Below are 116162 nucleotides of genomic sequence, written 5' to 3'. Positions count from 1 at the left end.
AATGTAGGTGAGAACTATGAATGAACAGAAGACCAACATGGAGCATGGAGATACTGAGCTGGACCAGGGAACAGTGTTGCCCCCCCCACCACCTGACAGCTCACTGACAAAGCTCCATCAATAGAGATACTTAGGTGTTAGGCATTAACACAGCTCTACTCACTATCACCACCACCACCATCCTGGAAATCATTGAACCCATATATGCCTCTACAGCAATAATCCTGGAAATGCCCCCCAGGAGGACGAGCCAAGATCAAGAAAACCCAGAGGGACATTAGTCGGCTAACAGAGGTGCAGAACGGTGTCCTGAGAGACAGGTCGGAAAAGAAGTACAACAAGATGTCCAGAGGAGAGGCTCTGAGTGAGTAACTGCCAGACAAAGACTCACAGCTCTGGCTCCTAGGCTGAAGAGATACAACAGAGAAGAGGACAAGAAAACAAATGACTTGTTCTCCAAAGACCCATCCAGGGCAGGGTGCACTCTCAGCTGCAAGGGAATAACAGCACATGGACAGATCCATCCAGAGCTTAGACTGAGCAATACTGGAAGGACATGTGGGAGAAAGAGGCATCTCATAACCCAAGTGGCTGGTAGACCTAAGATCACACCACAGCAACCTCCCAGAACAAGAATCAGTCAAGATCACAAAGGCAGACATCCAAATGGCGAATCTCAGGTCTGAAGTGCTGGATAGCACCTGGACCTGCCATGATCCACTCCTACCGGCTGAAGAAGTTAACAGCGCTCCATGATCACCTGACAGCACAAATGAGTGAGCTGCTAACAACAGGCACTCACCCAGACTAGCTAACGCAGGGCAGGGCTAAGCTAAGCTAAGTTGAGTAGGCACATGAGCAAAGTTCAGAAGGGCATCAGAAACTACACATATCCTCTCTTAGCAAGTTCTAATGACTTACTGATCAGTGAAGTCGTTTACAAAGAGCTTTACTAATTAAGTCTGCAGTTATAAATATGTACACTTTGTATTTCTCAAAACTTGGCAACCCAAAACAATAATCTCCTTAACTGCTAATAAATGCTGAGTAAATTATTCAATTGAAGCCATTAGTTATGGCCCCTTATAAAAAGTAGCCTTATAAAAAGTGCAACAAGAAAACAACCATAAGGTGGAAAGTGTAGAAAAAGGGAAGAAAAGGGGGGAAAGGGGCCATGCTAGCAGCATTGTAAGGTGCTTTGAGCTAAACATGCTTAGACAAACAATGCTAACATGCAGCTAACATGTTCAGCAGGTGTGATGTTCACTGTATTCACCATTTTAGTTCACTTTTGCTAATGAACACTAAACAGAGTCTCTGGATTTTTTTTGCCAAGACTTTGACCATAAATATTGGATGATGTGAAATGTCAGCCTTATGATGGGCCCATAGAAGAGGTCAGGGGATTTTCGAAGACATAAGGATTCCATCCTCCGGGGACCTGGATAGACTGACCAGCCAAACCATGGTACCAGCTGCTGAACCAGGCTGGGACTTGTGTGCGATGTATTGTTTTCAGAGTAGCAGCGAGCAGGGCTGTTCAGACCACTGCTGTCGTCTGTTGGACCATTACCTTCCTTTAAAGAAACACAGACAGAAAACCACCACTTTTGTTTGGACAATAACAGAAATCTGAGTGACTCACTCCTCAGTGTGTAGCCAAGCCATGCAAACCCAGCGCGTGGGGGCTCGGTGACATCACTCAAACTTGCCTCTGATTGGTGAAAATGGAGACATTACTTCTGCTCTCCCTCAGGGGCTGAACACGAAATTAAAGTATTATCTGTGAAGCTTAACTATACACGGTGTGTGTGTATTTGTATATGTGTGTGACAGAGCGAGCCTGTAAGTGAGCACGCGCGCACCTCGGAGGTCTGGAGTGATTGAGGGAGGCGGGGACGCGCGTGGCCAGGCTTTATGAGATGCGGTCAGATAGCGAGGTGACAGAGCGGACAGAGAGCGGGAGGAAAGGTCAGAGACGCAGAGAAACGGGGACTTTTGCCGGAGTGTTTGACTGACAGGCTGGCGGTCGTGAGATGCAGTCGGACCGCTGACTCGCCGTTCACCCCCTCGGTTTGTTTAACGGCGGCGGGTGTAGGACCGAAGGAGGGCAACGGAACCCGGAGCAGGAACCGCACAGCCACACACTGACGCCGGGAACAGGAGAGGGGACCATGGGCTCTGCTTCGTCCTCTTACCGTGTCATTTACCTGGACGTGGACGGCAGGATTCAGAAGGTACGGAATACTGATACTGCATGAAGATTGTATGTCAGCGCTGTCAGTCAGAAAGGAAACGAACTCACGATAGTCTGACAGGCCCTGACTTAAGCTACAGCTGTAAAGTCAGGTAGCTTCACAGAAAAAGACCAAAGAGAGTTTAAAAGTGCGGGAACAATGTGATTGATGAATGATTTAAAAACTCCAAAACAGTTATATTCATTCACATGAACATTGTTTATACATATCAGCATTGTTAATATTGAATGAATGAAATATTGGAATTATATGGGTTGATTGATATATATTTTTTGTTGTTAGCCATTATTCATGTTTGGCTCTTTATGTGATAATTTATTACTAATTCTTTCGTTTCATATTCTACATTGCTATCTGCAGAGATAACACAGAACTCTTACAATCATATCATTATTATATCATATTACACAAATGTGGCAGCATAGTAGGTAAAATTGTTTGATAGACACATTGTATAGAAGTAGCATTAAGTCAATGTAATATTGAGACCCACAGACTATGTATGGGTTGTCCAGTCCATGTATGGGTTTTATAGTAATGTGATGTAGGAGGTTTTACTTTGTCAGCTGTAGTTTATCATTCAGCCAAATAAACAAGTACTAATTCCTTACTTCATAAAACTCTTACAAAAACATTATTACAGTGTTGTAATCAGTCATTAGTAATACTGAGATGTGATCCCACAGCAGAGAGTGGCTGGTCTGAGCTCTCTGATTATCACAGGAGACATCAGGTCTGCTTTTATTGTTGTATCCTGTGTGTAATTTACAGTCAAATGAGTAAATTATACACAGACGCTGGTTTGGCCTTTAGTCTAAATGTCATGTCCATTTCTCACAGTGAATGTAATAATACTGAGAACTTTAGTGCTAAAAATAGTGCATATAAGTAGAGAAGTGTATGATGTGTATGTATGATGATGTCTATGAATCATCACCATTCGCTGCAACCTTGCCATCAAGGAGTGTTTTCATCCTCTGTGTGTTTGTGTGTGTGTGTGTGTGTGGGTCAGATGCATACACATAGATTGCTGTGTGTGTGAACTGATGACTGTTTATAGTCCTTACAGGCAGAATAATGTCACAGGTCTGTTTGGATGTTAAATAACTGTGAGTAGGTTCAGCCATCCATCTGAGGACTGCAGAGCTGTGAGGTCGGAGAGGAAACCCAGGCTCTGACGACTTAACACACTCCACACTCTCTGCACACACATCTCAGTATGTTAAACACACTTTCAGTTTTCATGTAGATTAAAGAATCTAGGCCATGCAAATTATTATTCCAAGAAAATGCGTGAGAATCAAAAGGTGGAGCTTTCAGGTCATAAACTTACCAACCTGGGAGCTGTTGTTTTTTTTTTAGTTTGTTTGTTTTGCTTTTTACCTCAGAGCATTTGTATTCAAGGAAACAGGCAGAAATGGTGCTGCATGTCAGCTGCAATGAAACCAAATGTATGCAAACTACATTTGGATCAGCTACTGATCACCTTACTGTCATTGCCTGTAGTTCAGAGTCCTGCATACTCAGCAAGCCTGGTAAACCCCGATGAAGTGTATGTGACGCTGTTTCTAAACTAAATGAAATCAAGAGGTTTGTACTGTGTAAGATGTGCAGCTAACAGTGTTAAAGCTTCATGTTTAACTGTAGTTAGGAAGACATGTCATAAATATAGTCAGTGGCAGTTACAATTTCTTTCCTTTCTTCATTGAAGGCTTTTCAACTGGCCTCATTCATCCTTTCATTGAACTATCCATCCATTTTCTGAACCGTTTCATCCTGCTCAGGATCACAGAGTTACAGGAAACCACTGTCAACCACAGAGCCTACTAGAGTGTCCAGATTCCTTATGATCTGACCTGTGCCTGCTGCAGTGCAGTCAGAAACACCAATCACTGACCTGACAGGTGGCATCTTACTTCTTCAGTTTTAATAAGCCAAAACAAAAAAATCCCCATCCAGCACACTACACGCTAAAGAAGAGACTGTAATATCTGCACACACATCTAAAACACACCTCATCTACTGCTGAGGAGGGTTAGGGTCATAGGGCAATGAGAACTTCAGTGTATTTGTCCCATAACTGTTGAAATGCTGCGAGTGGAGTGTTGAGGCAGAGAATTCAGCCAGAGCTCTGTTTACATTGACAAACCAATGGAGGAGGAACAGCAGCTCATAAAAGGCCATATAATGAGGTTTATGCCTCACCGGCACTTTGCATTTATTGCGTTGTGTCTTCTTTATGGAGTTCACTCAGAGTCCGCGGTGTGAGTGTGAGGATTAACTCTTGTTTCAAGGCTGACGCAGCCTGATGAGGTTCAGGCAGGGAGAAGTTAGGTTTGTCATCTTAACAGTTTCTTGTGGAACAGAAATGCACGGGAGTGTTCAGCACAGAGACAATACCTCAGTGTTCATTTAGGACGTCTTTCTTTTTCTGATCACGGTTACACATCTCAATGTTCTAGCCGTGTGCGTGTGTCTCTCGATGGCTCACCAGCAGCCGAAGTTTCCGTACTGGCTGTGGATAATATTGAGCCGTTTGTCTCGTAGGTTCGCTGGTCACCTGTTGCTAGGCTGGAAATGCTTCGATGAGCTCCTGTACAAGCTGAACAGGATCACTTAGATTTGGATCTCTGTTTTAACAATAGATTAGTGTAAGGTCAGGGATACAGATCGATGGTTAAATGCAGTAATATGTCTATGAAATGATGAAAACAGTAATCGTAATAAAAACCTGTATTCATGTGCCTGTGCACCAGTTGCAGTTGAACTCATATTCTTTATTTGCTTCAAATTACAAGTCTGTTGCATATTCATCCAGGTGAAGCCAGGTTATTGCTACACCATGTGCTCCTCTCCTGTTCCTGCAATCATTGTTTTCTGTGGGGGTTTTTTTTGTTTTGTTTTGTTTTGTTTTGTTTTGTTTTTTTCTTTTGTTGTCTCAAGTCCTTATTCAGGCTAATTAAATTCTGGTTAGCGTGCCTTGTTTGCGTGATCAGGTTTGAATATTGCGTCTTTTTTATTTGCATAATAGTGGCTGGTTTAAGGCGTGGGATCATCATCCTGGACGATGCACACAGCAGCAGCAGCAGGGGACTGTTTTTGAGTAAGTGGGGTTTGTTATTGAAATCAGACACAGCATCTTAAAACCAGAACATGAATGTGTTTAGTAATGGCTGATACTGTGGAGAGTCAAATTAGAATAAATGCTCTGCTTTTGATCAGCCTAAGGAGTATTTACCCAATCAGATTCACGCAGCGCTGTTGTGGATCTAAAAACAAAAGCATATTCACCTTCTCTCAGCAGTAAACCAGCACCAGAGTTGTTGTTGTTGTCTCTTCTGGGGAGTTGCTGTTCCACAGGACACTTTACTGCTGCACATTCATTTACATTCAGCTGAGCTCCATTTGAGACTATTTGTTTTTCTTTAAATCTTAAAGTACAAATGAGCGTTTCATCCCCTTTCTCTTCTTTATCAGTAACGTTCAGCAATGTTTTTGTAAATGAAATGGACAGTAAATGGCATACACATATAAATCAGACAGACTGATTTAATGAGCAAAGTTATAATTAAATAAATCACTTTCAGTCAAATTAAATATGCATGAACGCCATTAATTTAAAATGAGGAAAGTCCCTAAAAGACAAGGCTTTATGGGTATCAGATGAAGGATTCTGATATCTGGTAGCAGCTGCATCTCACACATGGAAAACCTAGCTCTGTAAAATGTCCTGAACAGAGCTGCAGTCATTTCTCAATTCAATGATAAGTCAGTCAACAGAAAATGAACCTGGACCTATTTGGACATCATGTTTCTGGATGTTGGACTGATGCTCAGACAAAACAAGTAGCATCTCTGGTTTTAGGAAAGTATGATGGACATTTTTTTTCTATTTTTGGACCTTTTCCTTTTTTTTTTTTTTTTTTTTTTGTTTTATAGACCAAACGATAAATTAATTGAGAAAATAAAAAGAATGAAAACAATTGTTAGTTGGGGCCCTGGTACTAATTCTATATTTCTTCATGTGTTTGTAACAGCAGCAGTGTTGTGAATTTCATGCTTAGATGATTCAGGTATGTGCTGTGTGTGTGGTGTGAAATTAAATGAATCAAACACAAAATCTAAACACCAGTAATCTTATCTGTTGTGCTTCAGACCTGAAATAAAAATCGACGTCATAGGTGTGATGTTTCTGACCTCTACCAGTCTCTGTCTCTTCCACCTGTGACAGGCTGCCAATGCCAGATCGCTGAAGTGCTCTTTGACCTCTCTTCTCCTCCACAATCAGCTCTCCTTTCACCCCTCCCCTGACAACACTCGTAAAAACCCTCAGCCCCTACCCCTCGCCTTACGCTGCCAGGCCTCCTCATGTCATCTCTCCCTGCGATTTGGCTGTTTGTGGTCCTCGATGCCATTACACTCAAACTCAAACGCCTCCTTTATTTATGTGGGTCATCCCTCTTTGTGTGCTGCAGCATGACACAAATCATTTGTCATGTTCAATGGTATCACCTGACCTTGTTTATGAAGCAGGGGGAGGAGGAGAAGGTATGAAAAACACGAAATATTTACCGCCGCTGTGCTGCAATGTGCACGTTTTTTTTCATCAGAAGAAGTGCCCTGAGCGTGGGAAGCCTGCACGTTCAGACTCAAGAGTGTCTCCCCAGTGGCTTTTTGCTCCACTTTCTCATTACTGTAGTCAGAGGAGGAAGGAGAACCAAAATATCCTGCTGCAGTTCAAATAGAACCAGCAAAACATGTTACAAACATCTGCGCAAACAGAAAAAAATTCAATTTGTGTTCACGAAAAATATTCCTCTGTGTTATTTTGCTCACACAGTGGAAGGAGACGACAAACATCCCACATTATTTTTTCCATTTTGTATATACTTTACACATAAAAATGACTAAAGAGTAGAGCCATGCTTGCACATCAGAAAACAAAATTGTTGAGTGGATGAAAAAGGCTGTTTATTAGCAGAGGGACAAAAAAATGTCAACATGCAAGGCTGTGTTGTCACCCAAGTAAAAGGGATTTTTCAGTGTATGGGACCAGTTTTAGAACATTTCAGACTCTTGTCAGGCTTCATTCACGTTCCACAACCTGACAGATTATTCCTCTGTGCCATAAAGCTCCAAATCCAAAAACCATTAAAACACATCAGTGTTGCTTCATTACCTTGAGCACACAGTCCTTCATACACCATCCCACTGCCAGAGATACTCACACCAAATGTCCATTCATCCACTGCTCAAACAAACAACCAATAAATACTCTATTTCTTGTTCCTGTTTGAGTAACGTTAAAAACTACTGTGACTGGCTTTTTTAGGAAGTTACTGATTTTAAAGCGCAGAACTATAAATTTTATTGTTGTGTTAATGGGCTTGAAAGTTTTGAGTGACAGACCAACACATTAAGGGCTTTTGGCTTTGGCTGAAATCATTCCCTATTTTCAATATAGTGTGCTATAATTACTGTCTGTCATTTTGTTTGAGTGTCTGAATGCTGTGTGAAATGTAGGCATTATATAGAGTGTCTCAAAAATTCACACGATGAAGTATGTAATCCACAGCATGTATATTACTGAGTGTACAGTATGAGTGTGTATGAGAGTATTTCACATTTAGAACTTAAATTATAAAGTAGGTACAGTGCTTGGAGCTGGATTTCTTTAAGCGTCAGGAGAAGAAAACCTGTCCATATGTAGGCTCTGGTTAAATATCACTGTCAGGGGCACGTCTGCTGTCCTCCACTAGAGAAATAACTGTGTTCAAATGGGGCTGGAGATGGACTGTATTCCTTCCTTCATCATTTTCATCTGTATTAAGGCTCAGCTGGGCTCTGAGCTGAGTACTAACATTAGTCAGGAACATGCTAGCTACCATGTTTAGCTTCTTTGTATGCAAATGATAGCTTGTTAGCAGTGTTAGTATTTAAATGCTAAAATCTGGTTTATACATAAATAGCTAATATATAGATAACACTATTGCTGTCTTTATAGTATTAGCTGTACAACTAGCTAGCATGCTAATGTGCTGACCAGACAGCAAACAGCCAAAACATCCAGGTAGTATTTTTGTTTTTGGTAACTACTGGATAAATACAAATGTTCCTCTGTGTCACCATCATAGACTGTAACAAGTAAAACATCAACAGGAAATACAGAAAGTTCATTATGTGCAGTGTTTGTAACAGTGAAAGTGGCAGATAGCTATAAAAATAATAGTATGATTGACATGTGTCAGTTATATTAAAGAGTAATGTTAAGAGATCTTAGGTATTTGAAGCTGGTTATTAAATGTACTTGAGAAATAAACCTGAGATGACTTGACCAAAACATCAGCTTCTTATCATATGACATGCAGTAATGATTAAAAGTGAGCTATTTCCACCGTACCTGAGAGTACCTCAGAGTGTACCACCATGTTCTTAAGATTTTCATTTTGTCAGCGGCAAGTCAGCTGCTGCATCATCAATTATAAATTCTGTTCTTGTCTCGAGTGATTGTGTGTGTGTGTGTTGTCCTCCCTCAGGTGGTCTTCAGTAGATTCTGCAGCCCTTGTGATATCAAGGAACTGTTCTGTACAGCCCTGGGCGTGCCAAGGTAAAACACACTCACACAGACACATACGTCCTTGTTTTGCTGTATTTGTGGGGATCTGTTATCCTTATCCATCATCCATGTTAATTCTCTGTCAGCTGTGGTTTTCAGTCAGTATGGTGACAGTTTGCTCCCATGCAAAGATTATAGCTCATCACCGATCAAATTGTGCTTTTTATAACTTTAAAACGACAAAAATTTCAAACAACAATGAACTCAGTTGCCTCTCACTCTTGGGCATTACTGCCCAACACTGCTTGTGACCACTGTGTGACACCACTACACAACTAAAGTTACTTTGATATCTGGGTGTTGGCTGGTTCGCTCTCTACCTGGAGTTTGCTGGAGGGTTGTTTCACTTTGATCTCTGTGTTCAGTGGGCAGACTAGTCCATGACAAGGCTGAGGTGCGTGGTAGGCAGTAGCCTCTACCACGAGGGGAAAATAGAAATAAAAATACAAGTTGTGTGTTCCTGGATTGATAGGAAGATAGATAGATAGAGATAGATAGAGCAAATGTTAGCCTCACATATGTGCTCATTCTCACCTCTCCTCCACCTCTTCTTTTAGAGGTGGAGGGTGTGTAGCTGAGCTTTTGAGGTCGGGACTACCTTATCATCCATCTGTCATCCCCCAAACTTGAATGAATGGATACAATGTCCAACTGAAGCCAAATTAAACTGTTGGTTAAACGTGTCCTCTGTAACCAGTCCCTGTCCCTGTAACCAGTGAAGACTTACTGCACTGCTCCTGCTACTACACCAGTAAAGCTGAAGGACATTTGTCATGTTTTTTAAGTTTCATTAGTGCTCCATAAGTAAGAGCTGGGGATTAGTGTTTGGTCTCTTCATGTTCACACTCAATGCAAAATCAAGTGGTTTCAATGACAAAAAAACTGTCTCTATCCCACCCTAGTACTTATTCGCAGAGGGAGCACCATCACCAACAATTACCTAATATCACCTAACATCACCATTAACATAATATATGCGGTCAAATGCAGTGAGGAATGCAAGGACCTATATATTGGGGAAACTAAACAATCTTTGAACAAACGCATGGCCCAACACAGAAGGGCTAACTCCTCGGGTCCAGTCTCAGCTGTCTACTCACATCTAAAGGAAAAAGCACACTCCTTTGAAGATAGCAATGTCAAAATCCTGGACAGGGAGGACAGATGGTTTGAGAGAGGAGTCAAAGAAGCCATCTATGTGAAAGTGGAAAAACCATCACTAAACAGAGGAGGGGGTCTGCGACACCACCTATCCCCCATTTACAATGTAGCCCTTTCATGTGTACCCAGAAGAGTAAACAACTTAACCTCAGACGACTCTCAACGAGCGTCATCCACCAGGGACTCACCTGACCCTAACGACTGTCGTTCACATGAGACACAAACTAGGTCACATGAGCCTGACGACTGTCGTTCACTGGGGACCACAACAATGGTCAGGTGAAACCAGTACTTTCACAGGTACTTTGGTGGTCCCACCCACAACAGGTTAAATACCTGGGTGTTACTCCACTTTCTTGGTCAGACTAGTGCGGACTAGATAGACCGATGCGTATGAACTGATGAAGCCCCTTGGATAAGAGGCGAAACGTCTTCCCAGACAAACATATGTCCAGTTGCCTTCGATTCAATTTTCAAAGAGAGAACTATGACCTGGATGAATGAGAACATTCACAGACATCACCAACAAAGTGTCTTTGTCTTTTGGATTGGGTGAGACATGCAGGACAGAGGTCTTGTGTCTGAAGAGACACATTCATGATGCCTGACAGGTGATTTCCAGCTAAACTTCTACGTGTATTTCTGTCTTCATGCAGGAATACTAATCTGTCCCTGCTGGATTCCTCTGGAGCCATGGTGTCCATCGACCCCACCATGCCGCACAACACAGAGAGGTACTGGAAAACCTATACACAAGACACATGTCTTTACTAGTCTTGACTGAGAGAGTCTGATTGACCAGTGTTTCCTGCTCCTTCCTCCTGTGCAATATACAGTGACACGAGCTGCCATGAAATGTGATCTGCAGGTTTGCATTTGAAACCACACCACAGCAACTAAGAACTCATAATGACAACCATGTCACAGTGGAAACATCTCATCAGTGAACATAGTGAACCACGAGTGACTGTCCTTGGTACAGAGAGAGTTACTCGTTTCCAGGATGTTCTCAGCTGTGTTTGGCTGCAGGAAAAGTTTAATCAGATTAAACTGTTAAAATCACAGAAAGCCTTTCAGAAAATGACTTGCACTGCCAGCACATGATGGAAGTCTGTCTCTCTCAGGAGTTTTCCAGAGGCGCAGGTCTGGATTTTGTGTATTTATTCTGAAGAATGGCAACAGGACAGTTTATCCCACCATTGCATTACTGCTCATTCAAATGCTTTTCTGGGAATCAGCGACTGACTTAACTTCATTATGAAAAGGGTTTGGCTCATGTAACTACAGTTGGTCTTTCACACACAGAGAGGATTCCTGGTAATGTGCTCGTTTCTGGTTTCCAGCTAGAGTAGTCATAATTTATGGATGATTGTATTTAAGTATTGTAGGATGTCACTTGTGTCTGAGAACTCTGTCAGCAGTGTCAAAAAACCCCTCCTGCATGTTTATATCAGTTCTATCAGTTAGTGAGAGAATATACAGAACGTGCGAATCCTGGTCAAATTCAGGTCTACACATACCATTTAAGGGGTCTTTTACTAAGAGGTGTGCTAAACATTTACCATGCACTAAACTTTAAGAAGTGCAGCTCGTTAGAGCTAAGCTACTGATTTACCTGCTGAGCAGGAGAGGCACACACAGCCTTTGGGTGAGATAAATGCAAATAAGTGGACAAGTAAGATAATTACAAATGTTTTTGAAGTCGTCAGTAGCATGTGGTGACTGCACACTGCAAATATGTGAATTTAATAAAAAATGAAATATCAAGGTGGTGGATCTAAAAAGAATTGTGGAGCGCAGCTGCTCCACAGTTCTCCCCAACTCCTCATCATCACACACGTTGACCACAGTGATTAGTAAGACAACTTATCCGTGTTTGTATTGATAAATCACAGTACTTTCTACTGCTGCCTCTTAATGCTTAGGAAGAAAGGACTGCTGAAGTCATTTTCTAATTCACAGATAGAGTTTCCACACACATCTACACGTGTATAATAATGCATGCAATATCACAACTGATCTGAACAGTTCAGCGCTTTAATTGATCCTGCAGAAAGTTTGAAATTAATAAAGCAAAGTAAACTTTTGTGGTTTTTCTGTTTCGGGTAATTGAAGTAATTTACAAGTCAGCTCCTGACCTGTATCTGCACTGCTGCCTCATGATTGGCCGATTGGATAACTGCATGAATAAGCAGGTGTACAGGCGTTCCTGAGGAAGTGCTTAGTGAGTGTAAATAACAGCACAGTGACATTCGAAAAAAAGACAAAAAACATGTCAATACAAATGAATTTTACATTTATAAAATATTGCAACCTTTGTCAAACCTGTAGCTCTTTGGTGTCACAATAAATGCTGTGCACGTGTTCAGGGAACACAATCGCTGTCCAACCCAGTAACTCATTCAGCTGGCTCTCAAGATCCACATTAATGAGCCATCTGCACACACTGACAGACTGAGCTGCAAAAGGATTGTATGCTCAGGTTAACAGATCATCATCTGTTGTTTTTATTGATACAGATGCGTGATTAAAACCGAAAACATGAAGTAAACGTACACATGATGTCATTGTTGATGCAGCAGGTGGCTCATAACATGCCATGCTGATAAATTCTACTTTCTCACATGTTCAAAAATAACTTGCATGTAGGATTGAGGATGCAGGTCTGGACATGTCCAAGGCAGACTTATGACTCCTTGAAACTTCTTGCTGTTCCCACTTATTAAAAGTTCTGTTGTGTGTGGTGATCAATGCTTATAAATGTCTTTGAGCAAATTCCAGTTTGTCAGTGAAGCTGGACAATATGATGTCTCCATCTAAAACAGACCATACCATGGTGTTAATTTTCAAAGTTTTAAGTATTGACGGTGAGGTGTACTCATGTAAAGGAATATTCACTGGCAAATCTAAATTGTCCACAGGTGTGAATGTGAGCGTGAATGGTTGTTTGTCTCTATATGTCAACCCTGTGATAGATAATGGATGAATGGATGTTAGCACCCAGAGATCATGAATCATCTGCTGACCTAACTCTGAATAAGTCCCACTTTCTTAATTCCATTCGTAACAAATGGCAACCTGTGGCTGTCATTATTGAGAATTAGGTGACACTGTCAATGTGGGCAGAAATTCATGAAGAAAGAAGCCACTTTTAGGCATCATTTATATTGATATTTAGAAGAAGGGCCATAAAGATTTTCTACTTCAACCAGAAAGAAATTGCAGACTGACAATCAGTCTCTGCCAGTGTTATTTAAAACAATCTGAAACCTGGTGTCACTCTGTGTGACCCTTCAGTCCAAATGATGAGGGCCTGAGTCACACTCCAGTCCCAAGGGTAAAATCTAAAATATTTTATTTGACCGACCTCATCGGAGTGTTGGTAATCTTCCCTGTAAACACTGTGTTTTTTTGTTTGTGTGTAAGGAGCTATCTGTCTTCCTACTTGAGAAGATAAGTGGAAGGAAGAATACAGCATGTCTGATCAGTGGAAGGATGGAGACTAGCTTCACATCACCTCTGCACTCAATACTAACCTGTAGCTGTGTGTGTGTGTGTGTGTGTGTGTGTGTGTGTGTGTGTGTGTGTGTGTCCTGTTGTGTTGAAGGTCACCCTACCGAGTGGTGCCCATGACTGGAGGACAGCTTGCTGGTGAGTTCCAGAACACACTCAGACAGGGCCATTAAATTCAAATTCAAAGGAGCTTTATTGGCATGAAAAGTTCAAAAACAATGTTATTAAAGCATCAAAATACAGTTTTATCTAAGTTCACAACAAAGAACAGGTAAACAATGCCAAGATCAACATACGTATATACATTCATTATAGTTCAGAGATATTCTGCCTCTTCATAATCTCTGTTTAGGGACAAATAACATTTTGATCTACCTTGGCCTTTAGTTTCTTCTTCTCAGTGTTGCAAACAGGTTTATTTACATTGTGTAATCATCTGCTTTATCATCTGGTGTTTGGAGAGTAGTGACTGGTCAGAGTGTGTTTGAGGGGGAGCTGTTAGTTTCAGCACCATCTGCCATAGGGGGGCTTTTCCTCTGGGCTCAGCTCTTGGGTTTGGAGCCGTTTGGGATGGAGGGTGTGGAGGGGGCTGGAGGATTTAAGGTGCTCTCTTCTGAATGTTAATCATCTGTGTGTATCGGCCTCATTCTGCTCCACAGGCATATGTGGATCCATAATAACAACAACAACAACAATAATAATAATAATAATGACCTCCTTGGTCTTGCTTGTGTTCAGGACCAGGTTGTTGTCTGAACACCACTCAGTCAGGTGCTGGACCTCCCCTGTGTAGTGAGACTCATCGTAGAAGGTTGATCTTATTCTCCAAGGGCCTTTCTCATTATTTTTAAAGCAGCTATGATTGATATTTTTATGCTAACATCAAATGACAATGGAAAACAATATGAAAGGTGTCTCCATTAGTGATGAACCTACAGAGAGTTATCAGTCCGGACACAGCTTTGCTGTTTTGGATCACTCTCTGTGCTCTCACTGCGGCTTTTCAAAAAAGCTGACCCTGCAGATGGAAATGAGCTAGTAGCTAGATCTGGTACAATGCATCTGTTCTCGTTATATAATATTAATGTTTCTTGTCTATGGACTTGGACAAATAAATGTTATAAATTAAGAGAGCAGCTGGTGAATATAGTGGAGCATGTAGCAGCTAAAGAACCTGATATTTCAGATATTATACATAAAATGTATTTTACAGTGACAGTGTGGTTTATGAGCAACGGTGTATCTATGCAGCAGTTTGTGGGTTTGAGCCTTTTTGCACTCAAAGGGAGTGAGACCATCAGTGAATACAGCGTATGATCATGTAGTAAATAACATCTTTTCTGGAGATCTTTATCTATACAGATATAGATATTGATGGTGTTTTGTTGTTCTTTCTTTCTGTTGTTGTGTGCCACTTTGGGAACATTGCTTTTGAAATTCTCATACCACTAACAAAACTCTCTATCTCTAAATCTAAATCTCTAAATCTAATTCAGCTGTTTTCTTTAAAGCAAACCATTTCAGTGCTGATGGACAGAGACCCATAGTGACAGTTTCTGTGACACTGTCACATTTTCCGGTTTTCTTTGTTTTGTTCTTCTATACTCTGCTACATAGAGCACCTACATATGTGTGGAATATGATTTTCTAAAACATAAGGTTTGATAACAAACTCTCTGAAATCACTGTAAAAACATGTTATTTGGTATAACACCATGATTGAAGTTATATATAAAATTACCAAGTTATATATACTGTCTGCAAGCTTTTGAGCAGCCTATGTAAAGAAGAAGTTGAAATGGTTTTCTATCTCATCTTTAAGATTTTGTGACACACAGAGTACTGTGGCTCCCAATCCCAGTTTTGTAGTGTTTTCCATAGCTTTTGAGAGTTACCCTTGTCTCTGTGCTGCTGTCATCTGCCACTCATCGGTTTCTCCCACCACACTTGCTGTACATTTCACCAACTTTCCATTACCATGGGTAAGTTGGGAAGCTTATGATGGGTAATCATAAACTTGCTTTAAGAGAACAATAAAAACATTTGGAGACATCACAGCCACAACTCAGGTCAACCATGAAAATATCTTTTACACACACACACGGCTCAGGACCTGCAGGGGAAAGTGTGGGACCCTTTAAACTTTAGTCTGATCATAGACTGCCTGTGTTTGGGTGTCCGCTAGTTTTCCTCATGGCTAGTCCCTCATAATGCCCCTCGTAATGATTAAGCTTTCTATTTTTAGCCCTAAGTCTCAGTAAAGCTGTTATTTTTGGCATCATTTCAACCAAACTTGTTAAGTGAAAATAATTCAGCATGTTCTATCTGTTGCCTGAGAGCTGCTGAATGCCGTCTTTGTCAATCAGTGATGATCCAGTCCGCTCGGTCACTCTGCTGAACCGGCTTAATTAATCACAGAGAGGAATTTCGCAACAATGCTGTTTTTAGTCTGCGCTGACCTGTGACCCCTACATGAAAGATGGAATGTGAGCAGCACAATGTACAAACAGCTACCGACCCACAATATCTCTTTTTTTTTTTTACAGTTTCTCGTAGCTGTTAGTTTATTGGCCCACTGCGTTGAACTTTGCCCACAACTCTGGAGCTTTTAGCCAATGGCAGGGCTTTGTTTGTGTGTCCAGCCTGTTCCCAGTGTGTGGGAAGAGGAATCACAAGTGGCCTGTTAACACATCAAGCTGTCAGCAGGTCCCGTTCACTTCACACTTTGTCTGAAGCTGGTCAGAGAATGGTGAGAGCAGAGGGAAGGGGGCACATTTTATTTATCTTTTCTCTTCAGCCCTCAGACGCTCTGTGATTGGCTTACATAACCTCTGTGTGTAACTTCTGTGTGTGTTCGTGAAAGTGAGTGTGAGTGATTGTTTTTATCAGCACTGCTGTTGTACAGTACTTCTGGCTTCTATTGGATTTACAGTGGAAGATTTTGCCTCAGTGGATTCAGGCTGTTTACCTTAGACACCTCTGTATGTGTGTGTGTATGTGTGTACAACCCGTGGACATTGTGTGTGTGTGTGGGTGGGTGTGTGTGTATGTTTATGAGTATGTAAAACAGTCTCACACTTGCTCTCTCCTCAGATAAAGAGGAACTCTTTCAGAATGTACTGACGCAAGTAGCAGAACAGTTTTCAAGGTAAGCAAACGGCTGGACACAGCAGAGCTTCACCTGCTGGACCATGACTTCTGCTGTGTGTGGATGTATTCCATGTGCGTCTTTTCTCTCTTTAGCATATGAATTACTGAAAATCACACTGTAGCTTCTACTGCTCTTTTAGATTTTCTCCATTCCAAATCAGGATGCTAATTCTTCTTAGTTTTTTTTTCTGGTGTACCTGTCTATTTTTGGTGTCAGGGGAAAACCTTGTATCTCCAAAACGTAGGACAGGCCTAAGAAAGACTGCCTTTTTTCTGTTGCTCAATGATAGCAGTCCTTTATGCAGCCGCTTTTAAGTATTTCATAATCCCAGGAGGCTGGAGAAGTGCCTCGATGTGTACAGGAGTATGTTTCAGTCCTTCGTCTTCAGACATACAGGGTTTTGGTGCAGCACCTACAACATGTGACTGTAATTCTGTCAGTGGTGTTGCTTCCTCTCCCTGTCACGTCTTTCATATCTGCCTCTTGACTTTGTCTTGGTAATGTCCACTCACTTTCCCACTGACGGGATTTCACTGCTTCTTCCCTGCTTCAGCTCTGTTGTCATGAGTGTTTTTGTCCGGTCACTCATCGTGTACAGGAAGTACTACAGGGTGATTCAAGTGCTGTGAACTGGAAGAGCAGATGTACACAGGACAGGACAGGAGACCTCTGATGCAAAGGGAGCAAAGCAGCAGGACATTAGACAGTAGATACTGTGTTGTTGCTAAGTTTCTGTCAGATACAGTGCAGCCACAGATAAAATGATTATGTAGGAGTTATTATTGATTAATCAACTGTTTAATATTGTGTTAAATTCACACAGATGCAAAGTCCAGTTTCATACACCAAGACATAATCTGCAACATCTGTAAACATCCAGCGTCTCACAAAGGCAAAGTCTCAGATGCAGATCTTCTCGTTCTTTACTCCTCTCCTCTGTCTCTTTCCCTCCTGCTTCCATCTGTCCACAGGGCGTTCAAGATCAATGAGCTGAAGACCGAGGTCACCAACCGTCTCGCCATGTTGGAGAAGAGAGTAGAGTGTAAGTTTGTTCCCACCACCCACTCTTCATATTTACACACCTCTGACATCAGCTGATGCTGATTACTTAGTAATAGGTAGAACCCTGTGAAATATTAAATTCTACAAATTCGTCTACTATTCTTCTAATAATCCTGTTTCTCAGTCAGTTAAAAAAAAGTGGCTACTTGAAATAATAAACAGGTACATTATTTTAAAGGGAAATTTGTTCGAATTTACAAGTATGTTCTGCATCTTTCCCAAAAACTAATGCAGTTAAACATTTTGCAATATAAAGTAAGCAGATACTTCCTCTTTAACTTGTTTAAACAGTGGTGTAACATCACAGCACAACAACTGAACAAAATGCAAAGCAAAGAATTTATCTGTAGTTGTTTTGAAAGGAGAGGTGGCATTGGATTTTTAATACTTTAATACAAAACAAAACAAGGTGCTTTTAAGTATTGTTGCTTTTATCTGTCAGTCGAAACACAGGAAACATGGGGAGATTTTTCAGAAGTGTAAAAACCGAAGCTAAAGCTTACAGTCCTGTTGTATTTGATCTGTCCATCCACAGGCTGATGACTGTGTGTGTCAGACTTCAGGGTCTTTAGCTTGAGATGTAAATGTTATTAGTGGTGCAGGTATTTGCTCACAAAGGCAAATTTTTTTCCATGTGAGGCACCATGTGCTGTATGGTGTTAGAAGAGAATATGATAAACAATGTTGTGTTAATGATCCTTAGATCCATGCTGGTAGAGAGGCTAAAACAGGCTCTGAGAAAAAGAAAAAACAGATCAAAATAAACTGTTCTTACGGGACGAGAGCCAACAGAAGGCCATATCTTATCAGCAGTTTGTCAGTGTTAAGTTCTGCATGTTTATTTCATGGAGTTGACTTTAGCTCTTTAAAAGTGCAGCGTAAATCTCATTATTAAAGTGCTGTACAGTAGTGTCCAGACTGATTGGTGTACATTAGCGTGGAGATAGCTGCATGCCTTCAGTGCATGTCTGAGCCTGTGTTCCTCCACAGTTTATGAGGCTGTGATTAGATAAGTTGCTCAGGTTACCACTCAGGTAATGTGGTCTGCTAACCCACATCCAGAGGCTGTTGACCTTGTGTTTTTGGAATCTCCACCTTCTTAGAGTTTAAAGGGAGACGGTGTAATCTTCATGCTTACACAACATCCACTCTGGGGTCATGCACTTGTGCCCTTTTCCTCCTCAGTTGACCATTACTAGTTTTCAGCTTTTTTGGCCTGTTATTAACTGTGAGGAGGAAGCTTGTGGTTCTGAGGCTGGACCAGGTCACCGCCCTGCTGCAGTTCACACAGTTTATACCTGCTTGTCTGGCGGGCATCTTGGCACTTGGTGTAGATGTGTTAGTTCTTCTGAGATAAAAGTCAGCTATAAACTATGATCAATAAAGGTTATGTGATAGGCAGGTTCACTGTCCAGTCCTGCATCATCAGTGTTTCTTTTTTTCCTTTTATAATACAGGTCTTAGTGTTCTTGACAGGCTAGTAATTACCCACAGGAACATTTAATCAGTGATGGTTTTGCAATCATTACATCCTTCCTAGTAAGGCTGTGATTGAAGATAAAGGTCAGTTTGAATAGGTGAGTTGTGTAGTCCGGGGCTGCTCCGTGCACAGACAGGAAAATCTTTAAGTTTGGGCTGCAGACATGACTCTTTACACTCCTGAACACAAACCTACACTCACACTTTTAATTTAATGCAAGCTCACAATGCTTGTCACTATGGGAATGCAAGGCATTGTGGAAAACAGAAAGTCTTCAAGTCTCAGCTTTAATTCTCTACAAGCTCTGCACACCTGGATTGGTGCAGTTTAGCTCATTCTTCCTGACAGATCCTCTCAGGCTTTGTCAGACTGGAATCAAAATGTCTGTGAACGTCATCGTCGTCTTCAGTTTTCTCCTCACTTGTTCTGTGGGGTTTAACTCTTGACTTTGGCTGGGCCACTCAAGGACAATCAGAGACTTGTCCTGAAGCCACTCCAGTGTTATCTTGGCTGTTTGCTTGCAGGTCATTGTTGTACTGATAGGGGAACCGTGGCCCCAGTCTCACATCACATGGACTCTGGAGCAGGTTTTCTTCAAGGACCTCTCTGTATTTAACTGCATTCATCTTCCCCTCAGTTCTGGTAAGTCTCCCTGTTCCTACTGCTGAGACGCCCCCCGCCCCCAACAGTATGATGCTGCCCCCACCATGTTTCACCATAGAGATGGTATTAGCCAGGTGGTGAGCAGCGCCTGTTCTCCAGACATAGTGTTTCAATCAGGATTCAGTCTTTGTCTCATCAGACCAGAGAATCTTAGTCCTCATGTTCTCAGAGGCCTTTAAATGCTGTTTGACAAACTCCTACCAGGTTGTCATATGACTTTCACTCTGTGTATCTGCTCTGCCATAAAGGCCTGATGGATGGAAGGGATGCTGAGATGGTTGTCCTTCCGGCAGGTTCTTCCATCTCAGCAGAGGACTTCTGAAGCTCTGGTAGAGTGATTGTTGGGTTCTTGGTCACCTCCCTGACCGAGGACCTTCTTGCTCAGTTAGCTTGGTCGGACGACCAACTCTAGGAAGAGTCCTGGTGGTTCCAGACTTCTTCCATTTCACAGTTAGTGAGTCCACTGGAACGTCCTGGGACTCACTCACAGTTTCGGAGATGGTTTTATATCCTCACTCTGATCTGTGCTTCACCACAGTTTTATTACGGAGGTCTACAGAGAGTTCCTTGGACTTCAGGACTTGGTTTATGTCCTGACATGCAGAGTGAATTGTGGGATCTTATATACACAGGTGTGAGACACATCTCAAAGATAATTACAGCAAACAGGAAGCAGCTGACCACAGTTTGGAGTGACACAGCAAAGGGTCCGAGAGAATTTATTTTTTGATTTTAAATAAATTTGCAAAAAAATGTTTTTACTGTGTCTTTATGAATTATGGAATCTATACTGATGGACACAAATGGCAATTTTATCCAATTTAAAATTAAATCTGCGGCACAACAAAGTGTGTAAAAAGTGAAGGGGTCTGAATACTTCCTGGAGGCCCTGTAAAATTCACACAAGGGATCCTTTGCTATTAGTGCGTACAGTCTGGGACCTACAAAACCGGAGACAAAATGTCGTAGTCCATGTCTCTAATGTTCAGCTGAAGCTAATTTGAGTCCTCAGCTTTGGTCATGTCTATAAATGAGACCAACATTATGTGTCCCTCCACCACAGCTCAGCAAGAAAAGTTAAATTCACCAATACCAGTCTAATTCATTTCTACATGTTCCAGGCCAAGAACTCAATGAGCGTTCATGTGAAACTCTCTGCAGTCATCTTGTCGGAGCTTGTGATGTGACATAACACCACCGGTGTTTCCTGTGAAACCTCAGTGTGTGTGTGTGTGTGTGTGTGTGTGTAGGCGGCAGCATGGTGTTCACGAAGCACCTACGCACATGTGCTTCTTGGTGTTTCTACATGTGTGTGCTATGTTTAATGCATCATGCGTCTGCCCCGACCCCTCTTTCCCATGCATTAACAAACACCAGATTGCATGGCGTCATACACACGGTGACATGTTACAGCTTACACTGTAGCTGGCAGCAGTTCTGGTCGACATCTTTCTCTGACTCTTCTGTCTCTGACTACATGTGTTTTTTTTTTTCCATGTGATGTGGCTGCAGTTTCATAAAAGCCCCCTATGCACCGACCCTTTAAGTCACCATGACAACTTGACCTGAGTTTGCTTTGGTCACCATGGCGATTTCACCAGCTCTGCTGTAGGCAGCTTTCCTTTGAAACAAAGTGATGGCAAACAGTCTATCTGTGTAATTCAGCTTGTTTGCTCACCTCCTGTGTATTCATTAGTATTCACTGACACATACTGGTAACCTGTCAACCAACCAAGGTAGATGTAGTGACTCAGTTCATTCATGAGTCATGATGTCATTTATAGCATCATCCCTGCCCCTTCTCTTAGCTTAGGAGTTCTTGTCTTTAGCACCATTTAGGTGGACTCCTAGTGGAAAGATAAGATCCTTTGTGAATATGGCCCCAGGTGGACAAGGACTATGGATCACTTTGAAGCTGGCAGCCCTTTAACTGATCCAACGTGTTTTACAGAGGAACAAGAATCACATTGAAGTGAGGAGCAGCCTGTTTCCTGAGCCTTAGCACTCCAACTTAAGAAAACACATGAAACTACACAAAACATAAGAAAAAGTAGAAAACTCTAACAGAAGTGCACTGAAAATACAGAAACACCACAAGTGTGATGCAGTAAAATTACAGTTGAGAGCTGACGAACATGGCTCTCAACCACTCACTGCCGGTGAGTGGTTGAGAATTGCCAGTGTTTAATATTTTAATTGTGTGATTCCAACATAACTGGGAATCTTGGCTCAGTCTTTAAATAACTGACTGAGAGTCTACAGCCATGCTAGCAGGTCTGTGAGGCTGCACTGCGTGCCAAATCTTAATATGCATGATGATCAACAGGTATGATGTTTACCATGTTCACCAGCTTACTTTAACATGTTACCATATTAACATTTGCTTTAACATTTAATCATAATCATAAGTCTGATTATAAATTGATTACAAAAGTAAAAATGCTGAAGACATATTTCCTGTCATTTAAATTTGGATGTACTTCTTGTGATTGTGAATTCAGCTGAAATTCAAGCTTTTGAATTAAGCTGGCGAGTTATTCTCCCCTGAGAGCAACAGTGCAGGACAGACAACAGAAACTGTCCAAGTTTTTTCACTCTGGTTTCAAGTACAGCAAATCAGGCTGCTCATATCACCACTGTAAAGACCTCTCAGTGCCACAAACCCACTTATCCAAAAAAAAAATCATCTCAAAATTTCTTTCCTCGAATCCTGAAAGATTGGAGAGGATATTTTTTCAGTACCCACTCTCCCTGACTGGCCGTACTGTTGTAGTAGTTTCACATCTAACACGCACAGCCACTTGACACAAGCACGCCAATTGCCTGGATACCTGGTCGCTACGGCAACAGTGTGGCACCCACACAGATCTCCATCCTCTCATCACTTTGGTCGCCATGGTCACCTATTCTAATGGGAGCTGAAGTGATGTCGGGGGCGACCTTTTCTGTTTCAGAGAGGGATGGATTGATGAAAGAGAGTGAAGGAGCCAGGAGGACAGGAGGCAGACAGAGGAGGACACGGAGTCAGATGAAGACGTGAAAGTCCACAGGGTTGGGTTGGGCTGCTGAGGTGATCGGCACAGATACACTCAGATGACAGACAGCTGTCAGTTATGCTGAACTGAACTTTGCTGAGTGTGATTTTAACTGTTATCCTCCTCCTAGTCTAAAGATACAGGCGAGGGAGGTGTGTGTGTGGAGCCAGCCCTCTGTAGCTCCATAGCTCCATATTTCTTCTTAGCTCCTTGTTGCATTGCTGTATTCATAACCCCAAGCCCATTTTTCACATCTAAAGAGTTTGATTTAAATCCCTACAGTAACTAAACCATATCCACATATTGAATGTGGATACTCTCTGGAATGCACTGGTTTTCTGCATTAATTGGTCATGAAATGTGATCTGACCTTAAGTCATATGTACACAATGTGCTTAAGTGAATAATGCACAAACTATTGGAATCTTTGGTGTCTTCACTGAACACACTTAATAACTGGTTAAACCTCCTTTGGCAGAAAAAACTGTAGCTGCACATCAGACCTGCAAATGCTTCAGCTCAGGCATGTTGTTAGGACGTCCGCTGTGAACATGTCTCTGAGCTCATTCCACAGCATGTCTGTTGGGTTAAGGTCTTGAGTTCTGAGTGGACCACTCCAGAAGGTGGACTTTCTTTATCTGAAGTCATTCTGTAGTAGATTTACCTGCTTCTCTTGAGCCTCAGCTGGTGACAGCCTCCCTGACATTATCTCCAAATGACTCCAAATGAGTGACTGTGTTGCTCTGTATTTGCTCAAACAATGTTGCTCCAACCCCTCAACCAAAAAACAGGTCAAAATCAAATCATTGAGGGCTGCATTGCTTGAACTCAGTGACGCCCTGAGCAACTTGATATTTTTACACGCACAAATCTTATCAAGAGGTTAATGGTTGAAAAATATTAACCTAATAGATCTAATGAGGTTTTAATAAATGACTCTGTGTTTGCCTGCAGTGGAGGGCATGAAGGTGGTGGAGATCGAGAAATGTCGCAACGACATCAAGAAGCTCCGCGAGGAGATGGCATCACGAAACAACAGGTGACAGCAACAATAGCCAACAGTTCTCTGCTCCGTAATCACTGAACCTCTGAGGAGCACAGAAGAGAGTCTCTGGCTGCTTTATTACACTTATTCACAGAGTGAATACACTGTCAGTCAGCAGCTGATTCTGATGAGTGGTTTCCAAGATACGGTTGTTGGAATCAGCTTCTGCTGACTTTACTGTAAATGCACAGTGCTGCAGTAATAGCTGGAATAACAGTAGCTATCGCATTATCAGTGTAAGTGTCAAAGTAATAAGTCAATTAATGACTTTATCACTTGTTAGAAAATTAATCAACCACTCTTTTGATATTTAATGAATCATTGAAGTTATTTATTAAACATAATTCCAAAGGTTCACAGGCTCCATCTTCTCCGAAAGAGTTTCTCTGTTTATATCATTGTAAACTGAATTTCCTTGTGTTTTAGACTGAAAGATCAACTCATTAAAAAATAACCGCAGGGTTATTCAGTAATGAAAGTAATTTAGACCTTAATAGCAGTACATGCAGCAGTACATGTAGCAGTTGTACCAAAGGTAATAGAAACAGTAAGTAAAATACTTGAAAGTTGTAGTACTAGTGGTAATAGAAGTAAGACTGGTGAAGGGTTATTTTACTAGTGCTAGTATTATTTATTCTTGTTTTTTCTTCTTAGTGTGAAGCTTTTTTTTTTTTTTATAGTAACTTCCTGGAAGACAATAAGAAGCTGACTCCTCGAAGAGATGTGCCCTCCTACCCCAAGGTAAGGCTTTCCTAGAAAGTCTCTTCCACACACACACAGTGTGTTTCTATTAGCCAGGTGAGTCTGCTGATGTCAGGTGTACCAAGAAATGCCGCACCTCCACGGCGGTTCCAGGAACCAGATCGTGCAAACGTTTGTTTGATCATGTTGCTGCATGTTCATTCAGTCAAAAAATCAAATCAAACATGATCGATCATGTCTGATTTCCTGCAAACGGAGTGGAGATGTGACACCTGTGAAAATTTTAATTGGTCACTTTTATGGGTGTTGATCAGGTTTAAAAAGCGGAACACAGGAGGGCACTGTGAGGTAATGATGATCTCAGATCTACTGTGAAACACTTCAGAGAATGATTCCATAAAACATTTGCACTCGGGCAAGTTGTGTTTTAGAAATTCATTCACCTGACAGCTTGTACATCCTTCAGTAAGACTGCTACTGTGATCTTTGTGACACATTTAATAACTGAACTCTTCAGTTATTAAATGCGTCACAATTTCTAACTTTTGATTTAATAATTATTAAGTTAAAAGTTACCCTTTATGGTGAGATAGAACAGTCCAAGAAAAATGTAGGAACATGAAGTCAAATAATGAACATGACATTAGTTTTTATGCATGAACGTTACAGTAGGTGTGTGTAGAGGTGTGTAGAGGTGTACCCCCGAGCCAGGCAGAGGCGGACAGGGTTAACTGCGAGCTCTGTTGCCTGCAGTACATGCTGTCACAGCAGACCATAGACGCCCTGAAAAAACCCGCCTTTGACGTGTGGCTGTGGGAGGCCAACGAGGTAAGACTGACTAACTGAACCCGTCTCACCCACAATTCCCTCCTCTCCTCTCTCCCTGTACCCCCGTCTCCCTGTCTGTCCTGCTGCCTGCTGTGTGTGTGTGTGTGTGTGTGCGTGTGTGTGTGTGTGTAGTACCATCTGTCTAAGGAAACAATAGAAGCTCTTAGATTACCTACATTCGATGCTTGGCAGTGGGAACCCAACGAGGTGAGACTGACACCCTGATTAATCAGCTGATTCATTTTTCATTCCACACAGGTTCAACTGCTAATTATTACTGATACAGTAACTAATGATGAAGAAGGTGTTTTTTTTTACTGTCGCCTGTCTGACAACAATTCTCTATGGATTTAACATCACGCTTGTAAAATACCTGTTGGACTCACAATGGGCAATTTAAAGGGATCAAAATCAAAATCCAGCAATATCAACTTTTTTATTTCACACATTCCTCTTCCTTGTCATAAACCTGGCACCTATATTACCCACAATGCAACCTAAAATAATGATAAAATGTGATAGTAATAATTCAGATCCAGAGACTCTACTATTCTTCAAATAAAATTGCATATCTACTGTCATAAAATCCTATATTTGCAGGAACCACAGCAAACAGGACAGGGCTGAGTGCCCTTATTTTAAGCATGTGCTGAATCAGAACAAATTACACTTAAAAACAGGGTGTAATCTTACAGCTCAAGAGCGACTGGTATGAAAAAGGTCAGCCTGACATGCAGCCATTATTAAATGGGAACTCCACAGATTTTTCTCATCAGTGTTTCCATCAAGTTTCCAGAGAGAGTGTGTCCTCAGCCCTCAGTGATAAATGTCCTGAGTGGGTGACTGAAGCCAGAGGCTCCATTAACTCCACATTAACTGCTACTGGCACAACACAGCCAAGCCTCTGACCCAGTAGTTGATGGTCATTGCATTTTTGGTAATGTAGGCGCCCGATTTTGACAAGTTAAAAACAATGTTTGGAGTAAACTGTCAGCTCTGTTATAGGTATGTTATACTCAATTGGTGGAACATTCTTTAAAGTAAGTTAGTGAGCTACCGCAGGGTGAGCTTGGTATCATCTCAGGAGAGCTTCTTCATCCTAACTCACATTTACCAGAATTCACATGTTGAAATGAAACTAGTATCAAACAGGATCTGGCTCATTTGTCTGGAGGCCAGAGCTGCTATTGTATATGAATAATACATCTCTGCAGGACAGATGAACCTGCAGAGAGCAACAGCGAAAGAGAGGAGAGAAAGAGCAAAACTACAGGAAAGAGAAGAAGCTGAGTTAGTAACATGTATTATGTGTATTATGGGATATGAACGAGAACAGAAAGGGAGGGAGAGGAGAAGAGAGGAGCTCGGTGCTGAGGACAGTGACAGCTCGTAAATGAGAGACTAAAAGAAAGAAACCTTCTCTTTTTATATCTGTCTCTCACTGTACACAGACGTGTCACCATGCAGTCCTTTACTTTTCTGTTCCTCCAGATGCTGAGCTGTCTGGAACACATGTACCATGACCTCGGTTTGGTCAAAGACTTCAACATTAACCCCATCACACTCAAGAGATGGCTGGTGAGACATGGACCCACGACAGCACCACCTGAAAATCCAAATCCAACAGCTAAAATAAGCTGCTGATACTTTTTTTTTGTTACATTTGCTTTTAGGATTTCTGTGATAAAACATAAAATGCAGCCTCCTGTCTCTGTTTCTTTCTCTCTCTCTCTGTAGTTGTGTATTCATGACAACTACAGGAACAACCCCTTCCACAACTTCCGCCACTGTTTCTGTGTCACCCAGATGATGTACAGCATGATCTGCCTCTGCAGCCTACAGGTAATCAGCTGGTGGTAAAATCAGGGAACAATTTCATGGCCTCACATCCTGCAGATTGATTATTTAAACTCATACACTGATCCCAGTTATGTAAAAAAAAAAAAAAAAAACTCAGTGTTAAAAGGTCAAAATGCTGAAATGTTTGATTGTACCTGTTATGAATGGTCAGCATCTTGACTTTTTACTTCAGCTGATGTACTGTGGAGTTACAGCTGCTGTGGGGAGAAAAATCTGGTTCAGGCTTTGGGAATAACTGAGCGAATTATGCTGCTGAAAGAGTCTGAACTGGTCGAGCATTAAAATTCTCAGTGCTCTGTTCATCTGAGGGGATGAGGGAAGTTTGGGGGAGGAAGGATGAGGGGCTGAGGAGGAGGAGTGATAAAGGGGAGACACGGATATGAGAAAAGAAAGAGGAGGGGAAAAAAAAGGGAAGGAGGAGTCTCTCCTCAGAGAATGGCCCTCTCAGCTTTGCTCTCTGGAGCTTTAATTATCACAGGCCTAATGACTGATTATGAAGCAGCTGCATCACTGATGTGCTAACGAGGTCACACACACACACACGCACGCACGCACGCACACACACACACACTCTCTGTGGCAACTTTAGGATGCACACTGGGATCACACACACATTAGTGCACATATGGACATGATCCTTTAGTAAAACACTTCATTGATGCATTAAGTAATTTAAATGTGTGTGTGGGTGTGTGTTCATTTCTTAGGAGAAGTTCACTCAGGTGGACATTTTGATTCTCATGACAGCTGCTGTGTGTCATGATCTTGATCACCCCGGATTCAACAACACGTAAGACGCACACTAAAACACACACTTACACACAAACACACACATTCTCTCTCTCACACAGACAAACCCAGCCATACATTTTTTTTCTTCGTTGTACTCACTCTCTTTTTTTCCCATTCTGTCCTTCCTTTCCTCCATCCATTCTGAGGTTCTTCATGTCCTCCCTCTGTCTCTTCCTTCCCTCTTCTGTCCTCCTCATCCTTCTCTTGTTTTCATCTTTCCTCCATCTTGCCATAGCCTCCCCCTCCCTCATAGAGCTCTCTCCTTACATCCTTCCCTGTGGCTTGTTTCTCTGTCCTCTCTCTTTCCTCCCCCTTCCTTTCTGTCCTTGTCTCCTGCTTCTTTTCTCGTCAGTCTTCTGTCTCCATTCTTGTGTCCTTCTGCGTGTCCTCCTCTCTCCCATCTCTTCTTCCTCTTTGTCCCTGATTCCTTTGCATGTTTCTCATTCTTCCCTCTCTCTCTCACTCTCTCTCTCTTCCAGGTACCAGATCAACGCCAGAACAGAGCTGGCCGTTCGCTACAATGACATCTCCCCTCTGGAGAATCACCACTGTGCTGTGGCCTTCCAGATCTTCTCTCAGCCCGACTGCAACATCTTCTCCAACTTTGACCCAGAGGCCTTCAAACAGATACGACAGGTGAGTAAATCATAAAAGGGAAACTCATTCTTTCATGTGTGTAAATGTGTATGTGTGACTGTTTCAAACCCAAGGTTTCTATATCAGGTTGAATTTTTCATCCAGAATATTTCAATCTGATGTAAATGTGCAGGCATAAAAACATGGAGTCTCAGGCTTAAATGTTAGAACAGATACTGTCAGACGGTGGAATAAGATGATTTTAACAACTGAAAAGAAAAGGAAGAGGAGTTTGAAAAGAGTTCTGCATACACACAAACTATATCAATAGAAAACTTGTCAAGTCCTGTGTGTGTGTGTGTGTGTGTGTGTGTGTTGATGAACTGTTTCTCAGGGAACCATCACACTGATCCTGGCCACAGACATGGCGCGACACGGAGAGATCCTGGACTCCTTCAAGCAGAAAGTGGATAACTTTGACTACACTGACGAGGAGCACGTCACCTGTGTAAGGACTCTTTGGTTTCACATGTGCTGCGACACCTGCAGGTCTAACTCAGCTGGTCTACAACACCCAGGCTAGAAAACATGACATCATATGGACCGGATGATGTTGTCCTGCATCAACAGCACCACACTCTGTGCTGCAGAGAACAATGAAATGAAAACGTTCTATACACAGCATGTGTTTTCATATAAGAGTAACTCTCTCGCCATGGTGACCTTTGCCCTCTCACCCTGTGCTCCGTGCAGTTGAAGATGGTGCTTATCAAGTGCTGCGACATCTCCAACGAGGTGCGGCCCATGGAGGTGGCTGAGCCCTGGGTGGACTGTCTGCTGGAGGAGTACTTCATGCAGGTGGGTTGCACTGCCACAGCATGTGGACCACAAACAGGAAGTGGTTTCAGGGTTTTGCCGTTTGCTGTCACTGGCTGATCTTTGTGTCTGTGCTGCTCAGAGCGACAGGGAGAAGGCTGAAGGGCTTCCTGTGGCCCCGTTCATGGACAGAGAAAAGGTCACCAAGCCCACGGCTCAGATCGGCTTCATCAAGTTTGTCCTCATCCCCATGTTTGAGACTGTGATGAAGGTAAATGCAGAATACACACGTCCTTATTTCAGTGTGAACTGTTTGCTGTTTTCAGCTGGCTGCCCTTTATAATTCATGCTCCTGTTCATGTTACTCCCATGTTAAACCTAAAATGAAGTTTTCATGAACACACACATCATCCTTCCTTTCTGCTGCTGCTAACAGCAAACTCCAGAGTCTCTTATCTTAGAACATTAGAGTTTATTGATCATAGGTTTAAAAATGAACTAAAGCAATAAAACCTGAGTTAAAGGTGGCTTTTGGCTCCTCCTGCAGGCTCTGCCACTCGGTAACATGCTCTTATCTTGTGACTTCTATTATGGTGCCTTTTGCCTCTAAAGCTTCAGAAGCTTTGGAAGATGGATTTTACAGTCATCTTCTCCTTTAGATGCTTTTTGGGAAACAAGGTCTTGGATCTTTACATCCAGAGCCTGAGAACTTTTCTCTGCTGCTGCACTTTATGTTGGAAGCGATGATTTGGCCTCATACAGATATGAAGTGATGGATTTTCATCCTTTTCCTGCAGATCACTTCAGGTTGTGTGATGATTTTAGTCCTGCTCACACAGTGTGATAAAGATCTGCCCTCAGATTTTCAGCGATGGGCAGGCTGGGGGTGGGGGGCAGTGGGGGTTGCTCCAGAAGCTTCTTCATGTGCTTCTTGAAGTGGTCCATGGTGGATTTTGAAGTCTGCTTTGGACCATGGTCCTGTTGTAGAAGCCAGCCTCTTTTCAGGTTCTTGACTGTTTGTTTTCTGCGGGGTTGCATTCACTTCTTGTCACTTCAAAATCAACCAAATATGGAATTTGCCCAGACTTTTGCATTTAGCTGTACATAAACACAAAGTAACCGCAGCGACGACACTGACGCCTCAGCCTTGTGTGGGTCTGTGTGTGTGTACCAGCTGTTCCCACAGATCGAGGAGGCGATGGTGCAGCCACTTAGAGAGTCGAGAGACCGATACGAGGAACTCAAACAGATTGATGACGCCATGAATGAGGTTGGAGGATTTCAACAAGTGTGTGGATCATTTGTCCTCGATGCAGATTGTGACTGACAACAAGTGATGTTCCCTTCAGGTGCAGAAAAAGAAAAGTGAGAACTTGACCATGGGCGGGAAGAAGAAGTAAATATGTTTAAAAGGTGGGAAAGAGCAAAATTTCCAAACCTGGACAAACACAGACGCTATGGACAGTTGTCTTTATGAATGGGATCTGTCTGTTTCAGAGCCAGTGAGTGTGGAGCACAGGATTGAAGCGGCGCCACGTAAAGCGAACCGGAGTCATCACACACGTCGGTTCGTAGCGGGCCGACACTCTCTGTCCTCTCCTCACCTCAGCCTGTTGAAGAGCAGTGGACCGCTGGGATGTGAGATGTGGGAAAATCAGGTAGATTTTCAGTCTGTCAGAAAAGAGAGTGAGTGGATCTGTGAGAGCAGCTCTCACACAGCGTTACAAGCTAGTGATGGTCTCAAGGACCAGACGGACAGTCCAAAGCCTTTTTCAGGGAATGTCACCATTTGTACAGCACAGACTACTTCAGTGAACAAGATTTAGATACATATCTTACATTGTTTTTTTTATTTGAAATGTGTTGTTTTTTACAGATTGTACATTTTTTTTAGCAATATTTGTTCATTCCTACAAAAAAAATAAAGGGATTACTTTAATTACAAAATCTTGTCTGAACTGTTGACGTCTGCTTTTTATTGCTGAGCACAGTTAGCACCTCACAGTCAGTGTCCAGTACCTCTTCTGTACAGCAGGATATCTATTAAACAAATAAGGAACACAAAGAGGGTCATGCAGTAAAATGTGCAATATGCTCTTTTATATCTGTTTGTGTACAGTGACAGCAAGGCAAGGGGGCAACTGCCCAGGGGCCACAGAAACTCAGGAGCCTCAAAGGTCCCACATTCACTGTGTGTCCTGAGTCGTCGTCATTTGATTTACGTGCAGATACTTTTAGCACAATGGAAGTGTTATTTCAATGTACAGGTAGTTAGCACACAATCATTAGCAGTGAGAGCTTCACAGGCTTTTATTGCTGTAGGTTTCATCTCTCAGGTTCTTGTCGAGCTCCTCTGGTTTTAGTCTGTCGGGCCTGGGTCCAACCTATGAGGAGGATCTGCTGACACTGGTCATGTCTAAAAAAAAAAAAAAAACCAAAACAACACTCGCACTTTTCTAATGTGTAGCAAAGAATTAAAGTTGAATGGTTGAACTTTTCAGCCCACACCTTTAAAAACCCAGAGAACTTTAGGACACACAGTGTTCACACACCTTCACTTTTTACACACTTTGTGTTGTAGATTCAGTTTTTACTGGATAAGACTGCCATTTTTGCTCATCGATCATCAATCGATAACCATAAATTTATTCAAAATCTGAAACTGACACCCCCTCATTTACCAAAGTGAATTGAACAGTTGAAATAATATTCAGTGTGAAGTGTGGGACCTTAAATATTCACCTTCCTGATGTTTTGTACATTATCATGTTAAAAAAAACAAAAAAAACACAATCATTGTATGTTTGAATTCAACACAAAACTGTTTCAGCACATCATACTCGATGCTGTAGAATTCAACGAAGTTTAATGTTAGCTGCAACATTTATTTAAAAAAAAAAACCCCATCTACACAGGTGACATGGCAAAGCACACAAACCTTCCTGTGCCTCTTCCACGCTCACGTTCAACTGTGATTCATCATTCAAAGAATCAGATGGAAAGGAAATAGCAGCATGTTTTCAAAGTGTCTTCAGGGCGAGGGCTCAGTTACAGTCCCTGGCGTCTCCTTCTTGGCCTTCTTGTTCCCGTTTGCTTTCTGTGTCATGGTCCTCTTCAGCTGCTGCTCCTCCAGCCTCTGCTGCTTCTTCTGCAGGTATGTCGTCACATTGTCATAACTGGTCTTGTGCAGATGCTCGAAGCTGGTGTTTGTCCTTGTGGAGGCTGTAACGTAAAGGAACAGAAGAGGAAGAAGGGTTAGTGACAGGAACCACAGCTGCATGCTTTTTAAATGGTCTGTCAATATGTGATCATGTGCACGTAAAAAAAAGGTTCAGAGAGTCAGAGTCAGGTATGCTGTGTGCAGACATTAAAAAGTCTTCACCTGTTTGAACAATGTCAACTAAACTTTCCCAGCAAACAGGAACTGCTGCTGCTGAAGAATGAAGCCAGCTAGGATAAACCAGCTAGCATCATGTTCACCTGGATGAGTTAAACCAGGTCTTCACCACTTTAAATTAATATATACACCACAAGTATTTCTAGAATAACTTAAAAAGCAGTTGTGAAGCAGCACGTAATCCAAAACGAATGACAAAATCTTAAATGAACATGCATTTAAATGAGACAGAGAATCTACAGCCTCACAATGACAATGCTAACATGCTAATGACACCTCACACACTCTCTTCAGCCTCCTGCCATCAGGGAGAAGGTAACGGACTCTCAGGGTCCCGTGCACAAGACTCTCAAACAGCTTCATCCACCAGGCTGTCAGGATGCTGAGCTGTCCACTACCTGTACATAGGTTTTATTATTCTACTGTTTTATTTGACTTAATGGCACCTCTCACTTGGTGAGAGAGAAACAGTACTTCTGATTTTTCTGTATGTCCTGTACATAAAGTGAATTGACAATAAAAATCTTTTGATCTTTTTGATTTTTTGAAGATAAAGATGTGTAGTTACCCACAGTGTCTGCTGTGATCCACAGAGTCACACCAGTTCGATCATTTCAGAGGTTGCACTGATAACCCAGATGATCATGAACCGAAGCCCTGTTGGATTTAGCCTGTGTCAGCAGCTCAACAGGAGCGGTGTGAGGTCATGTAACACAGCAGCTTATTTCTGTCTCGAGGGTATGAGTGGGACGAGAGTGAGAGAGAGGGAGGACACTGAAGATACACCGACAAGAGGCCAAAAGGCTGCGTGGAAGTGTGGAGGAGTGTGTGCGTCAGTGTGTGTGTGTGTGATCATGATGATGATGATGATGATGACTCACCCTCAAGTGTTTCCCAGTGTGGCTTGAAGGCTTCAGTCACTGTGCTGAGTTCAGGGCTCTCAGCATCACACTAGATGGAGCAGGAGGAGCACACAGGTCAGTGTCAAGAGTCAGAGCCAGAGCACACAGGGTGGAGTTCTAATGAGAACATCAGAAATACTGACACCACCCCTATGCTGAGGCATGGTCGTGTCATCTTATTTATGTCTTATTATTATTATTATACTGATTCTTAATCATTTGAACATGTTTTCCACAAACCCTCTCGTGTGTATCTGCTTATGTTTGAACACTAACATTGAAACTAAAGCTGAAATCAGTCTCTGAGCGTGTATGAGTGGATGGTACCTCCCAGGAGCCTTGTCTGTGTGTGTAGACTTGGAGCGGTGCATCGCTGGAGTCCATCAGCACCCAGAGCCGTCCCTCTCCGTCAAAGGCCACGTCCACGGGACGGTGCGGCAAGGACAGCCTGCTGTGTGGCACGAGCCGCTCTTCATTCGCCCGCTCCAGAGAGAAAAACTGAACTGTGGACACTCTGAGGACACACAAAGAATCCATCAGTGTCTTAGCTGCAGAATGAGCCAAAGTGGAAGACTCGAGGGAATTAATGACTTCGCTGATTGGCCAGTTCATGCTCCTCTTTGCCTCTATATATCTATATCACTGTGAATTTATCCTCTCTGGGCTTTGAACTGTCAGCCTGATAACACAAGCAACTTACACAAGTCACTTTGGTCTCTGACACGATGTGACTTTCTCTCTTTGACAATAATCATTAGTTATATTCCAACATACTTTGACCCCTTGAAGTACATTTAAGGAATCTTTATTAAATCATGGTTTCACACTGTGGGTTTACACATCATGTGGTAGCAGCAGATACAAAATTGTCTGGTCTCTCTGGTTGTCACACACACACTGAGCTCTACTCACCTCTCACACTGCACAGCTACGTGCTGTCCATCAGGGGAGCTGGCAATACGACACACAGTTGGCGTCTGGTAAATGAGACAAACAGAAAAAGTGGCAGAGTCATTCCATTTTTATTACTGTTCACTTTACAAAATGTTTTACGAAATGTTTCTAATATGAAAGGAGCTGGTCCTAGTGACAAATCCCCAGATAATGTTTTATATGTTCAGTATGAAAACAAAGATTTACGTGTTCGGTAAACTTCCTACAGCTGTCAGCTGGCTGCCCTTTATAATTCATGATCCCAGACAGAAGTTCAGTAATGTGAAGTTCATATGAAGCCTAAAATGAAGCTGTGACTGTACCTGTGTATTTCATGAACGTGCAGGTCACCTGCTGTGAATGCCATGGTTTCTGTATTCCACCATGAGGGGAAGTGGCATTTCAGCCAGAATACGTGAAGAAAGATGACGACCAACTGCTCAATTACTTTGTGTGTTAAGACCGTCACTGTTTTTATGATAAAAGTATAAACATATGAAATGTAACTTAGATTCCACATGTAGGTTTTGGTTCCTCCTGCATGTTACATGGTGTCCTAAGATGCCAAGAAGAGTCACTCATTAATCAGTGATCATTTTTATGAGTGTCTTACATGACGTTGTTTTTGGGAAACGCCTCTTGATATTTGGATATTTACGATTATCTTTAGCAAAATAAAGCCTTGGCTCTAACCTGTCTCCAAAAGGACAACTACAGCAAGTATAGAAGCTCAAAGTAGAACTGGTATGTGTCTAAACTGGAATGTGTCAGTCTTATCATTATCAGTAGGAACGATGGCAACAAATACAGAAATAACTGTTGCATGGGAACAAAATGGAAATATTATTTTGAGGAATGAAAGAAATAAGCCAGTTCAGCTGCATATGAACATGTTTGGTGAATTTATAGGAAAAATGAAGCAGTTTGATAATGTACATTCCACGCTGCAGTCGTAAGAAGCACCAGCTTTGCAAGGCCTGAACACTGATCCTCTGAATTCTTAAATAAAAAAGGAAAAATCCCCTGCTTCTAAAAGTATTTGAATAACCACCACATTTACCGATAATAAAATTTGGATATCGCTCCATGTTTTCATTTTGTGGACTTTTGATAGCATTTGAAAAATAATGGTGGACTTCTTTGGAAGCCAACACCCCAGCAGTTTGCTGCTGTGGAGATGGAGGAATTCAATTTAAATGGTGCACAGACTGCATTTATGTACAGCTCTTCTAGTCACATTGACCACTTAAAGTCACATTCACTCACTCATTTATTTATTTATTTATTTAAAAAAAAAATTTACTTTATTGATCCCTCCTGGGGAAATTACTCTCTGCATTTTACCCACACCAAGTGAACGAAACACATACACAAGCATGCACATGCACTAGAGACGCTGGGGCAGGGGGCTACCCAGTGAGGCGCCCGGGGAGCTGGGGTGGATCGGTGCCTGGCACCACAGCCATGGTAGCAGAGGCAGGGGAGGCGCGTCTCCTTCACCACCACCGTATCCGTTTTTTTTGCGCTTGGTCGAGGGATCGAACCCACGACCCTCCACGATCTCGCGCCACAGCTGCCCCCATTTACACACACATTTTTACTAACACACACATTCACACACTGATGGGCACACTGGGACCAATTTGGGGTTCAGGATCATGCCCAAGGACACTTTGACACATGGACTGAAGGAGCTGAGGATCAAACCACCGACCTTCTGATTGGTGGACGACCCGCTCTACGTCCTGAGCCTGAAAATATTTGTCCTTTTGGCAGCAACGAAGCAACTGGGACTGGTGTGAAGGGGCGAGGGTCATCAGCACCCATACAGCAGCTTGTAAGACCATGTCAAGTCCAGTCAAACACAAGCCTGTAGTCTACAAACATTCAAGATGCCACAGGGCTGTGGAAAATACACAGCAAGAGAAACAGCATACCTCTTACGGGCTGAGCTAACCGCTAACTTGTGTCCATGGAGCGACCATCTGTCTGAATTTACAAGCCAGTAAAAAGACTAAAACAGAGCACAGCTGATGTTTCCATGAATAAACTGCTGAGGAATGTCACAGAGAAGGAGACAGGGAGACTCTACAGTCACTCTGACAATAACTGATCACTTTTACACACACAGCAGCGAGCCATGGTGTGTTCAGCGCCTTGGTGGAGGGAAGCCCGATTCCTGCTCCTCGCTCTCTCAGGTTGGAGCTGGGTTAGCTTAGCACTGACACACTTTATGGTGGAGTAATGTGGCCACACTTTCCTGTGACTGTGGCAATGTACTGGTGCTTCTCTCACACAGCAGAGAGACTCACTTCACACAGCAGACCTGCTCAGTTAGACCGAGTCACATACAGGTGCAGTTCAGCTCATGTTACTGTACATTGCTGAGTGAGGCACTGGAGAGGGCGAGCCGTTGAGGACTTCTTTTAACAACTACTACAAAACACAGATCAGACTGTCACTGAAAAGAACTAACCTACACCCATTCATATGATTATTAAGTGTTTGTTTAGCTCCATAGACAGAGAGGGAATGTAGATTACAGATGGAAGACTGAGTTCAGGGAGGGACAGATCAGGAGAGTCTGCTTTGAGTTCATCTTGTCACTTTTCGAGTGAGAACATGCTACATACTTCAAACCTGCTCAGAGTTAGTGTGTAGGATGGAATCAGGATGTTTCTGTATTTCTGCTATGGTGTTGTGTTTGCAGTGTTGTAGGGCGAAACACGCTGTAGTTACCTTCTGTTTGTCAGCCTCAGACTCTGGTGTCTCTTCAAGCTCTTTGAGGTCCCAGCTTTGCAGCCTACGGCCAGACTCATAGTCCCACAGCTTGACAGTCCCATCCTGACAAACACCAACGCACTTCACATTACACACCGGTTTGTAATTCTTCATGCTGAAACCTCTGGATCAGCTCTGATATTATGCAGTCAAAGTTTCAAAATAGGAGAACATAAAGCTCAGAATATTGATAAGCAGAGTGTGTGTACATGTGCATATGCGTGTTAATGTAACTTACCCCTGATCCAGACAGCAGACAGTGGGAATGTGCTGATGGGATCAGCAAGGCACTGACAAACCTGAGAGAAAGCAGGACAAAAAAACACAGGAATAGTAATGATAATTAAACTTTATTCCTCCTGAGAAACCTCAATGAGAATACACACAAAATTGCCATTGTTGTCATTTTTAATTCTGCATCATCTTTGCCATAGTAAATCGTTAAACCTCTTTTCAACAAAGTGGATTTGGATCAAAGTTCATGTGCAGGGTGTCAGAAAAACAGCACTTTATCATTTGAAGAACATTTCTAAAGGGAGGTCGTCTCTGTCTCTGAGCGACACAGAGACACTGATGCATGCGTTTAGAATTGGCAGGCTACTCTACTGTAATGCTCTCCTTTCTGGTCCACGAAAGACTACAATCAATCAGCTACAGTTAATCCAGACTTCTACTGCACAAGTGCTGACTGAGACCAGAACACGTTACACCTGCCTGAATGTCTTTACACCGGTTGCCTGTTGCTTTCTGCACTGATTTTAAAATTCATTTATTAGTCTATAGCACACTACGTAGTCTTGCACCAGATTATCTAACAGAAATGTTGTTAATTCATGAAGCGGGGAGGCCCATCACTCATGGTTCAGAATGAAACCCTTTATGGCACTGGTGCAGGCTTTCAGAGGATCTGAGAGGAGCTGAAAAAACCGATGGTCTTAACCATGGACAAAAATACATCTGTTTAGTCTGGTGTTTATGTAGTTTTCTCAAATTTCTGTAATTTTCTGTCGTTATGGCTCTCAATGCTTTTACTGTTGTATCTGCAGAAGAAACACTTCACTGATTCGTAGTAGTGTTTGTCTCCCAGTTCATTTTCACCTATAAAGCACTCTGAATGGCATCCGACTGTTCTTCACATTACAACTGCTCATACACACAGTGTTCAAACACTTGAGGGTGATTTTCCTCCTTTTGGTTCAGGTACTCACTGTTGATGTCCCAGGCAGAAGGACTGGATATTGTATGGACACTTGCGGTGGCTCACTCTGATCTTCTCATCACGGTCGGCTGTGATGATGTACTTGTCATCCGGTGACATGGTCTGAAAAACAGCAGCAGGGGACGGGCATTCAGTCACTCAGCTCAGGCACACACACACTCTGACAAAATGTCCAAAGGCCATGAGAGGACAAGTCCTGCCATGGGGACAGCAGTGTTGTTGCCAGGTGCAGGACTGGGCAGGTATGCATAAATCTCTCTCTCACAGCTCTTTAGACAAATTTAGACAAACCACATCTCCCTCACTATTACTGCTATTTGGTGAAGTAGGTGATGGTGTGAATCTTCCCAAACATGAACTAAATGATACAGCATTTCCTACTTTAGCAGTAGATGGTTGATTCTTTTAAAGAGGAAAGATGACAAGCTGCCTGCCCAAACTCACTGTCCGTCCACTGGCCTGATCCAATTAAAGCGGAACAAAAAAAAATATTTTAAACAGAATTATACGAGGAATAGATGTCGAAAGACATTAGAGACACACATTTCTGTCTCACTTCATGAACACTAATAATAATCTGTATCAAAATGTGATTTGAAACATCAGAATATCAATACCTGAAAATTTAAATGTGATTTCAAGCTGATGAACATCACTGTGATTGAGCTTTATGGTTCATTTCTTTGTTTGGAAACAACAGTGTGACAAAAAATCCTCATCACAGGATCCACAAACATGTGGTATGTGTACACAAACGGCCTCCATCTAACGGAACACACACGCTTTTATTTCAGTCCATACACTCATCTACACAGGCTGTGTAACTGCTTGTATTTGCATCCCAAAAATTATTTTCCAGCTTCAGGTCTGGATTCTTCTGTTTTACACACATGACTAAAGCGATCGTGTGCTGGGTTCTGTCTGCTGCCTAAACGTGGGTGACCTACACTCCAATACTGTGCCACAACCCAGAGGACAGAGAGGTCTCTACATTTCAGGCAGGATGGTCCAATTTCCATGTTAAAAGATTCTAAGACAATTTATGCTCCGCAGTGAAAGATAACACTGAAAACATAAACTGCTTACACTACTAGTGGAGCTTTTTGATTTGATGAATTTTGTGTGCCTAAAATCATAAGGCACATACATTATATATACAAAATGGATCAAACATCATCACCAAATACAACAATCTAATCTTTAAGAGCATATGAGCTGACTAACATTTAATATTAGCATTAAGTTGGATCCTACTCTATTTTCCATGTGATACTTGGACCTTTAACTCCTTGTGTGGCTTCCTTGGATTTATATTTCACCAATTTTTAACACAGAAAATGCTATTATCCTTTAATTCTGAGAAAAAATAGTTAAATTTGACATAAAAGCACTAGCCTATTTGCTTTTATATTTTGTGGCAGCACAGCAAGTGATGGATGTCACTTCTGGAAACTCTGGAGATGAACCTCCCGCCTGAGGACCCTATCCTCTTTCCCATTAAGTCTAGACCTGGGGCCCTTGCACTACAGATGACACAGTCAGACCCTCCTGGGGACTGAAGCTGCAGCTGCTTTATTAATGTGCTGCTCTCACCATGCAGCCTGTGCAGTCATTTGTTGTTTACACAGTTTCCAGCCACAGTTTGTGGCTTTCTTCAGCAGATTACAGCTCCTCAATAAAGGCGTCAGCACACCTTTTTTTTTTTTCCCAGCACACTCCGACTGAAATGCTGGTCAGAGAGCCAACCAGCTTGGCCACCTTCTCCTGTACCTTTCCAACAACTGTGGCTGAGGTGGTATCTAGGAATTTCTGTAAATTGTGTAAGGCTGCATCCCATTAGACTATGCCTGTGTGCTGCTTGTAATGTAGGAGCAAACGTCGATCTTTAAACATTTGTAAAAGTTGACATATATTGTTATCAGTTCTCTAGACTACACTTGTGATAGTGTTGTTTGCCCAGTGTTTATGTGGCTTGCTGTTCCTTACCACAGCTAGCAACATGGACAGGTGGCCCATCTTCAGTTCACCCTCCCTCTGCGGCTCCGCCACTGAGAAGGAGTACACGTCTCCTGATTTGTCAGCCACCAGCAACTCATCCTCAGCCTGGCTGAACACCAGGGACGTGCACCTCCTCACCACCCACCTGTGCATTACACACACAGCGATTATTAACATATGTGCCAGTGTACACCTTGCATCATTTTCTGTACAGTGCATGACGGTGTTGTGACTGGATTACAGAGTTTTAAGTACCTGATGCTGATACACTGCCATGAAGGATCACAGTGGAACAGAACCAGTCTCTTGGTGTCATCAGTCAGAGACACCAGCTTTCCAGAGGGAGACACGGCAAAGGCAAGAACTTTGTCACTTCCTGTATCCTCTGAGGCACCACCATCACTGATGACAGAGGAGACAATACACAGTCCTTATGCATATTCACATTCCAGTTATACTTTAATCTTTCCATGTTTGTAGATCTGTTTCCCTCATCTTATTCTGGATACCAGGAATTATCTGCTAGTCTTTACCTGTTGCTGTTATCCTCTGCATTCTTCGGCTTCTTCTCAGCAGTGCTGCAGTCAAACACAAACGGTGCTCTGCAATAGAGAAGAGCGGATGTAGTTTGATGGGCGCTCAATTCAGTTTTACCCTTCAAAAATAAAGTCAATAAGTCAACCAGTTAACTAGTCTGTGGAACTCCTAGCATGGAATGTCAAAAAACATAGGGAAAATGGACGATCATAATTTATTAATAATAATAATAATAATAATCCGCTTTAATAATCAGCTTTTCCAGGTGCTCAAAGACAGTGGGGACAACAGTAAACAACAGCTGTAACAATAGTATTTATTTAACAGAGCCCAAAGTGACATTTTCAAATCTCTTGTTAAGTCCAACAAACAGTTCAAAACCCAAAGGTATGTAATTTACAGTATTATAAACTAGAGAAAGCAACAAATCCTCACACTGGGGGAAATGAAACCACTTACAGAATTCTTGATGTTACTGACTGACAAAGAATTTAAATGCTTGATCAGTTATTGAAAAAGTTGCTCTCAGTTTCTCCGTTGATTGAGAAATCGAGAATAAATTCATGATTTAAATCATCATTTTTGCCAATTTTAGACTTTTCTATTATACTGAGACAAAGTTCTTGTACAGCTTCTTGTGTTTAGACACCATTTATTAAGCAACTAACTATGCCCACATCACTTTACAGATGGAGAAACATTAAATGTGAGATCATCATGATGGTACGGGTGATGATACTACGATGAAGACTGTGTCACGGAAATACCACATCTTCTCACGCTGTTCCAGACTTCAGTACAATATCCTAACTTATAAAAACCTGGAAATCAGCGTACACATTTCTCATTGGTTTACAAACTCGCGTAGGAACCTTTTTATGTACAGTTTACGGTAGGGACGCTAACGTTAGTCAAAGACTGACAGCTCGCTAACACTGCTAGCCAGCAGAAATAACATGTCCCACCTGCTAATAACTCCTTAATTATGAAGGGGACGTTTGAAATGAGTCAAACCTGCTCTGTTTAGTGTGAATTGCTAGAAGTTTCTTGTCGCTGGTGAAAATAAACCACTCTCCACAGAAACCGACAGCAGTCATGATTGTTGTGAGCGACACGCGACGGAAAACCCACGCGGTGTATTTTGTCGCGCGAAAATTACGTCACCAACCACACGCCCCCCCCCCCCTCCGAGAAGGTACAGAATGTACACAAGAGCTCGTAAAGTTCCCCTACGATGGTGCTGGAAGGGTTTTTCATATGTAATACACATATGGTTAGATTTCTGAACGGTAATATGAAGTGAAAACATTTAGGCAGAGTAAATAAGATCACCATAGCAGCGATGCATGACAATAAAACCAAATTGTTATCATATTCAGTGTGGTCACTTAGCCATGTGATTCCTTTACAGACATCCACAGTACATATCCAAACACATATTCCCTTTCAACATGGATAAAATGCCAGAATATTCTCCACATGTATGATGATCCCAGACCGTAAATAAACAGACAGTGATCACGGACAAACACACTCATGGCTTTAGTCAGGGAGGGGGCGTTCACTGTCACATTCATGTGTTACATAAAAGGTGATCAGCTTGGACTTGAGCCGTGTCTGTGCTGCTCTGAGCGGCTTTTGGAGCACTGAGCATCAGAAAAGGAGCATACAACAGACTTATTCATCCGAAGGTAACAGCCACCATCTGCTTCTATTTCATACTTACACTACACTTTGCTTTTTATCTCACTGAGATAAGGCTGGAGACTTTTTCGCAGCAGTTTTTTTTTTATTATTATTATTTTTTCCTGCACGATGCTAATATTGCTAAATTGGGGTTAAGGATGTTTCGACCTCGTTATTTATTGTCTTGATTTATCGTTGTGTGTTTACTGAATGCCAGGACTGGCAGGCTGCACAGAAAGATGGCTGCTTCCCTGCTGAGGATAGGACGGCTGGGCTGTGTCAAGGTAAAACAAATTCATTTCATTGTTGTGTCAGTGTTGAAAACCTTTCGTCAGTAAATGCTGATGGTTTTTTTTCTGGGCATCCGTTGTTTGTCTGAGCTGGGCTGCGTTATTCCCCAGCATCTTAACCCTGGACTAGGCTTCATGCTGAGTTGGGTTGAATGGGTGATTTTTTTCTGTTTTTATGAAAACGTGAATGATCTGAATGATGAACGTAGAAGCGTAAACGTGAGGCGGTTGTTACAGACTGTTAGTTAGCTAAGTGCACACTTCGGCGGAGCAGGCTTTAACCAAACACCCAGGCCGGATAACTCCAGCTCCAACACAGAGGTGCCAGGGAATTTAACTTTCTGAGTGCAGTGCCTGAGTGAGAGCTGTTGCTGATATTCATATGAACCTATAGCTCATGTGAGGATGGACATTTATCAGCCTTTACTCATGTAGAGACAGTCATCACAGCTGAAACTGTCCAGGCGTAAAAAATGGCAGTGGACATGTTTACTTTAGTCTTTATTTTGTGTGAAGACTGGATTAAAGTCATTTTGTTTTAACCCCTTACACTCCACTGACATACCGGTGGGACAGTCAATACAAACTCAGACAATGTTTGTTCAAACTCACAGAACTTTATTTAAAATTCTAATGGAGATCCCAGTGTTTCACAAGATAAGAAATGGAGCTGCACTTTAGTTACAGTGATGCACAAGACATTTAGAAATTAGCCATAAAAACACAAGTAGTGTATCTTCAATGAGGAGCTGGAACAAGCAGATACACACTACATATACATACACTCTTATGTATATACCTATACTGATGATTTTTCGTACCTAAGTGTTCTATGAACCAGGCTGTTTTTCTGCATGTACTCCTGCATGTGTGTCATTCCTGATGTGTTGGACTGCCAGAGTTTCATATTGTGATAGGACAGTGTGGACATAAAGGCATAACCAGGACTAGCTGCACAATTGCCCCATTGTGTCAAAACAGTGGCATAATCAAAATACAGAGGCTGTTTTAAACAATGGAAAAATCTCAATTTAATGTCAAGTTCACAGTCCATCTCAAACTGTAAAGAAGTGTGTCTGTGCTTACTGTCTGAAGAGGGTTATTCTTTAAGACCACATGGTAAGAGCTCACTTCATGAGCTGATATACATAGGAGGTGCAAATGCTGAATCCCATTTTCCCATTTGAATGGAGTAAAGAATATTAGAGCAAAGAAACACCTGGAAGCTGTTGCTGCAGGCTAAAGGGTGGTTCTAAACCTGCACTGTCTTGAACAAGTCACATGTTGCCTGTGGTTTAATCTAAACCCAGCTGCCATGTCCTGTACAAGTCACTTAAGGTAGAGGAAGAGGAAATGATGTTTATGATGTTAAATATTTGCATTACAAGTAATAGTTAGAATTTTTGGGGTGAATTTCCACCATTTTCTGAAAATAATAAATATACAACATTCTGTAACATTCCTCTGAATTACTTGTGTGGCGCAGACCTTATATAAGTTCCTCACACTTCCAGTTTAGCATCAGATTAGTTGAACCTCTGCTCGTTTTGGCACATCAGTCCAGCTCAACTTCTGTTAACTTACTCACCTACGCACCCGCGTTTTAAACCCCTGCAAGTTCTGGGTTAGGGGAACCTTCTTAAACCATGGCTTAGATAGTCTGAGCATTTCGGTCCTGCACACTTCACCTGGGCATTTTGACACTGCTCTTTTTTAAGGTAAAAAAAAAAAGAACTGAATGCATTGTTATTTGTGTGTGTGTGTTGACAGTGTTTGCAGGCTGAGAGCTGGAGATCTCTGAGCAGAGCGCCTGCAGCTGTAGCCTTCAGTGCAAAGTCAGGAGGATCCAAGAAATCACTGAAAAAAAACAACTCAGGTAGGTTTCAGACCGTTTCTGTTGCAGTCACAAGGTGCAGCTGATTCTTTATCAAGCCTTGAATGACGCTTGAACTGTGTTGTTGATATGGTTGAGGACGAAACATGTCAGACTTCAGTGTGGGTGAAAATTATTATCTGAGGTTATTTACTTATTAGCTACAACAGTAAAACCTTCCAGGTTTGGAGCATCGGCACGTCACTGCGACTGTAACATGGTTTTACCCCATTTTGTGTTTGGAAGAACTGATAACATGGTGTATGCAAAGCATAAACTTGCATTTGTAACTTCCATTGGGTTGTCATGTCTGAACTGTTTCACTAAAACAAAGACACAGTATTGCAGACATAAAGCAGACCTTTAGTCCTGACTGATCTGCAGGTCATGTTTTCCAGTTCACTTCAGGTGTAATGTAGTCTTCTACTTGCCTTGTATTAATGCATCTAAAACTCTTTGTCTTTTTGGTCTTTTGAACTTAATTGGAGCAATTTGCATCAGTGCAGGAAGAGGGTTCAGTGTGAAACACAGTAGGAAAAGTTGTTTCCAGCAGCTGAACAGTTTCTGTTCAGCTGCTTGTGGATGCATTGAACTTGTTGCAGGTTTTTTTTTCTGTTATATGAATAATGATGTTTTCATGTGTGATATTATTTCAATGTAAGTTTCAGATTTAACTGTAGAAAATGTGATATATCTGTCAGTGTGTGTCTGTCTGTGATGGACACACACTGGAATCAGTGTGACTTCATTTGTCCAGTGATAGAAGTCCTTCATGTCCTTCCATGTCCTTCAAGGAAGAGATATTTTCTTCAGTATCAACACTGCACATTCATTAAATGTAAACAGATAAAGGTGAAAGAAAAACTGGTCAGGCGTTGACCACAAACAGATGCTTCATGGCAATAATAAATGTCCTGTTTACATCCCCCAAAACCAAGATGGACTGTGATACTCAAATCCTGATCATCCCAAATGGAAACCTGGTGGATAGAGATCAAATCCATAGAAATCTGACAACAAATCATAAAAATATTATAAAAAATCAGACTTTTCTCACTATTAGGAAGACATTTTTTGATAGTACCAAGGCTCAAAGTCATTTTCCTGGGACACTGAGACACTCATCAAGATATCTATTGTGTAAAACATGTAGACATACAGGTATAAAAAAAAATCCAGAAAATGTCTTGTTAAACTGCCACATGCCAAATTACGGCATTTCTGGGTAGCCTGACTTATTTTAAAAATAACAATACATGGCATACCCAGCTGAGAAATGTAGTGACTATGCTAAACACCTGAAAATACAGGGAAGGTTTGAATAGTATGTGAGCTATGAAAGAATTAACTTTTTTGGTTGAAAATGGTTCATCTTATCATACTGTTACAGTGGTGACGAGACTTTCTTCTCTGCTGTCATGACTGTGCGAGTTAAGACTTAGCAAACCTCATCCTTTGGTTTACCACAAAACCAAAGGTTGAGGTGTGGCTTTGTGCTACTTTGACTTATAAAATGCTGTAACATGATGAGTTTGCTGTTCACAAGAAGCATCTGCTGATGTGAACCAGGCCTTGCACAGATCATGGAGCATGCAGCATGGTGTCCATGGCAGGACACCACAGAGGAGGCCAAAAAAAAAAAAAAACACACTCCTGGGTCTGAAGAGCAGCCTGACTCTCCACAATGCTCCTGGGGAAAAATGTTTTGTTGGACTGGTGAGATGAAGGTAGAACTGTTTGGGAAAGACATGCAGCACTAAGTAAAAGGCTCTGCAGACCAACATGAAAACATCAGCCCAAAGGTGAAGTACAGTGGAGGGAGCTTTGGCATCTGGGGCTTTGCTGTCTGTGGGCCTGGATGGCTTAACGTCATGGAGGGAAAATTAATTCCCAAGTTCTGTCCAGGTATCTGACAGGGTAATTTCAGAGGGGCCATCACCAGTTGGGTGTTGGGTGATGCAGCAGGACAGTGACCCTAAACATCAAAGTAAATCTACTACAGAATGACTCAAGACAAAGAAACTGAAAACAGAAAATTATTTCTATTATTATGTGTTGTTTGAAGTACAGTCCATCATTTTCACTTTTTGTTTTCCTTTCATAGGTTTGCAAAATAATTTCCCTGACTAAGTGAACCATTATCTGACCAGAGTTAATGTGGTTTAGGCCCTTTAGATTATAGCATATTCCATTTATCTCAATATAATTGTTACGATCAAAGTTATAAGTGCTGTACATATCTAGAATATCTTGGCTGGTTCCCTGTGGCCTGTGATGTTTTTCTTTTTTTTAAATTACACGTACCAGATACGATACCATCTTCTTGGACGTCTTCAGTTTGAAATGGTGGGATTTTGTTAAATGTGGGTTTATAGTGGACATTTTGTTATTCAGCCTACGTTTAAAAAAATAATTCATCTTGTCTGCTTGCCCTCCTCCTTCGTCCTAGACAAAAACCAGGCTAAAACGTACTTCGATATAGAGAAACTTGTCCAGCACAAGCCATTTGAGGTTCCCAAGAAAGAAGTTAGTCCAGCAACAGCTGCAGCAGCAGCTGCAGCTGCAGCTAAACCAGCCTCAGAGCCTGTGCCCTCTGCTGCTGCACCTGAAGCTGCTGCCCCAGCGGTAGAAGCTGCTGCTCCAGTGGTTGAGGCCGCTCCGCCTGCTGAAGCTGTCTCTGACCCAGGCTCAGCAGCAGAAACTGCACCAATCACTGAAGCTGCCGCTGAAGTTGAAGCTGCCAGTGAAGCTGCACCTATTGTTGAAGCTGTGGCTGAAGCCGTCACTGAAGCCATACCAGTGGTTCAGGCTGTTGCTGAAGCAGTTGTTGAAGCTGTACCAGTGGCTGAAGCTGTTGTAGAAGCTGCTGCATCGATAGCTGAAGCTGCTACTGTTCCACCAGCTGGAGATCCTGCTGCCCCTGCCACGGAAACTGTAGCTCCCATTGCAGAAGCTCCTGTTGAAGCTGCTGCAGCCGAAGCCGTTGCTGTTGCAGCAGAATCAGCCCCTGAACCTGCTCCAGTAGACCCTCCTGTCGAAGTGGCTTCTGAAGGCACACCTGCAGAGACCACATCTGCTGCTGAAGTTCCTCTGGAAGCTGCTCCTGAAGCCCCTCCTGTGCCAGTTGCTGAAGTGGCCCCAGAGCCTGTGGCTGAAGCTGCTCCTGTAGAAGTGGTCCCAGAGCCTGTGGCTGAAGCTGCCCCTGTAGAAGTGACCCCAGAGCCTGTGGCTGAAGCTGCCCCTGTAGAAGTGGCCCCAGAGCCTGTGGCTGAAGCTGCCCCTGTAGAAGTGGCCCCAGAGCCTGTGGCTGAAGCTGCCCCTGTAGAAGTGGCCCCAGAGCCTGTGGCTGAAACTGCCCCTGTAGACGTGGCCCCAGAGCCTGTGGCTGAAGCTGCTCCTGCTGAAGTGGTCCCAGAGCCTGTGGCTGAAGCTGCTCCTGCTGAAGTGGTCCCAGAGCCTGTGGTTGAAACTGCCCCTGCTGAAGTGGTCCCAGAGCCTGTAGCTGAAGCCGCCCCTGTAGAAGTGGCCCCAGAGCCTGTGGCTGAAGCTGCTCCTGCTGAAGTGGTCCCAGAGCCTGTGGCTGAAACTGCCCCTGCTGAAGTAGCTGCTGAGACTGCAGCTGAAGTTTCAGCCCCTACGGTGAGCGCTGAGGAGCTGGTGGACCCTGCTCCAGTCGTAGCTGAAGCTGCAGGAGAGGAGCTGCAGGCGGAGGCCCCACCTGAACCATCTGAGGGTACACACCACAACCTCCCCTTCCCCCACAATCCTTCTCTTTTCCTCTGTGGATCCTGCAGTCTACCAGCAGTCGTTTTCACCACCATTTATACAAACATGCAGTTAGTGGTTTGTGATGAGTGTAAGGATAAGTTGTAAAGATACCCGACATCACAAACACACTTTTTTTTCGCTCTAGCCTTGCACAGCTTGTTTCTAATAGTCCCTTAGTGTTACATGATGCATTTTTATCCCATAACCCTCAAACAATACCTTCCCTTTTTCATGCCATATTCACAAAGCACATACACTTCTGTCCCACCTGGGTCAGCTTTCATGTAGCTATAGTTCAGCTCACTGTCTAATGTGTTTGTGCTGTTTCAGCTGTCTTCCATATGATGCATGTGTTAACTGCATAGCATTCTGTCTGAAGACTTTTGGCTTGCTTTATTTTACATGTTTTCATGTTTTGTTTTGTTTTTATTTCACTTCTTACTAACATCCGCCTGCTAACTGCACTCACTTCTTCTGTTTTTAGAATTTCTTTCCAGCTCCCTCCATACATCACTGTCATCTGTTTTTCCCACCTTTTACTCATTGCTTTTTTTTTTTTTAATTCTTGTCAAAGTTACAAACGGTTTGGAGTTTCATTCCTAGTCTTCCTGCCTAATATGTTCAGACGTGTTAGAAAATAATTCTCAGCTCTGCCAGTTTCCCAGTTTTGTGTTGTGACTTAATGGAACTGTCCTGCTCGATTTTTGTATTGGTGATTGTGAAGCACTAAGGATACTGTTAAAGGTCCTGTTTCCACTTCTGATGGTGTATGTGGAGGTTGCAGCCGTCACCTATCATCTTTTTTTATTATTTATTTATTTTTAAAACCTCAGACCTCTCTCCTCCTCCTTCTTCCTCCCTCACAGTTCTCACACTTATCTGGGAGTCGCATGGTGAAAGTGATATGTGATCAGTCCCTATGTGTCTGATTGTCGGGTGTATTTTGGTAATGGATAAAGTGTAAATGTAAACCTTCCTCCTCTTTTCTTTCATGGTAAAAGCACTCTGTGAGACTGCAGCCTGGTTGCTGTGTGTGGAGTCAACCTTCCTGTTGAATGTTTTGAATGACTGGACTATTGGCAAACTATATCTTACAGCAGTGCTGTAGATGTGTAGCCTAGCATGACCTATCGCAGCAACTTTTTAACCTGTCAACTGACCTGACCTTTCACTCCCTCCTCTCTTCTGACCCCTGTAGCTGCCTTCTGTCTACCACTCCCAGGTGCTGTTTTGTGCATGAAGGTTACAGTTAAAAGCGGATGTGTTCTAGCCAGATGGACAGATGATATCCAAACGCATGATCCTACTGTTGGAATATTTTTCTGTGAAGAGAAATTCATTAGGTTTTTTTTTTTGTCTCCTTGTGACTCTCAGCTCATATAGACCCTGTTCAGAAGCTCTTCCTGGACTCTATACGCGAGTACTCCACAAAAAGCCAGTAAGTCTCACTGCCTGCACCTGGCCTGTCGCTCTGTTGTTAGCTTTGCTGCAGCTGTGTGCTCAGTCAAAACAAGCACAGGTTCAGCTGAACTGCAGGCCCGCACAGGTGATTCAGGAGCAGGTTCTTCATGCTGAGCATTCAGTATTTGGAAAACCGTATTTGAGAAATTGGTTTCACATGTAAGATTTTCAATCAATGGGATCAAATCAATGAGAAAAAATAGATGTTGGACAAATTGAATATTTGAACTGGTGATTCAACTTATGTCATACATTATGCATTTAATCAGGGAGACAATGAACAAGATGCTTTGCTGATATCTGGTCTTTGTTGTTCTCCTGTAGGGCTACTGGGGGGCTAGTCGATGCGGGGTCAGAGTATGAGAAGGCTTTGGCAGAGGAGATAGCAAAGCTCCAGAGACTCTATGGTGGCGGAGACCTCACATCTTTCCCAGAGTTCAAATTCACAGGTGAGTTAATCGATGATGGGTCAGATTCGGAAAATCTGTAGATCCTCAGTGAACAGCTGTACCTGCTATGAACAACACCTGAACTTCGTTTTTTTCATGCTGACAAGTTACAGATGCAATTCTAACTAAATGAAATAAATGAATATATTTGATATTAACTTACAGCAGCCATGCAGCATGGCCTAAAGGCCCCTGTACACTGTGTGATATTAGTCTGTCTGAGACCAAAGCTGCCAGCTGTGAGAGAAACATGGTAAAATCTTTGGTTGTTAATATAAAAGTCCTCCATTGAGCTGACTAAGAGCTTTGGTGAGCAAAGACAGACCAAATTCTCACAATGTGTCTGCTGCAGCAACCTACGTCTACAAACAATCCAAACAGAATACAACATGAAATGATGCAGAACATGCTGGCCAGTGTTTCCCCTAGTTGGGTCAGCTCCATCCTGTTCTCCACCTCCTCTTGTTTTGTGGTTTTTGGGAGGGGTTGAAGAGGCAGCACTTTGGCCAAAGATTCTTTATTTATTGCTGCATTTTCCAAACATACTGTATGAGCTGCACAGACAGATGGCGCTGATGATGTGCCTCTGCTCTCATATGGTTTTTTTTCATTTAGGTTCATCACCTATTCACTGTACAGTTTGACATTCCTCAAATTGATATCATATAATCTGACCCAGGCTGCAACCAACATTTGATGAGGCCTATCTCACACAGTGTGACATGCATTAAGCTAGCATAGCTTGCTTGGATTGTCTCAGTTTGTCCAGTAATTCTTAATATTTCAGTGACAACCTGAGCTCTCTCTTACCTTCCTCTATCTTTAGGCCAAACTTCCCTCTGGTACTCATGAAATATTAAAATCTAATGGATTGAATGCCATGAAGTTTACTTCATGTTTTCAGGAGAAGAACCCTTTTAATCTTGTGGTGGTGTTTTACTGATCGTGAGTATTTTTCAGTGACACTGAGGTCTTCTTCCATGGATGTCTCTTTAGATCAGGTTTCATAAAATACAAAAAAGTTGTATGTTGTTTATTGTGTGACATGAGGGATTCAAAATGTGAATGGTATTACATAATCAAACATGCACTAAGTTAACAGCTCTGCTTTGTGTGTGTGTGTGTGTGTTTTTGTTTTTTTTTCAGAGCCCCAGTTGGATGAAGTTTCTCAGAAGTGAACATCAGGACTTGACAACGAATCTTTTCTACTGTCGCCTTTTTCGTACATCTGTGCTCCGTAGTGGAACGTTAATAGTCTGCTTACTGTCTGTTACAGCAAACCCTTGTGTCTAGCTTTGTATTTGACAATAGAGCTGTTTCGGTAGCTAGATATTTGATGGGAATGGAAGCTGAAGAATCAGATGTACACTGATGGCACTTGGAAGACTAGGTGAACTTAGAGCTGTGAATATAAGCTTTGTGCAGACTGGTCCATGGCTGAACTGAGTGTGGAAAAACCCCCCAATAAATTCATAGTCCATATTTGTGGTATGAATGCGTCTTTCTGTCAGTGAAAATGTTGTTTTATGTTGAATATCAACCCATATTTCACCTAATTTAAAAACACAGAAAAGAAACTGGAAAAAATAATTGTGCAGCTATTTTTGTTTGAAGATATGACCCAGTAAATGTACTTCTCCAAACTAATTTAATTAGATTAAATCCACTTTATTAGTATGGAGTAGAAAGTAAAGCAGAAGAAATTGTGCATTATTAAACCCAATAAATCAGCATTCAGAGGGTACACTACATCAGATCTCAGCGCACATTCAGTACAGTTCAGTAAAGCTGTGGTGTGCTCTGACCCACATCTTTTCTGTAGCACTGTCAGACATGGTAATCAGCATACTCAGTATGTAACTCTTTGAAGAGAGTTTTCCAGAGAGGACTTCAAACAGAACTTGAAAAGTTTGGAAGCTCTAAACACCAATGAGCATAAATTCAATGTATGAGTGTAAATATACAAATGTGTGGTTTCCTGATATTCTGGTATTTGTATTTATGCATAAGGAATATAATCAAGGACGCTATGAACAGAATATAAATATGAATTATTATGACTGCAATCCTGTTGGTTTGTGGCGGGACATCTGGACCTGAACTTGAAATCGACCAATACACCCAGAGAAAAGCCCAGGACAGAGGGTTAATCCATGTGGAAAGTAGAGGTTTGAACCTGACGATAGTTAGAAGTAACCACTGAACCAAACCTCTGCCTGTCCAACAGCAAACACGAGCACCTGAGAGCTGTGAACAGGTAGTCCACAAAGTGTCCCACAGTCCCCATCACCCTCTTGTTTTCCTGGGTTAATATATTTTATAGGGTATTATTATAGTGTATTAGGTTATTTAACTAAATACTATAGTTAAATAAACTAATTTTATTATCTACTATAATTAAATAATAATGTTGCTATTCAGTGACATATGTCAATATAACACTGCCGTTTGATACAGAATTGTTTCTTTAAGCGTAAAGCTGCTCTTTTATCCCTCTTACGAGTTAAATGTGTTTGAAGACAGCTGAAAGAGTGTAGACACTGACAATAATAGTATAATACAGTAATGCTGCTATTATAGTAAGATAAAATTGAGAATATGTTAAGTAAATACATTTCTTGCAAGAAAGAGTATAGAACCATCGCTGTCACTGTGGAACCGCCGTGTATACACACTCGTTTCCGACCGGAGCATAATATTGCGGACACAAAATGGCGGCATCCTTGCTGCGATTCGGGCGACTGGGTTCTCTCAAGGTAATAACAACTGAACTGTCTCCCAAACGTTTTAATGTGGTCTGTTTGGAGACCACACACTAATAGAGGTCAGCATACTGTTTATCCGGGGCGGTACGGGCGAAATATTTCGGCCCTGGGCGGAGTCCTGTGCGTACTGACCGCGATACGTGTTCTTGAGTAGACGTCCACCGAATAAATGTGTACACGGTATATTCCTAACCATATCAACACCCGACTATCTCAGAGATATATCTATACCGAAATATTATATAGTCATTGACAGCGTGACACTTAAATTAAATGGGCTGACCCCAGCCTGTCTGTTGGAGCAGGCCATTTGCTGACAGCGTACAAAGTGCTGTGGCTAACTAATTACTGCATGATAAATTGGTTTATAGTTGCTTTTTATTTATTTAGTTAGTTAACTTAGTTGTATTTAGATTTTTTTTTAAGTGTGGTTACATTTTTATCCTTAAGTTTGGGTGGTATCATTGGCGCCACCTAGCAGTGGGCGGACGAAGCCTTACGAAGCTTCCGACGCTTCCTCCTCACTGTGTCCGGTATGGTCCGGATAAGAGCCGGAACCTAGAAGCTTTGATTTAATCAAAGCAAAGCACAGCGACACCTAGTGATCTGCCGAAATCACAGCAGCCATTAAACTGAGTGCAGTGAGCACATTCACTTTCTATGTTTTATAAAGTCCCAACAAAAGGTAAAACAGAGAATATTGTTTTGGATGTTCTGGTAACGATCATTAATTGATTCGAGGACTACATTAGATATGATCTAAGTGCTCAGATGTTCAGTATTCTGAACATGTAAATGGATTTCGTTGTAATTTGCTGCAGTCAAAGGTAACAATATGACTGAACCATGAGAAATTAAAGAGGGTTTGGGGGATGTGCCTGTGAATGCAGGACATTTTGTGGTTGTGGAAAAAGTGTATTTATGTTTTCACGGAAGGTTTTTATTTGAAAAAAAAAAACATGTTTATTTACCTTGTCAGGGTCTGAGGGTCTACAGATTATAGAAATGAGAGGAGTGCACACAGCAACTGCACAGAGTATGATAAGTGATAGCTGCTAAAAGTAGTATTTGGACGCATTTTACTAACATAGACGCTACAAAGGCAGAATGTAGAATTTGTAAGATAAATCTATCATATCGAGCAGGGTCTACTAACAGCCTTCACAGGCATGTTAGACCTGTACATCCCACAGTGCAGTTTGAAGGAAAAGGCAAGCTGAATAATAAAAGCCAGAAGAGCCAGCTGAGCCAAATGATCTGGCTCACTAAAAAGAGTCAGACTTCCCATCCCTACACACTTGACTATTGCCCCTGATAACCTTCACTCAGCCCTACATGGTCAGGCTCCACAGTATATCACGGACCTTCTGCACCCCCACACTGCGAGCTGAGCTCTTAGCTCCTCTACCCAGGGCTTTCTTAGGTGTACCTCAGACATGTTTTAAGATCTGAGGAAACTGGGCTATCCAGTCAGTCATCCCAGAGCTCTGGAACAGCATCCCAACACACTTGAGGTGTTTGGACTCTGTGGACTCTTTAAAAGCAGCTAAAAAGCTAAAAGAAAACAGCCAATAAGAATATGATGGCAGAGTGAACAACCATATAAAACAAAATAACATGCAGAGGATATGATATTTGTGTTTTGGGACACATTTGTAGGGTCTTCCTCTTTTTGAAGAAGCCATTCCATTTAATTCTTCCCCATATTTCTTTTCTCATTGTGCCCTTTTGTGTGTCTTCTGCTCATGTTGAATGCTGATTGCAGTTGTCTTGCAGCATGTCTGGTACTCACACCAAAGGTTGTCTGTGCTCTTCTAACAGTGTCTCCAGCTGGAGAGCTCCGGTGTCCTGAGGAGATGCTCAGCTGCTTCGCTCTGCACTCAGGCTGGAGAGCCCACAAAGCCAGCGCAGAAGAAAAAGGCTGCAAGCAAGAGTAAGACACTGATTCTGTTCCCTCTGTAAAGTTTGAAACTTAAGCTTTAAGTTTTCATACTGTGTTAATAATGTTTTATCATTTTCCCCTCTTTTTAAACCATAATATACACATTATATGTGTATATTATGGTTTATGGTTTAAAGTTATGTTGATTTTAAAGCTTAACACCCAACTTCTTTTTTTACAGTGCAAAACAAAATGTGCCATCAGGTCTAAATTTCCTCTCTCTTCCAGTCATCCAGAATAATTCAGTGTTAAAATGAACTTTGTAATAAAGTGTTGCTGATTGTGTCTTATTGTGAATATAAATGCTCTGACAGCATATACAAGGTAAACAGTACAGTAAGTTTAGATATTGTAATGAATGAATATTGTGTTGCAGTAATTCAGTTTTTTCTAACTTTGTTCTGTTTTTAAAAAGAAATCAAAATTGAATTTTCAGGGAAGCAGAATTGGGTGGAAGAGAAAGTCTTAGACATTTTACTGGGAATCTTTGTTATTATTAACAACTCTTGTCCCATGTACCATTTTCTTCAGCAGCAGAGGCTCCAGATGAGAGAGCAACCCTGCTAGCCTACAAGACTGCTGTTGCCTTCCCAGTTAGATTTTCACAGCCTGGGGTTTACCCAGCTCAGTCTCTAGGTGTAGCTGAACCAGTGGCCAGCTCCACTGCTGCTGCAGAAACAGTTGTAGCTGCAGCAGCGACAGCGCCTGTCACTGTTGCCAGGGAACCAGCTGTAGATGTGCCACAGGCAGCAGAGACTCTAGCTGCCTCCTCACGTCCAGATCCCAACCCAGATGTTGCTCAGGTTATTGCTGACACACCTCCAGTTGTAGCTGACACAACATCTGCTGAGTCCCTGGTTGATGCAACCAGTAAAACAGCTCCAGGTGACACTCCAGTTGCAGCCTCCACCTCAGATGATGCAGTCCCACCCGCCGCAGGCTCCTCTGGGTCTGATGATCCAGCAGCTGATGGATCGACCTCCTCCAGCGACTCGGATTCTGACTCTGATTCTGATTCTGACTCTGATGACGAGAAGTCAGAAGTGAAGATCGACAACAAGACCTTACCACAAGAGGTGGCAGAATCCACTGTGAAAGACGAAGCAGAAGTCCATGAGGTCACATCAAAGATAAAGGAAGACACTAATAAAGAGAGGAAGGAAGTTCCACTAGAACCCGAAGATACTCCTGCATCTGCTGCTGAGGCTGTACAGGAGACTGCTCCAGCAGCAGTAGCAGGAACTACACAGGCAGCACAAGCTCCTGTGGAGACACCCAGCACCACCTCTGAGGAGTTAGTGGATTCTGCCCCTGAGATCTGCACTGCCACAGAAGACACTCCAGAGGCCACTGTCACGGGCATCAAAGCTTCTGCTAAAGCTGCAGTGAAACCTGCCCCAGAGGTGATAGAAGACATTGCATCTCCCACTGTCTGTGACATAGAAACTCCAGGTGAAGTTGTGACCGAGGGTGCAACTTCAGAAAAAGGGCCTTCTGACGCTCCTCTTGAAACTACAGGGCCTACCTCTGCCGAAGCCCCCTCAGAAGCTGCTGAAGCTGCCCCTGCAGAACCTGTTACAGAGCCTTTAGGAGCTGACCCTGCCCCTGTTGAAATCGCTGCAGAGACTGCAGCTGAAGTTTCCGCCCCTGCGGAGAGCGCTGAGGAGCTGGTGGACCCTGCTCCAGTGGTAGCTGTAGCAGCAGGAGAGGAGCTGCAGGCGGAGGCCCCAGTTGAACCATCTGAGGGTACACACTACACCCACCCTTCCCCCCAAAATCTCTGTTTCTCCCTTTCTTCTTTGTGGATCTTTAAGCCCCTGCAGATAACCATACTTTTCTCTATCCCTCATAAAACATTCTGTGTACTATTTAGACGTTAACCAGGCATCGACTCCCTCACAAAAATACATGAAAGCTGCTGCTTTCACATATTTTCAGATAGCATCCCTGGATGCTTTTAAATGGCCTTTTTTTTTTTTGCTTTGTTCCATCACTGTGGTGTCTAACCTCCCATTACATTGGTTTTCAGCGCAGTTGCTTTGCATGAGGTGGGTGTAGGTACATGTATTTTAACCATGCTTGCAGGGCTTTTTGGTTCATCCCTATTCTTTATGCGTTTTCTGCATTTGGCTTCTTTGTGAACAGTGCCTTCACTTGCATTCTGCAAATTGTAGTCCACACTTTGTCTGTCTTTGACCCACCCACACAACTATGTTGTCGCTGTCAGTGCATGATTAAGGTGACATTGCTTATTGCTCACTGTGACACTAAACCTGCACATGTGTCTGCTTTCTTCCCTGCCTTTTGTGACCCAGGAATCTACCACCTATCTTTTTTATTTTATCCCTCTTGCTTACTACTCCTCGCAGTTTCCAAATCCATCTTAATTCCCAGAATATTTCTCTCAGATTTTGTTCATTTTGATATATTTCTCACTTTGGCTCATTCTTCTTGTTTATAAAATATGTGTTTATGTGATATTCTTATATGGGTTAAAGGTTTTAATGTTAAGGTTGAAGGTAATAATGCCATTGTTGGGTTTCGTTGTGCCAGGTAATACTATTGCTAACGGTAACGTTAGAGAGCACAAGGTCTTAGTGTGGTTCTAGTGAAGACGTGTTGAGAGGCCTCCAGTTCCTGACGGCAGCTGGGCGAGGAGAGATGGATTTCAGGAAGCAGGATCACAAATGATAAATAAAATTTCATTAGCTCATAGTCATAATAGGAGCACTGTATGTAAAACTGATTTGCAACTACCACGCAATGTTTAGCAATTGATCTGACAGACTCAAATCCTTTGTTACCCCCCCCCCCCCCCCCCCAGCACATCACTGACCAGCTGGGTAATGCTGCTTCCTGGAACAACTCCCTCCTCACCTTGGACATTTATTTCACCACTTCTTCCTTTCTTTCCTTTTTTTTGAAACTTTGCAAATATGTTGTTTACCCAAAAGCCTTTGGGATAAGCAATGCAGCGATTAATGAAAAATGGAAATGTGTTTTTAAATGTTTTTCCCTCTGATTGCGGAAGTGTACGTTTTTTTTTTTCCTCTCTCTTACACGTTGTTTATAACCTGTCACAGCATGCCGATTTCCTGACAGATTTAGATATAGAAGTAAAATGTTATTTAAGATACATTATACATCTGTGTCGAATCAAAAGAATCAAAACCTTGTTTAAAAAAATACTATGATTTTGACTTGTTGCCCTTTTTAAAAGTCCATTTCATGCGTGCCACTGGCAGTATTATTACTTTTCTCTTATGGGCTGTCTTTACTGTCAGCAAGCGCATTTACCTTCACATGCTTTCCTCTCACAAACATGTTCCTTGAGGTTTTTCACACCAGTGTGTCTCAACACTCTGTTGGGGGTAATGCGTCCTTCCACCGTAGGAAATGCTCCACTATAAACCACCTTTGTCAACATGTGTGAATATGTAAATGTGTGGCCCCTTCTAAAACCTTTCAAAATATTTTCAAAGAAAGCTACATTTTATTGTCATTCTATAGCTTATCAGAAATACCTAGATCAAGTATTAATTGCAGCCTTTGTTGCATGAAAATCAGTAACAGTGACAAGGACACATGTAGACAAGACCCAGTAGTACATTTGGTTAATCTAGTACTGTTTCAATGCATGAACAGCAGGAAGATTATGAGATACTAATCTTTGCACCAGACTCAACTTTCTTACATTCCCTTTTGTTTTCCCCTCCTTCTGCAGAGGCTGCAGCAGCGCCACCTCCAGAGCCCGAGGAACCGTTTGACAACAGCACCTATAAAAACTACGAGCACCACAGCTACACCCCCTACACATTCGCTGACCTGGATTTAGAGATGGCCAAGTATCGTCTCCCCCAGCCCTCTTCCGGCAGACCCTCACCCAGACACTAGAGGAGCTGGCCTGGCTGAAAACCTTAGGAATGCTTAGACATGATGGTGTTATCCCTCTTGACATATGATCATCCTCCACCTGTCACAGCATGAAATTCAGCTGTTATAATGTTATATTATTAAAGTGATTAGTAAAGTGAGTGAAACGAAGTCTACTTTTGCCTGGTGTGATTCTGTTTTGTCTTGCATAAAGGAATAGGTGTATAACGCAACAGGCAAAGATCAAACACTTCTTTTATGCTGCTTTTCTGCCTCAGGGGGTCATTTGAATAGAGCTGAGTGTGCAAGTGGTTTATCTGTATTTCTATTTTAATGATTACTATTTTGACTCCCTTAGCCTGTCTCCTTGCACACAATGCCCTAATTATCCTGGCTATGTGCGTTCTTTTAGGAGTAAACAATCAGCATCTGTTGTTATTTTTGTGTATTAGTGTGCGGATTATGAGCGAATGTGCATAAAGCTGTGTAAAGATGTAGGTGTACAGAGAAATTGTGTTGTGTAAATGAGGACAGTGAATAGCATTTGCGAGCAAAAAGCCCCAGCAGGGTGCAGAGGGACTGGCAGGCAGCGGGACGTCATGTCTCCGCCCACACCATAAATATTCATGAGCCGAGCGCCCCTGCGTGCCCTTACGCGATGACGCAACGCGACAACTGCGGGTCCCGATTGCTGCAGCCGCTTGTCAGTGTGACGAAGATTGGCACTCAGGTAAGCTGTCACTCAAAATCCCTCTTTTTCCGTTCCCTATCAATCAAACAATCTAGGCCGCACGCAAAAATGCCCCAGGGCGAGGCGCGCGGACCTAGTCAGGGCAGCGGAGTGTGTTTTTGGAAGGGAAACCGAAGCGGCAGCGCTCCGGGAAGAATAAAAAAAAAACCTGTATACAAGGGAGGGGGGCTAAAAAAATATGTCGGCGTTTTGGGGGCAGAGGAGGATTGTGGAAAAGCAAAGGGCGAGAGAACTAGAAACGAGGTCCGACAGTTGTATCGTTACCGCGGAGGGGAGGGGAAGGATAAGGCAGCTGTCCCCGCTTGATTGATTGATGTGGGAAGGATTTGAGGATCAACCGGTCTAGCCTGGTGTTCAGACAGTGCTTCTTAATATCACTGCAGTAGAATTACTGTACACAGCTGTCAAGAAATGCATATTCATTTATAATATTAATTCAAAAACGGTAAAGCGACCGATGCTTGCTTGTTATTTGGGCAAGCGGCTCGCAGCGTATCAATCCGCAGCAGGGTGTTTTTTTGTACCTGGCTAGCTCGTTTAGCTTGTTTTTTTGTTGTTTTTTGGCAGCGATCCCCTTGCTAAATATGGCGCTTTGCACTTTGGTTGCACCGAATCAGCATGAGAAACACTTTCAAGTTAACAGTTAGCTACCTTGCTAACATTAGCTGTAACTCGGCCAGACGGTTGCTCTTTTGGGGTAACCTCAGACTGGGTTCGCAAGCTAACGCCAATGTGGTGTTAGCGTTACAGGCTAGCTAGCCCAGTAATGTGAAAAAACAAAGCATACTCCAACCTAGCTGCTTTGTTTGCGAATAACATTGGCGTTATCCAAGTTAGACGATGGATAGCTAATGTTTCCCCAGTGGTTTTCTTAAACTTAAATTTCCCCTTGCCGCCACAAATGGTGTCTGAGCAGCTAACACGGCTAAAAGCTAAGCACATCGTGGTGGGTGTGTTAATGTCAGCTACGGGATATCGTTTACATATGTTTTGACTACTGTTATAACAACGGACATCAGGTTCTATATACCAGTCTCCTGTTGTTTTATAAGAGTGGCGTGGACAGAAATGTTTCTGGATATTGACTAGAAATATCCAGTAAACGCGGTCCCTTCATAAACGTTACTCACTTTTTTTTTTCTGAAAGTGCCTTTACCGTCCATTCTTTTGCCCTGATGTGTTTAATATATCAGGGCAGAACATTTAAAACTTAGTGAGTGTTCAGTGTTACTTCAGCTGTCGTCCTCCTAAACGCTAAATATTTATTTGTGTCTTATTTTTGAATAAATATTTGAACATAAAATTGTAAGTTTGTAATGATTAGCCAACATAATTTTACATTAGTCAGCATTAATGTTCAATTTAAGCTATTGTAGTATTAAATAAAGCTTGCTTATTCTGGCTTAATCACACCAGTCCAGTCTACAAAGCTAATTATAATTTCATTCTGACATCAGGATAGTTACATTATTTATAGCTTTTGTGCCCACACTGTGGGCATCGCTTACAGGTAGCCTAACTGAAACTATGTGCATTGTGTAGGTTGGCCACCTGTCCCTGCTCTCTATAATGCCCCAGTGTTTGCAGCATCTGCAGTGAACGTGATGGCAGCCCAGTCGGTTTCCATAGACAAGTATCCAAAGGGAGAGCAGCAGGTGGGTGAGAGGGAGAAATTTGGTTTGGGGTCTCAAGGCCAACACAGCTTGTTCCAGCTGGCCGAACTGCAGTTTTGTTTTTGTTTTTTTTTGTTTTGCTTGTTTGCCAAAGATAACACACAAACGACACTGAAACACAACACTGAGAAAGGACACTAATATTTCTGGTTCCAGATTTCAGTATTTTGTACTCCTTGCCTGTGGATCCTCCAGTTATTTTTAGTGGTGGTAAGTCCGTCTGGATAGCCAAACAGAAGGGAAACACTCAATGCATTTAACACTAGAACACAACTAATGTTACCGCTATTACATCAATTTTTGTAATCTGTTGGCAGCGTGCTTGTCTGTCTGTGGAAGACCACCACAAATAAATCACTGTATGAAAGACACTGATGTGATATAAAGCCCTATTTATGTCTAGTATTTCTGTATCTGCTCATGTAAATTGCTTACAAAACATCTTTATTCAAGTGCCAAATTTGGGGGTGTCAGGAGCTGAGAATAATCTATGACTAACGAGAAATTTTACGCCCCAAGCAAGTGATTATTTTTAGCATGTTTGTGCTCAATTTAAGTCATTGTTGGTCTCAGTCACATGGTTAGCTATGGGATTTATGCTCCTGGAAGGGATCCTGGGTTGCTGGTAGGTAGGCATGGTGTGAAAATGTGTGAAAGAAGAGGAAGAGAATGTTCCCCTGAGTGGAGCTTAGCAGAGGTGTGTACGCGCAGGTTCTGGATTATATTTGAAATTGCAGTCAGATCATAACGCTAGACGGTAGTGGTTTGGTCTGCACTGCAGTTGTAACACACCACTGGATAGATGTAGTCTAGCCATAATGTGCGCACAAAGAAATTTCAAGAGACCAGAGGCCAGATAATGTCTTGTGTGCATCCACAAGAATAAATTCTGTCAAAAATTAGGTAACTCAACAAATAGTGCTAGCGACTGATACAGGATTGACAGCTCACGACACCTCTTTGTTTTGTTGATGATTACAGTAAATAGGTCTTCATACTCATTTTTAAAAAATGAATTCAGTTAAAATTTGTAGGAAAACACCACAGTTTCCTGAAGTGTTTTCACACCATGTTCTCATGACTTTCCACAGGGTTCATACTGAAGCAAGGCTCTGTGTTAAGCTTTGCCCTGCAGCCACTCTTGGTCCTCACATGATGTTTTTATGTCTTTCCTTCTCTGCCTTTCTCTTTACCTCCTCTGTCTGTTTCTTTCTCTCCACTGCTTTCTTTTCTCATTTGTTTTGTCGTTTTCTGCAGATGCAAGGTGTGGTAAAGGTAGACAGTGATTCGGAGCAGAAGTTTATTGAGGGGACGTTGGCAGAGGCGCCCAGCCCAGCACCAACAGAGCCACAGACACCCATGGATGCGGACAAAGCCTCCATATATCGGTAGAGCTAATTCTGCGTGTGTGTTTGTTTAGTGAGAGAGAATCAGAACAACACCCCTCTATTCTTAAATCTGCGTTCCTCTCTTTCCATATTTAAACTTCATTACTTTCAGATTGGCCAGAAACTAAACTATCCCAAGGTCCACGAAGGCCTCCCCTTTGTTCATGTGACTTTCATATTGCTCTGACATTTGAAATTCAAAAGGGTCGTTAATACCTACGGCTGATTTTTTTCTTTCGTCTGAACTAATGGAACTCTTTATTGCATTTTTATTATGTTCACACTGCCCACTTAAAGTCTAACCAGGGCCTGCAAACAAGTCACATGGTCTCATGCCAAGCTAAACTGCCAGTACTCGGCTGAGAAGTATAGTTTCATGTTATATATAGTCTGGTCTTTGTAAACATACAGTAGACAAGGAAAAAGAGGATTAGTGTGTACAGCAGTCTTCCACTTTATTTTGACATCCTCAGGTATCTGTGTCATTATTTATTTTCAGGTGCCCTTAACACGTGTAGCCCTTGTTTTGGTGTTTGTGCATTTTGGAAGCCATGCTTTGTTCGTGGGGAGAACATATATAAATATATAACATGCATTTCAAATGTCCTGTAAAATGAGTGTGCAGTTTACTAAGTTGTCCTATTTTGTGTGTGTGTGTGTGTGTGTGTTGTTGGGGATGGGGGGACGCACCTTTCACAGGCATCCCCTGTTCCCTCTGTTGGCCCTGCTGTTTGAGAAGTGTGAACAGTCCACACTGAGCTCTGAATGCATTACCTCGGCAAGCTTTGATGTGGACATTGAGAACTTTGTCCGCAATCAGGAGAAAGAGGGCAAACCTTTCTTCAGTGAGGACCCTGAACTCGACAACTTGGTGAGATACATCTGCATATCTGGGGTAGACGTTGTCAGATTTTTGGTTGTTGTTTGATTTATAAAAAATAAGATTTATTAAAGTAAATATTTATAGCGATCACTATAGTATAAAATGAAGAGAGAAACGTTTTGCCTTGACATAGACAGCACTGAATTTGATGCAGGTTTTAAGATAGTTTGAATCAAACCCTGTTGACAGATTAGATTTGACATGGAAATTCCAGTATCTGTTGGACCCTTCTGTTCACATCTAGTAAAGAATTTTGGGTGTAGTAACACAAACACAAGGCTGAGAAACAGTTATGTTCTGAGGTATTTGACACAACCAAGGCATGGAGGCAAAGCCTTTCACAAAGTAATACAAAGTGGGACTTTTGACCTCAGCAGCTTGGTGAGATGCAGACCTGTTCACAGTTTCTTTAATTGTTAATTAGAATACAGTACCTTCTGAGAATGATCAGATGCCACAATTGTTGTCACTGAGCCAGTGAATATGACATGGGGCACTATGCTGTAGCTGAACCTGCCCTCTTTACTTCTTACCTCCAGATGGTCAAAGCCATCCAGGTGCTGCGGATTCACCTGCTAGAGCTGGAGAAGGTAAGTGACTTGTGCAAGGACTTCTGTAGCCGCTACATCGCCTGCCTCAAGACTAAGATGAACAGCGAGACCCTGCTGAGTGGGGAGCCAGGCAGCCCGTATTCCCCTGTACAAGGCCAGGCCCAGAGCTTCTCACCCACCAAGACCCAGGTATGCACTGTGGGTGGACTGTGCTCATCACCACTAATCAAATTTAGATTCTAGAATAAATCACTACCTATAGTTCGATCTGTTGGTGCCTTTGAAGTGAAAGTGTCATACCAGACACTGACATTGTTATTGTTTTGGATCAGATTATTTTGCCTTTAATACATTTGATTTTATTTTTAAGTTAAATCAATGTTGTTTACATCAACATGAAAAGTATACATATGGGACTCAGGACCATTTTGCGTGTGCATGCTCTATCATGCAGAACCCCAGCTCTATTTCGGGGGCCATCAGTCCCCAGGCTCAAATTGTGGTGCCAGCATCAGCCCTGCAGCAAGGGAATGTTACCGTGACAGCTGTCAACCCCACCCAGGTGGTCGCAGGTATGTCATCATGGCATACAACCCCTTCCTCAGGTACTGTACTATTGTGACTGCAGCTGAGATATTACCATGTACCAGTGGGAACATGTCTTTGCAGCCTGCACTCTACAGCTCAGCAGATTATATTATTTTGTGTGTGTGTGTGTGTGTGTGTGTGTGTGTGTGTGTGTGTGTGTGATACTTTCAGGTGGCACGGTGTACCAGCCAGTTACAGTTGTCACTCCTCAGGGCCAGGTGGTTACACAGGCTCTTTCTCCCGGGACAATACGCGTCCAAAACAATCAGGTAGAACATCTCTGCTTGTGACTGATGCTGCTTTATAGTTTAAATCAGTGGCTCTTAAAACAGGGCATAGACATATTGCGGGGGATGTACATGACAATTTTATTGGCTTACAAATGGGCCCTGTCAGAGGGGAAAAATACTGGTTTAAATTCCCGTGGTTTAAATGTGTGTGTGAGAGTTTCATTCCAAATTGATAATTCAGAGTTTCAGTATTTCCAAGTATGGAACAGGACTGGAATTTGAACAGAACTATGTGTTGTTGGTGAGAGACTTATAGGAAGGTCACTGAATGAATGTGTTTTGTTTAGCTCCAGCTACAGTTTCACCAGGACTTGAATCTCTTTAATCACGATGACAACTCAACCAAGAACAAGCGTGGCGTCCTACCCAAACATGCCACCAACGTCATGCGCTCATGGCTGTTCCAGCACATCGGGGTAAGTTTTCATGCACCGAATTTTTGCCTGTGTAATGTTCAAAAACACTTAAAACACTGAAGCATTTGTTCCCCTTCTCTCTCATGTAGCACCCATATCCAACGGAGGATGAAAAGAAGCAGATTGCTACTCAGACAAACCTGACACTTCTGCAAGTCAACAACTGGTGAGGTTTGGGTGTCCTGGTGGCTCACAAAGACACAATCCAATACCATGTACCTGTGTCATCCCAGCTTCATGTCTACTTGCTGTCTTTTGAAGTCAGTCATTAACAATCTCTGCTTGTTGCGTTTGATCCTTAAGAAAAGCGGAGTGTTGTTTGCCCAGTGTTTTTGCAAGTTGAAAGTAACAGTAAAGCTGTTTTTAATGGATAACAGGTGGGACTCAGACATCCCGTCCAAATATTTTCTGCACTCTAAAACAAAGACAGCAGAACTGAGCATCAAGGAGAGCACATTTCTTTCTAGAGCCACAATTTAGTGAGTACAGTGTTGACACAGTGAGGGTTTGAGGGTCACATTTGCAATCATAGATGGGTAACTCTCCTAGCAGTTAGCTAGCTACGTGTTATTTATCCATCTTGGACTGAGTTCGCTGCTTGATTGGGGCCATTTTTGGGGGAGGGGGTTTCATCACAGCCTGTGAGGACTGGAGGTGTAAAGGACTGCAACACTTGCGAGAAACTACAAAAGCACACATTTTAGCCAGTGCGGTCACAGATGGAGAAAAACCAACTGTAATTGTTTTGTTTCTCAAGGTTTATAAACGCACGGAGGCGGATCCTGCAGCCCATGTTGGACGCCAGCTCCTCTGAGACACCCAAAGCCAAGAAGAAAACGCCTCAAAACCGGCCACTGCAGCGCTTCTGGCCTGACTCCATTGCCGCTGGGGGAGGCAACCAGCAGCATGTTACCATGCCAGACGGTACACAGCAATGTTTAATGTGTACAGTTTGTGTTTAGGTTGAAAGGGTATAGAAAAGAAAAAGAAAAACCCAACTTTACAGTCAGAACTATCAGTATGGGTTTTCCTGATGTTAAGCATTGGGACTGCTCTACATTTTTGTTTTCCTCGCTCTGAGCTTCAGCACCTTCAGTTTAAAATAAAATAATGGTTACTACATTAAAGAGCCAAGACTCAGCTTCAATTTGAGCTGGGTTACATCAATACAATCCGTTTAACAAAGAATGCCTAAAGTTTATGGGTTCAAAAGTATTTGGACAGATTCTCTCCCAGACCTTCACTGCAGGATCCTTCAGCTCCTGCTTATTGTGGGGTCTCTGCCTTTTGCCTGGTCTTCGGTAAGTGGACTGCAGCTTAGTCAGACTGAGATCAGGTGATTGACTGATTGATTGCTTTGGCCGTAGGTTTAGGATCGTTGTCCTGCTGAATAACGAAATGTCGTCCAGTGGCTTTGGATGCATTTGGCTGCGTCTGAGCACAGACTGCTCCTGTTTACCTCTTTATTCATCCTGTTGCTTCTGTCAGCATTGAAATCATCAGTAAGCGTTTGCCAGTTCCGTTGGCAGCCATACATGCTTAAGCTATAACAGGTCCACCACCATGTTGGACAGGTGAAGTGGTGGCTTTGGGTCACTTTCCTCTTTCCATCATTTTGATAGACATTGATCTTTGTTCCATCAGTGCACAGATCTTTGCTGCAGAACTCTTTTTGTATCATTTTATGACCAGAGGTTTGTGTCTTGTAGGGAATCCTCTGTGGTTTTGGTCATGAAGTCATACAACATATACACCTACATCCTAGAGAACACTGTTGGCTTGCTGTGCCTCTTCTTCACCATGCAAGTGATCGTCTGCTCTTCCACAGGACTCGTGCTTCTGGGTTTACCAGCTCAGTACCATGCTCAGCAGGCGCACAGGAAGACTGTGCACCTGCTTTTTTAGAGCTACCTTGCATATCTGATACATTATTTTTGCTTTTGCTGAGCCTCATTATCTTCTTCACTTGCACCATCACCTTCTTCACTTTACTCCTCACATTGACAGACAACTCCACCTCAATCTAAAAGGAAGCTCTCAGGTTTCAGTCAAATCTGAGCCAAATGTGAGCTCTTCTGTTCACGTACTAACACTGACATAACACACAGCTGCCCATGAAACATTTAGTAGTTAAGTGTGGAGTTACTTTTGAACCCTTACATTTTGGAAACTGTTCATTAAAAGGGCTGTAACGCTCACATGTTTCTTTCTAATACTGATGTAAACCTGCTCAAATTAAAGCTGAGACATGGCACTTTAGGATCCAGTATTTTATTTTGAACTGAATATGCTGAAGCTCAGAGCCTGAAGAAGAAAACCATGTGGAGATGTAGCTTTTATTTCAGGTTCATAGGGCACACACATTAAAAGACAGGGATTCATGTAGTAATTCCAACAAGTTGTCTGCCCAGAGTTACAGCTGCAGTGTAAAATGCAGTATGTGCATTTCTAGCTGTAAAATTTAACAGTATTATCAGCACCATCTCAGAAGTCATTTTGTTTGTGCGTCTTTGTTGTTGATGATGTTCGATTCTCCTGGTTTGATGATGGATGATACCAGTCTTTCACAGATCTGTACACAAACCTCCTTCTTCTTCTTCACACATGATTCTTCTCAGCTGCTCTTTGCTGGAGGTGTTTGGTTGCTCAGCCTTCAGCAGTAAACATACTCCACAGCTGTTCTACTGGACCCAGCTCACACTTTTCACCTTTTCTTCTTTAAAAACATTTTCCAGTGTGTTTGGGATCATTGTCATGCTGGAAAATTCCTCCTCTCCTGCCAAACTTGTTGAGACTGGGAATCATCTTTTCATTCGGTGTACAAACTTGAATTCACGGTTCCGTCTATACGTCATCTCCCCGACAGCTTTTGGGCTCATGCAGCCCCACATCAGAACACCCCCACCTCCATGTCTGAAGGTCGCAACATGCTGGACTCCATCTGATCCAGACAAGTTTATTTTAGCTTCATCTGCCCAGAACATGTTCTTGCAAAGTTTAATGTGGCAGTTTTGTGCTGAACGATGGTTTTCTTCTGTAGAGGTCGACTTCATGCTGTGTGCTTCACACAGTCTGATCAGTTAACTCACTCCTAGCCTCTGCTGCAGCTGGGTTTCACCTCATGCTCAGCAGCCTGCTGATGCTCCTGTTCCCTCTCCATCTTTGTTAAGTCAGTCTGGGCTCTTCAGACTGCTCCTCACCATGTGGAGCCATGTTGCATCAGACACCATCTATGGTCTTCACAGAGGGGAATAAATCTGTCTAAGAACTCAATCTGTCAGTCAGTCTCAGCTGTAGAGGTGACTGTTAAAGCAGGAAATAAGATATAATGAAAGCAGCAGGCTGTCAGAAGGTCACAGCTGCTGATGAAGAAATTTGTTGGACATGAGTGCAGCACAGCTGGAAGACTGCACCCTCTGAACCAGATGAACTTGGTATGAGTATAGGTATAGTGTTAAATATTCTTTCCTGTCGTCATCAGGTACGATGGTGACAATGAACGTGGAGGGTCTGCAGAGCCTGACGTCGGACGGTGCCACGCTGGCAGTACAGCAGGTGATGCTGGGAGGCCACAGCGAAGACGAGTCGGGGGACAGCGGCGACGAGGACGACGACGCAGACATGGCCGGGCTGGGCCTGGACAACAGCGACTCACTGCAGTAGAGGACACACTCCCTCCTACACTGATCTAAACGTACGCACGAGACATGCCTAAATAGGTCAACATCCTCAAACACACGATGAATCATAGTACAGACACATTAGATTTCTACAGAGCACAAAACAACAGGACAGAGCAGAAGCGGTCCTGCACTCTTCCAACCCTCCACCCTGCTGAACGGCGGTTTATACCGCGTGTGTGTACATCAGGAGTTTCATTTCAGAAACCGTTTTTTAATTATTTAGTTGATGTAGGCGAGTGCACTTTTTTTGTATATTTAAGCTCAAAAAGATTAAATCAAACAAACAGAAGAAAAAAAAAAGAAGTGTTAAAAACACCCGAAGCAAGTTTGTATGCTCCGTTAATAAATGTTGACTGATTTTCTGATTTTTTTCCCCCTTTTTTTTCTTTTTTTTTCTTTTTTTTTTTCTCTCGGCCCCTGTTCCCCCTCCCCAGTTGACTTCTCATTTTGGATGCCAACACTTTAAAGTTGTATCTGTAAGGGTTTGTCTTCACTTTTTTGCATGCTTGTGTTTTGACTAGATGTGCGCACTCTTACGACTGACTCCACGGCTCTCACACGGGTCCCCCTGCAGGTCAAAGCAGAGCCCCCGGAGTGAAGAGATTGAAAGAAAAAAAAAAAAAGGAGAGATGCTTATTTTTATATACAAAAATATGAAATTAGTGTTTTTTTTTGTTTCATTTTTTGTGTTCTCCTGTTTTGTAAGGAATATTTATGTACAGATTCATAATTAAAGCTAGCGACCCTGTTTTCCAGGGTTCTTTGAAGTTTTCTAAAAAACAGAAAAAGGAATTGAATGCTGATGAAAATTGCTATTTAAATTGGTTTTAAACTTACAATACTAACAAGGCCTTACCTGTGTTCTTTTCTAAACAATTCTTGCCAAGAAGCACAAAAAGAAAGTCTGACCCTTGTTGAAATTGGTCAAATAGACACTAAAGTGCAGAACACTTGTGGTTCTGTAAAGCATTGTTAATGATTTTTTTTTGTGTACTGCAGCATCACAGTTATCTGAAGAGTAACTTGACAGTAGTGCTCAGATTGTTTTTTAAAATACAGCTCCAGTTTTACCCGCATTGTGTATACCATACATTTCGTCTTTTAATTGTTCGACAGTAATAGCGTAGGCATCACTTTCTCAAATGCACAATCCAGAACACTATGCTAATTACACAATCACAAGGGTCTGAGATGGACATATCCATCGGTATCCACAGTAAGATGTGAGCTCCATCATCAACGAGAAGCAGTGGACTTTTTGCACGCATTAAACTTTTATTTATGTATACATACATGCTACTGCATTGAAAACAGAGCAGTTGGAAAGTTGGACTCCTTGCTCATTGCCAGCCTGAAGGATTGGGACTAAGCCCTGCAGCCTCCATTGGGCCCCCCCCCCGCCACTACAGACACATGTAGTGAAATCTCTTTATCAATTTGTTTATATTACTGCACAAATGGGGGGGGTGCCTCTTGTTTGAGTATCTGTAATATTGTACTGTACAACAGTTGTCTGTCAATAGTTGCAGTAATCTGGTTTATATCCCTCTTGTAAAGTTGAGACTTGAAATGGTTAATTTCATGCAACCTGAGGGTGCAGACGGTGGGTGGGCCCTCGCTGAGCTCTCGGTTCCTCACTTGCGTCTGTCTTGCTTTTTATGACGCGCTGTTCACTTTTCTCTTGTCTGTTTTGCCTTAGAGCTTTCTATTTTGGAATAAACGATGCCTAACTCTCTGCCGTGCACCGTCTCTTCACTCGCTCCGTCACTTTTGCCCCCCCAACCCCCCAAAAACAGGATACGATTGGTTTTTAAAGGCTCCACCGTTTTAACGTGGTACAGTTTGTAGGGTTCTTTTGTCAAATGTGATAACGTCCAAACGGAATCCAGGGAGAGGAAACTGGAGGTGATTCAGTTGTCTGTGCTCAGAGTTGGAGAAGTGTGAGCATCTTCTTTCTGGAAGACAGCACAGAAAATGGAGACATTTAACCCAAATGGACACAGACATGGAAACATGTTGGGTTAAGGAGCAATGAATGCAGCTTAGGTTTGGATATGCAGAATATACAAACAACACCGTCTTCATCTATGTTTTAGGGTGTATTGTAATGAGGGAACAACGTAGCTCAGATTTTTCCGCCAGAGAACATAACGTCACGTAACAACTGTTCACTGACAAACTCCTGACACTGATTTTCAGTCGTCTCAAACTGACTGAAGTTTGTCTCCCTTTAGGTCTGTGACAGGTAAAAGGAGCCTGGTGTCAAGTGTAACATTTCAAAGCTTTTAACACATAAACACTGTAGAAATTATCCTGAGACAACTACCCTGGCAGGTGCTCGACACAGATCCCACTAAGGAGGAAAACCAGCTGTTGGTCCAACATCACAGAGTGAGTTCACAAACAGCTGGTGTCTTTCAGGGGTCAGTTAGACAGGGTTTAACAGAAGAGACAGTGGACAGGTAACTAGCTTTTCTTCAAGTCCCTTTATAAAAGGGACTTATACAAGATCAGCATGGCCATGTTAAAAGGGCCATAATATCATCACCATTCTTTCTAATACTACTATTACAACTTCATGGAGAATGTCAGGCTGAAACATCTAAATTCATCTGTAGTACAGAGTCCTGGACTAACTTCAGTTGGACTAATCTGCTGTGAATTGGGAGTCAGACTGGTTCACTCCCTTCACTCCAATCATCTGCTGGAAAACAGGACGGGAAAGGTTCTGCAGCATCAGATCTCAGTGCAGTTCATCCCTGAGCTGCTGTGGTTTCTTCATGTGGCAGGACTCTTAACGACTGATGTCCTCACTGCTTCATATTTCCAACAGGTTACTGTGGTTACAGCTTACACTCTGATCACTGTTCTCATGACTCTACACAACATTGTTAACTAACCACACATTATAAGATACGTTAAGTCTTTTGTGAGGCTGTTTAACTTGCATTAAACTAATCTAAGAGCAGAATTAACCCTGGCCTAACACCATAGATCAGTCTAAAAGATTTTTTTGAAACTGGCCCCAGACCAAGAAACTGATCCTGAATCCAAAGCAGTTAAATGGAGTCAGCCATCATTTGTTTTATGACTGTTTAATAACTGACACCTGTGGTTTTCTTGTTAAATCTCAGGTGGAAGAGGTCTGTTACTTTCAATAACACACAGAACACACATGGTAATAAGGGGTTGAAAGGGCTCTAACAGGCTTTTCTTCCTCGATCTAAATCTATTTTTAGTGTTCTTCACTGTGTCGCACTCACTCGTGTGCGTCTGGCAGAGACATATTGACCATATGGTGAATACTCTGTAGACCACATATTTTGGGCAAGAGGTTCAGTACTAGTCTTAAGTTCTCCAAAGGCTAAACTCTTGAAGGTCTGGGGATCTTATCTTCCTCTTCACACCTGTTCGCACAGCTGCTGAGAGAAACTTTTACTGAAAAACTGAGAGAAGTCCTATGCTAAGAGGAGGGGCCCTGGAAGAGCCAGGTTCTGAAACAGGACACAGCTCGTCATGTACTGACCTCCATCTGCCGGCGGATCCAGCTAAGTGACTGTGTGATGCGAGTGTAAACGCCTGGTTTGTTCCTCACAGCGCAGCCGATTCCCCAGCTGGTCGCTCCAACCAGCTTCCACATGGACATGTCCTCACAGGCCAGAGGACCTCCGCTGTCCCCCTGAGGAAAGACACAGACATACAGAGGGAGTCCCCATCTCAGAAACCAAATCACCTGATGAGTGCGCCTTTTTTTGTAACCAGCATCAGAATGTGAATGAGAACAGCTTGTTCTTTATTGTGCGATTATTGTGAGACCATCTCTCCACCCAGTAGATTCTACACCGATCAGGCATAACATTATAACCACTTGTGTTAGTCCCCCTTTTGCTGCCAAAACAGCCCTGTCGTCGAGGCATGGACTCCGCTAGACCCCTGAAGGTGTGCTGTGGTATCTGGCACCAAGATGTTAGCAGCAGATCCTTTAAGTCCTGAAAGTTGCGAGGTTGGGCCTCCGTGGATCAGACTTGTTTTTCTAGCACATCCCACAGATGCTGGACTGGATTGAGATCTGGGGAATTTGGAGGCCAAGTCAGCATCTCAGACTCGTTGTTGATGGAGCATCACACTGCCTCCGCCAGCTTGCCTTCTTCCCAGGTAAGAGACGCACAAGCACCGGGCCATCCACGTGATGTAAAAGAAAATGTTATTCATCAGACCAGGCCACCTTCTTCCATTGCTCCGTGGTCGGGTTCTGATGCTCACGTGTCCATTGTTGGTGCTTTTGGCGGTGCACAGGGGACAGTATGGGCACCCTGACTGTTGTGCAGTTATGCAGCCCCATACGCAACAAACTACGTATTCTAAAACCTTTCTATCAGAGCCAGCATTAACTTCTTCAGCAATTTGAGCAATAGTAGCTGCTGTTGGATCAGACCACACGGCCCATCCTTTGCTCCCCATGTGCATCAGTGAACCTTGGCCACCCATGACCCTGTCGCCTGTTCACCACTCTTCCTTCCAGGGACCACTTTTGATAGATAATGACCACTGCACACTGGGAACAACCCACAAGAGCTGCAGTGTTGGAGATGCTCTGACCCAGTCGTCTAGCCATCACAGTTTGGCCTGCTTCTAACATCAACTTTGATGACAAGGTGTTCACCTGCTGCCTGATATATCCCACCCACTAACAGGTGCCATGATGAAGTGATAATCAATGTTATTCACTTCACCTGTCAGTGGTCATAATGTTATGCCTGATCAGTAAATAAGTATGGGGACTCAGAGAACTATGGTTACAACATAACATTTAAGTACCAAATCCTGGATGTTATGAAGGTAACATGTGTTCTCCTGAAACCTCAAACAATTACTGATGTAAAAAAAACCTTTATCGGCATGAACATATCATGAATAACTTTTCTGTTGTTTTGGTGATGTTAGGTTTAGAGCTGTCAGTCAATCTGTATGAGGACAGTAACCACAGAAATGTCTGCAGTAGCAGAGCTGTAACAGTAGAAACAACTGTTCATTCTTTATTGAAATCACAAAGACAGTTTGGCTGCAGCATGAAGTCAGAGCAAGACAGAACGAGTAAAAACAACAAACCTTATTACGACTGATTTTTTTTTGGCCATGACAGTTGCTTGTTTACACACTGAGCAGTTATGGAGCAACAGCATCATTCCTTTAGAGGCGTGTATCTGTCCACCTGACAGATAATCAATCAATAATCACTTTCTATTAGCTCTGTTTCTGGTCTCCACCAGCTCCTGAGGGAACCATCTGGCTCTTTAGCTGCTCAATGCTCCACTATGTTCAGCATCTGCTCTCTGGGTCTGTCTGCTGCAGCTGAAGGACAGAGGCTTTTTATCAGGTCCAGACACTTTCTCAAATAGATAGTACTGTAGTGATTCCTGCTGTAGAGGCCTATCAGCTGTTTCATCCGCTGTACCTGACAGGAGTCAGTTCCTCCCTCCAGGTACCCTGCACAGATCATCCAGGAGGAGATGAAGCCGTGGTAAACCTCTGGCTGGTTGCAGGTCTTAGTGGAGAGGAGCGGTACCATGGCTGAACGCAGAACCACGCTGGTCTCTCCTGGAAAAACCACATCAGCATGTATGTGCCAGAGAGGACAAGAAAACCAAATGCTATTGATTAAGTTTTTATATTCCATGATCAGACTCACCATCACCCTCAGTTGCTCCCCATCCAGAGATCCAGCACATGGTGCCCTCCACAAAGTCCTCCCCATGGTTAGGCAGGCAGATGGGCTCCACAAAGCCTGCAGAGGACAATGTTAATGCACTACATCTCTCACAATAGTGTATATATACACACACACTGCGTGCAACAATGTGCGTATTATGTGTAGTTCCCATCATACTCAGCATCAATCAGTCATACAGCTAATGTGTAAGTTAGTAAGCTTCACACACACAACTCCATTTAAGCTAAAAGAGGCAGAAGTGACAAAGGTGAAGACCAACGGGTGAGAGCTGAGACTAAGACAAGTGATCCACGTAATGACACTCAGCTGTCAGAGAGCAGGAAACCTGAGGAGGAGAGGGAGGGAGAGGAGAGGAGAAGGAGACAGTGAGGGAACAAGGTAAAGCTGTGAGATAAAAACCTCTTCAATTTTACAACCAGCTAAAGCTGCAGGCCATGTTTGACCTCCCATATTAACCCAATTAGGTATACATTTTTTTTACTGGACAACAGCCTAGGAGCCCCAGACCTTCAGGGGCCCCATGGCCCCAGGTAGTGCGTGTGTCTTTAGGGAAATTTGATAAATTGGTTTTCATACCAAACATCAGTAAAGCATCAGATAAAGTGAAATGGTATAGGCCTTAAAGGGAGATTCTAGTGTTTTTTTAACCTGCTGATGGAGCTGCAGAGGCTCTGTGGGTCATGCTAACTTTGCACTTGCCACCTCTGTTGAGATTCCACGAAACAAGAACTCATGCAAAACAACATATAATGTGGCAAACTGAGCCTCCTACAGCAAATAAACAGGATTTTTCCATGGATCAACACTTTTCTCTGACTCCAACACAAAGTAAACACAGAAAGAAGCACCCTGGAATAGCCACGCTGGCTGACTGCATTAGGGATCTACATCCCAGTCAAAGGCCTGACCTCATCACCTTCCACATTCTCCACAGCCTCCACTGCAGACAGTGGAACCTGCTGATGCCACACTGAGAAAATCTAGATGTGCCCATGGATGACAGTGATCCAACAAATGAGTAACTAGGTTACAGCAAATGAATTTGTGTCTTTGAACAACGTTGTCTGTCTTGACTATTGTACGAACAAAGATTCATTTGAAGGATGATGGGATCACTTAGCTTGGAAAAGTGAATAAACTACGTAGCTATTGCCCAGGAATCTCAGTCTGCCCAGTGCCTTGCTCAGGGGAAGTGGGAGGGTAATGAGGATGGGCAAGCTCTCTAGTGAGTCTGATACTGAAGATGTTGAGGTACAATAGAAGAGGTCTGGACAGCTCTGAGCTATGACTGGACATATAAACGCAGAGCGGAAAGAAAGTGAGGACTCAGGGTCTTTAGAAAATACCACTGAAAGCACCAGTACCATTGAAAACAAGTGACACGTCGAGTTTCATCAGGGCAATGTCGTAGTCCAGTCCTTTGGGCCGGTAGCGAGTGTGGTATATAATCTGCTCCACAGCCAGAGACTGGGCCCCGTGGACTGGTTGCTCCGTCAGCCCTACATGGACCGACCACATGGAGAGGTCTGTAAACCTGATGACAGACAGTGAAACAGAATAGTCACGTCAGTATATGTGAAGGGGGTCCAGTGAAATCTAATCCTACAAGCCACTCTACAGTTTTCTCTCATGGCAGTTTAATGTTTGGTTCATTTAAATGAACTCCTCCTACATACAATCGAAGTGGGACAGTTAAACACAAGTCCCGTTCCACTAAACAACTAGCTTGTTTATTGGACAGAGTTTAGAGTCACCGTGCCAGGACATTAGGGGGAGAGAAATCTGACTCCAGCTCTTACAACCTTAACTATGCACGATGTGTGAGTGTTGTGAGTGTTTGTGCTCTGCTGTGTTCACGTTCACGCAGTAGCTTTATGCAACAGAGCACAGCTTCTTCAGTGACAGACAGAGCATTTAAAACCTTGGAGACAGGAAGAGAAATCTTGTAAGGAAGACAGCACAGAGCACGATCACACGTCCCAACACAACCAGTCTGTGACGCTCAAGTACTATTTTAAGGTACTTGTGCTTGAGTAAACCCATTTTGTGTTCACAGCTATAGTTACTAGTTAATTTACAGAATAATATTTTATATTAAGAAACAGGTGATTAGCTAATGAAATACAACATAATTCTAAATATTAACCTGCCTTACTTTCATGTCTCCTCTGGACGTTTGCCCAGTAAAACATCTCATATGCAGATGATTCAGGTTTGACTGTGTGACTCACCCGTACACACAGTGTGCTGCGGTGAGGATCCAGCGTGATGTTATGATGGAGCCTCCACACAGGTGTTCGTTGCTATAGTGGAGGCTGACCTGCCAGGGGAACTGACCCGGTTTGGAGATGTTACCTCCAACAATACGAGTGTTGTACTGAGGCCTGGAGCCACACTCTGGACACAGGCACACGACCACAGGACTGAAAGTCAACAATGCACTGACATTTTCTGTGCAGAAATGTGTACTCTCCTACCACTGACCGGGTGCTGTGATTCATCATACTTCAGTGAGCTGCTGTCAAAAAAATAATTTCTCATGTCAGGCTTCACTAGAGTTTTACTGTCTCATGTTTTCATAGCCTTATGAGTTCTACCAGAGGAACAGTCTGGAAGAAACACTTGAAACTTAAATTAGTTCCCATATTGTTAATCTAATGGGGAACATCAGTGATTTATTACTGCAGTGGGGCACTAACAAGCATTAACAAGTGCCCCACTGCCCCACTGTGTCTTGTTAGTGGGGCACTAACAAGACACAGTTTAATGTTTAAAATCAGTGCAGCAGAGGCAGAGATATCTTAATCTAATTCACTTTAGTCCCTAATATTCATTAAGGCTGGATCCTACATTTCCCATAATGCAACACATAGTCTCTTTCATCAGACCCAGTCTACCCATTGTAGTGCCTGAGTCAGAATCACGTGACAGATAAAGTCACCTGATCTTTATGTGTCATCCCTTGTAAATATTGATCCAAATAATCAGCTTTGAACAGTTTTGACTCAAAGTATCAAAAGTATGAACCTTAAAATCTATACTGAACCCTCCTGCATGCAAACACACCAATGCACACGAGCCACATAAACACACTCATGCACATACACACACAGGTTCCAGATCAGTTCTGTAATCACAAACTCTTTACTGTTTGCTTTTAAGTGACAGTACAGACCACACACAGAAGAAACACACAACTACACGAGTCATGCAAGATGTCCTTAAAAAAAGGAGTCATGAGCAGAACACAGATCACTCAGCCTGCGGTGTGTTCTCTCACCCAGACATTTCAGAGTGGTCACCTTCCCTGAGCTGCACTGAGTCTTACTGTGACGACACAGGAGATGGAGTCAAACCACACTGAGACACTCAGTAAACATTAGAGAAGAAGCACAAGATAAGATCTGAATGTCCAGTGACTTTACAGATCAGGACGTCCAGTGCAGGATACACAAAGTTCAAATGTAGAGGAATATTTCATTTAAACTGCTCCAACAGTTACTGATGGAGGAACACCGCTGTCATGAAAAGAGTTATAAAGCATTTCATTCACTGATATCTAACTGTACAATAACAATCATATGAATATGAATCAATTAACAGTGCTCCACTTAGTATGTCTGTGACTCTCTGGGCCCTGCATGCTCTGAATGGCATCACCTGGCATCACTTGCACACAGGGTATCAGACATATTAAAGATGATGTATGATGTATTAAAGAAGAGGTGGTAGATTGAGTACGAAGAAGAATTCATCTGAGATGAGTGACCTCTGAAACTGCTTTTACACTACACAGTCACATTCACCCATTCATACACACATTCCAACAGTGCTTTACTAACACACACACACTCACACTCCAATGGGCACATCAGGGGCAATTTGGTGTTTGGTATCTTGCCCAAGGACACAGACTTGAGGAGTCAGGGGTCAAACCACAGACTGTCTGATCAGTGGACAACGCATTCTGCCTCCTGAGACACAGTTCAGTCCTGAGACTTTGTTTGTATTAAACTAAATTCCATATACACACCCTGACTTAATTTCTCTGTTAGAAAGAATCCAGGGGGAATCTTCAGCTGATCAAAAAATAATCATCAAAATGATCAATCCTAAAAACACAGGTACGAGTTTGTTCATGTTACAGTTTCTTTTTTTTCTCTCTTCAGTTGTGGTGATTTTCAGTCTGTTCATTAAGGTCTGTGTCTACAGGTTCTCTTTGGTATCACCACCTCGGAGGATTTCATTATTGATGTACTAAAATGTAAAATGTACCAGCTCCATATTATTGCATCCTAATGACCTTTAAAAACACACACAGCTTTTGAACAAAACACTGACCATTAGACCAGTTAGTCTTCACACTGTTTCCATTCATTCAGATAAGGACGTGCTTTGTACCTGAGGCTTGTGGTGTTTTGGAGCTTAATGATCTGTGATTGGCTCGGGCCGATGGACACAAGGTTGTGCTGAAGATCCTGCTCGATGGAGGTCAGCGAGACGAAGAAGGACTCCACGTAACTGACAGACACACAGGAAGAGGTACAGCTCAGAAAGAATGTACAGCTGACGTTTACCTGATAACAGTGACAGCTGGACAGCATGGCCTCGAAAGAATACTGAAGTATCTTTAGGCTACATTACAATATACACATTATATTTTGATATTTTGAAATCTCCATAAATGCTTAATTTTAACCCTTTACAAGCCAAAAGTAATGTGTTTTACATTTTAACTTTGCTGTAGATAAATAGAAGACGAACCAGGGAACTGGCAGGACCAGCAAATGAATCAAAGAAAACAGAGTCACTGGATCTGGCCAGAGATGAATGAGTTTGATATGTATTGAATCTGCTCTGGTGTCTCCAGGAAATAGCCATATCCTGGCCTCTTAAGTCTGACACTGACAAAAGCTTTCACCTTCGGCCTCTTCAGCTTTAACATGTTGTGAAACTAACTGCCATGTACTGTTCATGTCCCAGAGTCCTTCAGTAGACTCAATGAGTGATAGCCTGTTAGCATGTTGATGTTACTCCTGATCCCTGCTGCCTGTGACTTTGGAGAAACTGAGCTGCAGTTTGGTTAGGGTTAGGTTCCACACCTGCTGTACTGCTACTGTCATGATACAACACACCTTTGAGAGGTAGGGTATTTTTTGTTTATATGTACACATATAGCATCAACACAATGATCACAGTAAGTTCAGTAAAAACAGGTCTTGCTTTCAATATTTATCAGCTTCATGTAGCCTACAGCGTAATATTTAGGGAGGAGGATGAAACATATCTTTTTCTTTTCTCTTTTTCTCACTGGACACCACCATTTCATGTCAGTGTGTCTGAAAGGATTGCAACACTCAGTCAGAATACTGGATACTGTGTACTCTGGGGTAAAATAGGCTCCTGGCACTAAGCTTCACCTGAAAAGGCTCACTGAAAGAACAGCCAAGGACATTTTATCTTATCTTGGTCCCCCTCTTACTCATGGACTAACATGTCTTTTGAAAGTGTACATGTGAGGATTTATCCTGTGGTCCCCTCAGGATAAATCCTGTCTAAACCTATGAACAGTGCCAGAGAATCCAGATCAAGACAACAATCTACCATCAGCATGTTATAACATACAGCTACTGCTGAAAAGCACACAGGGGAAATGAGTTGCAGCTAAGACCTTGAATATCCCAGCTGCTTGCAGGCGGAGACCCCCAGCCAGTTGTTCCAGTCCTCTGAGCAGACTGTCCTCCACACTCCCCCTTTCTGGACCTGCAGTACTGAGCTCCTCCCACTCAGACGCACTGATACACAGACAGAGAAATAGGCAGACAGACAGACAGACAGACAGACAGAGAGACACACGTGGATTGAAGATGTTATTAGCTGACATTTATTGCCTGGTATAAAGCTCATTTTTTGCATCAGCAGGATAATCCAGCTCTGTATAGGTATGACGTGTGTGTGCTCATACATGTTTCTGCTCCTGTGCTCTGCCTCTAACCACACACTGAGCTGCTATTGGTAAGTTGTTTCTTTAAAAATAAATTCTTTCAGCCTTTGTTTTGGCTGATTTTTTTTTACACTGAGCTTCTTCTTAGCATGTAATGTTGCATTATTCATAAATTATGGCTAATGAATATCATGGCTTCCGATTGGCTGAAAAGTGTGGATTAACTTTTAGTAAAAAGGACAGTCTAACTGGATAGACCAAAGACATGCAGCGTGACTCTAAACTGCTCATGGGTGTGAATGTGAGTGTTTGTCCCTACATGTCAGCCCTGTGATAGACAGCTGTCCAGGGAGCACCCTGCCCCCTCTGTGTCCCTCACAGTATATGCAGTACAGCTAAAGGACGGATGGATGTGTATCATGTTTGTGAGGACTTGAGGACCTAAATGATGTTAGCTGGTAGCCTGAGTGCTACAGGTATCTGCCAGTGGCCACTGTTTATGTGGGAAAGTGAAAAAATAAAAATGTTCCATGATTGTAAAATGCAGGGCCAAGAGCCACCCCACATGAAGAAGAATACATAACTTACGTAATTATGTATTTCTTATTTCATTATTTGTGCATTACTTTATGTATTATTTACTTTTTGTAAGCTCAGCCATGTTTGTTTGCTACTGTTCTTCTTCTTTGCCTTTGTTGGTGCTTTTCTTGTATCTTAGAGCAGTACTGCCACCTGTGGATGAGTGGAACGGTATGAAACCATTGGCTGGACTGTTAATGGCATAAGCCGTGTCCTAATGCACGAGCAAAATCCAAATGGGGACCTATTCATAAAAACATAAGGCTACTATAGTTCAAAAACTCCACAGGAGCCTTTAAGGTGAATTTTTGTTTTGACTGTCACTTCACCGGAGGTGGCGCTGTTTTCTTTCAGTGTAAAAACATGAGTATTGTGTTTTTCAGTAATGTGGCTGCCAAGTCTTCCAAACTAAACGCCCATAAAGGTTATTTGTCTATTTTTGTTTTCTGTGTGCACACACTGACTGTGCACACAGTCTATTGTAGGTGCTCCTGCTCTTTTCTTTTTTTTTTTTTCTCCAGCTTTTTAGTTTCCTTTTGTCAAACTTGTTAAAACTTTGACCAGTACAAGACTGTGGCTTCTCTAATCATGCACATAGAAAGAGTTCTACTCTGTTTTTTCACTGTGAAATGATGTCTTTCATTCAGCTGCCTTTCTGAATGCTGTGATTTAGCTAATGCTACCTTTGCTCAACAACTCCACGGTCTCATTGTTCACACCAGGGATCAGCTGATCGTGCTGCATGGTGACAAGAACAAAAGACAAGGAAGTGTCTCCCATATTAAAGTCCAGTGTTCTGTGGACCCATCCCTCTGCTATGAGTTTGAGTGTTCATCTAGTCAATATCAAATTTAGCTAGCCACTCCGCTGCTTTAGAGGCTTTCTACTGTGCTGCTTTTACCCATGATGGATGAGACAGAATAATATTTACTATTTATTTAATATTACTGTTGTTTTTTATTTTGACTGGATGCTGCTTGCCATGCTTGTATAATGTCATCACTTGAAGTCGTCCCATTTTCAGATCAGATCAGAGTAACTAAAAAAAATCTAAAATAAATAAAATTAAATAAAAATACAATAAAATAAAAAAAATACTTCAATACCCACGCCTTAGAGTATACATATACCCAAATATCGGAAAAAATAAAAACATATCTTCATATTTACATATGTACATGAGGTTTAATCCATTTCACCCTGGTGTTGGCTGACAAACTGGTGGGCATTGTGCTTCACTTGAAACGCTCATCTGTCCAATTTATGTCATGTCCTCTACATTTTCATTGGAAGACTTTCATTTTCCAAGTCAGTCAGATTACAGCTTCTGGAAGCCCTGTCACATATCACAGGCTGACATGGTGCTGCTTTTCATTGTTACATGGATGAAACTCAGTTACCATGAAGCCCAGTAACACTGTCCGATGTGTCCTATCTGCTTAAATGTAGTAGATGTAAAAGACTGGATGCCTGCAAATTTTCCACAGCTGAAAAGACAAAAGTTCTTGTCACTGGCCTGAAAAACCTGCATGTACAGTTGAAGCCATATCCTTGCAAGCCTAAAAAATAAAGAAATTGTGCATTGTATTCTTTGATTCCAGCCTCAGTTTTGAACCTGAGCTCAAGCTTGTCCTCTCCTGTTCTTATCATCTTTTTACCATCTGGTTAGAAATAACTTCCAAGATTCAACCACTTTGAAGTTTTAAAGACACAGAAGTTGTGTAGCTTTCCTTGGTTTTCTAATGACTGGACTCCAGATTTTATTGGATTACTTTGGCCTCTTCGTGGCCCTCATGGCTCCACATTATATTTCTGGGCTGCTCTCCCCCAGCAACCTGTGCAAAGCCTGACGTCCTCAGACATTTGAGACCAGAGGGAACATATCTTTGCTGTTAGATCACCTCAGCTCTGGCAGGAAATGATCTGAGGATCTCAGACTTACCTAATTATTATCTACTGTTTAATCACTTCACTCAACTCTTTTTACAAGTTTTTATGTTTTATATGCTGCACTATGACACACTTTGTAACACTGCTTTTAAAGGTGCTATAAAAATACACTTATTATTGAAGTTGCTAGATTAGTAAAAACAGGATTTTTTGTATTCTGATACAGAATTGCTACTAAACCACTGACTGTGTGTGTGTGTGTGTGTGTGTGTGTGTGTGTGTGTGTGTGTGTGTGTGTGTGTCTCACCACAGCCCAGCTCATCCTCTCCATTGTCACAGTTCACCTCTCCATCACACTGAGCTGAGTACATGATGCACTGAGATGACGAGCCACAACGAAATTTCCCCACACAGCTCAGACCCACTGTGGACACACACACACACACACACAGAGAGACAGATCAAAAACAGATTAGTTTCCTAGTAATACAGACCAATAACTAACTGATCTCAAGTGCATCTCTTGTGTTTCACTGACAGGCACTTATAAGTAATGGTGTATACAAGCATGTCACGCTATGGTAAGCACAGGGAGATGAAAATAAAAAGAAAAGAACTGGTCCTTTAAGCTGACGACAGTGTAGATGAACTGTAATACAGCATTTTATTTAGTTGAAAACAACACTGTAGTATCTTCTCTTCAGAGTAATGCTTCCATACTGTCTACCACACATCCAGTAAACCTGACAGTAGGTTTCCCTCCACAGTGCTAACAAACACAGTGAAATCTGTGTTTGCAAACTCTGCTCTGAGCGTTTTTAGCTTAATAGATAACAACAGTGTCAACATGATGATTTTGAGCCTAAATATCAATAACACTAATGCCAAAATGTCCTACTCTGGTGCCATCCACTGGTACAATCAAGAAGCACAATGTAACACCCCATTCTTCCATCCTATATTGTGACATAATCAAAAATGAAAATAAATATCACCTGGAGCCAACCTCTTCAGATGTAATAGTTGACCTGATATAGAAAACACACATAGTACATTTGACTGCTGATATGAGGGGTCATTTACAAGTTTGTCTCCTAAGGCAAAAGGAGGTTCAGTTCAGTTTTTTGATATCGAGTAATTGAAAACTGAGAGTCAGCGACGGCATTCGGCTACCTTGGACCTTAAGGGCGTCCAAGGAGGTCAACAAGAACATGGTGGCAACACTAGAGAAAAGTGCCCGGTCTTATAGTGGGGTGAAGAAGTGGGCTGGTAAATTCTAACGTGGCAGAAAGAGCCTGAAAGGTCACCCCTGTCCTGGACGGTCGTCGTCACCACACAGAGGACCACTGAAAAGGTCCATGACATGATCTTGACAGATTGATGAATAACTGAATGGTACATTGTCTAAGAGCTGAGAGTATCCCAGGTATGTGTCCATGCAGTTATCTACAACAAACTCCAAACAGCCAAGGTGTCAGCTCGCTGGGACCAATCTTATAATTTCTGAGGTGGATCCTGACAGATTTTGCTGGCAGTTCATAAACAGATGACACTTGGGTCCACCAACCAGAGACAAAAAAACAACTGAAACAGGGAAACACCCAGAGTCTCTGGCTCCCATGAAAGCCAAATCAGTGATGACCTCCATTTTCTTGAATGCTGCTGGTGGACTACATGGAAAAGGGTCACACTATTACAGGGGCCAACTGTGCTGATCTCTTGAGACAGCTACAGGATTAAATCAAGATAGGAAGCTGACAAGAGGAGCGCTCTTCTCCCAGGACAACACTCCAGCCCACAAATCCACAGTGCTGATGGATGCCATCCTGAAATGCGGATTTGAACTCATCCAGCACCTGTCCAGTTTACCTGATTTGGTTCCTAAGACTACTACCCCTTCCCCGTCTTCATAAACTTATAAATCACCCCTCACAGATAAACTCATACACCCTTTCACTGACTTGTTGAAACTCTATTCTGTGCCGGCCACAACTTCCAAGTCGTTCTGGCTCCACACAGTGTTTCTTCTAAGGCGAATCAGATGCTTGGAAACCTTATCAGCACGTGTATTCAGCAGTAGAAGCCGACTCAACTGATTTGAGCTCAGCGTTTGTTCAGATAATCATCTGTTCTTCCAGCCATGTAAGCCGTGACCTGCCATTGACAGTGACTGCGCACCACTTGACACCAGTTACTTTCCAACGCTATTTGCATCTCCAGGAAGACAAATTCTGTCGTCTTAAAAAGCACAGCGCTGCAGAGCTTCCTAGTTGATTCCTAGTGCTAAAAAACTCACAAGATAGGCTAGCTCGCTGGCTACACAAGCCAGGTGGCATGTGGAGGAACTCCACACTAAATTTTTTTTTTTTTTGCCTTTTCTGTACACATAAGTTTTGCATTGTAAATTTGTAAGAGTATGTAACATTATGTTAATACAGTTTTTTTTCCAATAATACACATATTGTATATTATTGCTCTGCTCAAAACTATTTTGAATGGGTCCTCTTGAAGTTGAAAGGTTAGTATTCTGTGGCTCATCCTTGGCCGTGACACAATGACAAAGTACATATCTGTAGCCACACTCTGTTGCTGTCGACATAGCAGTTATTGGCAGCCCATGCGTTGTGTTTACTTCCATGGAGGGAAATAAATCTCTCCTTATGTACGATGCTGACTCTCCACTGGCACTTGACAAGGCTTGCTAACGTTACCAGCAGTTATGTATGCATTGCTGCCAGACTGGACTGACAGATAACACTGAATTCAGCTAAGCAGAACTGCTGTAAAAAAAAGGAAAAAAAAGGGACCAACCAATAAGGTTTTTAGGCCAGACAGTAATGACCAGTGACCAAGACTGTCACCTGATCTGAATCCAGCTCATTACGTGTTTCCAGTCTGAGGACCAGAGTGAAGGCAACAAACAGGTAAGGACTGCATCAAATATTGATGGAGCGAAGGCAGCCCATGCTACAGTGGATCCATTATTGCTCAATGGACAAAGTTCACACAACACTGAGCTCCTCACCTCCGAGGCCAATGCCAAGAGCGAGAGTGACCACCACGATGACGCATGAAGCAATTAGCAGCTCGACCCGATGGGCCAACAGTCTGTTCTTCCAGCTTTTCTCCAAGTCATCCTCTGTTGAGACAAAATACTTCATGAGAATCTACAGTGTTTAAACACTATACAATATAAGCTGTTGACAGGAGATGGGAGAGTGGCAGGGAAAAGCTGTAATTTTGTGATTTTTCTGTTATCTATAACATAAAATCTCTAAAATTTGGTGTGTTTGTTAGGAATGTGACAGCATTGAGAAGGTTATGAAACAGCATTGAAGCTGAGGGCTTCAATCAGTAGAAGTCTGATTTCTATGGTCAAAACCAGAGTGGGAAAGTTTACTGTCCTATCTGTGGTGCATCCATTCCTACTGAAGACATAATCTTTAAAAAATGGCTCACAAATATATGTCTAAATGAAGGAATACGCCTCAGAGTTTCTGATCCCTGTATAATAAACTTCATAGTTTACCTTTCTCTTGTCATTTTCTATTTTCTATTTACACACAGCTAATCTATCTATAAACACCTTCATTCATGATCAACCAGTCATTCACCCCTAAAGAAAGCAGCTTTAAAGCTGAAGAAAAATTCCACCTAACTGTCAAGTTATGTAAGGAAACAATCTTTTCTCATGGGAAAGTGAAGGTGACTAAGGAACCAAGGCTGTACTTAATCTGGGGCAGATTAAGTGATACGTTGTTATCCCCATAACATCATCTCACATTTTAAGCAGATCTTTCTCTAACTCTGCCTATGAGTAATAATCTCCATATTCATGGTTTCACTCTGGGGCAGTGGTTGGCACTGTCGCCTCGCAGCAAGAAGGTTCCAGGTTTGAGCCCCAGTCTGGGCACTCCTGTGTGGAGTTTGCATGTTCTCCCTGTGTAGAGGGTTGCCTCAGGAAGGCATCCAGCATAAAACGATGTGTCAAATTTGAAACATGCAAATCGTCAGTTTTGGGATGATTCGCTGTGGCGACCCCCTGACGGGGAACAGCCGAAAGTGGAACGCTGTACCATTATGGCGGGGTCTCACCTTGCATAAATGGCTGCACCTTGGTGATTGGCATGGTTGGACTGGGTGCAGCTGGAGGTTGGGGTTCTTCAGGTTTGGCAGAATAATTCTCTGTTTGTGGGTCAGCAGTAATGCTGCCCAGGGGACTGACGATCAGAGTGTTGGGGGTCTCGACAATGGGGAGGTCTTCCTCCGTCACCGAGACCACCTCTATCCTGGAGGGGTCCTGTTGCTCAGGTCCCTCTGTCTTAAGCTCCTAAATGGGGAAATATGGAGGGAAAAGATTCATATCTGACCCTGGTGTGACTGAAAGACCAGTCTCTGAATTTAACCCAGTGATGAGGATAATCTGTGGACAGCAAACCAGGTATACTCAGACTTGTGTACAATTCTGAAATGAGGGTTTCACTTATCGAGACATGTCATTCTAAGCGGTGGAACACCAGGACTTTGCTACAGGAATTTATCCAGTGTAAATCTGACATTAGTTTTACATATGTTCTACAGAGGAAGCAGTTAAACTCGTTTCGAGACATTGTTCCCTCAACAAACAAAGACTCTGTTTGTCTACCAGCTGACTACAACTGTTGCACAGCCTCTGGGTCCCAGGGGACAGGGGTGAACATAAATGTTGGTGAGACAAATGATAAAATACCTAAATTTAACTCCATCCAAAGCTAGCTCTGAGACCTACGCTGAACAGGGACCTCCTGGAGCATCTGGAGGCTACTCAACATGGAAAACAAAGTGTCCTACCCACAGGCCAGGCCCCAGAGGGTTAGCCTATGGTAGGGACAGCCTCACCCTTGTCCCCTCTGTTGCTGTAGAGACAGACTGGGCTGTAGTGACAGTCTTTCCCAGTCTTTCCCCAGGACAAGTCACCCTGGTGTAACTTGTCCTCACCACAGTCTCCCTCTACCGCAGCTCATCTATTTTGTTGTTCCTCTCTTCCTTGTCTTTTTACTCCCTCTCCTTTCCTCTGTCTAGTTTTCTCCATCTCCCAGACACACACAGGCACACATACACACACACTTTACACACACCCCCATTAATTCTCTTCCTGTGACTACAACACTGTATCTTCGTACCTCTGTCTCTACCCTCATTGTTTGTTGTCTTGGCATTTTTCAAAAATGCTTTTGATATACAGTATATCATTTCTGTTAATCATCATCTCTTGTATTGGGTCTTTAGAGTAGAACACGAGCACACAGACAAGCACAAAAACAAGCACAACCCCCCCCCCCACACCTTTTCACATATTTGCTTTGAATTACACTCTGATTTATCTGACTATCATTATTTCATTCAGGGCTGGAACTAGTGATTATTTTCATTATTTATTAATCTGAGATTTTTTATCAATCACTTCATAGTTCAGTCCATAAAATGTCAGAAAATAATGAAAAATGCAAGTGAACAACATATCAACAGTGCAAAGACCAAAAACAGTGATATAAAACAAAGAAGTTTCTGTCAGTCATTGCTTTGTCCACTTACTGACAGGGGGGGTGATGTGTCAGCAGCAGCAGTGTTGGCATCAGGATCTGCGAAAAGATGAGAAACTGTGGGATGAGAGGAAATGACACTGACAGAGTAAAAGAGAGAGAAAAGTGAGAGAGAAGAAGAATTGGTGAAGGAAAAAACAACCAGGAGTCCTCAAGAAAAAGGCAGGATGAGCTGTTATTCCTGAGCCTGACCAAATGTCCAACGTACTGATCTCCACGAAGCTTTTCGTCATCGTGCCATCGTCCACACTCAGCTGTGCTTTATCTAACACCATAACCCCCAACTCCCTGTTCCCCTCTCTTTTTCTCTCTGTCCTTCCTCTCTTCTTTTTTCTTCTTCTTCTTCTTTCCCCACTCTCTCTGTCTTAATGGCTACCCTCCTGCCGTGCCTACACTTTGATACAAAGGGACACCTGAGCAGGTGAGTGCTGCCACTCAGAGCAGGGGATCGGGTGACCCTGCACCTCCCATTCTGTGGGTAGGATTACATACTCGTGTGTCCCCTGTGTTGTCCAGGCAGTTGGTGTGGGCAGGTAGGTGGAGGAGGAGGGAACCTGGATACTGTCCAGTGGCTTCACTGTCCAGCTGCTTTTTGTATATACCCCCATACACATGTGCTTTAGCAGAAGTCAAATACACATTTTGTCTTTTAAAGGGCCAGTTCACCCAGAGCCATGTCAACAGTTCAGGCTGTATGAGACAGGTTTTTGAGACATTTGCTCCTCAGCTCCTGCTGCTGTCCCAATCTCCCTTGTAAAAACTTATGGGAACAATTTTTTTCTTTTTGTACAGACACATTCCTGTTTAGCTTCAGATCAGAACAAATCCAGACATACAGTCCTGGTCAAAATGACTGGCAGTCCTGAATTTCAACTACATAATTCAGATCATCTTCACAAATAAAAGCAAATTAACCAATTTTGTATGATCATAGTATTTTAATAAAATGTCCAGGGTTAAAAGAAAACCAAACTTGTGTATTAGTGAAATAATACGAGCACAAAATGTAGCCCAGACACAGTTGTTGGCTCCCTTTGCTAATATTTGGCTGCAGAACCTTTGGCAACAGTGACAGCCTCTAAACTTTTTTTGAAGTCATCTCGAAGCTTCTTGCACTGTCTGCTGGTAGTTTCTGTCTCTCCTCCACTGCTGTGCGTTCAGGTTTGCAGGAATTCTTTTTGCAATGGCAGATTCCAGCTCTCCAAAGGTTTTCAATGGGCTTAGGTCAAGTTGCCTAAGCTGCCCAGTTTAAAATGCTCCATCAGTTCCTTTTTCAACCATTCTGGATGGTGCTGCAGAAAGACTCAATACCTTCGAGGTGAAGAAACCAAGTTTTTTGACACCGGTCTCTAAAATGCCTTGGCAACATTCTGATTTCACTCCAGATTGCTCCAGATTAGCCTGAATCTCTGTGGATGTCTTGATTTGTGTTTTTCCTGCACCAACCTTTGCAGATTTTCCTCACTGAGTTTTGTCATAGTGCCACAATTGGGAAGTATCTGAACAGATTTATGACAGTGAAACGTTTTGATAACATTACAAACAGTAAAAACAGGGATTTGAAGACCTTTGGCCATTGCCACATAGCTTTTGGAGTTATGTCTTTTTTTTTTTTTTTGATAAAACATTTTTGATACTCTCAGACAGCTCTGGTCTTCATCACCGAGATAAAGAAACTGGAAACCATCCCTTTTTATGCAGGAAACACTGAAGTTTAAGCATTGGTGAGTCTTTTTTTTTTGCTACATGAAAGCCTTTTTGTTGTTGTTGCTTAGTAACTTTGCTCATTTTGTTAGATATTCTGATCATGCAAAACTGGTTTATTCATTTCTTTTATTTATCTGAAGATATTCTTTAGTCTGTAACTGAATTTCAGGGGTGCCAGTAATTCTGTTCAATTCAAGTGAAAAGACTGTAACTCTGAAGAGCAACTTTTTCTGATGAAGCAAATTTCAGTGACAAACAGCTGGAGAGCAGGAAGCAGGTTTTACGAATCGACTGCATCATGTGAATATTATGAATTCAACTACATTTCCTCCCAAGTTATCTCAGTAAGATAATCAGTCAGAGTTTGCCTTTTCTAAATTTCTGGAAGCTTTGCACATCTAAAAATCCAATTTAAAAAAAAACAAACAAACAAAAGAACACATTATGATTATAAAAAAAATAGATTGTTTTATTTAAAAAAAAAAAACATAGCCAAAAGAAATAAGATCAAGTTTTTTCAATTTTTCTTTTACACTAGTTCATCTACTCATCCATTCACATTTCTAAAATACAGAAATGACTTTGTTTGGAACAGAATTGTAGCATTTCACCACTGTTGTTGTTGATGCTGCAGCAGTGAACCTGTGAGAGCTGTACAGCAGCATCAGCAATCAACCAACAAACCTTTGCTACAGGAGGAGAAAATACACCACACCTTGTTCAGATTCCAGGTGTTGCTCCTCAGCATGCTCACTTTTAGGTGTTAGTGTGTCTATTCTGTGTTGCGTTGAGGTCCATGATGAACGACATTTCCTGTCACTGTGTGTACATCAAGCATATGTGTGGAAATGACAATAAACCTGAACCAGTTTCTGGTCTATTGCTTTCCTCATGAGCTGAAGCAGCAACATGAGCATATTTCTAATCTGGCTCCAGGTCTGCAAGAAGCTGGCTGTTCGTGGACCCCGATCACGTTGTGGTTCGAGGTAGGAAGTGGGTGCAGGCCTGGTGGCGGCTCACGCTGTTGCCCTTCCTGAGGTCTCCCTTGTGAGAAAGAGCCAGGTAGATCCCTGGATGAGACAGAGAGGAGTAGGTGGTGTAGTGATTCTCCTCCAAGTTCTCCTTCAGCAGGCAGTCGTCAGAAAACTGCTCCTGGAAAAGACGGTCTTCCTTCACTCAGTGCTCTTTGACCCAGGTCAGAGAGGGTGCACACTTTCTCTCACAGTACACATGCATGACACACTGAAACATGACATGCTATGTTGCTGGTGTGAGCTGTGAATAAGGCTACATACCGCTCCATAGACCCGTCCTTCTGCACCCATACAGAGGTACAAGCCACTCTTGACTCCTTTGATTCCCACCACTCCATGCTTCATGGCAAACACCTTCAGCCAAGCTTGTGGAGATGGAGAAACGCAGGGTAAAGAAATGCATATAGGCTTGGATGTGTGTGATGTGGGTATAATATCACAGATGTCTCCAAGGAAACCAAGGAAAACAGAATGTACAATACGTGTTTCAGAAACTTTACATTAACACAGGATCCACATGGTGTGTGATCTGAACTCACAGTACTCAGTGGGTTTGTGGACTCCTCCGACAGAGCTATTGGGCAGAATCTGGAGATGGTAGCCAATCCCGACGCGGCAGTAGAGCAGCTGCCGTTTGACTCCTTCTCTGATTGAATGAGGACTTGAACCTGCATTGGAGACAAATGATTGGTTGTTGTGGACAGATGACACTGACAACATGTGGAAAATCCCCTCCTCCTTCAACCCCCTCCCTCTCTCACTTGACCTGCTGGCTCCTGTGGCTTCACCATCAGAATCTGTTTAAGAAGCCAGCTCACCTCTGAACACATAACATTTAACAATCACATTAAACATCTCTGTTTCTCACGCTTTCTGATGTAAAAAAGCTCTTCTACTACTCTACTGCATCACACTTCCCAACGGGATCCCTGGCAAGAGTCTTCAAAAGCTTCAGTATACAGCGCTGCCAGGATCCTGATGAGAGTGCGTAAACACAAACACTTCACACCCACATCCTCAAATTCCTTCACTGGCTCCCCATCTCCTCCAGAATTCAATATAAAATATCCATCCTGACAAATCAGTGCATCCATGGAACCGATGGTACCTCAAGGAACTCATCACTCAGCAAACTTCATCCCGCACTCTCCATTCTACCAACAGTAACATCCCTCATACGCCCAGAACTAAACTCCGGACAATGGGAGATCGAGCTTTCTGCTCAGCCGCCCTCCCGCCTTTGGAACTCCCTTCCAGACCATCTGAGGGCACCACAGACTGTGGCTTCTTTTAAAAAGGCCCTGACGACTTTTCTCTTCAAGTGTCATGTTTATGTTGTTGTTTATCTTCAATGCCCACACTGTCTGTGAGGAAAATGTTCTGAAATCCGTCTGATGGTCATATGAGGCCTCAGTAGTCTGAGTTACTCTTTTTTCTGAAATCCCATTTGCAGACAGTGTGTCCATGCTGAGGAATGTTACAGAGGGATGTGTCCTGGTAGTCACATGTAGGTTTGTTGCTGTGACAAAACACCAGAAATAAACCCACACACAGCCACCAAGATGAAGGCACATGCTTGATTTGGCTGAATCAGACGGTGAACACCTCACATTAGCTTCAGCTGGACGCCAGACTGCATTTTCACATGAATGATTTGATTAGACTCTGAACACACATACGATACGTCAGTAATATGTTCAGACAGAGTCAAAAAATGTGAACCTGTCCTTTAAGATTTCAGTCTCGGTTGATCTGATGACACCTGTGGTTAGTGATGATAATGGAAGAGCAATTGATAGTATACTCAGAGTTCCAAAATGACATGTGTGATGAAAATAATGACTAAGTCATGACTGAATTTAGGAAACTCCTAAACCGTGTGACTTCACTAGAAAGAGGATTGTCTTTCTAAGAAATGTGGTTAGACTTTCTCTCCTCTAGTAGTTTCTGACCTTCTCCTTTCAGCAGGGAGTCCCTCATGTGCAGCTTCCAGAGGCCTCGGAGACGAGCGCTGTGCGTCTCAGGTGAAATCTCTGGTTCTTGTCTCTTTGCTCCCACTGGCCGATCACACGCACCGAAAACCGACAGCAGCAGGAAGCCGGGCAGAAGCAAGGAAGCATTCATAGTGAAACACACCAAGCATCTGCCAGCAAACAATCATGTCTGCTGACAAAAGGCTATAGTCCTGGGTGCAGTGAGCGCCTGTCCAGCAGGTCCAGGTTTAGGCCTCCTCTTCTTCTTCTTCTTCTTCTTCCTCTGCTGAACTTGAGCTCCTCTGCCTGCTCTGCTACACCCACTTCCTCCTTTTATCTCCTCACCGCCTCTGTCTGCTCTAAGCACTGACTGACAGGGACACAGAAAGATACTCAACTGTTCACAGTCATTATCAGGAACATATCAGTAATCCTCCCAACAGCAGCCTTATAACACGTGATGTTCTGTCATATTCTCACCAGCAGAACCTCTCCAGTGTTAAGCTGCTCCAACTCAACCAGTGTACGGTTTTCCTCCACTGCTGGATGATGGGAAAATTACAGTCAGACACACTTTGACACGTTTACGGTTTGGCTGTTGCCTGCGTACGTGAACGTGTTTTCATGTTGCTCAATCAGACCTGTGACGGGCGAGAGACATGCAAACTGTCTGTTCAGTATCACAATCACTGAGATTGGAGAGTGAGCTGAGCTGATAGAGCAGGAAAAAGTCTGAGGCAGGACAACACACTCGTGATACACACACATTCAGGTTTTGGGATCTTGTTCTTGTGGTCACCTGAATTCAGTTTATGTTTGTGGCCTGGCACATACACCTCAGAGCCAGGTACAGTATGTGTTCACCCTATCATCAAAGCTACACTGAACATGCCCTTTCAAAACCATGGGCATTGATCTCCTTCTATAACAGCCACCACCCTTCAGGTTTCAGTCTTCCCACCACGTTCTGAACATGGCTGCAGAGATTTGCCGCCATTCTAATGCACCCCCACTAGCTGGCTCAGAGTCAAGAGTTCCAGTTCACCCAGAACGTGTTGGATGGGGTTGAGGTCAGGGCTCTGTGCAGGTCAGCCAAGTTCATCAACACCACGCTGGGAAAACATGTGCATGGGGGTACTGACACATTCAAACAGGAGAGGGACACCTACCGTTGACTATATAATGTATACTGCATGTGTTGGAAATACACGTATGCATCAGAGTAGATAGGTTAACCCTGATGTGGGTTACATTACATGATGATTCCACATGAGCTGCTACTAGCAGAACACGCCAGAAGTGTAGTAGTGTAGGTGCCAGGTTTTGTCAAGAAGCATTTGTGTAATTATGTAGTAATAACTACTTAGTACTGATGGGTCAGAACATAACCATGGTGACCAGTGTCACGGCTGCTGTGACCCCATTACACACCATGGTCTCTGGTTCAACATGTTTTTCTGTGTGAAGCACACTGTCCAGGATTTCCCTGGGACTTGTGGGAAGTGTGTTCACTGTGTCAGAACAGATGTCTGTATTTCTCAGCGTGTGCAGCTGCACCAGGAGATCTGAAGTGTCGCTGATACACAGGATGTTTCCTTCACAGATTCATCCTGTGACTTTTGACAACACTCTGGTGACTCCCTGATAGAACGCTGCCTTCAATCAGCACACAGTGTCAGACACGTACACGTCCTATCTGACATGACTAACGCTGACGGCATGTAAAGAGTTAATAGAAAGGTTATTTTATTCATTAAGTTGTGCACGTACATGGTCATAGGATGGTGACGGAGGCAAATACAGTATAAGACATGAAGTGAGCTTAGACTTCAGAGGCACCTAAGAACAGCATCATTACACACAAAGAGCCACGTTTAAAGCTGAACCAGGAAACTTCTAAACATCAGCACGTAAAACATAAAAATCTTATCATGTAATATGAATGAATACACCACATGTTAAGGCACTTTTCATGGGTCGTAACAACAGGATTGTTACGAGGCTGAAATCTGAACTGGTCGACTAGATGTCAAAGAACTTGGTAGTTAATTTGTGATGACTGTTGTTGTTACAGAGGCTGTTTATCACACCACAGCTGAAGGTCAAACAAAAAAACACTTAAGAGCTTCCTCTGACGTGATCCTCTGAAGGCATTTTGTTTTTTTTTTTAATCAGGTGGATTTGGCACACGTGAATAATGTCCCACACTCCTCTTACAGGGTTTCAGATGCAGGTCTTAAGGTGGTGGTTTACAACGATGAAACAGAGTGCGGAATGTTGAAAAAAAAAAAAAAAAAAAAAGATCCAAACATAGTTAATGTGTGATCAGTTCAGCTCGTACAGACGACTCTTTTCTTCACATCACAGTTTACCAGCAGCAGTGTGAGGACTAAGAGGCTCCTTTAGCTCTCAGCTTGGACAGCAGCATTTCGTTCTTTCGACACTCCTGGTGAAAAACAAACATTTCATCATCATCATCGTCATCATCATCGGTCACACACTGAGGTCAACAAATGCACATAAATGAAGTGCAGATTTACTTTGATAAATAATCTAATTCTGATACATTTTGGATGCTATCAGCTGACCAATGAATCATATTACAGATATTTTTCCTCAGTAGAGTTGATTTGTTATCATACTGTGACCGTTCTTTTATTATCCTATTTGAATATACAGCAGTAGAACCCACTGAGCAGTACGTCTGATGTTATGTTATGTTGCTGATGATGTTAGGTGATCAAATATAGAGCGGTATCGCCGTATACGGCAGCTGATCGGTGACAAGAAGCTGCAGGACAGAAATGACAATGATATGCTTGTGTGTCTGCTTCTTAGTCTGTCCTCCAGAGAGCACTGACGGCTATACACGGTTTTCCTCACCTCTTTAAAGTCCTTGACCGTTTTGAAGTAGAGCCTCTGCTTATCGAGCAGCTCCAGGTACTCGTCGTTCAGCTGATCTCTCCTCATTTTGTTCTCCTGCTTCTTCTTCTCCATCTGGAAAAGCGTACGGGCAGAGAGCAGGCGTCAGATCTCAGTAAGACGCTGTAGCCGTAACAAAGTGGAACTCTCCTTTAAGAGAAGGAGATTTACCTTGATGCGGTTCTGTTTGATTCCCTCCACTATTTGCTCCATCTGTCTGAGGAACTGGTCCTTGGCTGCTGTAGATGACATGGCCCTGGAAAACAGTACAGCAAATGAATTGATTATTTATCTTATTTATTCTTATTCACAAACCTGAGAAACACACTGACAGACCAACACCTCCAGCCTCTACTATACTATCACATCAGTGTTTCATATCACAATCACACAACAGAAGACAATATTTACACTTACTGTTGGAAGTTGTCGTGAATGGAATTCAGCAGATTGACCTACACAAATAAAAGCACATTAATTCATGTTAATATTAGTATGTAGAGTGCAGAACTATCTGCTGGTGACTTTGACCTTTCATTTGTTTAAATTATCAACTATACCAACATTCAAACTGTACACACACAAACCTCCCATGCTGCTAAAAGTGACAGCTGTGGCTACTCACCTCCTTCTCCAGATAAACTTTCTTGTCATCTAATGTGTTATACAGAGTGAAGAACTGCTTAGTCTCTTTGTGTGTTGCAGAAACTGAAAGACACAAGAAGAATTAGCAGAGAGATTCTTATTTATTTATATTTTCTTTATTCATATTGAATATGTCCACATTTAGATCTTTTATATCCATCTATGTTTGGAAGATGACACATTTAAGTGTTCTCCAAGCATAAACTCTGCTTAGACTAGATACAAAGCAGAGACCCACCTTGGCTGTAGAGCTCGATGAACCTCTTCTGGTACTGGGTCAACTCGGCCCGGCTCGGCACCTCGTCGATCTTCCTCTGCAGGATGGCGATCTCACGGTTCCTCCGAGCCTGAGCAGAATGAAGGAAAGCCCTGAGTGATTGGGCTCGAAGAGGACAGTCTTTCAAATAACCACAGCTCGCTGAAATTTTTCGTCATCGCAGCTGAAGGATAAACGGAAGTTCTGAGGGTTTTCACATGACTTTGTTATCTTTCCTTTGAATGAAAGATGAATTAATCTTGGATCGGAACTAGATTCGGGTTTCTATTCAGATTTCTTTTGTAGTTCCCATGCTGCCAACCAAACTGTCTTTTTGATACCACTAGAGAGCACCTAAACTGAACTGTTTTCTAATTCTGAGTAGTGTTAGGATGTGAGGATGTGTTTCTTCTCTAATGTAAAGCAAGTGTCTTCTGGTTGTGGACTATTGTTGGGAAGAAAAATAAGGCATCAGAAGATGTCATCTTTGGCTCACAGATTGATTGACAATTAATATCACACAAAAAAAAACCACAAGCAGTAGCTGAAACTTGAGAAGTAAGTTACATTCATGGCGTTATATTTCCATTCTGCCTGGTGTCAGCGGACTTCAGCCCTTTATCGCATATACAGTCATTTAATGCAGCTAAATTCACAATAAAGCTGTTCTCATTGACATGTTTATGAACAGAGACTGAAACGTGGCCCATTAAGATCCACGGTAACCAGCAGTCGCTTCAAGACATTTCCAAAGTTGCTGATCCTGATTTTATAAGTTGAAGACAACAGCTGTGCTGTGGTTTCACATATATTTACCAGTAAAATGAGAAAGCCAGAAGCTCATTCACATCTACGTCAGACTCTGTGAAACTGGAGTGGAGACTCTCTTCTACAGAGAGTCACTGAAGGGTCTGAAAAGTCTCTAAATCTAACGACAAAGGTGCAAAGGCCAATGGGGAAACTCTAAATAAGTTCAGTTCAACACTTGGCTGGCTGACCAATGGTGTAACGTCATCACCCAGCGTTTATAGGGTTGGTCCTGCTGTGGCACTCCAGCCAAAAACGTAACTGACTGACAGTTGGTATTTATTTATTTACCCCCCCCCCCCACCCAATTAATTCACTTACTCATTCATTCACACTTGATGAATATGAGAAAAGTATTCACTCCTTTTTTTTTGCTCTGCTTTTGGTCAAATCCTGATAAAGAAACATAACAGATGTCTCCCTTTAACTTCTGAACGCTCCATTGTGTTCAGCAGCTGCTCTCTGACTGAGCAGGTAGTGGAAACACTGAAAGCAGCTGCTGCCTGTGTCTGGAAACCAGGGTGATAAAGAGCGGTGAGAGAGGACCAAATGTTATGAAAAGCATCGATCAACTGAAAACACCTGCTGAGCTGAGTTGCTGATAATTCTCACTGATTCTCAACTCTGATAAGTCTTAAGCTTTAAATAAGAGCAGCAGAAGTACTATGAGCAAAATGTACTGAGGTATCTATAGTACAGTATATAGCATATTGTACTTAGATACTTTCCTTCTCTGAGATCAACACTAAAAATGCAACTGAGGAGACTTTCAGTGCTTCATGATGACCCTCATCCTATCTGAGGAGCCTCTCAGACCTAAAAGGAGGACTGCTCTGCTGTAAACATTGAAGGCTCTGACATAAAAACTGTCAGGTATAACTTAATCCTCATCTTGCTTAATGACCCCAATCTGTATTCCTGACACTGCAAATAGCTACTGATGTGCACATATACGAAATAACCTATAAAACCTATAAATCTCACAGTGCATTAGCTGTTTATTTGCTGTATGATTTTCGTCTCAGTCTTATCTGCAGTGTGTTATCTGCTGCTGTGACCTCACTGCCTCACAGTGATCGCTCCAGTTTCATCTAATCTCGTGTTATGTTGTATGAAGTAGTTACCATGAGCAGACGGATCTTCTGTAGTTTCTCTCTGTCTGTGTTGTACTGCTTGTCTATCAGCTGGTTCCTCTCCTGAGAAAAGAAGAGGAGGAGGAGGAGAGGGAGTGCCTTTAAACAAACTGATACGACTGCTGGCTTTCACCACGGGGGGGTGGGGGGGTGGGGGGGGTTCCTCAGGAAGGTGACATGGCCCTTCTCAGGAAGGTGTTTCATACTGAATTAGACAAATGCTTAAACATCAGTGAAGTATCAGTGAAGTGAAGTTAGTCACCAGCACTAACTGAATACACACCCTCTCCTCCTCTGTATCCTGCCCCGAGGCCATCTTCAACTCCTCAATGTTCTGCTGCAGACGGGTCATCTCTTCCTGTACCCACCATCCACATGTCAAAGACAACATGAATACAGATTTACTGTCACACAGGATTCAAAAATACGCTCTGTACTCATACGTTGTACACACACCCAGCAGGATTCACAGGATTTATAGTGAAAGTGTGTGTATGTGTGTGTGTGTATTGATGTACTCACCCTGCAGTGTGTGCGGAACTCCTGCTCCTGCTGCTTCAGGTTCTCATTCATTGTTACTAAAGCCCTCAGCTTCTCCAACAAGCTGTTCAAACGCAACAAAGCACTGTTAGACAGACTGACGAGTAAAAAGATCCATTGTGACATAAAGAGATGAGAGTGGATCACTCTCCTCCACTCACCCACTGTCAGCCTGCTCCTCGATCTCTTCTAAAGACTTCAGCTCCTTCTCCAGTTTCTCTGAGTCCTCCGTGGCCTGAGAAGACACGCAGTTCTAAGCCAAGTTTTCACAAAAACTTTTGCCATCGTTCCATCTTAAAAAATGTTTCCGGTGCTTATATTTTCTTATTATCATATTGTATTTTTTCTTTTAAATGAACAGTGGTATTTTGTTATGCTGGTTGCAGTTTTCTCCTGAGCTATTTGTCTTTTAGACCGTGATGTGTTGTCCTGAAACAATATTTGCGTTACCTCCATCAGTTTTCTCTTGGCCTCGTCACAGCCGGTCTTCACCTCAGCGTGCTTGGCTTGCAGCTGCCAAAAAATATATAAAAATACTTAGAAAGTGACAGTTCTGAAACCTTCTCTGATCAGTGCTGTAAAATCACAGTAAACTTCACATCATGGTGGACGGGACAGGACGCCACAGGGAACTGCTGACCTCCTCCAGCTGTTTGGTTTTCTGCTGGATCTGCTTGCTGAGCGAGGTGACGGCCCTGCGGTGCTGCTGCAGCGGGCCGTAGCGCTCTGAACGCTCCTCTGAGGTCAGCTCCGACTGCTACACGGACACGTGGGACGTACAGAATATTACAGCAAAGATGAAACCGCGACATAAAGGCTTTCATCAAAGTGCTGAGGTGCACTATAAATACCTCTACATGCTGACTCTTACTCACCTTCTCCGCGTACTCGGAGGCGATCTGCTTGATCTCCTCAGACTGCAGTCCCACGATCTGACCCACTGCACTCGCTGTCAGCTTCCCCTGTATTAAAAGCAACAGTTTTCAACTACATCCTCAGCTTTGCACATTGACCAGATGTGGTCCACACATAAACCAGGTTTTGACCTAGTTGACCAATTCCAAATAGTTAACAAATGAAGAGAAAGAGAATAAGACAGAAAAGGTTTTTATGTTTTGTGTTTACCTCTTCATTCGCCATAGCAGCCATACTGGTCATCAGGGTTTTGATTCGCATCTAAGAGAAAAAAAAACCCCCAAACAAAACAGTCACATTATGTGTCTAAGCATTAAGTTTCCCAGTACTTCACAGAGGGACGCAGCAGGGAAATACATCAGAACATGCTGATCCCCAGCTCCCCCAGTCCGGTTGTCAAAGTGTCCTCATGTGCAAGATAGTGAACAATGTGTCCACTGGTTTGTGTATGTTAGCTAAAATGGTGCTGCTTGTGTCTCTCTACTTACTTCTGCTGTTTGAATGTATTTCTAATACGTGTATTTTTGCCCTCCGTGTATAACATATAGTGCTCACCTCCTCTGCTGCCTGCAGGTCCTCTTCCTCTGACACCTCTGCCATCCCAGGAGGTGCCACCTGAGAGCCATTGGCCAGCACAGCCTTCCCCTGGTCCACCTAGAGGAGGGAAGACAGGGTGTGGATGCTACAGAAATGGAGCAGTACACTCTGGATATCAAGAACCACACTCTGGATATCTTAGTGTTGACAATGTCAGTGTATCTTACTGTATAGACAGGTTAGTAGAATAACTGATGAAAGGAAATGAAATGCACAGGCACTATTACTTTGTAAAATCCAAATCATTGTAACGCCTACCTTGTCTTGTTTGGACTGCTTGCTGAATCCATATCGCCTGGAGAAAACACAACAACAAAACAAAAAAAAAAAAAAAAAACTTTTGTCACATAAAGACATGAAAATAAACGAAGCCATTCCTTTGTCTTTGGAATTCACAACATACACCATGCCACATTACAACATCAGCACACATCAAATGGCAATAATCCAGAACGATGAGAAACAGCTCCCTCAGGGCAGAGCGGTCTGATTAATTCAACAAAGAAATAAATATAAAACAGCATCAACGCTGCACATCAGTTCGCATCCATCATGCCAAAAAATATGTGAGAAATATCCACATTCTCTGACTGACATGTTCAACCACAAAACAAAGCACAGTGAGTGGGAGCTTGCAGGAAAGTAAAGCTTCACACAGCTTTCACACAGTACTTACAGAAGGAAATCTGACATTCTAGTACAGAGATGGAGGTGGATGGATGAAAAAAACATGTCAGACAGACAGGAACGAAACATGAGAGGTGTGGATTAGGACTGTCGTATGACAGCACATGACAGGGGTTCAGATAAAAGGTCAACAAGGCAACAACAAAGACAATGTATGCTAATAAAAAAAAGGTGCTCAACTTTAATTTGACTTATTTGCTTTTATTTATTTTCATGAGCTGTGTTTAACACAGAAATACTGACACAAACTGGAGGGTGTGGGTGTGGCAGTTCAATTCATGATAATACAACACAAGCTACATACTTTAAGGGTTAGTTCACCCAAATTACAAAACTACAGACTGTCTGTGGCTGCAACTAATAATATATATTAGTAATATATATTATGTTGCATGTGGTCAAAGACTGCTTACTCTTAGTTTATCGCCTTGATAAATGGACATGGAAATAAATGACAGTGATGTCTAAAAACCTGCTTGGACAAAAGACAGGTTACAGTCAAAGTGAAGGAACGCGCACACACACACGCACACACACACACACACACACACACACACACACACACGATGTGAAATCTTACCTGCCATATTCCAGCAGAGTGGAGTGAACCCTGGACTCCTCGTCCAGCAGCTGTCCTGCATCCCTCTGCCTCCTGTACTTTCTCTGTGGTTTGTACACTTGCTAGAAAACAGCAACAATGTTCATTCAAGCAATGAAAGAACCATGACTGCTTGTTATTGTTGCTGCTGAACATATAAACACTTATGTTCATATTTATATATGCTTGTACTTTTTTAGGGCTGTTGATTGTGTAGTTGCATTATTCCTGTAATGCATCAGCTCACCAGTACATCCAGCACTGCTTTCACAGCCTTGTCTTTCCTCTGGAGAAACTCGTCATCCTGGAATATAATAGTTTCATGTGAACACTAGCTCTTCTTTAGATGACACTTTAGGCAGTATAGCCTGATAACACTTTAGTTTATATGTTAAACCAAGGTGGAGGTTTATTATTTCAATTCAGTTTTATTTACATAGCGCCTTCCACAATCAAAACTGTCTCAAAGCTCTTATTCTGCTAAATGAATATGTTGATAGAAATGAACTTGGCTGTTTTTGGAGGATGAATAGGATCAACAGGATGAATAAAGATAAACAATATTTCAAATAGTTTCAGTGATATTTTATCATCACGACTCAGAAAGTCAATACTTTGAGTTGGTATCTCGTAATTTTGTCTTATGAAAACTCATACCTCTTAATTAATCATAATTTTGACATATGATACCATATTTTTTAAACAGTATCTAATAATATGACCTGAATATTTTATTATTATGACTTAGTGTTTCCTTGTTACAACTCACAATATATTTTATTTTATTATTATTTTCTTGACTTTCCTTTTTTTGTTTTCTGGCAGAAACAGGCTTCTACAAATCTGTGACTGACTGACACTCTTACCTCTGGGAGGCTGTGGGTCTTCTGGAACTGAGAAATGGAGTACGCTCTCACGTAGTCACCCATCTCTTCCCTCGTTTCTATGGCTCGCTTCACCAGCCACTGGCAGGAGACACATCACATAGCCGATCAGATACAAGCATGAACAAGAAGCCACACGGTACAGTGTGAACCAGTCTGAACCATCCTCCAGAAATGCACGATGAAAATGGACACATTTGATACTGAATTTTATTACAGAAAGACACTGGATCTCAGTTTGTGATGAAGTCTCTTACTTGTATCACTGGAAAAATGTGGATGAAATCCAGTCCCTGGATTTGATGGGGCTCCAGGCGATGAGGACACTTCATCTTCGGTAGAACAGAAACTATTTTCTCTGTCAGGGCTCTGAAAGGAGACACAAAACACTCTTCACTGTTGGAACTCCAGTGAACTGTCAGCAAAACCAACTGAAACAGTGGCCAAAACTATGAAAATAAGAAAAGTTTTCCTGGGGTGGCCGTGGCGCAGCAAGTTAAGCGTGTGGCTTTGGACTTTGGTCTGCCCGGAAATCCCAATGGATATGGGTGTTGGTGAAGGAGACGCGCCCCCCCCCCCCCCCCCCCCCCCCCGCCTCTGCAACCATGGCTGTGGTGCCCCTGAACAAGGCACTGATCTACCCCAGCTCCCCAGGATCCTTCTAGGGAAGCCCCCTGCCACAGCGTCTCTAGTGCATGTGCATGTTTGTGTGTTTCATTCACTTTGTGAAAATGCAGGGAGTAATTTCCCCAGCTTGAGGGACTAATAAAGTATAAAGGTTTAAGGTCTGCTATGGAGTCATAATAAAGTTCAGTTTGCAAATGTTCTGCTTTTTGTTGTAACATAGTTATGTAACTATAAAATTAAAATATCTAATGGGTTATAAAGAGTAGAAATACAAGAAGTATAGTAGTAATAGTAGAAGTATATGGATATAAACCAGGATAATAATGTACATTATTATGACCTCTACTAAGCTGCTTGTCAAATAATGTACATTATTCCGGTCACCGCATATGTCACACTGTGGGTCAAATAAAATCTCAAGTCAAAATCTGCATCTGCCTGTACAAAATCAGTTTTAACGCACATCAGACAGTCAGATGAATGAATGACCTGAGGTGCTGTTATACTTGATCTGGAATGTCTCCCAGAAGACATGTCTCTCAGTGCAATCTAGGAACACTGTTTTGGATTGATGACCAAAGATTGCACTGTAATACCCCATCAGGGACAAGCACAAAATCACAGAGGTTTACAGGAGCCTGACAGAATAGTAAGGCGGCTGAAAAACCACTTACATCTTCTGGCCAATGGTTGAGTTTTCTTGGAAAAGAAGATCCACGTCAATGTCAAAGTTACATGTGGTGATGCACCAGGTCATACCCCCGACCACCTGCAGAGGAGAAGAAAAAACAAGCTGAGTGAAGGTGGAGGTTTTCTGTGGTAATAAATCAATGGGGCCGTCTACTGTATGAAGCTTCTTGAACTCACTGTACAAGATTCGTGGCCAACTTAACAAGCAAGAATGAATCAGGGAATTGTCCCAAGATCATGATGGGACCAGCACAGAGAGAACTCAAACAGACCAAATGTGAACCTTATCAAAAGGTGACAGTCCTTTGATCCTGGCTCTGAAGTACCCAGCCGCCAGCAGGAGCTCCAGGATCTCAGCCAGCTTGACGCTCTGCTCTTCATCCTCTCTGGTCTCCACCTGAAAGCCAAAGACACGCCCTCACCTAAATCATCTAAATGTAAAGGACAAACCTCCACCCGAGCTGCTGAAGTGCTCTCGTACAAGGCAATGAACCCAGCACAGCTGCAGTTTTGAGAATGAGCTAGCTTAGAGCATTCGCTGCGGAATTAGGCAAAGACGAGGGGGTGTCTTCGTCTAGACTTTCACTGACATTCCTTCATATTAACTTTATTGACACTGTTCATCTGTTCATGAACTCACTTGAGACATTTCATCGGTTAAATGAAATTTAATTAGCATTAACACCGATGAAGCCGATGTAAGCTAGGTTTTACGACTGTCAGCTCCACCGTTAGCTAACCAGCGTCCCTGTTATTTACGGACATAACTGTTTTTACAGTAAAATCCTTGCTGCACTGTTGTAAAATGGTCTTTACCTGAATAAGATTGCCTTCTTGGTCATACTGGGCGCCTATTTTCGACCCAGTTCTCACTCTGTGGAAAACAGACGTAGCCGTCGCCATGTTGAACTGAACTGTTGTTGATGACAGGTCACATGACCGCAGCATGTGACATGATAATTGTTATTATTTATTCCTAATTTTAAAGTTGACCATACACATTAAGAGGTTCTTAAGATTATTAAGACTGTTTTAGCTGGTATTTTAGAGTAGAAGAAAATTAACCTATCTATTTTATATAAAATCATCTATCTCTGTGTCAGCAACACACTCCCGCGAGATCTGGCGACACCGATATCTCTTATCTCTGTTGGTTCCGATCTGGTTGGTTTCACTAATAATTGCAAGGAACTACCAGAAGACAAGTAGGTTTAAGTAGTATTTTTTTTTTTTTTTTTTTTTTAGTTATATCTATATACAGTGTGTGTGTTTGTTTTTATGTAACTACACAATGAACTACTTGTACAGACTTGTACTACTTTCATTTTTACTTCTGAATAACTATAAAGAAAAGATTGTTAACGTTGTGAAAAAAATGAACCAGCTGTTTTTTTTTTAGATTTGTACTTAATGACTGTACAGCAACTAATCATACTCAGTTTAGATTTTTGAACTGAAAAAGAATACAGTTTCATGTTTACAACATGAAAAACTGAATGGTGAATTTATCTTTTTTGCCATCTTTTATGATATAGAAATGGTCTATGATATGATGTGGAAGGAAGGATTATTAACTAAACTCAGTACATTTGGAGTTATGGGCTAAACATATAGGCGCTTCAAAGGCTTTTGATTTGGAAGATCAGTTCAAGTAAGAATAGGAGAGAATTATTCAGGAAATTTTGTTGTTGAAAATGGATCGCCTCAAGGTAGCATCGTCACTCTTTTGTTATATTCTATTATGATAAATGATGAGTTTATTCATTTAGGATAGGATGGGGATTTCAGAAATCTGGAATTGATTGTACAGAAACTATAAGAGGCTATTTAAACACAATCTAAACAGGATTAATAAATTCACTGTTAGATTATGGGTGTGTGGTGTTGGATCTCTTTGTCAGGTGGGAGATTATGTTCATGTACCATTAGAACAAGCATCAGCATTACAAGCTGAAATGGCAGAAGTGCCACCTTGTTTTGACAGCTTTGTAGTTTAAGGAGGGGGTTATAGTGGCTCTATAAATTTTTATTTCCTTCATAAATACAGAGCAAAGTTTTCTTTTGTTTGTAAATTTTCATCCTTGGATATGACATTTTTTTCATATACATATTAAATGAATAGGAAACAAGACTAATCACATTTATTATATAGAAAGAAATGTTATTGTTAACTTTCGTTGCAGATTTAAAGAATGAATCTGCAGAATGAGGGAAAACAGAACACATCACATCAGTAACATTTCTGAACGTCTGGAGGAATAATTTTATGGAATAAAAGGTGTGAATCAAGGAAAAATAAAATTCTTTCACTATGAGAGCAGAAAACCTTTGCTGTGGCTGTTTTGGACTGTAGCTTGATTTTTTTTTCTGAATAATAATGATAATGATAATAATAATAATAATAATACATAAAATTTGTATAGCACACTCAAAGACACTGAACAACAGAAACAACAATAATAATAACAATAGTAATAATAGCAATGACAATAACAATGATGACAAGTAGTGGAGAAATGAATTGGTTCAAAAGAATGCCAGTTTAAACAGGTGGGTTTGAGCTGGGATTTGAAGGTCTGAAATTAATCTGAGTTTCTGATGTATTGATGGAGAGAGTTCCAGAGGGTCGGGGTGGCAGTGGCGAAGGCTCGGTCCCCCAGGGTTCGGAGCTTGATTCTGGTGAATGGGGCTAGGATGTTGGAGTCCGCTGATCGAAGACAGCGGGTGGGGGAATGGCGATGGAGAAGATCAGTAAGGTGTATGTATTGTAGTTTACGGAGGTCGGTAAGTCCGTGGAGAATGCTGTTGCAGTAGTCAAGTCTGGAGGTTATGAAGATGTGAATGAGTATTTCAGCAGTGGAGTGAGAGAGGGAGGGGCAAAGACAGGCAATGTTGCGTAGGTGGAAGAATGATGTCCTGGTGATGTTGCTGATGTGGGATTTGAAGGAGAGGGTGGGGTCCATTATAATGCCAAGGTTTCGTATGGAGGGGGTGAGGGTGACGTTGTGACCATCGATGACGAGGGAGAAGTCCTGGGCAGAGGGGAGGAGCGTTTTGGATCCGATGAGGAGGAGTTCTGTTTTATTGCTGTTGAGTTTAAGGAAGTTATTTTCCATATGAGTGGAGATATTGCTGGAGTTGAGTGAAGACAGAGCATTTCAGTATTTTGGAGAGCAGTGGGAGGTTGGAGATGGGTCTGAAATTTTCGAGGTTGTCAGGGTTCAGGCCAGGTTTTTTAAGGATGGGAGTAATTGCAGCACATTTGAGTGAAGGTGGGACAGAACCAGTGGTGAGGGAAGTGTTTATGATGCTGGTGATGAGTGGGATGAGAGATGGGAGACAGGCTTTAATGAGCGATGATGGGATGGGATCCAGGTGACAGGTGGTGAGTTTCGTGGTGGAGAAAAGTTTAGAGACGTCAAATGGGGATAAGGGTGAGAAGGATGAGAGGCTATGACTGGTAGATGGGTTGAGCTCTGGTTCTGAGAGGGAGTGGGTGGAGGCAAGTTGTCTGTGTATTGAATCAATTTTTGAGTGAAAAAAGGGCAGGAAGTTGTTGCATTTGTCTGTAGTGAAGGTGACGGTGATATTGTCCTCCGGTTTGGTTGGTTTGTTGATGGTGGAAAACAAGGTGCGAGGGTTTGAGGAGTTGGAGTGGACGATGTCGGAGTAAAATTTGGAGCAGGCATTATTGAGTGCAGCTTTGTACATGGTGGCATGGTCTTTGTGGGCTTGGGAATGAACAGTGAGTCCAATTTTCTTACAGAGGCTGTCCAGCTGTCTTTGTTTCTTTTTGAGGATATGTAGTTCCGGAGTGTACCATTGGGTGGAGTGGGAGAAAGAAACAGTTTTTGTCTTAAGGGGGGCAAGTTGGTTGAGGCAAGTGGAGAGAGTCCGGTTGTAGACAACAAGTTCAGGCGGAGTTGGATTTGCAGGGAAGGAGGAGGCTGTGATGATGTCAGATATGGAAGATGAAAAGGAGATAGGGAAGAGGGATTTAAGGTTGCGGAAGGTAATTGTGTATGTGTGTTTGGAGCCGGGGATGGGAATGTTGATGTCCATGGTGATAGCAAGGTGGTCCGAAATCGCAAGGTCGGTTAGTGAGAGGTTTTGGATACAGAGACAGGCTGTTGAGCAGACCAGGTCCAGGATGTGTCCACGGCTGTGGGTGGGGGAATTTACATGCTGGGTGAGGTTGAAGCAGTTTAAAATGTCCAAAAAATCAGCTGAGAATTTGCATTTTGGTGAGTCGATGTGGATGTTGAAATCTCCAAGGAGGAGGAGAGATGATGAAATGGAAGACAGCTGGGTGAAAAAGTCAGTGAAGTCAGAGAGGAAGGATGAAGTGGTTTTAGGGGGACGGTAAATGATGGCAACCGTGAGCGATTGTGGGCCAGGGAGTCTGAAGGCCAGGTGTTCAAAAGATGAAGCAGCAGGGATGGAGAGGGGGCTGAGGGTGAGGTCATCTCGGTGGATGACAGCAATGCCTCCTCCCCGACCTTCTGCACGAGGATTGTCGACGTACGAATAGCCAGTTGGTGTGGTCTGATTCAGTGCAACGTAATCCATGGGTTTATGCCAGGTTTCTGTGAGACAAAGTAAGTCCAGTTTATTGTCTGTGATGAATTCGTTTAAAATGAGACTTTTGTTGTTGAGAGACCTGGTGTTGAATAACGCTGTCTTAAGAGGCTTTTGTTTTGAAATCGTTGAGGCGGAAGTTGCGTGGCGTAGCACGGAAGAGCGGGAGTTACGGTCTGTCCAGATGGAAGGAGTACTCTTCGCGGCTGTGAAAATGTTGGCAACTTTACGACGGGAGCCACTGTGGATGTAAGGGCGCCGAAGAAGGCCGAAGTGTTGTAGTGTTGCAGTGATGACCTTTGAGGGAGTTATACGGTGGTTGAGTCGGAGAAGCTGCGAGGACGTGTACCAAAGAGCCATGGTCCTGAGGAGATTAGCGGTGGATGGGAATGACCGCAGAGAGGCCAGCAGTGAATGAGCCGAGATGAAGGTTATACAGTGTAAATAATAGAAAAACAACAAGAAAACTCAAACTCAATAACGTTAACAATACACAACACTAATTAAAAGTCACAACTTTAATTGGGGGGGGGGGGGGGCGACGTCACTTCATTCTCCTACAAAACAAAATGAAATAAAATTCTGCATCAGAAACATATGGAGGTAAAATCCAAACAATCCCTTATTTATTCCTTAAGTATAATATACTTGTGCAGAGCAAAATTAACCATCACAGCTATCACGATTCCTTCCTTCGATTTTCTGTTTCATTGTGTGAGTTTCATGTTTTCATATCATGCATTTGGTTAAACTCTTCTTTGATTGTTATTTAATAATGAAAGAACTTTCATACAGTGCTGCAGTGCATTTATAACAAAAAAAAAAAAAAAAGATTTACTTACATTTGGTCTCTGTTTGACTCTGTCCCTGTTTGTCCCTGTTTTCCTGTTGACCTGAGAGTCCACAAAATAATCTGATCAATACAAACAACAGACGGGAAATTAATTAAAAAGTGGAGGTAGAACATTATTTTACCCTTCTTCTATTTACAGTACAGGACCAGAACAGTTACTGCTGCTGCTGCTGCTGCTCCAACCACTCCACCTAAAATGGCTCCAACATTGGTAGAAGGCTCTGAAATAGAAAGAAAGTCACTGCACACAGATAAAACACACACAAGTTCATAGATTTGTGTATTTACTGTGTGTTGTTCATACCGTCCACTTTCAGGTTGATAAACGATTCCTTGTTCTCTGTCATGGTGTTGGTGTGACACAGGTATCTGCCCTGGTCCTGAGCCTCCACCCCTGTCAGCTGGAGTGAGGCGTTTCCTCTGGAGATCTGGTCCCTGAACAGCGATGTTCTGCCTCTGAAGCTCTGGTCCTGGTGGCGGAGCTGGTCTTGGTTGTGGTAGTAGGAGTAGACAGGAAGGTCTCCTGCGCTCACCTTAATCCAGCGGATGAAGGCATCAGGACCGATCTGGAAGCTGCACGGTAAGATGCAGCTCTCCATGAAAACACAGGTGACCTCAGTGTCTGTAACATCAGGTACAAACAACTGATATTTTACACTGTCTACAACTTAAAATATATGTCCTGCAGTGAAGAGACTTGAATAATTAATGAAGGTATCCAGGCTGTGCCAGCTGTGTGTAATATGACACACTCTTTGGAAAGGTGTGATTATGTGATGACTGATGATCTTTGAAACCAAATTTCATTTCACTTTATTTCTTGTTATAACATTAAAACTTGTTCTGTTATAAAGACAAAAGTTCATTTTAATGACGTTTTTGTGAAATAAGATTTTATGACATAAGATAAAATGAAAAATTGCATATTTTATGTAGATACAGAACTTGAGCGAAGATACATAGTTTTAATGTAAACATGAATTATTAAAGAGGAGAGTTTCTCCTTGAAACAAAACAGAGGAACCGAGCAAATATTTGTTTCGTCCTGTCGGCAGCAGCTGCTGTAGTGAACGTCTCACTCACCTCCTCTGGAAAGAGTTAATATCCACAGAAAGGTCACAGCCACCAGAAACAGGTTACACTTGACCCTGATCATCCTCCCAATACGTTTAATGTCACAACACAGGAACTCTACTGAAAGACAAAAAGAGATTTGAAGATGTAAAGTGTGGCGACACTAAGGCTGCGCCATCCTGATTTTTAGCCTGAAGCAGGATGTTCACCTGCCAGGTGCTGCCTTTGTGACACACGCTGCGTAAACAAATAACAGGCAGCGTCAGTTCACCCACCATATGGTTCTTATCTGTGTAACTAAACAGTGATCCACAACATCACCATCAGTACACACCGAAGTATACACAGAAGTGAAATGAGTTATTTACCATCTGTAACTTCACCTGTACTGACTTCAACATTCATCTGTACTGACTGCAGTATTACACATACATTATTAACATGGCCATTCTGCATAACAAGTACTTACTTGTTCTGGAGATAACACATCACATCTCCCAACTTGGTTGGTTTCGTTGTAAAGTTTTTCTTCATGCTTCTGAGTGTGATCATGGGTTTGGGATTTCACCATGTCAGTGTTTTGTTTAAATCCTTAAAAGACAGAGAAGGAGCAGCAGCGATCAGGTTTCAGGTGTAAAAACAACAGATAAAGCAGACAAATACTATATATAAAAATGCTAATAATCAAAATAATAAAGGTAAAATCTCATTAAATGATAGTAGGCGTTTGTGTTGCATCTGTTGCCTAGGTTATCTTCAAATGAAAATACAAACATGTTTCACTTTTGTTAAATGTTTAATTTCTTTGTGGTAATGTGTAAGTTATAAAAGTCAGAAATATTCCTGATAATACTGTGTGTAATGAGCTTGTGCTGGCTGTCCCATGATGGCGTTTTCTGCTACGTTACTAAGTTCACAGGTGTATGTCCCCTCATGATTTGAAGATAAGTCCTGTAGCGTGAAGCTGCCTGACTCTGACACACCCTTCACCTGCTGCCTCCACGGCCAGCGGACTCTCCATCTTCTAAAAGAAGTGAGTACGGTGTTTTGAATCGATTCTTGTTTACGCGTTATATGTATGTTTATGTTTGTATGTAAAAGAAAGTCCCCAGTGTTTTGTTTGTTTTTGTTGGAGGACGATACCAGCGACGGGCTGGCTAACACAGAAGAAGACTAGAGTGATCCTCAGTGTTTGTAAAATGAAACAGAGGTTAAATAATGGTGATGACCTAAAAGAAAGTTGATAACAATAATGATATACCACTTTAGCATGTGATAATGATAATTCAGTAGCGCCCCTAATATATCTTTAAACTTAGTGGTGGCTTGCTCAGTATCTGGTGTACTACAAGGGTTGTTGTATGTCATAGAAATAGGAACATTGAGTATAGAATGTTTGAGGAGGTGTAGAGTCATGTTGGAAGAACGGGAGCAGAGAAAGGATGTGAAGAGAAAGAAAGAAGAGTTTGCTTTCCAACAGTGGGAAAGAGAGGCAGTAGAAGAAGAAGAAATGAAGGAAGAAAGCATGTGTAAAAGTGAGGAGAAAAAGAAACGTAGGGCCAGAGAGAGGGATCTGTCGCCGCCGTATGCTGTGTGTCCTTCCTCCTCACCTGCTGTGCCTGGAGAAAAACAGGCCTCAGAAGCGAAGGGGGAGTTGTATCCTGACCTGCCTGACTTGAGAAGCCTCTCCCTGTCCCCAAGAGGACTCTCCCCAGAGCAGACCTGGGAATCCACGATACCAAACAGAAGGAGGGGTGGCACCCCACAGAGTCCTGGGAGAAAAGGCAAGCTACAGCAACAAGGGAGAGGTGGACGGAGACAACCGGCACAACACCAGAGGGTAGACACCGAACTGACATGCTGCAGATGTGATGTCTATGGCCATCTATCACGTGATTGTGCCACCCAGGTGACTTTTCAGAGCGGGGTACAGGAGCAGGGAAATTCCTGGCCATATGCACCACCTGACGGACTCTCAATCAATCAATTCTGCAGCATTGCCAGTGGCACAACAATAGGAAGCAGCGCTTGTTGACAGAGGCTGTTGACAAAGCAGTCATTACATATCAAGAATATGTTAAAATAACACCAGACATTAAAACACCCCCTAGGTCAACTCTTACAGTACAGAGTATATGCATGTGACGTTCTCTGTGGACTCAGGGGCAGAAGTGTCTGTTATCCAGTCTAAAATTCTCCCTAAAACACCCAAGACAACAAACCTACTAAAAACAATAGGAGCAGCAGGAATTCCTGGTTTTGAACCACTTAACTGTATGTTTCGGAGATTACAGAGGTGAACGTACATATCTGATCTCTGATGTATGTCCTGTTAATCTGTTGGGTAGAGACCTCATGTGTGCATTCCATATTGAAATGCATGGTGATCCCACAGGCATTAGGGTAATCTCTGGAACTGTCGGTTTATATCCTGTGTTTCTGTCTGAGAGTAATATTCATGTGATCCGACCTAGTCCTACACACACACACACACACACACACATACACAGTTGCACTTCTTTCACTAACGAAGAAGAGAAAAAGAATAGAAAATGCTTTCAACAGTGCCAAATTGTTTGTGGGCTCGGAGTAAATATGATTGTGGTAACATACGAGGACCATCTCCTGTCATTGTTCAACTTTCAAACCGTGTAAAAAACAATATCCACTCAACCCTGAAGCTGTTGAAGGCATTGCACCTGTCATTCAGTGTCTTGTAGACCAAACTCATCATGTAACACTGCCATCTTGCCTGTTAAAAAGCCAAATGGCAGCTGCAGACCAGTTTCAGAACCTTAGGGCAGTTAATGAAGCCATCCTACATCCTACCAAATGTGGTAGCATTAATGTCGCAGGTACCAGCAGATTCTTGTTGATTCTCTGTTATTGATTTGCATATTTTAGCATTCCTGTTCATCCTGACTCGCAGTTTTGGCTTGCTTTCACTTTCAAAGAGAAACAATATTGTTATCTTGGGCTCTATCTACTCCAGAAAATTGTAAATTAGGTCCGGACCACATCCGGGCTATTCTGGATGATTTTTTGATTTCCCACCCCTTGTATGACATCACTCATGGGGGAAACCATTTGACCATGACTGACTATTTGATGTGGATTTCTCTAGTTAGTCCATGTTTTTATTTTATTTAGGACTTCCATATATACATATATGTAAGAAAAAATAATAAATATATATAGAGAATAATATATAAAGAATAAAATATGAATATATAGAATAATATATAATTAAAGTCAGAATTCTGAGAAAAAAGTCAGAATTATATATATATATATTCTTTTTTTTCTTACATTTTCTAGATTCTCTTTGCACTATACTTATTCTGTTCTATGTTGTATATATTCTACATACATGTTTGCAAAGGAAAGTTGCTTTTCATCTCATTATACATGTAAAAACGTATAGTGACAATAAAAGGCATTCTATTCTATTCTATTTCTCTCGTCTTTAAAATTAGAATTAGCGAAGGTCTAGTTTAGTTAGATCCCTCATCCCTACTGGTCCGCTTAGCGGCGCTAACGCACCACAATTCATTGTTTGCTAAGCGCCAGAAGAAGATTTTTGCGACATCGCAGATTGCACTGCGGCGAAAATTTTGCGACAACGGCTCCGTTGGCGGCACACGTGTATACAGGACAGTGTTTACCTCAGCATGGCTAAAGTCTCTAAGAAGAACGTGAGAAAAAAGAGTCTCAAAAAGAGTCTCAGGAAGAGCTCCGAGGAGTCCGAGAGCGCAGCGGCGAAGCTGGATGTGGCCTACGACGACGAAGAAGATGAGGAGAATCGAAATGAGGCAGATGAAAACATCAGCAGTGAGGAGGAGGACGGCGAAGATGAACGGAGACGCCAAAAGCTGCTGGAGGCCATCAGCGCTATCGGAGGTAAGAGGAAGAAAAAGCTGGGGGAGAGATCCGAGGCGGCCGTCCAGATGTCAGAGTTTACGGTCAACGCGGAGGGAGAGGGCGAGAAAATCGACCTGTCGGACCTCATCGGGACCATGGACAAAACCCCCGCTGTTCCAGCCAAGACCAAGAAGCAGCTGAAGAACCTACAGCAGAGTAAAACGACCATTGAGTGCCCCCTCAGCAAACAGGAGAGTGAGAGGATCCAGAGAGATGTTGCTTTTCAGAAGGCAGCAACAGAAGTGTCCCACTGGAAAAGTATCATCAAGCAGAACCAGAGGGCCGAGCAGCTGGTCTTCCCCCTGAACCAGGAGCCCTCTGGCCCCAAAGCCATGGAGAG

At 42.5% G+C, this 116162-nt stretch overlaps 10 protein-coding genes across 18 annotated transcripts in view; 5 read left to right on the top strand and 5 right to left on the bottom strand.

Annotated features, from left to right (window-relative positions):
* The first annotated feature begins 1937 nt into the window (after nt 1–1937).
* On the top strand, nt 1938–31427 carry pde9a (phosphodiesterase 9A). Of its 3 annotated transcripts, none has more exons than XM_041057656.1 (19): nt 1938–2237; nt 8795–8865; nt 10692–10769; nt 13643–13686; nt 16642–16696; nt 17671–17741; nt 23894–23978; nt 24665–24725; nt 25647–25721; nt 27006–27092; nt 27252–27356; nt 28082–28164; nt 28646–28802; nt 29137–29250; nt 29496–29600; nt 29701–29829; nt 30733–30828; nt 30908–30971; nt 31056–31427. In XM_041057656.1, the coding sequence occupies exons 1-18, from the start codon at nt 2175–2177 to the stop codon at nt 30956–30958; spliced, it is 1530 nt and encodes a 509-aa protein (XP_040913590.1). In that variant the 5' UTR covers nt 1938–2174; the 3' UTR covers nt 30959–30971; nt 31056–31427. The 3 variants fall into 3 exon arrangements, with proteins under 3 accessions (XP_040913590.1, XP_040913589.1, XP_040913591.1); XM_041057655.1 differs by lacking the exon at nt 25647–25721 and adding an exon at nt 25440–25514; XM_041057657.1 differs by lacking the exons at nt 1938–2237; nt 8795–8865; nt 10692–10769; nt 13643–13686; nt 25647–25721 and adding exons at nt 16241–16297; nt 25440–25514.
* Nucleotides 31428–31849: 422 nt separating this feature from the next.
* Nucleotides 31850–42448, bottom strand: wdr4 (WD repeat domain 4). Of its 4 annotated transcripts, none has more exons than XR_005895401.1 (12): nt 42340–42448; nt 41322–41390; nt 41044–41190; nt 40777–40933; nt 38780–38892; nt 37810–37870; nt 37530–37634; nt 34770–34834; nt 34185–34371; nt 33837–33906; nt 32497–32780; nt 31850–31974 (listed from the first exon to the last, which is right to left on the bottom strand). XR_005895401.1 is itself a non-coding variant. In XM_041057659.1 (11 exons), the coding sequence occupies exons 1-11, from the start codon at nt 42420–42422 to the stop codon at nt 32590–32592; spliced, it is 1248 nt and encodes a 415-aa protein (XP_040913593.1). In that variant the 5' UTR covers nt 42423–42448; the 3' UTR covers nt 31904–32589. The 4 variants fall into 4 exon arrangements, 1 of the variants encoding a protein (XP_040913593.1); XR_005895402.1 differs by lacking the exon at nt 31850–31974 and adding an exon at nt 33528–33682 and having other exon boundaries at nt 32648–32780; XR_005895403.1 differs by lacking the exon at nt 31850–31974 and adding an exon at nt 33524–33682 and having other exon boundaries at nt 32666–32780.
* A 426-nt stretch (nt 42449–42874) lies between these two features.
* On the top strand, nt 42875–52428 carry si:ch211-140m22.7 (uncharacterized protein LOC570370 homolog). The gene is made up of 7 exons (XM_041058133.1): nt 42875–43016; nt 43229–43295; nt 45072–45177; nt 47624–48907; nt 50317–50380; nt 50728–50852; nt 51999–52428. Exons 2-7 carry the CDS (start codon nt 43251–43253, stop codon nt 52028–52030), a joined length of 1656 nt encoding a protein of 551 aa, XP_040914067.1. The 5' UTR covers nt 42875–43016; nt 43229–43250; the 3' UTR covers nt 52031–52428.
* A 1103-nt stretch (nt 52429–53531) lies between these two features.
* ndufv3 (NADH:ubiquinone oxidoreductase subunit V3) lies at nt 53532–59603 on the top strand. Its single transcript, XM_041058138.1, has 4 exons — nt 53532–53608; nt 55439–55550; nt 56094–57305; nt 59284–59603. Exons 1-4 carry the CDS (start codon nt 53564–53566, stop codon nt 59451–59453), a joined length of 1539 nt encoding a protein of 512 aa, XP_040914072.1. The 5' UTR covers nt 53532–53563; the 3' UTR covers nt 59454–59603.
* Nucleotides 59604–60097: 494 nt separating this feature from the next.
* On the top strand, nt 60098–71390 carry pknox1.1 (pbx/knotted 1 homeobox 1.1). Of its 3 annotated transcripts, none has more exons than XM_041057565.1 (11): nt 60098–60162; nt 61726–61838; nt 63114–63244; nt 63944–64115; nt 64667–64867; nt 65133–65250; nt 65438–65535; nt 65844–65972; nt 66062–66138; nt 66730–66896; nt 69454–71390. In XM_041057565.1, the coding sequence occupies exons 2-11, from the start codon at nt 61788–61790 to the stop codon at nt 69633–69635; spliced, it is 1326 nt and encodes a 441-aa protein (XP_040913499.1). In that variant the 5' UTR covers nt 60098–60162; nt 61726–61787; the 3' UTR covers nt 69636–71390. The 3 variants fall into 3 exon arrangements, with proteins under 3 accessions (XP_040913499.1, XP_040913501.1, XP_040913498.1); XM_041057564.1 differs by lacking the exon at nt 60098–60162 and adding an exon at nt 60860–61129 and having other exon boundaries at nt 65133–65283; XM_041057567.1 differs by lacking the exon at nt 61726–61838 and having other exon boundaries at nt 60140–60162; nt 65133–65283.
* A 175-nt stretch (nt 71391–71565) lies between these two features.
* tmprss3a (transmembrane serine protease 3a) lies at nt 71566–89614 on the bottom strand. Its single transcript, XM_041056365.1, has 14 exons — nt 89590–89614; nt 89374–89420; nt 87895–88129; nt 86825–86938; nt 84107–84223; nt 81058–81181; nt 79788–79907; nt 78667–78713; nt 77618–77783; nt 76751–76920; nt 75345–75440; nt 75111–75253; nt 73182–73334; nt 71566–71610 (listed from the first exon to the last, which is right to left on the bottom strand). The coding sequence occupies exons 1-14, from the start codon at nt 89612–89614 to the stop codon at nt 71566–71568; spliced, it is 1602 nt and encodes a 533-aa protein (XP_040912299.1).
* Nucleotides 89615–92057: 2443 nt separating this feature from the next.
* Nucleotides 92058–94721, bottom strand: fgf9 (fibroblast growth factor 9). Its single transcript, XM_041056364.1, has 5 exons — nt 94684–94721; nt 94075–94265; nt 92662–92790; nt 92384–92487; nt 92058–92240 (listed from the first exon to the last, which is right to left on the bottom strand). The coding sequence occupies exons 1-5, from the start codon at nt 94719–94721 to the stop codon at nt 92058–92060; spliced, it is 645 nt and encodes a 214-aa protein (XP_040912298.1).
* A 1103-nt stretch (nt 94722–95824) lies between these two features.
* ccdc93 (coiled-coil domain containing 93) lies at nt 95825–106320 on the bottom strand. The gene is made up of 23 exons (XM_041058122.1): nt 106213–106320; nt 105680–105793; nt 105381–105475; nt 104337–104448; nt 104062–104160; nt 103443–103499; nt 103178–103278; nt 102169–102205; nt 101869–101967; nt 101524–101574; nt 101274–101360; nt 101039–101155; nt 100849–100911; nt 100560–100633; nt 100381–100462; nt 100142–100216; nt 99850–99921; nt 97901–98009; nt 97643–97725; nt 97435–97472; nt 97189–97273; nt 96979–97092; nt 95825–96541 (listed from the first exon to the last, which is right to left on the bottom strand). The coding sequence occupies exons 1-23, from the start codon at nt 106297–106299 to the stop codon at nt 96485–96487; spliced, it is 1908 nt and encodes a 635-aa protein (XP_040914056.1). The 5' UTR covers nt 106300–106320; the 3' UTR covers nt 95825–96484.
* Nucleotides 106321–107457: 1137 nt separating this feature from the next.
* Nucleotides 107458–110349, bottom strand: LOC121193970. 2 transcript variants are annotated; one of them, XM_041056408.1, is made up of 2 exons: nt 109156–110349; nt 107458–108574 (listed from the first exon to the last, which is right to left on the bottom strand). In XM_041056408.1, exons 1-2 carry the CDS (start codon nt 110332–110334, stop codon nt 108359–108361), a joined length of 1395 nt encoding a protein of 464 aa, XP_040912342.1. In that variant the 5' UTR covers nt 110335–110349; the 3' UTR covers nt 107458–108358. The 2 variants fall into 2 exon arrangements, with proteins under 2 accessions (XP_040912342.1, XP_040912341.1); XM_041056407.1 differs by having other exon boundaries at nt 107458–109982; nt 110057–110096.
* Nucleotides 110350–115541: 5192 nt separating this feature from the next.
* si:dkey-251i10.3 (uncharacterized protein LOC553498 homolog) overlaps nt 115542–116162 on the top strand; it is a 3242-nt gene continuing 2621 nt past the window's right edge. The window contains exon 1 of the mRNA XM_041057946.1: nt 115542–116162. This exon is cut by the window's right edge and continues 2621 nt beyond it. Within this exon, the coding sequence (XP_040913880.1) occupies nt 115573–116162 (590 nt within the window). The 5' untranslated portion in view covers nt 115542–115572.

Source organism: Toxotes jaculatrix, chromosome 15, assembly GCF_017976425.1.
Source record: "Toxotes jaculatrix isolate fToxJac2 chromosome 15, fToxJac2.pri, whole genome shotgun sequence".
NCBI lineage: Eukaryota > Metazoa > Chordata > Actinopteri > Toxotidae > Toxotes > Toxotes jaculatrix.
The sequence above is the reverse complement of the archived record's forward strand: the minus strand, read 5'-3'. Positions and strand labels throughout refer to the sequence as shown.

Excerpts from the sequence above, each read along its gene's own strand:
- pde9a (XM_041057656.1), top strand. The coding sequence starts at position 2,175 with ATGGGCTCTGCTTCGTCCTCTTACCGTGTCATTTACCTGGACGTGGAC. Across the intron at positions 16,697-17,670 it reads GTAGCAGAACAGTTTTCAAG|GGCGTTCAAGATCAATGAGC; the intron begins GTAAGCAAACGG and ends ATCTGTCCACAG. Across the intron at positions 17,742-23,893 it reads GTTGGAGAAGAGAGTAGAGT|TGGAGGGCATGAAGGTGGTG; the intron begins GTAAGTTTGTTC and ends GTTTGCCTGCAG.
- wdr4 (XM_041057659.1), bottom strand. The coding sequence starts at position 42,422 with ATGACTGCTGTCGGTTTCTGTGGAGAGTGGTTTATTTTCACCAGCGAC. Across the intron at positions 38,893-40,776 it reads TGTCCATGTTGCTAGCTGTG|ACCATGTCACCGGATGACAA; the intron begins GTAAGGAACAGC and ends GCTGTTTTTCAG. Across the intron at positions 37,635-37,809 it reads GTCTGCTGTCTGGATCAGGG|GATGGGACTGTCAAGCTGTG; the intron begins GTAAGTTACATT and ends GGTGTTTGTCAG.
- si:ch211-140m22.7 (XM_041058133.1), top strand. The coding sequence starts at position 43,251 with ATGGCTGCTTCCCTGCTGAGGATAGGACGGCTGGGCTGTGTCAAG. Across the intron at positions 50,381-50,727 it reads GAGTACTCCACAAAAAGCCA|GGCTACTGGGGGGCTAGTCG; the intron begins GTAAGTCTCACT and ends GTTCTCCTGTAG. Across the intron at positions 50,853-51,998 it reads CCCAGAGTTCAAATTCACAG|AGCCCCAGTTGGATGAAGTT; the intron begins GTGAGTTAATCG and ends TTTTTTTTTCAG.
- ndufv3 (XM_041058138.1), top strand. The coding sequence starts at position 53,564 with ATGGCGGCATCCTTGCTGCGATTCGGGCGACTGGGTTCTCTCAAG. Across the intron at positions 53,609-55,438 it reads GGCGACTGGGTTCTCTCAAG|TGTCTCCAGCTGGAGAGCTC; the intron begins GTAATAACAACT and ends CTCTTCTAACAG. Across the intron at positions 55,551-56,093 it reads GAAAAAGGCTGCAAGCAAGA|CAGAGGCTCCAGATGAGAGA; the intron begins GTAAGACACTGA and ends TTTCTTCAGCAG.
- pknox1.1 (XM_041057564.1), top strand. The coding sequence starts at position 61,788 with ATGGCAGCCCAGTCGGTTTCCATAGACAAGTATCCAAAGGGAGAGCAG. Across the intron at positions 64,868-65,132 it reads TCTCACCCACCAAGACCCAG|AACCCCAGCTCTATTTCGGG; the intron begins GTATGCACTGTG and ends TCTATCATGCAG. Across the intron at positions 66,139-66,729 it reads CTTCTGCAAGTCAACAACTG|GTTTATAAACGCACGGAGGC; the intron begins GTGAGGTTTGGG and ends TTGTTTCTCAAG.
- tmprss3a (XM_041056365.1), bottom strand. The coding sequence starts at position 89,614 with ATGACGAAAAGCTTCGTGGAGATCA. Across the intron at positions 84,224-86,824 it reads TCTTGGCATTGGCCTCGGAG|TGGGTCTGAGCTGTGTGGGG; the intron begins GTGAGGAGCTCA and ends GTGTGTCCACAG. Across the intron at positions 81,182-84,106 it reads AGAGGATGAGCTGGGCTGTG|TGCGTCTGAGTGGGAGGAGC; the intron begins GTGAGACACACA and ends TCTGTGTATCAG.
- fgf9 (XM_041056364.1), bottom strand. The coding sequence starts at position 94,721 with ATGAAAACACGTTCACGTACGCAGGCAACAGCCAAACC. Across the intron at positions 94,266-94,683 it reads ACGCAGGCAACAGCCAAACC|ATGCTTGGTGTGTTTCACTA; the intron begins GTAAACGTGTCA and ends GTTTGCTGGCAG. Across the intron at positions 92,488-92,661 it reads CCACAAACCCACTGAGTACT|CTTGGCTGAAGGTGTTTGCC; the intron begins GTGAGTTCAGAT and ends CATCTCCACAAG.
- ccdc93 (XM_041058122.1), bottom strand. The coding sequence starts at position 106,299 with ATGGCGACGGCTACGTCTGTTTTCCACAGAGTGAGAACTGGGTCGAAA. Across the intron at positions 102,206-103,177 it reads ACTCTGCTGGAATATGGCAG|GCGATATGGATTCAGCAAGC; the intron begins GTAAGATTTCAC and ends TGTTTTCTCCAG. Across the intron at positions 99,922-100,141 it reads AGGATACAGAGGAGGAGAGG|GAGAGGAACCAGCTGATAGA; the intron begins GTGTGTATTCAG and ends TTCTTTTCTCAG.
- LOC121193970 (XM_041056407.1), bottom strand. The coding sequence starts at position 109,965 with ATGGATTACGTTGCACTGAATCAGACCACACCAACTGGCTATTCGTAC.